This window comes from Macrosteles quadrilineatus, unplaced genomic scaffold (genome assembly GCF_028750875.1).
Source record: "Macrosteles quadrilineatus isolate MER2022 unplaced genomic scaffold, UCM_ALF_1.0 Scaffold_11__1_contigs__length_5352618, whole genome shotgun sequence".
Taxonomy (NCBI): domain Eukaryota; kingdom Metazoa; phylum Arthropoda; class Insecta; order Hemiptera; family Cicadellidae; genus Macrosteles; species Macrosteles quadrilineatus.
In genome coordinates this window covers 2,294,655-2,421,304 of record NW_026542604.1, presented here as the reverse complement: position 1 = coordinate 2,421,304, position 126,650 = coordinate 2,294,655, and the positions used below count along the sequence as shown (strand labels likewise).

The 126,650-nt window shown below is 34.8% G+C and overlaps 3 protein-coding genes across 5 annotated transcripts; 2 read left to right on the top strand and 1 right to left on the bottom strand.

Annotated features, from left to right (window-relative positions):
* The first annotated feature begins 18,376 nt into the window (after positions 1-18,376).
* On the top strand, positions 18,377-48,082 carry LOC129004726 (glucose-6-phosphate isomerase-like). 2 transcript variants are annotated; one of them, XM_054433308.1, is made up of 12 exons: positions 18,377-18,735; positions 25,109-25,199; positions 34,074-34,268; positions 36,253-36,333; positions 38,784-38,999; positions 39,374-39,613; positions 40,090-40,229; positions 40,680-40,863; positions 42,386-42,590; positions 43,812-43,878; positions 47,019-47,135; positions 47,568-48,082. In XM_054433308.1, exons 1-12 carry the CDS (start codon positions 18,392-18,394, stop codon positions 47,695-47,697), a joined length of 2,010 nt encoding a protein of 669 aa, XP_054289283.1. In that variant the 5' UTR covers positions 18,377-18,391; the 3' UTR covers positions 47,698-48,082. The 2 variants fall into 2 exon arrangements, with proteins under 2 accessions (XP_054289283.1, XP_054289284.1); XM_054433309.1 differs by having other exon boundaries at positions 47,019-47,795.
* A 13,115-nt stretch (positions 48,083-61,197) lies between these two features.
* On the top strand, positions 61,198-96,335 carry LOC129004745 (TGF-beta receptor type-1-like). 2 transcript variants are annotated; one of them, XM_054433353.1, is made up of 9 exons: positions 61,198-61,448; positions 69,745-69,865; positions 78,310-78,464; positions 80,382-80,621; positions 81,792-82,022; positions 82,491-82,658; positions 83,071-83,243; positions 89,395-89,634; positions 91,705-96,335. In XM_054433353.1, exons 1-9 carry the CDS (start codon positions 61,376-61,378, stop codon positions 91,828-91,830), a joined length of 1,527 nt encoding a protein of 508 aa, XP_054289328.1. In that variant the 5' UTR covers positions 61,198-61,375; the 3' UTR covers positions 91,831-96,335. The 2 variants fall into 2 exon arrangements, with proteins under 2 accessions (XP_054289328.1, XP_054289329.1); XM_054433354.1 differs by lacking the exon at positions 78,310-78,464 and adding an exon at positions 78,099-78,250.
* Positions 96,336-98,299: 1,964 nt separating this feature from the next.
* Positions 98,300-123,980, bottom strand: LOC129004812 (paraplegin-like). Its single transcript, XM_054433455.1, has 13 exons — positions 123,572-123,980; positions 121,532-121,822; positions 120,873-121,013; positions 119,084-119,320; positions 118,572-118,736; positions 113,674-113,825; positions 112,888-113,107; positions 112,048-112,210; positions 110,861-111,014; positions 109,696-109,852; positions 108,841-108,960; positions 107,889-108,071; positions 98,300-98,539 (listed from the first exon to the last, which is right to left on the bottom strand). The coding sequence occupies exons 1-13, from the start codon at positions 123,794-123,796 to the stop codon at positions 98,360-98,362; spliced, it is 2,388 nt and encodes a 795-aa protein (XP_054289430.1). The 5' UTR covers positions 123,797-123,980; the 3' UTR covers positions 98,300-98,359.
* Positions 123,981-126,650: the final 2,670 nt, after the last annotated feature.

Sequence of the window (126,650 nt, the reverse complement as noted above, 5' to 3'; positions counted from 1 at the left end):
CATACTAGCTCAGCTCCATTGGAAGTGATGCAGGTTTGATACATTGTTGCACTCACATAAAAATGTTAATGCTGACTTTATCACAGAGAATTGTAAGCCACTGCTGTTCACACATATATATTATAACAAATTTCATTTGCTATAGAGCTATATTTGAATTTTGAAAAGTTATTTAAATAAAATTATATTGAATTTGAAGCAATTTTGTTACAAAATTATAGGCTATTATATATTTACATGAAATTAGGTTATTTGAAAATTTTCTATATTATATTGTATTAAATTGATTACCTATTGGTCTGCGTGGACAATTAATTCCTATATATATGGTTTGAAAAGGGATTGACATTTAGATAAAATAAAAAACATATAGTGAAAATTAAATTATTCTTTTTTTTTTTATTTATTTATTTACTTTACAATCTGTTCTATTATATACGGAACAATAAGTAAATACTATGTAATACGAAAAATTGACTTTGGAACATTAAAAATAGCTGTTAAGCACTCTCAACAACAAATTTTTCAATAAAAACACTTTACAAAAATCTGTAGGGCAGGTCCAGAATTGATGGCCTCTTAAGCCTGTAAATTGTATCCATGTTGTTTAATAAGTTAAGAGCTAAATGATTTTGATGAGATTCCAATTTCGTAATATATCGTTCACTCATGGTCATGATTTCGTCCTTAACTGTAGGCATCTTAAGGTCTTGATGTAGTGTTCTATTGCTGACATACCATGGTGCATTTGTTATCTTCCTCAGCATTGTCGATTGGTATCTTTGGAGAATTTCTATATTAGTAGTACTCGCTGAGCCCCATAGTTGAACTCCATATGTCCAGATTGGTTTCAATATAGTTTTATATAGCAACAATTTATTTTCTAGACTAAGTTTTGATTTTCTTCCGATGAGCCAATTTAACTGATTAGATTTTAAATTTAGTTGTTGCCGTTTTCTCCAAATGTGTGTTTTCCAAGTTAACTTCCTATCTAAATGGATACCTAAGTATTTAACCTCAGTAATTATGTTCAGATTTTGCTGTAAATTTAGAGAAGCTTGAAATGGATCATGATGAACAGACAAAACCGCAGTATCATCCGCAAATGTAGCAATTTCTACCAACTCATTTTCTGGGAGATCTGCTGTGTAGAGAATATACAAAAACGGCCCGAGGACACTTCCTTGAGGAATCCCAGATTCAATTGGACGTAGGTTAGTGAGGACGTCTTGATATTTAATTTGGAAAGTCCTGTTTTGAAGGTAGGATTTTAAAATGCTATAAATTGAATGGGATAAAAACTTTTTTACTTTATATAACAAGCCAACATGCCACACCTTATCGAATGCCTGGCTAACATCCAAGAAGGCAGCTGAACAAAACTTTTTATCTTCCATACATTGACGTATCACGTCAACAACTCGGTGAACCTGTTCTATGGTACTGTGTTTCCGTCTGAAACCAAACTGATGTGCAGGAATCACATCTTCGCCAATAAGTTCTTGTATTCTTTTCAGAAGAAGTTTTTCAAATAACTTAGACATTATTGGTAAAAGACTTATGGGTCGGTAAGAACTTACCTGGTCAAGAGGCTTCCCAGGTTTCGGAATGACTATCAATTGTGCTCTTTTGAAATGATCTGGTACATATTCAAGTTTTAACATTGTATTAAATAAAATAGTCAAAAACATTATTCCTTTTCGTGGGAGCTCTTTAAGTATTTTACCAGTTATGAGGTCGTAACCTGGAGCCTTGTCAGAATGAAGATTGTTGGTGATGATTGATTTTAGTTCTGATGGTTTGAACTTCTGCAATGGGAAGTCAAGTTGTAGCGGAGCATCCAAATATTCAAGTATCTCTTCCTCGTTGTTTACTGCCGCATTTGGTTTGAACACATTCTCAAAGTATTGAGCAAAGGCTTCAGACTTCTCTGTGTTACATTTTGCCCAGCTCCCATCAGATTTTAAAATAGGCGAAATTCGAATCTTTGGGCGCTTCATTCGCTTCGTAGCTTTCCAGAGGGAATAATCCGTAGCTTCGGAAGGTGATAGAGATTGGGTGTAATTCTCAAACCAGCGATTTTTTACATCATATAACAGTCGCTTCAAATTTCGAGATGCCCTATTAAAATTTGCTTTATCGACTGGATTCCTGCTATTTTGCCAGATTCTTCTCAACCTTCTTTTTTCCGCAATCTTCTTTTTAACAAAAATAGGGTAACTTAATCCAGGTTTCAACAAATAAGGAGGACAGGGGTTGATGATCTCACAGAATTTTGAATACAAGTTATAAATAAGCCAATGGCGTCTTCTAAATTTTGATTGCTTTGTAATTGAATTTTTAAGTTTAAATTTTTGTTTACTTCTTGACGAAAAAGGTCCCAATTAGTGCCCTTGTTGTATAACCGTTCAGTTGCTTTTTGATGAAAGACTTGCGTGCTGATTTGCAATATTATCGGTGAATGGTCAGAGGATAGGTCGAGACTTGATTGGATATTAGTGTAGTTTTGATTAATACCTTTTGATATGAAGAAGTCCAATAAATCAGGAGTTTTCCTCATATCAGTCGGCCAATAAGTAGGTTCACCTGTTGAAATATGATTTAGATTGTTGTCATTAATTACCCTCAGCAACTGTCGACCTCTTGGTGTGGCCAAGCGTGAACCCCACTCTTGATGCTTGGCATTATAGTCTCCTCCAGCGATGAACCTAGTCCCTAGAGTAGTAAAAAATCTGTCAAAATGTTCATAAGCTATAACATGTCTTGGAGGGCAGTAAATTGCAGAAAGAGTAAGAGGTCCTTGCATGTCTTCGAGAACAATGCTTGAAGCTTGCAGGTACTGTTCCCTAAAACCTGGAATTTCATGATGTTTTATGCAGTTTTTAACCAATATGGCACTACCTCCGTGAGCTGTATTGTCAGGGTGGTTTGTAGAGTATAAGGTATAATTTGGAATTTTAAAATAGCTTCTATCCGTAAAATGAGTCTCAGAAATAAGTAAAACATCTATTTTATGATTATTAATAAACAATTGAACTTCTTGACTATGCTGAGCCAAGCCATTAGCGTTCCAAAGAGCAATTTTGAGAACTATATTCATTTTAAACGAGAAATGACTGTTGTTAACAGATTAAGAAGTGTATTAATCTGTTCTGCTTGCTTCGATAGCATACTTTCGAAGCGAGCAAACGAATCTTGGATAATGACTGACAAACCTGCTTCTTGTTCTGTGACTTTGACTTGCTTTCTTGAGTCACAGCCCTCATAACTGTTTCGTGTAGCTTGTGCGAACGAAACCCCTTCAGTTATTAAACTGCTCTTACCGGGGACACTAGAGTTTCGGTCACCTGTGTGTTCCTGAGTTTTTTCAGGAGTTTTTCGCCGAAGGGGAGGGAATTGCTTATTTTGAGCATCCTTGTATACGGGACAACCCTTGTAATTTGCCGGGTGTTTTCCGGAGCACAATACACAGGTCGGAGGCTCTGATATGGGCTTATAGTCCAGTCAATGAATGCTCCAAAAGTAGGTGTAGAGTGCGTGAGCAGGTAACTAAGCGATTCCTTCAGAAACTTGTTCAGGGGGCTTAGGGTGTTAACATACCAAAAGTCCTGACTCCTAGGTGGTGAGCCAGGGGGTGGAGGGGGAAAAAGGTACGCATTTTGGGTTTTTTGATTATATCTCGAAAACTATCAACTTATTGTATACTATAGTAAATTATAAAATTGAAGAAGATTAAATTTTCTACAAGAAAAGTATATAATGTGTTTATTTTGGTTCAACAGATTACGAGTTATAACTTATTTAATTGATATCTTATTAAAATACTCCTTCCATAAGAAATACATGTAAATTAGTATGCGAAATGGGACGAATCCTATCCGCCCAAAGGAAATATAACTGATATTCTGGAAATATTGACAAAATTTCCAGTAATTTGACACTTTAATCATGAAATTTTGTCAAAAATTAAAGCGAGGGTGAGCGTTTAAAAATGGGATGATTTAAGGTTTTTTTTTATATTTCCAATAAAAAAAACACCAAAACTCGAAATTTTGTTACCTCGCCCTCGCCTTAATTTTGGATCAATCTTAATGATTAAAGTGTCAAATTACTGGAAATTTTGTCAAGATTTCCAGAATATCATTTATATTTCATTTGGGCGGATAGGATTCGCCCCATTTCGCATACTCATTTACATGTATTTCTTATGGAAGAAGATTTTAATAAGATATCAGTTAAATAAGTTATAACTCGTAATCTGTTGAACCAAAATAAACACATTATATACTTTTCTTGTAGAAAATTTAATCTTCTTCAATTTTATAATTTACTATAGTATACAAAAAGTTGATAGTTTTCGAGATATAATCAAAAAACCCAAAATGCGTACCTTTTTCCCCCCCCTTTTTCCCCCCTCCACCCCCTGGCTCACCACCTAGGAGTCAGGACTTTTGGTATGTTAACACCCTAAGCCCCCTGAACAAGTTTCTGAAGGAATCGCTTAGTTACCTGCTCACGCACTCTACACCTCATTCCTTGACTGGACTATTAGGACAGACTTTAGTGTCATGATTTTGTGTGCATTTTACACAACGAAAGTCGTTGTGACAGTAGGATCTGGTGTAAATTATTCTATTAAAAAAATATTAGTAAAAATATTGAATTGTTACAATGGTTTTTGTTTCATGATTTTTAATTGTGTTTGTATTTAGCTTAAATGGCTATTTGCCATTGCACTGAACGCACACCGTCCGTAACTTAAATTAATTTGATACCTTCGTTAGGTGAATTATGGTATTGAAACAAACTAATTATGATATTTTTCTCATTACCACAATCTTTGATAAATCATAATAACAATCTATATAAATAAAATTAGAGTTTTGTCTGTACATTGCTCAGAATTATATATTTTTAGGTTATTTTTATGTTTTATACATTAAAGAAGCAGAAACAAGTCTTATCTCTATTTTCTGTCTGTCTGTCTGTCTGTCTGTCTTTCTGTAACACTCAAGATGACATTTTACGCAATCTTCTCCATGAAAACGAGAGTACCTATCATAAGATCCAAGTCATTTTAATGTATTCACTGGATTGGCGAGAGTGTCTTTAGCCATTACAACATGGCCTCACTACTTTGTAAATAAATTTACGGACATTCGAAAAGAGGGTTTTGTGCGATTTTTGCCAAGTTTTCGGTCAATTTTTACATAATCATCTATGAAATAACGAACAGCTATTCGGATCAAGATTATTTTTTCTAGCTGTCACTGATATGTTTACAAATGTTGTTTACAAATACCGCAATCATTTCCGATCACGTTTTGAAAGCAAATCCCAAACAAAGTGAGATTAAAAACGTTTTTCTTACATAACGGATTTAATTAATCACAAGTGCAATATTATAGTGTAACCGTAAATGAAATTAAATAACTTAGCATCATCCAGGTCAGGAACCAGAGATTATTTGTGTATGAAATCGTTCTTCAGTTTTGATAACCAGAAAGAAGACCTTGAATCAGTGTTGTATAGGACTGGGACACTTATAATGATCGTCGCCAATAGCTTACAAACAAGGTTTCCACTCACTGACGGCGCTTCAATGGCGATTGTTTAAAGTGTAAAATAAAAAAATCACAACTGCAGTTGGTGATTGTAAGTATAATAGAGGTATACGGATGATGCTAAACTCGCTTTTCCAATGTGTCACTTTCTGTTTCTACTCACCGTGTGATGCAATCGCTGGACCATACAGCCAATAGGCCCATAGCCCATCTCTTGGGTACGTACGCCTACCTATATTTATTCATAACAAACTTTTCGATGACGATCCTTGATACCTGTACTTTTCCATGGAATACATGGCCTACCTACTTAAGAAATAAAGTTACAAATCTCCAAAAACCCAACACATTTTGTAATTTTTGTCACATTCAACTCACTACTATAAGATCCCCGTGCGTAGAACGGGCACACAGCTAGTTATCTTATAATAACTTAAGATCAATTAAGTTAGTAGGCCTAGTCCTAGTCTATTTCAAAGTATTGCTAACATCCCATAAGGATACGACCCGTGATTTAGTAGTCTAGTATTAATATTAAAGAGGCCACCAACCTCTTTTATAAAAAAAAATTGACACAGTAAATTAAAATGCAATTTATTCTACAGAAAACAATCGATTAACGTATAACTATGTATTGACTAATGTTGAGAATCTATGGTGCTGCTATGCTTTGACAATGGGCGCGTTCTGGGAACATGTACCGGTGCACCGGTGCACCGGTACATGTTCCCAGAACGCGCCCAATTTCAACCAAAACCTAACCTCTAATTGCAATTAGTAAGTAAACAAAGTAATTACAATATGGCGTCGACTCAAAAAGAGCATCTTTTGCCGAAAGAGGAAGAAGAAAAAAACAGGCAACCGTCCACTCAGCAGCTCGATAGGTGCATGGTGAGTAGTTTTGGGTTTTGGTTGGATAAGTCAACTGTCAATCGTTTGAAAAATACGAAACGATTGAAAAGTGAGTGACTCAAACTCAACTCAACAGTCAACCCTTTCAAAAGTAGGGCCCACAGATAGAAAAAAAAATTGCAGCAATTTTTTGAAAATTTGCCATGACAAATCCTAATGTTTGCAACAAAATTGTCATGTTGTCAACTTGTGGGGTAGTTTTGTCTTGGCTATATCGATCACATAAAACTGTGCATGTATTTAGTTGATGGAATGAACCATAATTGTAGGAAATTTGATCACACATCTTGAACATTTGCGGAACCAAATCCATGACCTAGTCCAGCCTTGGTAACAAATTATGCAAATGCGATGAGATGTGATGACACTATTGTGTTTCCGAATTTTCTGTGTACATCATGTGTACATGTGTACAAAAACCCTGTACACATTCTTTTTAATACCTGAATTGACATTAGTTCACCTACTTCACCAAAACCATAGATGAAACACACTCCGTAGTTAGTCTATTCCAAAACTTGAACACAGCTCTCATCCTCAACGTACTCATCTATGACACAATTTTCAACCCGATTATCAAAAACTTTTACACCAATAAATGAATTTCTGGGGTTCTTTCTTGACTTAAAAAATAAATGGTAATTGAAAGTAGGCAAAAAAAAAGGCAAGTGCCAACCTTACAATATATATAAGCTAACCCGATAAGGAATAATTATGTTCCTTTGAAATTGATATGTCATACTTATTTCATAATTTAAAATTTTCTAAGAGCAATAAAGCATAGATTTTTGAACAAAACATTTAAAACGTATCATAAATTTATCATTTTATTGAAACTATAAAAAACTTGCCATGCAGTGGAGAATCAATTTAAAATCATAAATAATAATTTAAACATTTAATTTTGACAGTTTCAGTAGACCTTTGAATATTTTAACAGTAACAGCTGATGGTTCATTAAAAATAGTGTAAAATTATCCATATGGTCGTAAAGTAAACAAAATTGCTGAGTGAACTTTAAAGACCTCTGGGCCAGAGCCCCAAGGAAATTTACCTCGTTTCTCTTTTGAGAGCTCACCTACAGACCAATACCTTTCTTTAGACACCCCTACCAAGTTTCTACACAAAGCCGTTCTCTCAAATTAGCTGTGACAAAAACCCCGTTTTCCTCCATAAGAATAACATGGGATGGGAATTTAAAGGCCACTGGGGCAGAGCCCCGAGGGAATTTACCGCGTTTCTCTTTTGATGGCTCATCTACAGACCAATACCTTTCTTTAGACACCCCTACCGAGTTTCTACGCCCAGCCGTTCTCTCAAAATAGCTGTCACAAAGAAAACCAGTTTCAAATTAATATATAGATGGTTGCTTTGAAAATAGTTAATTATACGAGCAAATATTGAATCTTTTTGCATAATTAATTTTGATCATTATATTAATAGAATAACGTGGTTGTTGTGACTGAGATACACCTCAAATAACTGTTGGGACGTACAGTAATGATGATTTACGTTTAGTTTTGAAATCTCTTAACATCTAAATATAGACCCGCCTTTTGGGATTCAAGTTAGGGACCAAAAATTAAATACTCTTGTAGAGATGACAAGATAAACCTTTAAAGATTAACGTTTTGGTCCATTTAAATTATAACTAACAGCTAATTATAGTATTGATGACAATTCATTAATGCAATCAGATAAGTTCACCACGTACAAACAGGATAACATTATACGATAGGCCACAAGGAAGCAAGATTCGAGTTTGGTTTATAAAATGCAGTAGCCTAAATACTGAATGTTTTCTAATAAATTAGACAATTAAATATACTAAATTAATTCCTTTTATATTAATTGGGCATTTTTTCAAAATTAATACAACACGGCCCCTATGCCTAATTGACAACATGCCAGTTTGTTTGTTTTGATTTAACCTCAAAAGTCAAAATTTGACACAAATGAACACATGATAGCACTACAGCCAAATAGGTTCATCTTTAAAGATATTCCACCACACCTTAACTGCTTCTAGCTAAAAAAACTCCAACTGTACAAGGATTACCAACAGAGTGCAGCACTATATTTTTTTTTTAATTTATGACAACAGCTAATTTCCAACCAAAAGTTGAGTGAGCGTAGCGAACGAACTTCAACCAGGACGTGAATGAGCCATGCGAATACTTATTAAGTTAAACGGGGCAAAGCCCGCGGGTACAGCTAGTTAATAAATAATTGTCTTCGGAAATCGTTAAAGATGTTATCTTTATCCTATTCTTGTTATTTATTTTTAGGGCAGAAAGGAGAATTCAGCTGGAAAACAAGGAAGCCACATTGAAACTGTAAAACAAGAAGATGGCATGTTTTAGGCCTCTTAAGTGTGTTTTCTGTTCCTATATTATAAGAACCGCATATTTCATGTTTCTGTTTTGCATGAAAAATTGAATACAGTACCTCAAAGTTGAATCATTATATATGTATAATTTAATTAATGTTAGTAAACTGCCTAGTGAGATTTTGATTTTGGTTTTATAATTCAATAATTTCTGTAAAAACTAAAAATGGTGTTGACATACTAAATGTGTTTAATAATTGACCTGACTATTTATTCTCTTAAGTTTTTTATTCACCTATGAGTTGTTAATGGTCACACTAGAAAATGTCTTTCTCTTGGCTCATAAAAACCCGTTACTGACCGTGTTTTACTTAAATATTCTTATGTCACAAACTTATATAGAATAAATTATTTACAGCTATTTCGCAACCCAGATTGGAAAAGTTGCAACAAAAGAGCCATAACAAATTTGTTGCAAATTTGGATGACAACTTTGCCCCTATGAAACTAAAAAAGTTGCCGCAAAGCTGACACAACTTTTCATTTTCCCATGACAACTTTGTTGCATTGTTGCCATGACAACTTTGTTTCATCTTTATGATGATAACTTTGTTGCAAATTTAGATGACAACTTTGCATGTAACTTTGCCCTTATGAAACTAGGAAAGTTGCCGCAAAACTGACACAACTTTTCATGTTTTCCATGACAATTTTGTTGCAAACATTAGGATTTGTCATGGCAAATTTTCAAAAAATTGCTGCAATTTTTTTTTTTCTATCTGTGGGCCCTACTTTTGAAAGGGTTGACTGTTGAGTTGAGTTTGAGTCACTCACTTTTCAATCGTTTCGTATTTTTCAAACGATTGACAGTTGACTTATCCAACCAAAACCCAAAACTACACACCATGCACCTATCGAGCTGCTGAGTGGACGGTTGACTGCTTTTTCTTCTTCCTCTTTCGGCAAAAGATGCTCTTTGTGAGTCGACGCCATATTGTAATTACTTTGTTTACTTACTAATTGCAATTAGAGGTTAGGTTTTGGTTGAAATTGGACCAACCGCGTTCCGCGTTCTGGGAACATGTACCGGTGCACCGGTACATGTTCTCAGAACGCGCCCAATTTAAACCAAAACCTAACCTCTAATTGCAATTACTAGTAAGTAATACTAATGTTATTGTAATTACTTTGTTTACTTACTAATTGCAATTAGAGGTTAGGTTTTGGTTGAAATTGGACCAACCGCCAACCAACCGCGTTCCGCGTTCTGGGAACATGTACCGGTGCACCGGTACATGTTCTCAGAACGCGCCCAATTTAAACCAAAACCTAACCTTTAATTGCAATTAGTAAGTAAACAAAGTAATTACAATATGGCGTCGACTCAAAAAGAGCATCTTTTGCCGAAAGAGGAAGAAGAAAAAGCAGTCAACCGTCCACTCAGCAGCTCGATAGGTGCATGGTGTGTAGTTTTGGGTTTTGGTTGGATAAGTCAACTGCCAATCGTTTGAAAAATACGAAACGATTGAAAAGTGAGTGACTCAAACTCAACTCAACAGTCAACCCTTTCAAAAGTAGGGCCCACAGATAGAAAAAAAAAATTGCAGCAATTTTTTGAAAATTTGCCATGACAAATCCTAATGTTTGCAACAAAATTGTCATGGAAAACATGAAAAGTTGTGTCAGTTTTGCGGCAACTTTCCTAGTTTCATAAGGGCAAAGTTACATGCAAAGTTGTCATCTAAATTTGCAACAAAGTTATCATCATAAAGATGAAACAAAGTTGTCATGGCAACAATGCAACAAAGTTGTCATGGGAAAATGAAAAGTTGTGTCAGCTTTGCGGCAACTTTTTTAGTTTCATAGGGGCAAAGTTGTCATCCAAATTTGCAACAAATTTGTTATGGCTCTTTTGTTGCAACTTTTCCAATCTGGGTTGCGAAATAGCTGTAAATAATTTATTCTATATAAGTTTGTGACATAAGAATATTTAAGTAAAACACGGTCAGTAACGGGTTTTTATGAGCCAAGAGAAAGACATTTTCTAGTGTGACCATTAACAACTCATAGGTGAATAAAAAACTTAAGAGAATAAATAGTCAGGTCAATTATTAAACACATTTAGTATGTCAACACCATTTTTAGTTTTTACAGAAATTATTGAATTATAAAACCAAAATCAAAATCTCACTAGGCAGTTTACTAACATTAATTAAATTATACATATATAATGATTCAACTTTGAGGTACTGTATTCAATTTTTCATGCAAAACAGAAACATGAAATATGCGGTTCTTATAATATAGGAACAGAAAACACACTTAAGAGGCCTAAAACATGCCATCTTCTTGTTTTACAGTTTCAATGTGGCTTCCTTGTTTTCCAGCTGAATTCTCCTTTCTGCCCTAAAAATAAACTAGGTGTACAATGCAGTTGTCTGCTTGCAATATTGAGTGGAGCCAGCATATTCAATATCAATGATTTTTTTGCATTTTAAATAGAATGCCTATTTGCAGAGGTATCCAAAGTCAATCATAAGTCAGGATTAAGTGAATGAATCGTCTACTTGCAGGAACCGTATTCTATGTTTCATCTGGTTCTCATAAATTAAATGTCTACTTGCAGTATCCAATGCCAATGATATATTTGGTTCGCATAAATGGAATGCCTATTTACAGATTCTAAAGTCAATAGTACGTATGGTTCACGTAGACGGATTGTTTACTTGTAGTATCCAAACCCAATGGTACATGTAAATGAATAGTCTACTTGCAGTATCCTCAATAAATCAATGGTCCATTTATTTTGTTCACATAAATAAAATGCCTAATTGCAGTATCCGAAGTCAATGGTAGGCTTAGGCCTACTTCTGCTTCACTTATATGGGATGTCTATGTGCAGTATTCAAAGTCAATGATACGTCGGGTTCAAGTCAACGAATTGTGTTATATTTGGTTCACATTAGTGGAATTCCTATTTGTAGACTGCAAATAGGAATTGAACATGTTCCAATCAGATAGATATTCAAAGTCTACATTAATTGCACGTCTTGCTCACATAAAATGCTGTAAGTTATTTACAGATTCCAAACGCAATATGGTGCATCAGCCTAATTCCGGCAACCCTTATTATTGGTTTAAGTCCTGTGGTCCGAATATTACCATTTCAGATTTATACCTTCCCATATGGTTGGTTACATGACTGTGCCAAATTTCCTGCAGATCGCTTAAGCCTGTCATGTGGAGCCTGACCTGTATTAGTAAAACAAAGGCAGTGAGTGTAGTATAAGATCTTCGCTTCACTCCGCTCAATAATTTCGATACTGCAAATGAATCATGGTAGGCCTAAGCAATACCTGTATTATTAAAAGGCAATAACGATTATTATTATATTATTATTACCCATTGTATGTAGAATTTGCTTTTCTTTATTTTTTTTTCAATGTCTTCTTTCTTCATTATTAAAAAAAGAATCATTTATTTGTACAGAAGACTTATTTGCATTGAACATTCATAAAACTCACCAATTCAATTACCTCAATAACTGTTTACCAGTATTATTGTTGTGAGGGATTGGGGTTAGCCTCACTTAGTATAGGCCTATAACTTAGGTCTAGTTTTATTTTAGCAGTTAAAAGTAAGAAATTGTCGTCAACCACTTTCAAAATTTCCCTATTGTGCAATAAAATTTATCAATACAACTATTTTATTGTCTAAGTTACACCATTTAGTCTTAAACCTTACCTGTAAACCACGTGGTTGTGATTTTATTTCGTAAAACGATTTTGTATTTTTAGCTACAAGAACATTTTTTACAAAGTTTCTTGCAAATCAAGGGCGGTGTGATTTTTGTTGGTATAATTATGTTGTAGTGTTTTTTTAATGACCTCGTTTTATCTTCTCCTTCTCCAAGCAACATAAACTTAGGCCTAATTAGTTAACTATTCATTGTTGTTAAAAAGAACAGAACCATTTTACAATTAAATATAAACGGCATGGAGTTTAATCACTCAATATAGAACTGATTGTTAATCATTTCGTATTACATACAATATACTATAATATGCTCTTTAGTATAATTATCCAATTTTTTCTTTTGTACTGTATTTATCATGTGGTAGATTTGTTGACTAATGTTGAGGCTCTTGTTTACTTTTTAGTGTTTACTCGCAAATAATGACATGGCGACCAATTAACCCATAAGGCCCATGTTAAATTTCCAAAAGTTTGCATTCATGTAGGGAAAAGTCCTATGGTCCGATTTGTACCGTTTCAGATTTATACCTTCCCATGGTTGGTTACTATGACTGTGTTAAATTTCATGCGGATCGCTTCAGCCGTTCAGAAGGAGTATTTGTAATAAAAAAGCAGGAGTGTAGTATAAGAGCTTCGCTCGCTTCGCTCGCTCCGCTCAATAACAAGGAAGGATAAAGATAACATCTTTAACGATTTCCGAAGACAATTATTTATTAACTAGCTGTACCCGCGGGCTTTGCCCCGTTTAACTTAATAAGTATTCGCATGGCTCATTCACGTCCTGGTTGAAGTTCGTTCGCTACGCTCACTCACCTTTTGGTTGGAAATTAGCTGTTGTCATAAATTAAAAAAAAATTATAGTGCTGCACCCTGTTGGTAATCTTTGTACAGTTGGAGTTTTTTTAGCTAGAAGCAGTTAAGGTGTGGTGGAATATCTTTAAAGATGAACCTATTTGGCTGTAGTGCTATCATGTGTTCATATGTGTCAAATTTTGACTTTTGAGGTTAAATCAAAACAAACAAACTGGCATGTTGCCAATTAGGCATAGGGGCCGTGTTGTATTACTTTTGAAAAATGCCCAATTAATATAAAAGGAATTAATTTAGTATATTTAATTGTCTAATTTACTAGAAAACATTCAGTATTTAGGCTACTGCATTTTATAAACCAAACTCGAATCTTGCTTCCTTGTGGCCTATCGTATAATGTTATCCTGTTTGTACGTGGTGAACTTATCTGATTGCATTAATGAATTGTCATCAATACTATAATTAGCTGTTAGTTATAATTTAAATGGACCAAAACGTTAATCTTTAAAAGTTTATCTTGTCATCTCTGCATGGCAAGTTTTTTATAGTTTCAATAAAATGATAAATTTATGATACGTTTTAAATGTTTTGCTCAAAAATCTATGCTTTATTGCTCTTTGAAAATTTTAAATGATGAAATAAGTATGACATATCAATTTCAAAGGAACATAATTATTCCTTATCGGGTTAGCTTATATATATTGTAAGGTTGGCACTTGCCTTTTTTTTGCCTACTTTCAATCACCATTTATTTTTTAATTCAAGAAAGAACCCCAGAAATTCATTTATTGGTATAAAAGTTTTTGATAATCGGGTTGAAAATTGTGTCATAGATGAGTACGTTGAGGATGAGAGCTGTGTTCAAGTTTTGGAATAGACTAACTACGGAGTGTGTTTCATCTATGGTTTTGGTGAAGTAGGTGAACTAATGTCAATTCAGGTATTAAAAAGAATGTGTACAGGGTTTTTGTACACATGTACACATGATGTACACAGAACATTCGGAAACACAATAGTGTCATCACATCTCATCGCATTTGCATAATTTGTTACCAAGGCTGGACTAGGTTATGGATTTGGTTCCACAAATGTTCAAGATGTGTGATCAAATTTCCTACAATTATGGTTCATTCCATCAACGAAATACATGCACAGTTTTATGTGATCGATATAGCCAAGGCAAAACTACCCCACAAGTTAATGAATTATCAAGTAAGAACAGGATGATTAAATACATGGGTCGATGTGGTAAGAGAAGGAATTAAAATTGCTTAGATCGAAGTATGAATGTTACTGCTTTCTGGAGAATCAGATATTTTTATCAAATACAAGAAAACTGATTTAATATGCTGATAAAATTCTGTATTTTTATGACCATAGATGAAGATTTACTTATAAATCCGGATACAATCTGAATGATTTTCCTAAAGCAGATGGAATTTGTTGTTAGTAATAAATATTGACTCTTTCCGTAACATGATAGATTAATTATATGAACTCATTCTCCCATATATTGAAAGTGGCCTTGACATGAAACAAACTCATGAACAAACAATAAAAGACTCCTAAAAAACCTTTTGGGCAACCTAAAGCCGATAAAAAGGTAGGTAATATTGTGTTAAACAAACTCATCGATCACTTTTTTTAGGGAACACAATCGGCATACTTATTATTATGCTCATCCTCCCTTCATTTAACTAAGATTTTAATGACTTCGCTCTATCTATCGCAGTTAGCTGAATTTACATTAATCCTCAAGATTAACCGTCGATTTCGACGGGGTTCCACTAGTCACTTATAATTTGGAGACAATAATTAAATAACAACTTATTCATTAGTTGATTTGGAATTAGGAATCACGTGTCTATTTCACAGTAAATATTTTGTAAATTGCCAAATAATTTTATAAAAGTAGACTAGGGTAATATTTTTTAAAGTATATTTAACTATTGTCAATTCCAAGTGTGCTAGTTTGTTTGTTTTGATTTAACCTAAAAATTTCACACATATGAATTAACACATAATATCACTACAGCCAAATAGGTTCATCTTCAAAGATATTCCACCACACCTTAACTGCTTCTAGCTAAAAAAAATCCAACTGTAACTTTATCTTATTGAACATCATGGAACAGAACCAACTTGTTTAATTGAAACAGCTGTTAAGATTCATTAATTCCTTGTAAACTAGGTGAAACCCGTCGAAATCGACGGTTACTTTCAAGGCTTCCGTTAATTCATCTAACTGCGATAAATTGGGTGAAATATACATATTTTGAGCATTTAGCATTGTTTAAAGAGTAATAAGTGCAAAAACAATAATATTAACTGCGTTAGTTGCCAAATTTGGTTGATCATTCAATGATTAAAATATTTCCTATACTGTACGTCATCGGAGTTATTATTAGTATGTTATATGGTATCTCTTCCTTTGGAAGTACTTAATAGTATTAAAATCGTATTGGTGGATCTTTTGTAGTTAAACACTTACGTAATTTCATCAGTGTAATATGATTTTATTTGAAATGAAAATATTTTTTGGGAAGAAAAAGTTCTAACTTCAAAGGGAGGTATATCCGTTACAGATTAAGTTTGATTTTTCCTTCGTGACGTCGCGTCAGTTCATATCGTACTTATGTGTCAATGAATGAACCCTCTAGTATAGTTTTGAGAAATTGATTGTGGGTTGTTACTGTTAAAGCTGGAATTCCTTGACGTGGGGGATGACAGTTATTAGTTGTCTCAGCCGTATAAATAACATAAAGTTGTCAATATAATCTCTCTTCGGAATGTTAGGTGTAGTGGTAGTGGAATACTTGAAGTGAAGTTGACTTTTATTCTTGAACTGTTAGGGTCCTCCTAGTTCATATGGTCTTGGGGGCTTCATTGGCAACAAATAATGCAAATGACATTACAATGGGACATTTTCAAAAAGTAAAAATACTGTAAATTGGCTGTTACGTATATGTTTACATATTGTTAATCAACGTATCTTATAAACGAATATGTGATCTAGTTTAAAAGGAATATGACCTTTCTGTCGTGACAGTAGTTGCTTATATAGTATTTTCTCTTTGTACTATATTTTACAGCCAAAATGTCGTGTTATTTTCAATAATTTTACCAACCCAGTCAAAGTCTGTAATAAAGGCAGGTGCAAATAATTTGTCAATATGGGTACCATTTTAGGCAATGTTTCTATGTTTGGATTTTATTAGACACGATAAGATCAGATATTTCTACATAAATATTTTATATGTGTAGAATAATATGATAAAATGTAGGCAAAAGTGGTGAAAAAGGCAGACACCAACCCGTACAATAGATATAAGATAGTTCAATAACAAATAGTTTAAGAACTGCTGTGATAAAATCATTTTCCACTGATTCCGTAATGTAACGTTATATTGCAAAACATGACATGATAAAGAAGAAAATAAATTTTGAAATCAGAAAACAACATTGCAAATACTTATTTGGTAGAATTCAGTACCGGTAACTCCCAATAAATATGTGATGTTTGAAATACAATTTAAAATTGAACAGCTGTTTCATTAAAAAGTATTATTCACATGGCCAAAATGTAAACAGCTCTGTGGATGGATCTTTAAAGGCTTCTGGGGCAGAGTCCTAAGGGATTTTGCTTAGTTTTTCTTTTGATAACTCATCTACAGACCAAGACCTTTCTTTGGACACCTCTCCAAGTTTCTACGCCCAGCCGTTCTCTCACATTAGTGGGGACTAAGTTTCCAATTAAATATTTAGATTATTCCCCCATGTTAATCTTAAGGGAGAAACTCCAACTTTGATGGCCTGTGGGGCAAAGCCCGAGGATTTTTATTACAGGAATTGGTGAAACGGGGCGTCTACACAAAAAATACTTTATTTTGACACGTCGTTTGTGAAAATCCGTCCATTATTAACGGAGGAGTAGTGTTTCGTAGAAATCGCCTTCACGTATTATATATAAGGATATGAAAAATCATAAGATTAACATGGGGAACTACAGAGCCACTGGGGCGGAGCCCGAAAGGGTTTTTGAGATAAGAATATGCTTTAATGTGAATCGGGAATGTGAGCTATCATCATGCCAAATTTCAGCCCAATCCGTCCAGTAGTTTATGCGTGATTGAGCAACACACACACAAACACACTCACACACTTTCAGATTTATAATATTAGTAAGATTATTGTCTTATTGTCCATGATTTAAAATCTTATTAAATTTAAGACCATATTTCTTGGTTAATTTAACCAGATTATGCAATAAGTTTGGCACTATTCTGTGCTTCTCAATTGACAGAGAACAAAAAAGTGAACAATGTGGTTCTTTAAATCTGTCATACTGTACCTACAAACCCAAAATTATTGATTTTTTTAAAGTAAAACTATATGTATAAAGTATGTTATACATAATTCAAATGCACATAGATTTCATTAAAATAAGTAATTTGTACGATTTGAGATTTGCCTGTATAATTTGTATGGTGGTATAGCCTAATTGACTTTTTAGAATGATTCACAACATAACAACCACAAACATAAACTACAATAATAATAATCATCTGTCACAAATTCAAGTACAATTAGCATAACATTAAATTATATGTAATCATTAAATTATTTAACATATAAAACAAACAAGGAAGGCCCCCTGCAAATGCCACACAAGGTGGTGAAATGCGTAGAGTGACACAAACATCTTTCCTACAAGAAACTCGCTAAATTTTTCGGCCGAAGTGAATAACCAATATTGATAGATGCGTATCAATAGCAAATGTACAGCGATCAAATATCAAGTTTTATCACTAAATATCATTTTACGTGCTAGTGTCATAGCAGGTGATTTTGATCGATTGTGCATATGTTTGCAATTATCTTAATTATATTATATAATTAAGATAATTGCAATGTTCTGTTCTGCATCAGGCTTTTGGTTACCGATATTCATTTTCTCTAGTTCATTTACTTGTAAACGCCAGTACATCATCTTTAGTCACTTCTTGTTATATGTATTAAAATGTCATTAGCGTTGGTAATTTTCTATATTGCCGTTGTCTGCCTGGGTACAAATGCTGTTGGTAATGGTGAGAACGGTGATACTGGTACTGGTAGAGAAAGCGTACCCCTACCACAATCAAACCCCTCCAATTCCAACAATCAGCTTGAGCTTGAGGAGGAGGCTGTTGGTGCTGTCAATTCAAAGCAGCAAGAGCAAGAATTTGTTAGAGAAATGGAAGGTAGGCCTAAGTTGACCGATGAACCGTCCTGGAAGAAGTTGCAAGAAACTTATAACAGAAGTGGAGATAAACTCAACATTCAAAAATTGCTAAAAGACGATCCTAAAAGATTTGAAACCTTCAGGTGAGTAATGTTTCAGATGATGTAAACATTAGTGACCTTTACTTGACTTTGTAGGAATACTAAGGCCTAGGGCCTGGTCTACATACATAACCCAATTTTTGAAGACCATGTCCATATGTTTTATGTCCGACCTTGTCACATTATTTGTTATAAGTAATCTTAACCTCTTCAGGACTTTTTTCCCCCAACCATCTCAGAATCTGATTGGAATTTATTTAGGTTGGCCTAACTTAGTATGCTAACTTAAGATTCTATGTATTAATAGTCAAAGATTCGGTAATTATTTACTGTGGTAAAAATTTAGGACCCACAGCCTAAAAACACTTTCTGAAGTGTGAAGTTGTGTAAAAAGTGTATAAAATGAAGTTTTGGAGTTGGGGGGGAAAGCAATTCCAGTCTCAAATAACTTATTGACTGGAATTTATTCAAACCGACCCTAACAACACAGTTCCTCCAAAACCTCAATATACACCAATTTTACACAATTCCACACTTCAAGAATGTTGGATTCACTACATCGATGTGAAAAATGTACAAGGAATATGCACTTGACATATAATTTACTGCTGTCTCACCCAAAGCTAACCAAAACCGGCACGCACAGAGAGCACCATGTCTTTGGTTGGCCGATAGCCAACCAGTAGGCCTAACAGCAACTAGCCTACAATGAAAATTAAAATCACTTTGTCCAACAAATACACAGGCTATTGATAGGTATCCACATATATTTCACCAGGAATAACCCCGTTTTCTACATACATAATGTCCGAACATTCTGTATTCGATATTTCTTCGCGATTTTCTGACACAATCAGAATTAAAATTAATCACAAATTTGAGCTACGTCCTCCTTTGTCACTACCTACTTCACTTTGAACTAACAACATGGAGTCATGGAGACAGTTCTAAACAAACAACTAACAACGAAACCACCAGCCAATCAGATTACTACACGAAAGAAATCATCTGCCAATCAGAAATTGCACAATTACATCATCTATTGATTTGTTTCACCACAAACCACAAACAATAGAAATGCAGTTGCAGTGACAGGTCACCGTACCACAATTACCCCTAGAATTCCCTCAATTTAACCTGAATTCCCTCTGTATTTCTCGTAAAATCCCGTTTTCAATAGCAAAGTACTGCAGTTAAGATTTCAACATGTAGATCTTATGAACACTAACTTGTTGAGAAAAAAAATAATTGTTGATTATGAAATTAAATTGCTCTAAACTAACCAAACCAACCAAACTTGCTGTATGATTTCACGAGGAAAAAATAATGGTTCATTATGAAATGAAATTGTTCTAAACCAACCAAACTTGCTGTTTGATTTCACGAGGAAAAAATAATTATTGATTATGAAATTAAACTGTTCTAAACCAACCAAACCAACCAAACTTGATTTCCAGAGGAAAAAATAATAGTTCATTATGAAATGAAACTGTTCTAAGCTAACCAAACCAATCAAACTTGCTGTATGATTTCTTACTCCTTGAGGAGTATGTTTTCTCTATGTATTCGTAACATATGTCTGCAGAAATGTTGATGATTCGGTTCAATATATCGTTTCTAAAATATTTTTATTTTCAATGTAAACAAACATGGAAATAGGTTATGATCTGTTTATATGTTTTATTGATGTTTTGAATGTGAAAATTCACTTAAGATCGGTGTACGCTTTTAATGAACTTGAATAAATAAAACTAGGCCTATCAATATTCAAACAAAAGAAGACTGAAAACTTAACTTCACGTTTTTAGAGGTAACTTAAGGATCTATTCACACAGGTGATAGATGTTACACTACTTTTTATTGACCTGTTTAAATATTTTTAAAGCCATTTTTGTATGAAATATATAGGCTCAGCTCCAGGGTATGATTGTGTATCAGCTGAACTACTCAAAGACAACTGGGAGACACTTAGACAACCACTGCTACATATAACTAACAAGAGTATCCAAAGTAGCATTTTCTCCAAACGCCTACAAAATTGCCAAGGTTATTCCCCTCTTCAATTCTGGGGACGTCACCAATATCTCAAATTTTAGGCCAATTTCTTTGCTAAGTGTGTTCACTAAGATTTTAGAAAAAATTATCAAAGATCAAGTTTTTCATTACCTTAACCAGCACGATATTTTAACACACCACCAGTTTGGTTTTAGAAAATCAAAAAACATATCACAGATGTATTGTTCGAGGTTAATAAAGATATAAATTTGGCCATCAGTAGAGGCAGGCGTGTTATTCTGGTATTTTTTGACTTGGCCAAAGCTTTCGACTCAGTAGATAGATCGCTCCTTTAAAAAAAATTAGAACTGATAGGTGTTAAAGATGTAGCTCTGCAATGGTTCCGATCTTATTTTGATTATAGAAAGCAGTTTGTTAATATTAATGGAATCAATGGAAATCTTGGTAATGTAGATTTTGGGGTGGTCCAAGGTAGCACGTTAGGGCCTTTCCAATTCTTAATTTACATTAACAATCTTGTGAAATTAAATATTAAGGGTGAGTTTTACCTTTTTGCTGACGACACCTTATTATTATTCCAAGGCGAAACTTGGGACTCAGCTTTTGCCAATGCCGAAAGATGCGTGTCAAAAATTAAAAAATGGTTTGATCAGAATGTGTTAACGCTCAATGTAACTAAAACAAAATTTATTCCAATCTCCTTAAGAGCTCGAGGTGACACACTTCGCAACGAAATAAAAATTCATTCTTGTGGTCATGAAATCAGAAATAGTTGTACCTGCCCGGTAATAAATCGAGTTCAAAATTATAAATATCTTGGAGTTGTGTTTGATTCTAAATTGTCATGGGCAGATCACGTGTCATATTTAAACAAAAAGTTAAGAAAACTAATTTTTGCTTTTCGCCAACTGCACCATTTTCTTGAAATGGGTGAAATTAAAAATGCATATTTTGCTTATGTAAAGTCGCTGCTTGAGGGGGGGATAATTGCCTGGGGTGGTGCTTACAGCAACATTCTGCAACCTCTCGTTGTAACACAAAAGGCAATTATTGAAGCGGCACTTGGCAAGGTTAGGCAATACTCGTCGGATGCTCTGTTCACTGAAATGAATGTACTTGATTTAATGCAACTATTCATCAGAACAGTTTCGATGTTTACTTTCAAACACCACGAGTCACTCTTTGTTCGTCCACAACATGACCATAATACTCGACATGCACTGGGCCAAGGCATACGCTTACCCAGACTTACAAAGACATTTTCTACAACTAATTGCCACTACGTTGCACACATCATTTACTCTATCTTTCCACTAGACTTACGAGACTTCGACAGACACTCAATTACAACGTACAAAAAAAACATTGTTCACTGGCTCAATCTCATTGGTAGGGATGGAGCTAATAGATTATTAGTTTCCATATACAGATAATAGCTGACAGCTGGTACAGCGTGTGATTGTGTGTGCGCGCGTGAGTGTGTCTTAGTGAGTGTGTGTGTGTGGGGGGAGGGGGACGTTTTGGGTGGTTAATGGTAGGGGGAAGTCAACGAGTCAATCTGACATCATTATCTATGTTCCTATGCGATTAGCCAAAACTCCGCTAGCGCTTTGTAATCATGCCAGTAATTAGAAGTTTTTTGTTTTGTTTTTTAATAACTATCAAAGTTTCTTTTTCTTTCTTATTAGGCTGCAATATAAAACGACTCACTCCCACGGACGGGTTTTCCCATGTGGGTTTAATTTCGTATACTATAACTTAAGGTATTTAGTTTTACTTCTATTGTAATACATTATTTGTAAAAACAATTATTTTATACGGAATAAAAGAAATTTTGATTTGATTTGATTTGAGGATAAAATAAACAAACAACTTTATTTTTACTTTGTTATTGTTTTTATTTATGGTACAATACAATTTTGATGGTCTTCCTGTCTCTGCCGCCTCTGCTCGTCGGCGTCGGCGGCAAAGGATACCCATTTATACAGACTAATTTCCCATTCTTGCTGAGTAATTACCTATAAATTACCCTTTTACCCGTCAAATTACCCTTTTCTCCCCATAATTAACCACGTTTTATCTCCCCCACCAAAAACCCCGAATTCCCACCGGCCCCCTAGTGAGTTGGGATTATTGTTTATATATTTACAGTGGAACCTCGATAAGAAGACCCTCGATAACAAGTCACCCTTGATAACAAGTGTCATTTTTAAACCCCCCAGAATTTATTTTACCCCTAATCACATGTTATTGCAAACCTCAATAAGAAGACAACCTTGATAACAAGTCTTATTTTATAATCCCCATGAGAGTCTTGTTATCAAGGTTCTACTGTAATTAATAATAAACGGAGGTTTCGGCGCCAAAAAATTCTTTAATAAAGTTGTAGTTGATGTCGTAGAATAGTTTAAAAGTGATTTTAGGACGTTTAAGCTGGGGTCTGGGTCCTAAATACCTTTACTGTATCTACAATAGGATATGATGTAATTTTTAGTTGTCCACTTACTTACTTTCCGTGTCCGGAAATCAGACTTTGCTTTTCCAAAAAATTAGCTTCTGTACCAAAATGGCTTTGTCATTCGCTTGTAAAAGATCATCTAATGTGCAAGACTGGTCTAGGCGTGGACAGATCAGCAGATGGCCAGGATCTTGAACAGCACCACACGCACACAAGATGCTTTCTTCGTCTGGTAAGAGACCTCATTTCTGCATGTTTGTCGTACCTTTTGGTACCTCGACCCTGATTCGATTTAGGGTCTTCCACACCGTGTAATGCAGGCCTCCACCAGGAGTCAGTTCCTCCCTGGCTGGTATGAGAGGGTTAGTTTAGTCAACGTGGCCTCCCACCTTGCCACCCGATTGCTTGAGAGTGATCCATCCAAGACTTGTGTCCGTATAAAAAAAGCTCTTTCTGAACCGAAGCCGTCACTCTGCAGTTTGGTGGCCGTGTAATAGGTGACGAGGGTCTGTCTCTTGCTTAGTCCTTTCTGTGTCGGCAGCGACATCACGTCGGATTGATGGAGGGGCGATCCCTATGATAGGATAGAGTTTGTGTAAGTACTGGGGTTGGTTTCAATCACCCAGTTACAATCCGAGCCATGTCATTGACTGCAATGTCAACCTTTTTTGCATGTGACGATGCATTCCATACTGGTGCAGCGTACTCCGCAGCCGGCACACTGAGCGCTAAAGCTGAGGTTCTGAGGACATTAGGGTTAGCACCCCAGCATCTGCTGGTGAGCTTCCTGATGATATTATTCCTCGCTGAGACTTAACCCCTTGTCGCAATACAATGCGCCTTAAATGTCAGTGTGAGGTCCAGTATGACACCAAGATATTTGGGTGTAGGACAATGCTGAAGACGGTCTCCCCGCCACCTCTCATTCAACTCACGGCCTGCTTCTCTATTGTTTAGGTGAGAGGCACAAACTTGGGTCTTAGCAGGGTTCGGCTTAAGGTGATTTGCGTCAATTTACGTCAGTTCGGTAGCTAATTTTTGGAAAAGCGAAGTCTGATTTCCGGACACGGAAAGTAAGTAAGTAATTAGACAACTAAAAATTACATCAACAAGCTTTTGGACTTCCTTTACGATCAGCCTGGGGACTGAGCAGCACTTTGGCACTTAGGACATTGTATACTACTGCTCTCTTGTTCACCTACTAGAATATGGTTGCCCAGTTTGATCTCATCCAGTGTCCATGTTTTAGGCCCATGCCAGGGGGGGCTACCTTAAGAAAAAAGGGGAGTTTAGGGGTCCTCCCCCACAAAATTTGGTATGTTTAAAGCCGTTTGGTGACTTTTTTTCAAGTGTCCAAGAGGGGGATTTTTTTGAGCTCCTTCAGCTTCTCCCCCTTTGAAACCGCCACTGTATCATTAACACATTGGCCGACAAGTCAACTTTCTAGACCACTCAAAGGAAGTTTTTGAGATTGGTTGGAGTTTGCCTGGGTCTGCAGTATCGGGACGTGCCTGTGGCTCTGAACCACTCTTCAAACAGACCTAAATCTCCATGATCTCCTTGTTCATAAACTGCTAAACCCAAAAACAAAACTGCTGTTCCATCTGGAACAAGATCCCGAAACCAATTTGGAAGGAGACATTAAAAGGGGCCTCTGTTGTTGTATATGCAGTAAATGTATACTTTATGGACTAACCCCTCACTGATTTATTATACATTTATTTGTTTGTCAGTGACATTTGGAACGATTTTAATTATAGTATAGTTCCTTACAAACTATTGTTCCTGGTTATGTTTTAACAACCAAAATGTGCTAAACAATTTTTCCTCTGAGGATGTTCTAGCAAAATTGTACAAACTTTACGTTAGGGCATATATACATTTTATGTCAACTTCATAACTATTCATAGATTAACTGTTTCGTTATTTTTTACATTTCAGTTTGAAACTTAATACAGGGGACGGGGATATTTTGATTGATTATTCTAAGAACCGAATCAATGATGAAGTCTTCAATCAACTTTTGGAATTGGTGAGACATTTTTTATTCATTGTTTGTATGCTAATAGCTAGTAACCAATAGTCAAATAAATAAATTTATCATGTTGCATGCCCCCTTAATTTTCTCGGGGGAGAGCTTGTTTAGCAAGGTCTGATATACCTGGACTAAGGTTTTGATAACTTTATCACTATTTTAATGATCTCTTGTGGGATATTAGGCCTTCTACCACAACCTGAAAAATAACTTAAAATATGTATGCCTACCAAAATTACAAAATGAACATTTTTGGCCTGATTTAATTTAAATAATTAAACCAACTTTAAAGTCTTATATTAAAATAAATAAATATCAATACAATTTTACTTTGTTAATCATTGTAAGATATTGTTACTTACCTATGTATACTTTTGGCTTGATCTTCTTCTGATAAATATCCAAATAAAATGTAAGCAATGTTAGTATACGGCTAAGCAAACTGGATTTTCACTTGCAATGTTTTTTTATCCACAGTGTAAAGCATCATGGTTAAACTTTTAGTTTGTATTTTGATGAGTATCATTTCCCTACCTACTACATACTGTGTGCTAAGGAATTTGTTGTGGGGCCTATATTAACCCATTGGGGAAGGAATTAATGCGCTGCTTGCAGCACCCTCTGACGGCAATTAATTTTACCCAATTTGTAGACTTTTACTCTAATTGTTACAGAGAAAGAAACCCTTAGGTAATAAATTAATAATTGTTTCACCACTTTGTGCACACTGAAATTATCTACTAAAAAAGTGATAATTGGATAACGGTAATCAAAGTGTATGGCCTAAAATATAAAAAAATAAAATAATAAAAAATGAAAAAGTTAACACTTTTTTTTAAAGTAAACTTGATTATTGTAAGTTCAATTGATTCCCTACAAAGAAAAATGACAAGTTGTTATAATAACATTAAAAAATGTTTGTTTTACCTTACCGCAGCTGATTTTGGGAGATATCTGGTTTCCATGGCTACACAACCGTGTTCCCTATTCGCAAAATAAATCAGTTAATACGCAAAACAAGAAGCAAGATATTTATAAACATTATAAAAAGAAGAATAAACCAAAAGTGGGGAAAATATAATAATAAAATAACTAGTGGCGCTACGTAGCGGTGACACAAGCGGCACTCGTAAGTCCGCCTAACGCTCGTAAGTTGGCGCCAATGGGTTAAGTTGATGTCTTGTTATTATTTTTTTGCAATATTGTTTTTGATCTATGCTTGTATACTGCTGTTGTTATTTGCAATGCAATTGACATTATTTATTTTAGTTACTACCAGATGAATCCCGTCAAAATCGACGGTTAATCCTGAGGTTTTACATAAATTCAGCTAACTGCGATGGATAGAGTGAAGTTATTAAAATCTTAGTTAAATGAAGGGAGGATAAACATAATTATGAGTAAGACGATTGTGTCAACTGGCTGTGTAGCTGAGTGGTTATAGTGCTCGCCTAGTAATCAAAAGGTTGCCGGTTCGATCCTGAGAAAAGTCAGTAGCTTTATGATGGTTCAAAACTGGACCCAGTTGTTCCTGATCATTGGGCTTTAAATAAATGATCCTGACTAATAACCACTGATCTTAGTCCTAGTAACAAAGCTACACAGGTCATCACACACCATTCTACACTCATCCTTCACTCATATTTGGGTTAAAATACGCACCTAGGTGGCGTCCCCATCTCAATGATTGATAATTGATAATTGGTACCTTAAAAAACGTTGTTAATGAATTCGTTGAATTCAATATTTTCTGTCCTTTCATCGGCTTTAGGTTGCCCAAAAGGCTCTTCAGGAGTCTTACAATTGCTTCTTGTTCATGACTTTTGTTCATGTTAAAGCCCCTTTCACTATGGAGAAAGGAGTTCATATAATTGGTCTGTCATCTGACGGAAAGAGTCAATATTACAGTCTAACCTTGATATAACGATTTTTTTTAAATCCCCTAGAACTCTCCATAAGACACAATGTATATTTTACCTCTACATAACAAACAAACCATAACAACGACCTTGATTTAACGAATTTTTTGTGATTTCGGCTAAAATAATACACCTCAATATAACGAATTTATCATTGTCAGAACCTCTACATTGCGAATTTAACCTCTGCATAACGAATTGTCTACGTCTTTCCCTCGATATAACAAATCCCCCACCCAATTATTGTTTTGGGAAAATCTGTTTCTTTATCAAATGAAATGGAAAGGTCACGTCATCGCTTGCGCTAACATTCGTCTGCTCCGTTTTACATCTTTGTCTGCTGTCGCTGCGCACGCTATGTTGCAACTGAGAACTGATTTCATTCAATGAGGACTGATGACGACGTAATGTTTAGTAAGCTGTGATTGGGCGATATGGGATAACTATGGTGAATTTTACAATTTTTGGATAAAGAGAAAACTAAGAAAGAATATAAAAACAAAACCAAAGAGAAAGAATAGCAACATCGTTATCTTAACATTCCTTTTACGAGTGTTTTTATTATCCTTAAGTTGGCTATGATTATACACTTTTATAATGACTTATCTAATAATTTATTGTTTTCAATTCGATTTGTTTCAATTAGCAACACCAATGCTATAGTTAATGATTATTATTGCCATTTCTCCGTTGTGATAAATCAGTACTGTACTGTGAGTAGCCTACCGGCCTATCACGAGCAGTAGCTTAGAAAACTTTCTACCGTTTTGTTTTGTTCTTTACATGGTTTATGACTACGCAATACAGTGTTTGGCTAGGTTTTAGGAGGGTTAGAAAAAGTTGTGATTTTAAACTTACAGTTTTTAACTTGTACCAAGGTCAATGCCATTGTCATGATTGCGCAATAATCAAGATCCCTCCCCTTTATTTTGCCGGATAATTTAAGTTCAACTGTACAATGTAAACACTGTACTGTAAAGTATTGTAGCGTAGCCTATGCTACTTTAATTGTATTTTAATGAGGTCATATCCCGACCTATATTGACCGACGCTGGTTCTGAACCTCGACTTAGCGAAATTCCTGCAAACCTAACCTCTATATAACGAACCTCGTTTTAACAAAATCCTTGATATAACGAATATTCAGTTCGGTCCCTTCAGATTTGTTATACTGAGGTTGGACTGTACTAAAATAACTGGTTCCATTTTCTTTAGGAAAATCATTCAGATTGTATTTTGGTTGTATAAGTGAATCACCATCTTTGGTAATAAAAATACCAAACTTTAAACGGGAGGCATAGTAAATCTGTTTTTTTTTTATTTAAAAAAATATCTGATTCTCCAGAAAGCAGTAACATTCTTACTTCGATGGGGTCTAAACAATTTTGTTTCTTTCTTTTTGCCACATCAACCAATGTATTTAATCATCATGTACTTATTTGCTAATTGATTAACTTCTGGCGTATTTTTGTGAAATTGTGCCGTGAGGTTGCTGTCAAACGAATTTGGCCACAAATCTTGAACATTTGCGGAACAATATCCATAACCAAGTCTGGCTTTGTTGGCAACAAATTATGCAAATGAGATGAGATGAGATGGCACTGTTTTCCAGATGTTTAGTATGTAGTGAGGTTTAGATGTGTTGTTCAACCTAGCTAGATGTGTACATCAATTGATGGCTCATCTATAGACCAAGACCTTTCTTTAGATACCCCAAGTTTCTATAACCAGCCGTTCTCTCAAATTAGCTGTAACAAAAACTCAGTTTTTCCTCTATAAGAATTACATGGGAATGGAATTTTAAATGCCACTGGAGCAGAGTCCGAAGGGAATTTATTTAAATTCTCTTTTGATGGCTCATCTACAGACCAAAACCTTTCTTTAGACACCTCTTACGGGTTTCTACGCCCAGCCGTTCTCTCAAATTAGCTGTGACAAAGAAAAACAGTTTCAAATTAATATATTGATTTCACTCTGTTCTTGTGTCTCTAAACATATTTTTTTGCAATATTCTTTAAATGGTGTAGGCCCTATCCATTGATATGAATAGTAAATCAATTAGAAGAAAACCTCTTCAATAACAGTTTCATAAATATGACCTATGACAAAAATTCCTCAATTTTCAGATATGGTCATAAGTAATTTATTTTTATTATAAACAAGCTAATTATGTTTTTATATTTGCTAACAGGCAAACCAAGAAACACTTTCAGTTGAGGTCAGGCAATTAGAATGAAGAAACTAACTTATCTGTTAATTGCATAATCTGTCCTCAGAAAGGCTATTACTGATAAGTATTAATGATTCTTACTCCAAACATCTTAGTAACTAAAACTCATTGTTAAATTTTAACTTATAATATATGAGGTTTTTCTTTAAAAGATAATTTGAATTTTTTAACTACAGACAACAAATAGGCCTATTTCAATTTATCTAAATAAATAAAGTATCTTGCATAGATATTTTTCATAATGCCATACACTATTTTTTTACAATAATTTTATCAACTCTTTATATTTAATAACCATTGAACTATTTTTATATCATATTTTGTGGTCTTGGATGTATTTGAATGTGGGGGATTTTGTTAAACCCTTGTATCTATAAAATAAAAATAAAGGTTATTTAGTAAGTAATTTAATGTTTAAAAAGATTAATGTGAAGAAAATGTTCTACCATGCTGCAGTTGCCTACTTAAACATTTCATACAAATATAGTATTCCCTCTGCTGCAGCAAACCTGCATACTAAGCTAATTTTCGTCTGCTCGATTGGATAAAAAAAAAATATCTCTAAAATCGAGTTTAATAGGGATTTTACACAACACTTGCTTTGTTTTTTTTTTACATAAGTATAGATGAACATACTAATAGGACTAATATACTAAAAAATAATTTATAAATAAAAAACTTTTTTAAAACAAAACGTTTTTTAACACACTAAAAAGTAGAAAATAATTTATAAATATGTAGAGTCTAAATACTTGTAGGATTTAAAACTAAAAACGTGGGTGCATGCAATAGATAATTTACAATTACCTTCATCTATTGAACTAATGTATTATTATCAATTGCATGCACCCAACGTTTTTCGTTTTAAATCCTTCAAGTATTTATACTCTACATATTTATAAATTATTTTCTACTTTTTTGTGCTTTAAAAAACCTTTTGTTTTAAAAAAGTTTTTTATTTATAAATTATTTTCTACTTTTTAGTTTTTAATGTGTGTGGGTGTTAAATCTATTTCAAGCATCTATATCAGGTTAAGACAGAGGCATGTGGGAAATCTAAGGTTTTTTTTAGTTTCTTTTCATATAATTATGTATTAGATTGAATTTATGGCCTACCTACTAACTATAATAACCTACTAACTATAATTGTTTACTTTATAGAATACTAAATAAATAACAAATGACAATATTAACAAACACCTTTATATCAGCAATCAGATTGTTTATCTTTATTTTGAAATGTTTGTTTTTATAAAGAATCTCTTGGGGGCATAATCTGGGAATGGGCATACGGGAGGGACGATGGCTAAAGGTGTGGTGACGTCATATCTCTAGTGGCTAATGTCTTCTCTTGAGGCAACACGATTACCGTAACGAGACGATGTGATTCCAGCGGCGTTCGTGGCGTAGTTGGTAGCGCATCGGACTAGTGTTCAGGAGGTTTCGAGTTCGAAATCCGTCGAGGACATTAACTTTTTGTCAAAGATTTTGCTTTATTTGATTTTTATCTTATATCTGTTTTTTATATTATCAGCAAGTTTGGTTGGTTAGGTTAGGTTATGACAGTTTAATTTTATAATTAAAAAGTTAAATTTATAACTAAAAATTATAAAATTAACTTAATTTAAATTTTTCAACTTAGCGGTTCTAGCGGCGAACGCTGACATTATGTTAGTCATCGTCCCTCCCGTGTGTCCCACCGCATAATCTGTACCTCTTAACCTCTGCTCTTCGAACTGTCAAATTTAAGTATTTACAGCTGACTTAAATTAATTGTTATATTTACATTCTTTCAAATGTAAACATAGAAAATCTGGAAGCCCATGGGGCGTAGCCCAAGGGAAATATGAAAATTAAATGATATAATATTGCATTTTCATCCATTTGTGAGCTATGTTTCAAATTTCAAGTCTCTAGCTAATTGGGAACTTTGTTTGAAATTGATATCAAAATTTGTAGGAAAGCGACTAGCGAGCTAATAAAAACAAGGCCATGGGGCGTAGCCCAAGGGAAGTATGAAAATTAAATGATATAATATTACATTGTCATCCATTTGAGTGCTCTGTTTCAAGTTTCAAGTCTCTAGCTCATCGGGAACTTAGTATAAAATTGATTGCAAAATTTGTACCGGACAAGAAAGTGAGCTAATAAAAACGTTTTAAAATAGGAGAACACATATTTTCGTTTTTTTACTTTTAGCGAATTTTCCTATAGCGAAGTAGCTAGTACCGTAGGTGGCACGGTAAGACCTAGACCCGGGATTGATGTACCTTTTCATTTTGTTGTCCCTAGAGGCCAAAGATTTTTTTGATGTCATTAAACGCAATAACTTGAGTAATTTTTGTCCAATTTTGATGAAATTTGGCTTGAAGATGTAGGTCAAGATAAAAAAACTTTGATGAGTTTGCGAAACAACATGATTGAACCATGGACACGGGGTTTTATGGGGTCAAAATAATTAGCTTGTCTCATTTTTTACCCCAAAACCTAAAAATTACCCCATTTCTCTTCAAACCATTTTAAGAGCTTAAAAAAACAGATAATTTAATATGGGCCTATTGAAGTGTTTTTAACGGTTATTGATTACAGAGAAAATTCCAAACATTTAAAATTCCTTTGTTATTCTTATGGAGAAGTAAACTGTTGTAGTTTGCTTATTTATAAATGGATTTTGTAACCTATTGTCGGGTAGTAGGTTAGGATATTTAGGTTGAGGACCAGGATAGTCAATCTGGTTGCGTGGGTTTTATCTTTAAGTAAGATTTCCAGGGGTCAAGTCTAATTTTGAAGTTCGAGATCAAATTCTTTAGAGGGAGAAAACTAGTTATGTTAAGTAAACAAGGATAACTGTCAAGTTTTCTTTAAGCTTTACAAATCCTTTACTTTAGACTTTAAAGTTAAATTTTGCTCCAATGCCTTTTAATAAGAAAACAAAATAATAGAATAGTTGATTCAGAGTCTGTAGGTTCTCACAGGAGACACTTTAATATTCTTAGGTTCTTAAAACACTCATCCTTATCGACTATTCTGAGTGTGATCTCAAAGTTATTAATTGTAGGCCAAAAGTTTAAATTTAGGTTCAATTTAGTTTCTTAGGCTAAGGGCCTGAATAAATGGAGAGATAGGACAGAGTTGACAATCCAACAAAAAGGTGTTGGCATCAAGGAGCTAAGGAATGTTAAATGAGTTTATTTGATTGATTTGTAAAAAGCTTAATTCAAATCAAACCCGTGTAAGACTGAAATATTATTCAACTCGATTATATTTTAGAATAGCTTTCTGAATAGTTAAACACAACTGAAATATCAAATAGGACATGCTTTATAACGAATTTAATACCTACATATAACTACTAACTAGGCATAGACGACTCAGCAAGCATTAATAAGCATAGTATAAATCACAAAATAAGGATAGGCAATATATAACAACCAACAACATGGCTGGTGTTAGCAGAAGGGTTAATAGGAACCAGAAACCCTGTCAATATGCGTTTGGCTTCTACTTAGGTGATACTAATAGTAACGCTATTAATGGATGAAAGACTCGTCTACCTGAACTTAGGATGTTAGATTAGGCCTACACAATAACTAGCCACGGATGTATAGGAACAGGCTTAGAACTAACGGGGATACGTTAGCGTTAGTAAAGTAATAATGGATATAGAGGAACGGTCTAACAACTAATGCAGGATTATGTTAGCGTTAGTTAAGTAGTATTGGATAACTAATAGTAAGGTATTAGGACCTAGCTATCAAATAATTAATTATTAAAATATTTAAAACAGCGTCAAGATTACTAGTACAGTATTTGAATTTAGATACCTTTCAATAGGCCTAATTTGTAAAAATTCCAACAGTATATTTTTAGTATTTAGGGATTTTTAAATTTTAAAACCTTATTGCAAAACTACAATTTGAGACGAATCTTTTGACACCTTAAACGTTGAAATTGGTCCACAAATAAGGGAGGAGTTGTGTTAACAAAAAACTGCTTCACGTATTATATATATAGATAGATTCTGATCAAACTTGGCATATTTATTTTATTTTATACTAAGCTATTAACATTTTACTAAAATAAACAACACACTTTATTACCCTTCCTGTAGCAGCAAACCTAGGTTACTTGTTAAACCTGTTATTTAAATAAATTTGATTGAAAATCAGGTAAATGGAAATTCGCTTAGTCTGCCAGTTTGCTGCTGTCGGGTATTATTTAAGTTAAATATGGACATATCGTGTTGAAATACGTAAGATAGTAGACATAAAAGAACATAACCAACAAAAAATATATTAACAGAGAGATAAATAAATAGCCTAGGGCTTAAAGTATTAAATACAAATTTCCTTGTCATTCTTATGCAGAAAAAGTAAACTGTTGTGGTTTGCTTGTATATGGATATACAGTATGTTGCTCAAATTTGTCAAATTTATGTAGTCCATTTCATACAAGGCTGCAGGTTGGAAGCTGCATTTACAAAAAAACACACTTTCCAGTAGCAGTAAACCTAATGCTATTTAAATAGGGAATAAGTCTGTCCTTTTTACGGAAGCATTTGATTTAAAATCCAATCAATATCTAAATTCTTTATACTGAAGGTTTGCTGCAGCCGGGGTACTTTGATTTTTTTTTAGACTGATACATATTTTGACAAAGATTATTTTATATTAAAAATGTTTATGCATGGTCTAAAAGTTTAATATGTACCAAACATTACAGGCAAACGCTCGCAAGGTGAAAGAAGCACGAGATGCAATGTTCCGTGGGGACAAAATCAACTTCACAGAAAAGCGAGCAGTGCTTCACATAGCTCTGAGGAACCGGGACAAGAACAAGAGTATCCTGGTGGATGGCAAAGATGTGATGCCTGATGTGAATGCAGTGTTGCAGCATATGAAGCAATTCAGTCAAGAGGTTAGTGTTGTAGCCACTTTCTCGTCAGGACTTTAACAAATAGAATACCTCCGCCGCAGAAAACCTGCAGACTAAGCGAATTTCCATTTGCCTAATTGGATTTACAATAAGATGTCTCCTTAAAAATATCACATTTATTCCCTATTTAAATAGCATTAGTTTGACGCAGGGCCGTCGCGTGGTTTTTCGGCGCCCGGGGCGGGATGTTGCCAGGCGCCCCCCCCCCCCCCAAACACACAATGAGTGATGATGTAGCCATTTTGTTTTAATGCCCATAAATTAACACTAAAAGGGACTGAATCACCGTACAAAAATACGAGAGTCAGGAATCAGGGATTAATAAATTATTAGGGATAAATTTCTTAAATTTTGTATGAAAATCTGTTTTAATTGATTATAACCAAATCCCAATTAATGTAAGAAAATATTAAAATGTATAAAAAGTACTATGTTATTAATTAATACAGAGCAAATTGAAATTAATGCAATGGTATGCAAAACCTCAAACCAAACCTACACTGAATATAATTTTTATACAGAATAAAAGAAAACCACCTTATCACATTTAGATATGAGATCCTAAACATTAAATGTAAATAACTCTTAATCACTCATTAAACTAAGCTGACAGCTGAGCTGAGACTGCCGTAGGAGAAAGGAGTGATTGGGGTAGGGGTGGTTCCCAAAGTCAACCGTCGGCCGGTTGGGCGAAATAAAAATAGAATACGGCAGCTACAGAGCAAATCAGAGCAACACCGCGACATTGCAATATTGATTTATATTAAGATAATTAAGTTGGGACAGAGCCTTCAACTCCACAGTGGAGTTGATTATTAGGCTATTATTACTAAATTTAATTCAATACTATATTGACATTTAATTTGGGAAAACATTGCAAATTATAAAGTGATTGCCGATTGGTATCAAATAATATGTATTTGTTCAATAAAGGCATACAACGTAATATTCAACATTCAGTTACACACAAGAATAATAGAACTAGTATTCGTGGTTATACATAACTTTCCAAAATACATTATGTACCGTACATCTAACTTTTTAAAATTTGGTTGCATTACTTTTGCCGCGGCGCCCTTTTGGTTTTGTAACCTGCGTCAAATAGCAAGAACATTGAGCCCAAACACGAAATAATTGCGCAGTTTTCGTGTCGTGGTATGCTTAATATCATCACAATTATTTCGTGTTTGGGCTCTATATTCTTGTTATTTGATGTAGGTTACAAAAATGATCTTATTTAATACACATTATGGTGATATACAAACATTTTACCAACTATGCATTGAGCCCAGTGGGTGACTCATTGTCAAACCCCAGAGCAGCCGAGTGAGGGCTAATTTAGGGGCTGTGACACCACCCGACCATCCTAATCCTTCAGCCGTCACGAATCTTTGCGGAAGGTATAAGTGGCTGCTAAAATGGAGTCTAAAGGACAATAATAGGTATCAGTCCTAATTGTGACAATTTTCCGTTCCTATTGAGATTGTTTTAGCTGTCCTTGAGCAGGTCTTTGAAACATTTTACCTATGAAACAGCAATCCGAATGCTAAATACATTTTTTTTATAAACTTAAGTGAGTGTATTCCCCATGACAGATTGGTGGATCCTGGGGTAGAGATGTTTTACTATTTTTTATTTAAATTGGATACTTTCCATGGCATTACAAATTCACTTTTGTGAAGACAAGCTAGTTCTAGTGTTTAGCTAGAAATCTTGTAGCTTGGTTGATCTCAAGCTATTACAAATCCTGGTACCATTTCTAAGTTATGAATCGTGCTATATACAAAAATTAATATCAGATAGTAGTGTAATGTAAAGTAAAGTATTTGACATAACAAGCCCAGGGTTTATACCGATCCCAAGAACATAAAAAATTACAATGGCATTGAAATACACATTATTAAATGAAATAATGCAGTTATAATGTTAAATATTCTTACCTTATTTATTACCATTTCAATTTTAGGTGAGATCAGGAAAATGGAAAGGATACAGTGGAAGGTCCATTGAAGATGTGGTCAACATTGGAATTGGTGGTTCTGACTTGGTAATCATGACTTCAGTATATTACAGTTTTAATGACTAATTTAGTACTAAAGTAAACCATAACTGTGTTGTATTTTTTTAGAATGGCCCTCTGTAAACTTATTCTTTCAACTTAATTTTTTTTTTTCAAACCGTCTCAATCCCAATTAATTACAAATAAATTTAATACTCGAATAATGTTGCACAATATTTTCTTTGAAACTTTTATTCAATGATACATTGAATTACGTCAACATTGGAATTGGTGGTTCTGACTTGGTAATCATGACTTCAGTATATTACAGTTTTAATGACTAATTTAGTACTAAAGTAAACCATAACTGTGTTGTATTTTTTTAGAATGGCCCTCTGTAAACTTATTCTTTCAAATTAATTTTTTTTCCAAACCGTCTCAATCCCAATTAATTACAAATAAATTTAATACTCGAATAATGTTGCAATATTTTCTTTGAAACTTTTATTCAATGATACATTGAATTACACAACTTGTTGCTATTCTTAGTGGCGTTATACTTTTACCTGATTTCCTAATTCTGTATTATGTTTTGTTGTCTATTGTGTTTTATTATTATTTTATTTATTGTATAGAAAAATGTTAATTTCTTTTTTTGTGAAGACTCATATTCATTTTAAAAGGTATAAGTTGTGTCAACCATAGTTTCAAAGTGTTATGTTTTTGGATGTAGGCCTACATATTACCTTATCGTTGAATAAAGCACTTATTCATTTCATTCAGGGCTGTGCGAATAGTTCGAAAAACGAATCGAATCCGAATCTTTTTAGAGATTCGATTTGGATTCGAGAACGAATCTACTGTTTCTAACTGGATTCGGATTCGGAATCGATATTTGAATTTACTGGTAAGAGATCCGGGTTCGGATTCGATATTCGAATTTCTTGGAAATAGATCCGAGTTGGGATTCGATATTCAAATTTACTAGATTCTGATTGAATATAATTTTCAATATAATTTTTTAGACACTAAAAAACTACTTGTGCACTCCGATTTGCTGTTGACTGGTTCATGTTAGGAACCTGACCAACTTGGTGTTACGCTTTAGGCACATTAGTGTAGGTCGCATTTGAACCCTATCTTGGCTATCAGTAAACTTAACCTCACAGTGTTAGTTGTTACTTGTAATAGTAATGCAGACATAGGCTTGTGTGGAGGATTAACACCGAGGTGTATAATAGGCTGGGCCTATGTTTTAGACTACACAAATTGGTAGTCCATCACTTTTAGCGAGTAACTTAGGCCTAGGTGGTATGCCTAACTTATGCCCAATTTTTTAGTTTCAAAACTTCAAATAGGTAGGCCTAAATTTTATAACTTTTTTATTTGGCCCATTTCAAGAATTTTTTTAAGCAATTCCCTAAGTTATTTCAGCCCCAGAAAATGTGGTCTAAAAATGTGAAAATTGGTACTGCTGACTTTCCTCGGATTTGGATTCGACTCTGAACACGTTTAAATATTCGGATTCGATAACAGCTTTAAATTTCAGATTCGGATTCGATCCAGGTTCGATAATGGCTGTAAATTTGAGATTCGGATTCGACCCAGATTCGACTCGGGATTAATTAAAATATTCGGATTCGATCTGGATTCGATAAAATCTGTACAGTTATGATTCGGATTCGGATTCGAACCAAAATTTCTGGATTCGCACAGCCCTGATTTCATTTCATTTCTTAGTGGCGGTATCAGTTGAAAATTGTTAATATATAAAAGTTTTGGTTTGAGTTTATTTTACTTTACTCAGCCAACAATTGTTAGATCAATACATTATGAACATTTCAATTATTTAAACAGATAATTATAACAATTAGGATCTCAGGCTAAAGTTGAAGAAAAACAAAGAAATAGCACTTTTTAAGCACTTAACCCTATGACAGAGTAATGTTTACTCAACATTAACAATAACATAAAGTGAATCTCAAGCAGTGGGACTTAAAATTAAGGTGTTAACATGGATAGTCAGTTTACAAACAGACAATTGTGGAGGTCGAATATTTTGTCACTGCCAAAAAATTGCAGTGTTCTTATATTTATAAGCTAAAGAGCTAAAATAGTTTTTTTTTTTTTATTCCTAGAGAAAAAACTTCATGCTGGAGAACTGTATATATTTCACTCTTAAAACTTAAACGAAAGGTTAAAAAAAAGTAAAAGTTCATTTACAAATGTATTATTATTTTATTTAAATTCATTCCTGTTTATTGTACTGAAATAAGTATCCCGATATTTATTGTTATTTAGACGTGTTTAAATGTAATAATATTTCAGTATGAACTTGGGATTTCATATTGCCCAGATAGTGTATTATAGTATGTATATTTATATAATGTTTTTTGTTTTAGTTGAGTAGTTAATATTAAGAATGCTGCAGTATATGACCAAAAAGTGTAGTTCATTGTACTGACGTTTCTTTTAGACTAATTTTCTGTCACTGACAGGGGCCTCTGATGGTGACTGAGGCATTGAAGCACTATGCAGATGGACCAAGGGTTCACTTTGTCTCCAACATTGACGGAACCCATATTGTCGAGACGCTCAAGAAACTGAAGCCCGAGACTACTCTCTTCATTATCGCCAGCAAGACTTTCACCACCCAGGAGACCATCACTAATGCCAACACTGCCAAGAGCTGGTTCTTAAAGGCCGCTAACGACGTTAGTAATCTGTTAGAAATTAACTAACGCTTTAAAAAAAATTTTTGTGTTAAACTCATGTAACTAATAGAATGTTACATTTTTATTTTTATTTTTTCTATCGGTAGAAAACTATTCGAGAAACTTGAAATTATTTCTTTGTTATTTTTCAAAGTTATTATTTTTTTTTTGTTACTTAAATAAATATATAGGATGGAGAGGACACAGCTAACTCACCTGATGAAAGGTTGCAGACGAGTCAAAATTTTATTAGTTGAAAGGTAGGCCTAATAATAATTGAATCAATAAATACATATGGTCCGTTTCTTAAACTCAACTTATGAATCTCTCTTTGCTTTTCCATACACAATTATTGACATGACATTGTTTTACAGAAAAAAGCAGTAGCCAAACACTTTGTAGCTTTGTCCACCAACAAGGCTAAGGTGACTGAGTTTGGTATCGATGAGAATAACATGTTCGGGTTCTGGGACTGGGTGGGCGGCCGCTACTCTCTGTGGTCAGCCATCGGCCTCTCCATCTCTCTCAATATAGGCTTTGAAAACTTTGAGAAACTGTTGGATGGAGCACACCACATGGATCAGCATTTCCTCACTGCCCCCTTGAATAAGAATGTAAGTCAAAACATATGTATCAATCATGAAAAAAAAAAAAAAAAAAACACTCATAGAATTTATATTAGTGATTATTGTAATTGTGCTTTTCATAGCAGTGCATTAAAAGCATATTGTTTTGTATAAACAGCATTAGTTTCTAAGTTAAGTTATTTCAAGTTGCCTACGTAGGCCTTACTGAACAAGCAAGTTAAAAAAATAACAGCAAAATGCAAGGTTAAAATTTAATATTATAGATTTTAATTTTAATGTTTTGTCATCTTAATTTACAATCTGTGGTTATACAGTCATTAATTGGCTATGAAAGACAATTCAAAAGCTTGACTTAGTAAGTAAAAAAAACCTTTCAAACAATTGGTGCAGGAACATATTTTTACAATGTTATGATTTATGTTTACTGATTATATTTTTTAAATGTGTTGCATGTTCTTTATTACTCTAATGGTACAAGTAGCAACTGCTATTCATATTTTCAGGCCCCTGTAATACTTGCTCTCCTGGGAATTTGGTACCACAACTTCTATGGTGCTGAAACTCATGCACTGCTGCCCTATGATCAGTATCTACACAGGTTTGCTGCTTACTTCCAGCAGGGTGATATGGAGTCAAATGGAAAGTGAGTACCGATAATCAGTATCATAAAAGACAAATTAAAAAAAAAAAACGTAAAAAGGCAGTTTACAATTCCATTTTTGAGACAGCCGTGTTCTTCTTGTGTACAGAAAGGAAAACTTGGATATTTTAGGGATGATATTTGTTAACAGGTTCAGTACCGGCTGTCACACTCCTCTGTATGTAGAATCTTGAGTTTTTCGGTAGTGAGTGTGTTAACAAGTTCAGTAACAGCCGTCACACTGCTCTATATGTAGAGTCTCGAGTCGCTCGGTAGTAAGTGTGTAAAAAAAAAGATGTTTTAAGAAACACGGTTGAAAACATGCATTTTTTATAGTAATATAATACATTAGTAAATACTTGATGACTATAGTAAGTTGAATGGTACACATAATACTTATTTAATAATAATTTTTACAAGAAAGTAATTTGTATAATATTTGTCTTTTCCAAGATATGTAACAAGGAGTGGAGAGAAGGTGAAGTACTCGACAGGTCCCATTGTATGGGGAGAGCCAGGCACAAACGGACAGCATGCATTCTATCAGCTGATTCATCAAGGCACCCGACTCATCCCCTGTGACTTCATAGCTCCCGCCAACTCTCTCAACCCCACTGACGGAGGGATACATCACAAGGTGAATACCACTACTATAACATCGTAATCACATCCCTTCAAACACAATACTGTTGTCTCTATACTGTGCGATGTCCGCCACGACTGTTCTTTGTACATCATGTGACACTCGACACTCTAAATTGTCTTTGGACTTTCCTAAAATGTTTAATTAGCCATTTTAAGACTATTTGATTCACTTGCGTCTTATTCAATTTATTGCTTATTGGGCATTATGATATATGGTCATTAAAGACTTCTTAATTCATTTTTAGCCATATTTAACAATTTACCTCGATGGTCTTGAACAGGGCCGGATCTAGATAATTTTTCAGTGGGGGCAAACTAAAATTTGGGTTGGGTTGGCTATGATTATACACTTTTATAATGACTTATCTAATAATTTATTGTTTTCAATACGATTTGTTTCAACTAGCATTAGCAACACCAATGCTATAGTTAATGATTATTATTGACATTCCTCTGTTGTGATAAATCAGTACTGTACTGTAAGTAGCCTACACCGGCCTATCGCGAACAGTAGCTTACAAAACTTTCTACTGTTTTGTTTTGTTCTTTACATAATTTATGACTACGCAATACAGTGATTGGCTAGGTTTTAGGAGGATTAGAACAAGCTGTGATTTTAAACTTACAGTTTTTAACCTGTACCAAGGTCAATGCCATTGTCATGATTGCGCAATATTCAAGATCCCTCCCCTTTATTATGCCGGATAATTTAGGTTCTACTGTACAATGTAAACACTGTACTGTAAAGTATTGTAGCCCATGCTACTTTAATTGTACTGTATTTTAATGAGGTCAAGTCCCGACCTATATTGATCGACGCTGGTTCTGAACCTCGACTTAGCGAAATTCCTGCAAACCTAACCTCTATATAACGAAATCCTTGATATAACGAATATTCAGTTCGGTCCCTTCAGATTCGTTATGCTGAGGTTGGACTGTAGTTGCACTACGCAACGCAACAAAAGACGCAGTAGTTTTGATATAAACAGTACAAGTCACAACGTGAACTTTTGAAGCGTGAACCTGTGCGCTGATAGCGAGTGGTGTGGAAGGGGAGCGGTGCGTTCCCATGTAGAGTGGGAGGGGGGGGGGGCGGCACGGCAGTGAAGCAGGGCGGCATGGCGCCTTGACTGGGATGGCGATCAGCTGAAATTGTAAACAAACTTTGCTGTGCTGCTAACTATGCTATTAGGGCTCTCAGTGTTTTCTACTCCGTTTCAATTTATATTGATTTCTATTGTAAAATTATTGTTTGTTTATTACGTTATGCAGTTTTGAAATTACTTAATTGACGTTCCTTATGACGTTCGGCTCATTAAAAACTTTTACAAACTGTATTAAACAAATTTTCTGCAACCAGAAATTTGCCACCCCTCAACCCTGCCGCCCGGGGCAACCGCCCCCTCTGCCCCCCCCTTGTTCCGGCCCTGGTCTTGAACATTATGAGGCTTAGAGATTGTAAAATAGGCCCTAACTATTCTTATAGCGCAATTTCCTTATTCTTTCTTTTTCAGATCCTTCTTGCAAACTTTTTAGCCCAGACTGAAGCTTTAGCCCTGGGAAAGTCTTCAGCAGAGGCAAGGGCAGAACTTGAAAAGTCTGGTATGCCTGAGAGTGACATTGAAAAGATTCTTCCCCATAAGGTGTTTGAAGGAAATCGGCCGAGCAATTCAATTGTATTAAAGAAAGTCACACCATTCACTTTGGGCGCACTCATTGGTAAGTTTATGTTTTCTGCTCCCAAATATAGTGATTACGTTTTGTATATAATATGTAACTTCGGTTCTTTTTTTTATGTCTTGATGGAATAAGTTTTGCTCTACCACAAAATTATTTTATATTTCACTAGAGGACCCATGCTGCTCTGCAGCATTAAAATAAATATTATATCCAATAAATAATCAAATTTATGATTTTTGATTGAGTAATACAGTATCTTGACTGATTTTGAGTCAAAAAAATATAAAAAACATGAACAATACTGAAGCTATTGTTTTTTAATCATAGAAAAATCTTATGAAAAATCCTTTTTATGTTCGTTGCTCACCTTGCGTTTGCTTAAAACTCGTCTGATTTAAATAACTAATAGCTTAGATGAAATCCGGTATTTCACTGAAGGTTCTTAGACCAAAATATATTGTATTATATAATTAAAACTGGTGAAATACATCTTAAATTGACGTAAGAATTTGAAAATGAATAAAATTAAGTTTTTTGGTAGATTAATACAGTAGGTACCTAAATTAAGCCGATGCTTGATGTGAAATCTTTGAAGTTAAATCAAATTTAACTCCGATAAGAAATACATGGGGAGCAAATTTCGATTATGTATAAGCCGAGTGGGATTATAAATAAATGATGCTTGATGGCAAATCTATACGTCTGTATTTGAGATTAAGCTTTGTAATGTGTTATGAATCTTGCAATTATTATGAAGCAAGATTGTCTTATTTAATTACAGTAAAACCCTGATTAAGTGGCAAAGCCATTTTGGATAACTTATTTTTCAGTTTTCAATGGCAGTAGCCTAATTTAAAGGTTATGTCCATTCCAAGAGATCTACAACAATAGTTTATATTGTTTTAATTTCTGTCATCCAAAAATCTACATCTGTATACAAAAGGATCAATCTCTTCAAATAATCCACAGTTAAATAAAATAATTGACAAATTCTGAACATCTTTATTGTGGTCTGTTAAGAGCCATTGATGTGCCATGAATCTAAGGTATTTCTAAGTTGATTCATACACTTTTTTAAAAGGTCTTCTAAATGAGATAGCTAATTACCATTCATTAAATTTAACAATTCCAAAATGTACTTCTTGTATTACTCGACAAAAGCTTCAACAAAGGACACCATTTTTAAAGTTCAATAATAAAATTATTATCATGCTTTGATCTACATCAAGATGTTAACAATTGATTTCATGCTTATTTCAGTACTTTACGAACACAAAATCTTCACTCAGGGAGTGATCTGGGACATCAACTCATTTGACCAATGGGGGTAAGTGTAGTATATTCTTTTAAACTTATAAAAGCACATGGCGTTTTTACCTCTGTTGTGTGTATTAATTGGTGATTTAGTTTCATTTTAAAATACTTAAAAACCGCAACCTCTGTTGGTAAAATATTTAATTTTGTACAAAAAAATTTGTATGTAGTTTATTTTTGATTTTAAATACAGGGTGAGAAAAAAGTCGAGGGACGTATTTAAAAATAATCAAGATAGAGCTACAAAATTTGGTACAAAGTTACTGGGCATTACAATCATTTTAAAACATTATACAGGGTGAATAAAAAGTTAAGACCCCCCCTCTAATATTTTTCCAAGTAAATATACAGAGATATCCTTTTGGTGGTCGAGCAATCTTAGAAGGAAGTTTCATTTTATCATTTTGAAATTGTTGAGTGTCCCCCCAAAAGGGGGGATTTGGGGGGCAACTCAAATATTTCAAAATTATAAAATGAAACTTCCTGCTAAGATTGGCTGCCTTTTTTACTCAGTTGTTCTTTTGAGCTCAAATTTGCAGCATCGTAATCTACTTATAATGACCTTTAATTTGATGTAAAATATCGACCTATGCTTACGTACATAATGATTTTCTTCCGACTTCTAGTGGGCGCCTGGAGGAGGTAGTGAATAATAGCATTGTAAATTCAATGAATCTTTGAACAGGTGCCATTTTTGACTCGGTTGTCCATTTGAGTTCAAATTTGTGGCATTGTATTCTACTAGAATATAAATGGCATTTAATTTCTTGTACGTATTATTTAATTTGTATCTATGCTTACATTTAAGATTTTCTTCTGACTCTTAGCAGGCCATTCTCCTGAGGGGGGTAGCTTATCACTGAATAATGTGTTAAAATGATTTTAATGCCCAGTAAGTTAATATTAAGTTTTGTAGTTCAATTTTAATTTTTTTTTTAATTTTTTTATAATATGCAAGCTTTCGTTTTCTTAAAACATACACAAATACCCTCGCCACAGCAAACCTGCAGACTAAGCGAATTTCTTTGTACCTGGCTGGATTTCTATTAAAATATTCCCGGAAAATTGTCAGATTTATTTCCTATTTAAATAACATTAATTTTGTTGAGTACCTAGGTTTGCTGCTACAGGGAAGGTATTGAGGTGTGTTTTTTATGGAAATGTTGATAGCTTATATTGACATAAACAAAATCGCCAACATTGATCAAAATATATCCATAAACAAGCAAACTACAACAGTTTATTTATTCTCCATAAGAATAACATGTGAATTTTTAGTTTAAAGTTTTTTTTTAAATGATCTCCGCACCCATTAGGCATACAACAACGCTTCAATAGGTATAAAGTTATCATGCTAACGGACACATATATTAATATAAATTTGAACGGAGGGTGTTTTTGGTCTCTGGGGACCTCAGAACAAAAAAGTAAATCGGTCCCGGGTCTAGATCTTACCATGAGACCTACGGTAATAGCTTATTCCCTATATGGGGAAAAACCGCTGTAACAACACTACTTGCGAAGTTGCCACTTCAAAGGGTGCGGCCTAGAGTTAAAGGTGGCCGTGACCATGAGGGAGATTGGTTTTGTTGTGGATTGGTTTTTTAGTGGGGGATGTATAAGGTATTTTACTATTTTTATTTATTTTTAACGCCATTCTAAAATATAATTTATATTATTTATAACAAATAAAAATATATTTATTCTAGAGGTTACCTTATTGTTACCACTGTAATCCTCTGTCGTCTGGATGGAGAGCGGTTTTGACACTCGAGGTGTCATTGTCAAGCCTTAACACATTCGCTAAGGCCCATCAATGGCAGGTATAGTCCCGGTGCGGCACAGTGTCGAACAAACGCAATTACCGGGGAGATTGGCTTTCAAATATTTTGGTCTGACGAATAGCAAATAATGTATGGTGATGTGATGCGTAAGAGAGTCGGCGTGGTTCCCTTAAACATCCACAGATATCAATACTGCTTGGAACGTAGCCTGTCCCATTGTATTGCCGATTGGAGGGAGAAAGACGGGACAACAAGTTGATTTCTATGCTTGCCAGATGGTGATTTTAGGAGGAAATTTACTACCAACCTACACCACAATTATAGACTGGTATTAGAGACACAATACTAACGCGTACCAACCGACTTTGACGAGAGCCTGAGCCACATTGACTGGGCAAACAATACATTTCGCGCTGTGTCCCTGGTGACGCAGCCGCCTTTCACCACGGCACGCCATGAGTCACCAGGGACCCAGCCGCAGTGAATGTGTTAAGTAGTGTTGTCGCTCGTAGGAGGTCATCATAAAGTATTTAAAACATAAAATAATAATAATTGAGGTTATGTTATTATTTATGATAAGGAATTTGAATAATGTTCAGTCAGTCAGTAATTCGTTACTAGATTATTCCTGTGTGCAAAATTTGAACACTATTAGTGCAACGGTTCTTGAGTTTTTATGTTCCTAACACAGTGACACACTCACAAACGGACAACTAATCTCTGACTCCACTATACACGATACATAGATTCATTCACGTTCACTCATCTATAACTCGGTCAACATAGGGTGAACAGTGCTGTTCAGTTTGAGAAAATGTTCTCTTAATTGCTCATTTTCTTAGATAATGTATGTACTACATTTTTACCATCATAACATTAAACTTGTTAAAAAAAAACTATGACTTGCTTTTGTTGATGAATTAAAGCTTATATTGCAGACTGACGGTTTGGATTCTAGCTAGCGCTTTGGCCATCATCTAGGCTACATCTGACTTACAATTCCAGCCCTCAATGTCTGCAAGTAGCGCTAAGTCCAGATAGCAGAAGAAATATTTGGTGTAAACCTATTTTTCTGTAGTTCGCCATGATCGTAAACAATACCAGCATATTTGTTTTGTTGAAATTACAAAAAATGCTTTACAAGTTTGCCAGGAAAGGGACTGTCAGGTTATTGGGTGCTAAGTTTGTAGAACTTTACTATATTTTTATATTGTCTGCTTGAGAATCATATACTGTTCTGTCATTGATAATTTGGTGGCTACCGGTACCTATGTTTGAAAATGTTACCATCACTGTAAACAATCTCAAACAATACTTGTATGGCAAGTTTTTACCTGTGCTGCCTACAATTAATTGTTTTATCTTCCAGGGTGGAGCTGGGAAAACAGTTAGCCAAAGCCATCGAGCCCGAGCTACAAAACAAAGATACTGTCAATTCTCACGACCCTTCCACTAACGGCCTCATCAACTTCATCAAACAAAACTGGTAAAACAGAGCTGCTAATGGAAAATATCACTGCCCTCTCTAACTTAAAATGCGGAGAATAGGTTTTATTAAATTTGTCTTTGGTGTTTGATTAACGGTATTTGAACCAAAATTTGTAATTGTTTCAACGGTGTTTCACGGTGCTTTACTTCGGTGGGTTCCTGGAAATTGTATACATTCCTTCTGAGCTTTTCTTGAAATGTTCTATATTTAGTTTTATGGCATTGGATTCTCTTAAATTTTATATTTTTTTATACATTCAATACTAAGTATTCTCATCTAATCTTCATCTGTTTACTAGAAGTTGGTTCAAAACTTGAAATTTGTATTGGTAACGATGTAATATTATGCAACATTATCCAGGTAAAATATTAAAGTTATTTTATTTTTGGATTAACAATAATTAAATGCCTTATGATTTTTGTTTTATAGGGAATCTGGAAACAAAAGACGATTTCTTGAAAGATGGGAATGGCTTATTTACAGTCCATTGAAAACTTTCTTAAGAATTATGCATGACTGGAGTATGCAAATAATATGTTTACTACCGTTGGTAGCCTAATTAATAATGCTGTAAAATCATAGTACATTACAGCTTTGAAACGAGATTCTTATCACTGGTTGACTATTCGTAGGCCAACTGTTTTTTTAAATATAAAATACTGATACATTAGTCTTTGTAAATTTAAATTTTAGATATTTCTGAGCCTATTAATATGGTAGATAAACTGTCAAACTACGTTAAGTCATTTGGCCCAATAACATGGTCTTCTGTTATGTAGTAAACAGGTGCTTAGATGGTGTTGTACTTAAGGTGTTTTGTAGATTATTTTTGTATAAATATTTTATTTTCGTTAAATTTGCTAGTTGATGATTATTTGCCAGTGATGAAATAATGTACATGACATATTTATTTAGAAAATATATATATATATATGTTGATCACATACCTTGTGTTTTCATACCTTGTTCCTTTTATCAGTAAATACTAGGTGTTGGCCCAAATACGGGAATCAAGTGGTGGATTAAAAATGAATACAAGTCAGAACAGCTAAGTTTCTCTAAAATAATCTATTTTTTAATCAACAGAAAGTATATTATGTTACTGTCCATTATATTATTAAAGTGATACAGTAAAATTTTTGATAATTGTTTAAGGCCATTAACCAATTAAAAATAAAGGAAAATGGTAATACCCCCTGCAGCAGCAAACCTGCAGACTAAGAGAATTTAAACTTGTCTGATTAGATTTACTTAATATTCCAGACATATTTAACACTTTAAACTCTACAGTTAATAACTAATGCATGAAAAATTGCCCCCACATCAAGAATGATTCTGATTAATCTGAACAAAATGGCGAAGAAACAAAATAAGAACAAAACTAGCAAACATCGAAACATCATGTTCTAGCATGATCATGATAAAAAAAAATATTAGCAATTTTTAAACCAGACATCAATTTGAGTGAAAGGTTAGGTTATAATGAAATTCGCCATTATTTTTATGGCTAACCTCTTTGTGGCTTGATGTGGAAAGCAAAAAGGGAGCTAATGTTATTTCACCATAATGACAAGGACAAGAGGTCACACTTTTAACATTCACTTTGTAAACAGATTTTAATCCAAAAAATGAATTCTGCATTCTGGAGGAAATTTAGAGAACTACAATGAAGTTAAGTTTAAGGAGAACAAAAAAAAAACAATTTTGCTGTCCCGACAAGAGGTACCTTTTTTTACATTAACCAACGCAAAGATCAGCCTTAGTTTACCAGTTCCCCGAAAAGTTGTGTTTGCTGCCGCTTGAGTTATGTATTACACTCCTAGTCTGGTTGCAGGTTAAAAAACCTGGAAGTAAGGTCCACCCAATGTTTTTTAGTGTTTTCTGTTTCTTCAAGACCTACATAATTAAAATAGGCAGGGTGCCACTTTGTCACCCTTGAGCAAATTGAAATATTCAAGATGGCTTAAAAACTGTATATCTGCTGTATCTTTCCCTATAGAAGAGACAGGATAATCACTTTTGTGCCTAATTTGATGTTTTAATTGGAAAATTACCCAAAATAATCAATCAATATAAGTTTTTAATAATTTCCACATTCATTTGTTGTCAAGTTACCTTATCAACAATGTTTTCAAGTATTTACTTGACTAAAAACATTATAAATCCATGGTTTCTGAGGATAAGTGCAACATTCAAACAGAACACAGTCATCAAATCAGTTAACTTACAAGCAGTTCTCCTAATTAATTGATGCTTGTGTTGTACTGTGGACAGTGCATTATCCTTCTTCAGGAACTGTGAATGACTTTATCAACTGCATTTTAAATTATATTTTTCTTGACTTAAGAAAAAACACTGTTCTTTAGGCTAGTCAAAATACGGTCGAACATCAAACTTAAGGTAAAAGAAATAAAATATATGGGATTTTGTCAACAAAGGTTTCAAGAATATTATACTAAAAATCAAGAAAACTCCAAGTGGCGGAAAGCCGCCATTTTGGAAAAAACTTCTGCCATATTGGATTTATGTAAGCTTTTAGTAAAACATCAATAGTTTGACAACTAATTGTCTTAAAAATCTGTGGTTTGTCTTAATAGCCTCCTCATCAAGTTTACTTTAAGATAATAACAATTTTTATACCATTTAAATATTGATTTATTTAAAAGAGACAGCTTTAAATAGAAACAATACCAAATTTCAAAGATTTTTTTTAGTAAATAAACCTTTAAATGTTTGCAAATACAAACTCAGGTGATAAAAACATTCCAAAATTCAATTTTTCAGAATAGACAATTTATTAAAAATTAAATTATTTTTACTTTGAAAACTGTTTTTAGTTAAATACATTCATCCCCAATATGAATAAAATAAAATTACTCTGAAAAATGAAAAAAATACTCTGAATAAAAATACATAATTTTTCCTCCACTAAACAAAATTTGACAAATTTAAATTTAATCATGGAATTTTATTTAAAATTAAATTATTTTTATTTTGAAAACTGTCTTTAGTTAAATAGGCCTACATATATCCCCAATTACTCCAAAAATTCTTTATAGTCTTAAATAATTCGTCAAAGTATTGATTTATTTTAGCTATGGATTGCTTATTTAGAATTTGGGATTAAACGTCTTTAAAAAAGACAATTTTCAAAATAAAAATTATTTAATTTTAAATAAAAGTCGCAAGTCTCATTTAAAATGTGTCAGATTTTATTTAGTGAATATTGAAATTAAAGCCATACATTTACTGAGTAGTTTGAGACCAGAAACAACTTGGTGACGTATTAACGACCCGAGATATAACTCTTTTAATAACAACTTATTTCTAAAAAGGTCAATTTAATATTGTATTGTGATTCGTAGCTGGTCTATAACTCATCCGTTTTAATGGTCAATAGCTCAAATGAAAGCTCTTACATCAATGATTATTTCAAGGCTAGAACGAACTGCAAGCGTTAATAATAACTGGAGATGTAGGCAAAATTATTTTTTTAAACTGTTCAAAGTAGGAAACATTCATTAGAAATGTATGGGGGTAGAATTTCGTTTGAATATATCTTCAAAATGAAAAAGGATATTAAATTAACGGATTTCATAATTAAAATCAGCATGAAAATATAGTTTAAAATGATGTGTTACATTACAACACTATCATTACATTTAAAATATTTTATTTCTATGCAATATGGCGATTCAAGATGGCGGCCAAAAACGCAACATATCGAAATGAAGTACTAACCGCCGAATAAATATCAGCATTGGTACCTACCAAGTCAATTTTGTTCAAAAATGTTCATAAAATTTCATGTGGTATATCATTTTCAAAACTTGTATGTAATTTAATATAATTTAAATAAAAAGGCATTTTTCAATTCTACAATGACATCCTATTAACTTTTAAAGCAAAATATATATTTTATTACTATGTTAATCAATTATTGGTATTCTCTGGCCCCTAAAACATAAAATTAGACACAAATATGATTATCCTGTCTCTTCTATAGGGACAGATACAGCAAATATACAGTTTTTAAGCCATCTTGGCCGCCATTTTGAATATTTCAATTTGCTCAAGGGTGACAAAGTGGCACCCTGCAGATTTTAATTATGTAGGTCTTAAAGGAACAGAAAACACGAAAAAACATTGGGTGGAACTTACTTTCAGGTTTGGGCGAAAAATGACTTTTAGCAACTAGACTATCCCTTCAGTGTGCCTTCAGCTTCAGCTGCTGGGGTGGAATTTTGAGGTGGTAGTGCGCAGAACCTTTCACAGTCCCCTGCACCGACGTCACCGAAAGTGTGAGCGGTCTGGTACACCAACGTTTTGAATATTTGTAATTTTCGGTCTGGTACACAACGCAGACGTCACCATATGCGTTCTGGCAAATGTATTTCCCCCGAACGTCAAAATACAGTGTACATTACATTACTATCATTGATTACGGCTTAGAAAACTGTTTTTCGTTGTTTGACATTAATATACTGTACTACTAATTTTAGGAACATTAAATAATATACGGTCTTACAGACTGACGTCACCATAATAGGGATTTTGCATGTTAACTAACTAAATACAACCATTTCCCCCAATTTTCAAATCCGTTTTTTTTTTATCAAAGAAACAAGCTAATAGATTTTTGATTTCTAAGATTTAGTTTTAAGATTAACTCTTAATAATTACAAAAATTTTATGGATATTGAGTTTTATATTTAGGTTAAAAATTACTAAATTATTTTCTGAGTTAAGTTTTGGAAAAAAGATGCAATGCAATACATTTGTTCCCTACACTACTGTGAAATAACCTGTTTTCGTTACTCGACGTTCTGTACGCACGGGCACCTCTTTTGCCCATGCGCAGAAAGCTCTTGCTCTTCGTTACCTCGAGTACTTTTAGAGGTAACTGTTACTTCTGATGTGTATTAGCATGGTATTAGCTTCTCCCAGCTTTCCGCTGTAACTGTTATTCATTCATTGAATTGATATATGGTTACAGTAGTTAACAGCTTTACCAATTTGAAGTACGTATTGGGATGATTTAAATAATAAATTCAACTTGGACATTGTAACCTACGAAAAAGGAAAAATTAAAATAGCAAAATTGATTTCTGAATAATGTAGATGCTAGAGAGTATTTTTACACAAAGTGTTTGTTTGCTTGAAGATTATTTTAATCATTAATTTATTACTGATAATTAATTCGAAGGCCTACTATTATAAATGGATAAGTTATTTGACTTATTTAGGCAATAACTTAGACCTAAACTCATATGAAAAGCCCAACTAACTCAAGGATGGGCCCACCCCACACCTCACTCAAACAAACCTAGACCTACCAAAACTGTAATCTAACAAATTCACACACAGCTCAATCTAACCTAGGGCCTTTATTCACAATATTTTTTTAGGAACCTGACAAATAGGTTAGGCTCCTCAATGAGTTCTCCTAATGAATATAGTGGCCTATCCACTAGGGCTCCATGAACAAACTTTTTAAATTTCGGTAGTTCCAATTTACGCACTCGAACTGGCAGAGTATTGAACACCTTTATTGCAGAGCGGGAAACATTTTAGGATGCGACAGCGTGGCATATCCAGGTCTTGTGCTCTTCTTGTGTTGTAGCTGTGCTGGCTGATGTTCCCTTTTAAAATATTCTCCTTCACAGGGCCGGATCTAGACAATTTTTGAGTGGGGGCAAACTAAAATTTGCCGCCCCTCCCCCCCCTTCACCAACAACAAAAAATCCCTCACAAATTAAACCAAAATGGAATAGGTAAAGTGGAATAGGTAGATATAACGAATTCCTTGATATAACGAATATTTTTTAATTCCCTAGAACTCTTCATAAGACACAATGTATATTTTACCTCTACATAACGAACAAACTATAACAACGACCTTGATTTAACAAATTTTTCGTGATTTCGGCTAAAATAAGACACCTCAATATAACAAATTTTTCATTGTCAGAACCTCTACATTGCGAATTTAACCTCTGCATAACGAATTGTCTACGTCTTTCCTTCGATATAACAAATCCCCCACCCAATTATTGTTTTGGGAAAATCTGTTTCTTTATCAAATGAAATGGAAAGGTCACGTCATCGCTTGCGCTAACATTCGTCTGCTCCGTTTTACATCTTTGTCTGCTGTCTCTGCGCGCGCTATGTTGCAACTGAGAACTGATTTCATTCACTGAGGACTGATGACGACGTAATGTTTAGTAAGCTGTGATTGGGCGATATGGGATAACTATGGTGAATTGTACAATTTTTTTGATAAAGAAAAACCTAAGAAAGAATATAAAAACAAAACCAAAGAGAAAGAATAACAACATCGCTATTTTAACATTCCTTTTACGAGTATTTTTACTATCCTTAAGTTGGCTATGATTATACACTTTTATAATGACTTATCTAATAATTTATTGTTTTCAATACGATTTGTTTCAACTAGCATTAGCAACACCTATATGCTATATGCTATATGTTAATGATTATTATTGACATTCCTCTGTTGTGATAAATCAGTACTGTACTGTAAGTAGCCTACCGGCCTATCGCGAGCAGTAGCTTACAAAACTTTCTACTGTTTTGTTTTGTTCTTTACATAATTTATGACTACGCAATACAGTGTTTGGCTAGGTTTTAGGAGGGTTAGAACAAGCTGTGATTTTAAACTTATAGTTTTTAACCTGTACCAAGGTCAATGCCATTGTCATGATTGCGCAATATTCAAGATCCCTCCCCTTTATTATGCCGGATAATTTAGGTTCTACTGTACAATGTAAACACTGTACTGTAAAGTATTGTAGCCCATGCTACTTTAATTGTACTGTATTTTAATGAGGTCAAGTCCCGACCTATATTGATCGACGCTGGTTCTGAACCTCGACTTAGCGAAATTCCTGCAAACCTAAACGAGACCTTGCCGTCAGACCGTCACCGCCTTTTTTTCGTCTGTCTAGAAACGGGACAGCGGAATTGAAATCCGAACTAAACATCTGACCGCGGGTTTCTGCTTCTGTCATCACCGAGCTTGTTTTAAATTACGCGGGAACAAAGTACAGTAGCCGTTTAATGTTAAATATAAGTCTAAATATGTTAATTGAAAATTATTTCTAGAATAATTATTAAAAATTACAAATAGCTATATAAGTCCAAATAAAGATGAATTACATAAAAATCCTAACTATTATTACTTGTTGTTTACACTGTTTAAATAACAAAAGTATAGAAAGAAAAAGTTTAATTCCATGTCATTCTAAATTATAGCTTACAGGTAGGCCTATTTTCAGCTGTGAACATTTTAAAACTAGTAACATACCTCGTGTTAAAATTCCTGGTCTTCGTCTTCAAAAGCGACAATTTAACACATATTATATTACACACTAACACACACAAATAATATTTACATTTATTTACAACATTTTCTTCATCTTGGAAACTGTAACAACAAAATGAACATAAAGATTAGGCTATTTTAAATGAGAAATATCTTATTGTGAATTTTCTATAGGCCTACTTGTTTATTTTGTTTGTTTGTCAGTGTCACAAGTTACTCAACATGGGTCTACGTTTATGTTTGTAGGTTCTCTGTGAAAATATCTGGGATGTCAGTGTGTGTGTTCAAGTTCAAAAACTTTTATTTCAGTAAAAGATTTCACTAGCATACCACTGGGCCGAGTGAATACAAGTACAGCAAGTATTTACTTGCGAGTAAATACTTGCAAGTATTCATCGTTCAGGTAATCTCTTGTGAATAAAAGCGACTCTTTACTTGCAAGTAAATCCTATACTCTAATACGAGCAATGTTTGCTTGTATGTATGTATGCTTGCACCAAGATCTCGAAAACGGCTCCGACGATTGTCTTCAAATGTTGTAAATAGTTTATTTTTGGTCTAAAAACGAGTTTATTGCAGTTAGAACTGCCAACAAAATTCTAATTACGTAGAAAAATGAAACTGAAAGACTTATGGGTTGCTAAGTAACCATGTTAGTTGAATTGAATAACAAGGAAAAAGTAAACAAAAGACTTGTTAGTAGTCTATCCACAGTATACTAGCAATAATTGCTTATAAATAATCATACTAATATTATAAATGAGAAAGTTTGGATGTATGGATGTATGGATGTATGTTTGTGACAAGTGAACGCGAAAAATACTGGTCGGATTGGGCTGAAATTTGGCATGATGGTAGCTCACATTCCCGATTAACATATAGGCATATTCTTATTTCAAAAATCCTTTTGGGCTCCGCCCCAGTGGCTCTGGAGTTTCCCATGTTAACCTTATGAGAAATGGAATTATTGAATCTTGACAGCTGTTTCAATTAAACAAGTTGGTTCTGGTCTATGATGTTCAATAGCATTAAAGTTACAAGGATTACCAACAGGGTGCAGCACTCTATTATTTCTTTTACATTTATGACAACAGCTAATTTGCAAACAAAAGGTGAGTGAGCGTAGCGAACGAACTTCAACCTGGAGGCGAGTTAGCGTAGCGAACGAGCTAATCTGAAGGCAAGTGAGCGCAGCGAACGAGCTCCAACCTAAAGGTGAGTGAGCGTAGCAAACGAGCTCCAACCTAAAGGTGAGTGAGCGTAGCGAACAAACTTCAACCAGGACGTGATTGAGCCATGCGAACGAGATAATCTTGAAAATTAAGAAGTTAAACGGGGCAAAGCCCGTGGGTTACAGCTAGTTATTACATAATTACATAATTATTAAATAATTATTACAAAATACAGTACAAAAGGAAAAACATCAGTTGTTACTATTGAGCAAAGATGATACTGAAGATTACTGGATACATTGTAGGAGGACTTTTTTTATCAATAATAGTAAAGGCTAGCAGTGTGGAGTGTGGGAACTGTTTATGACGATTAGATTAAGGTATCTGCAATCCTCAAATGCTATGGGAAGGGAGGGAAACAGGTCTGCGACGTAGGAAGTGGTGAAGGGAGTAGTAAAGGTGAGCAGTCTGGAGTGTGGGAACTGTTAATGGGGATTAGATTAGGGTATCTACAATCCTAAAATGCTATGAGAAGGGAGGAAAACAGGTCCATAACGTAGGAAATGGTGAAGGAAGTAGTAAGGCTAGCAGTGCAGAGTGGGGAACTGTCTGTGGCATTTATAGATCTGCAAATCTAAAATGAGGGCAAACAGGTCCACAACGTAGGGAGTGGTGAAGGAAGTAGTAAAGGTAAGCAGTGTGGAGTTTGGGAGTGGATTAATGTATCTGCAATATTAAACTGTTTTCAGAGTAAACTAATGATTTTCCCCGAGCAAAGCTTGGTCCCCAGGTACTACTTCCTAAATGAGATGGTATACTGATCTATCGGATATGAGGGTATACTTGCAAGTGTACTCCATTTTAAAGTAAACATTATACAGTACAAGTATATATATATATTATAGGCTATATATGATAAATATATATATATTATTGAAGGTCTAAGGCCTTCATTTAAACATGTAAAATGTGAAGGTTTTGCATTATTGAGACTTGTGGATGGATTTTCATTAACAAATAGCTTGAACATAACGAAGGAATACCACAAAGGTTCCATCTTCAACCCAAGCATTATTTTGTGGAAATCACTAGAGTCATACATAATTTAAATAAGTGTATTACACCATACTGAATGTGTTACATGCATTTATCAACAAGTTAACTTAAACAAGCATGGGTTACTGATAACTAGTTGAAAAACAAGTATTTACTCTTTAGGCAAGTATTTGCTGATGGTTATTCACACCAAATTTATAGGTTTCTGAGGGTATATACTTTCTTGGAAAGGCTTTTTAGAAGTACAAGTAAATAGTCATGCTTATTCAATTCTGTTTAAGTAAATACTCAAATTATGAAAATTCAAGACAAGTAAAAAAATTTGAAGTACAAGAACTTTAACTTAGAAAATAAGAATGTGTCAGCTGTTACTATTTCATTTAATTTATAATTGATGGTTGATTATTACCTAATGATTAAAAATTATTAAATATATTTCTTTTACAAAGTTTTATTGGTTTTATTTACAATCTGTTTTAAATTAAATGATAAGTAAATATGATGACATTTATATAAATTAAATAAAAATTGGGGGAAAAATGTATTATTAATAATAAGACTACAGTTAATACAATAATGTATTACTGTTTAAAGTTATGGATTAAATAAACTAGTCTTAGTATTGATCTTAGCCTACCTGGTTAAGCAACTCATGGAGTTGAAGGTTCAACCCCTGTACTGAGCAACAATGCTGTTAAAGCAATGTGCTGAGATTCTTCTCGTGTAGGCCGGGAAGTTGCTTTCAACCCTTTTTTCTTTTTGTTTTTGGTTGAAAAAAAACTCCTTTGAGGCTCGATTTTTATCTTTTTGGTCTTGGTTCTTACTTTTAAGGCAATATTCCTCTGTTTTATCCATTTCAACTTTGCATCTAGGTTTTTCAGGCATTGATCAGCTACTTTTAAACTCTCCGGGTTGTCAATTTTATTTAAAATTGACTCAACACGTTGCCTTAATAGAAGTTTGTCAGTAGATCTCACTCTTGTGGGCATAGGCCCACCTATTGACAAAAGTCTTATCGCAAAACTGGCACACATTCATTGTTGACAGTTGACACCACGCGACCACGCGACAGACAGCATCGAATTTGACGTTTAAGTTCGGCACTGCTCGGTAAGATTCGGAAGCGTTCGGCACAGCGCAGTAGTGGGGGAAGCGTCGTTCCGATTTCAAATTCCGCTGTCCCGTTTCTAGACAGACGAAAAAAGAGCGGTGACGGTCTGACGGCAAGGCCTCCTCAAACCTAACCTCTATATAACGAATGACGGCAGTGAGGCAGGGCGGCATGGCGCCTTGACAGGGATGGCGATCAGCTGAAATTCTAAACAAACTTTGCTGTGCTGCTAACTATGCTATTAGGGCTCTCAGTGTTTTCTACTCCTTTGCAATTTATATTGATTTCTATTGTAAAATTATTGTTTGTTTATTACGTTATGCAGTTTTGAAATTACTTAATTGACGTTCCTTGTGACGTTCGGCTCATTAAAAACTTTTACAAACTGTATTAAACAAATTTTCTGCAACCAGAAATTTGCCGCCCCTCAACCCTGCCGCCCGGGGCAACCGCCCCCTCTGCCCCCCCCCCTTGTTCCGGCCCTGCTCCTTCACGTTCTTTTAGGAGGATGAGTATGTCATAAACGTATTGACTGTAGATGGTAAGTATCTGCTGATCTTTGAAAATAGGCCGGCAATGATCAGTATAATCCGAGTTCAGCATGTTATAATTCTGAGTGCATTTTTTGAAGCAGCAGTACATCGTATGGGCTGAAGGAGCGTGTCCCGACAATACCAGTCCATACGTTATGTGGCTGTGGAAGAGGGCATGATACACAGTCTTTAGGTAAGGCTGCGTTATGATTGACCTAAGTTTTCTTAATAGGTACAAGACTCTGGAGAGCTTAACGCAGACTTTTCAATATGGTAACTCCAGCTGCACTTAGGAGCAAATCCAAAAACCAAGCAGCTTTACAGGTTCATCTTCCTCCTTTCTAGTTTTGAGTGTGCATATCAGCGATTGCGTCTTGTCCTCATTTATCTTCAATTTGTTAGAGATAAACCATTCCTTGGCCCTTATCAGCAGTTGTTCGGACTCCGCTTTGAGTTCTGGCAGATCTCGCCCTCGAGATAGTAGGGTGGTATCATCTGCAAACAGTAGAGTGTGACCGTTTAGCGATAAGTCATTGATCATCACTGTGAAAAGTAATGGGCCAAGGACCGATCCTTGTAGCACTCCGTGTAGCAGTACACCAACTCTAGAGGAGGCCCCACTAAGTAATACGATTGGCTTCCGGGTTTCAAGGTAGCCCACCAGTGTTTTCAGTACCATCCCACTGATTTCATACTTGCTTATATTAGCTTAGAAACCAGAATGTCATGCGATACCACATCAAATGCCTTGCTGATGTCACATAGGTCGAGTTGTACGGACTCAATGTTTTCGAATGCATCAGTTATTATCTCAGCAAGGTTTAAAGGGCTGTGGTAGTGGATCGTCCGCTTCTAAAACCATGCTGGACATTGTTAAGTAGGTCGTGGGTTTTAAGCCACTTGAAAGTGGTTTCTTCATTATGGTCTCAAATACTTTAGAGAACGTCGGTAAGATGGAGATAGGTAGGAAATTCGCCAAGAATTTTGGGTCCCCCTTCTTATACATTATGGTATGGTCCTAGCAGTTTTAAGGCTATCAGGAAATATACCCTTTGAGAGGCATGAGACCCGTAGACCTCGTTAGCCGAAAACTATCGCCACTTCGAACTTCGCGTTGACCGAGAAACTTTTGGGAGCTTATAAATTACACAGGCATTTAACAAAAATGGGATTTATTACTTCATTAACTCACTAAAATTATACAATGATGGTTTAACAACAACTTTTTACAAAATAATTTAGAGTAAAGAAATAAAATTTAGGTTCAAGGGAGCGCGGAGTCGCGTCTGTTTTAATTGAGATTTCAACGCGGACTGCCTTGTTTTTTCGTTGTCGGCAGTGCTGATGCGCCTCGCGGGCTAATCAGCGTTCAGCGTAGTCACTGAGCGGCACCCTGCGCAAAGCTCGACCTCTTTGCCCGCCAAATACACTCCCTAACGGAGGCTAGCTCCGTCAGCAGAAAGCCCGATTCAACACCGGCAATGAACATATTCCAGCTTCATAACTTTTATTATTAGAATATTGTTATAATTTAAACGAGGTTGGAGATAGTTTGGTAATGCTGGGATATTCATATGGGGACTCAAATTACCTTCAAATAATTACTCGAATGAATATTTCCTGAGTTTTGACCACTGGTTTGGACGATGATCATATTGATTAATTATTGATACTATTGATAAAAAAGGTGTGATAGTCGATGTTAACACCAAACCAGGCCATTTATGCAAATTTGGCAGTTACCTTGCCAATTCCTTATTTAATTATCATTTCTCCTAAGTAGTCGGTCAGAATTTAATTATTAGGAGTATGAACGGCCAGGCCGTCACAGGCAGGCATTCACTAACTTGGTGAGAGGTACCACAATGGTGTCAATCACTGCCTTTAATACAGAGCTAGACATCCCATGATATCCTGGATTTTCGAGTCTTTAAATATTTTAACTATGGTCATTACTTCAGTAGGACTCTCTTCTCTCCAGTTTGCAAATTTGCAAGCTGGCGAACGGTCAATCCATAGCCTCTGTAGGGTCAGTTGGAAAGACAGGTAGATCGGCAATTACACTCTCTGCCATCTGAACAAAATAGTTGTTCAGTTCATCAGGCGATGCCTGTATCTTAGGCCCTGGGCTTGGCTTACGGTGTTCATTTACTATTTCCCAGGCTGCTTTGCACGTGTTATGGGACTTTCTGATTTGTTCAACATTTATATTTTATCTATGACAATACTTAGTTTTTTGGCTTCTTTTACACTAGCACTGTAATCTCTTTTTGCCCTACAGTATAGGGAGAAAAATTTTCTTTCCTAGCCACATCTATGGCAGCTTTGTAGTGATCATGAAGCAGAGCGTCGTAAAGGGATCGCATTTTAGCAAGTTCCGGAGTTTACCATTCCTTAATAATAGACCTTCCTTTTTTTAGGGATATTAAAATGTACTGTTAAATTTACAGATATAGATTTTCAACTCATATATTGTTTTGGTTTTTAATTCTGTATGTTTTATTTTAAATATTTTAATAAATTTATGTTCATAAATTTAAATTAATAAAGTGCGAATTAATGAGCTGATGTCACCTGTCTGCCATGTTATATTATGGGACGTCTGTCACTAAACAACACCACTTGCGACGTTGCCAATTCTACCAGGGCGCCGCCTGTAGTTAAAGGCGGCCGTGGATCTCACACTTTGATTGTGGAGTAGAATGAAAATTGATTTAGATCAGAAAAGAAAGATTGAGTCGAGTCGTCGTCATCGACGTCGAGTGGTGAGTAGTGAAGTGAGTGAGATGTGATAGGATAGGATAGGTGTGATCGTCCGTGGATGTGATGTGATTGTGATGTGATGATGGCGAAGACGAAAAACGAGATAGTGAGACAGAGCCGTACCTCATTTACTAAACATTCATAAAGTATTTTACACAAACGGCGTGTATATTTTAACTTAAACACCCAAAGAATGTAGTGTGAAATTTTTTTACGATATGTTTTAATAGCTACTTAGTAGCCGGTTTACTAACATAATGTCTTCCCTTCTATTTATTGTGTTCAGGTTGTGTTTAGGTCTAGCATTTTATTCTCAATCAGCAGTGGAAGGTAGGCCTTAGTTTACATAATGCTAACTTGGAATCATTTTAGATTTTTTTGCAAGAGTATGACACCTTGTAGAGCCTACTAACAGCAGTTCTACCACCAACATGCCACTAACCTTTAGTAGCCTAAATAAATGTAACTTAACACTCAAGGAGGCCTAGCCTAGGCCTACTTGGTGCACCCACACCTAAGTTGTTAGTAATGAGAATAGCTCATTTTCTTACACAACGTTGAAGTTGGAATGAGGGTAAACTGCTGACCCGCAGGCCTATTAATTACACCCATCTGCAATGGTAAGCTTCTTTAGGACGAATCCAACTTAAGTTACCCACACCTCCATTAATGAATCTTGATTGAGAAAGGTCTAACCCAAAATTGCTTTACTAATAGGGTACCTAAGTTTCTTTAAAAAAGGGTTAAGGTTCCAGCCTAGGCCTAGCCTATATGCCCAGAAGTTAGGCTATTATTTCTACCTACACATTTAATCAATTAATTTTTAGGCCTACTCCACTTCTTAGCCTAGGTAAATATTCACTTTCGCCAACTCGCCTAAAACTTTCTATAAGACGTGTTTAAACTGTTCCTAACTTAGACATCATCACTACAACTTTCCTAAATGACTGTTTAGTCGCAGAGGCTTAAGTTTATGTAGACACCACGCCTACTGTTCATTACTAGACACCACGGCTGAACGTGACAGGGCAGTTTCTTATACTATAGGCTGAGACACCTCACCAAGATTACTAGACACCATGGGTAGACTTCCGTACCTGTTGTCAAAAACAACCGAATGAAAATATCGATCGATATAGATACCAATTGTTTCATTTGATTTATTGTTTGGTTAGTTAGGTTCCAAACGATAGCCTATAGGCTGTTGAATGAAATAGGCTGATCAATATTGTATAATTTTTTATTAGGTTGTTTTTGACAACAGATACGGAAGTGTACCCGACACCACTACCATTACTAGACACCATTACCTAGATTAACCTAACCGTTGGCCTAATCTGCGGGTGGTGTCTAGTAATCTTGGTTAGGTGTCTAGTAGGCTATAGTAAACTGTCCTGTCACGATGTTTAAGCGAGTTTTTCAGGGTTGGTACATGGTAATATAGGTGTGGTGTCTACAGTAAGTCTCGGCGACCAAAAAGTCATTTGAGAAAGTGGACCATCTTCAAATGATCGTTTGATCTACCGTACCATTTTTATTGCCGATCGTTTGATCCAAAATCGTTTGGTCCACCAGTTAAAAAGCCGTTCGTTCGATCCAAAATCGTTTGATCCGCCAGTTAAAAAGCCGTTCGTTTGATCCAAAATCGTTTGATCCACCAGTTATAAAGCTGACCGCTTGGTCCAAAAGTACAGTCATAACCAGAAGTACAATTTTACATTGTGGTGTAAACTTATGAAATAGGTAGACTGTATGTTTCACTTTGGATCATTCGATTGGGTCGTTTGATCCAAAACTATACAATCATGTGAGTTTGTTTGACCCAACAGTATGAACTATTGTGTCTCTCAGATTGAAGGCGTTAAATTATTCGCCATCGTCAACCGTGTGCCCTCCTATTTGTTTTTTTATGTGGTGTTTTTAAATATTAATATGTTTGAATTTATATATACCGGTACATACCCTATATATATAATGTGCTTGTGTTCTGTTTACTTTTTATCTTCAGTCAATGGTAAAACAATGTGTTTTAATTCCCTAGATTTGTGGATAAACCTTGACTCATCAGTTTGCTTTTAATTTGAAACAGATGGTTTAAATAATTAATTTAATTTACCTATATACAAATTCAATGTTTGTTTGTAAGGTACGTATTTGTGACAATCATCTGCAATCCTAAAATGCTATGGGAAGAAAAGAAAACAAGTCCGCGACGTAGGAAGTGGTGAAGGAAGTACTAAAGGCGAGCTATCCAGAGTGTGGGATCTGTTTATGACGATTAGATTTAGGTATTTGCAATCATAAAATGCTATGGGAAGGGAAGGAAACGAGTCTGTGACGTAGGAAGTGATAAATGAAGTAGTAAAGGCGAGCAGACCGGAGTGTGGGAACTGTTAATGACAATTAGATTAAGGTATCTGCAATCTTAAAATGCAAAGGGAAGGAAGGGAAACAGGTCCGCGCCATAGAAAGTGGTGAAGCAAGTAGTAAAGGCGAGTAGACCGGAGTGTGGGAACTGTTTATGACGATTAGATTAAGGTATCTGCAATCCTAAAATAATATGGGAAGGGAGGGAAACAGGTCCGCGACATAGGAAGTGGTGGAGGAAGTAGTAAAGGTGAGCAGTCTTGAGTGTCGGAACTGTTTATGACGATTAGATTGAGGTATCTGCAATTCTAAAATGCTATAGGAAGGGAACAAAACAGGTCCGAGGCGTAGGAAGTGGTACTGTAAAGGAAGTAGTAAAGGTGAGCAGTCTTGAGTGTGGGAACTGTTTATGACAATTAGATTAAGGTATCTCTGCAATCTTAAAATGTTATGGGAAGGGAGGGAAAAAGGTCCGTGCGACGTAGGAAGAGGTGAAGGAAGTAGTTTTTGAGTTAGGTATCCTAGTTGATTTTAGCATGTTTTGTTCTAGTTTGCTTAGAATTTTATATTTAATTATTTTACTATTAATTTCTTTTGAATATTCATTGGTTGGATCTTTGGTTAGGACTTTAAATTTGTTATCTTTCAAAAAAGTGTCCACTTTTGTTTCATAATCATTTATGTTTATTATTACAACAGCATTACTTTTATCCGCTTTTGTGATCATTGAATTACCTATCTTTTTTTAATTTATTAGAAATAGATTTGATAAGATGCAAGTTTTTATTGGTCTCTTTTTTAGTGTATTTGGGTTCGTTATATTCTTTTTAGTTTTGTTTAACTCGTGTGTGAAACTAAATCTGATTGGATCTCTAATTCTCGTATCTGTTTTTCTTATAGCTACCTCTATATCAATTCGATCATTTTCTATGTTGCTGTTCTAATGATCCAAAGAAAGGTTACATTTTAAAGACTTGCCTAATAGATTAGTTTCTTCTTGTGTAAATTGAATGTTAGTGAGGTTTTAAAACAAGATTTAAAGAATATCTACAAGCATTGAAATAAAAAAATGTAACATCAATTTAGTCAAACTTTGCCAACCATATAATGAACTCAGACCACAGTTATAAAAAATCATAACACATTTTTATAACTTTAACCTGTAATCCCAAATGGCCTGGCCTGAAATTACTTCTAAATTCTATGTTTTGTACTAAAAACAAAGGGATTGGGTTATGTAAATCAATGTGGGAATCATCAATCCAACATATAAACATATGTCGCATATTAAAACAAACGGGAAACCCCTAGCCTACTTACTTAATATTCGTCAATTTGATGAAGAAATTAGGTTTAGCCTGGAAAAATTGAATTTAAGTATTGAATTTATCGATTCAAAACCCAAGATACTGCGAGAAATCTTACGAGACTAGAGTATCAAAATTGGTGTAAACTTCCATACAAAGGGAATGGGGTGGTTCTTTTCAAAGACTAATAAGATCAATACAAATTTGGCTAGAGGTTGGCCTCACAGAAGCTGAGTTCAAACAATACTTGAAAATGGTCGGGAACGTTATTCCTCTTAGAAGTCTTCATAGGAGATCCAGGGACGGGAACCAGTGCAGGCATTGTCCTGTATCTGAGAAATTTATTCTTGAAACTCTTGCCCACGGCCTTTGAAAGTGCCCATTTAGTAGTTTTCTACGGAATACCCGCCACCATACCAGAAAAATCATAGCTGATCAATTCAGAAAGAAAAGTTACGAGGTCTATGAAGAGGTCACAGCTATAGAAGAAGAGGGCTCTGTGAGGCGGAGTGACATCATTGTTATAGACAAGGGGAAAGATTTCGGTCTCATTATAGACCCAACAGTTCGTCTTGAGACAAATGAAAATCAGCCACAGGAAGGCCATGAAGAAAAAGTAAATATTTATAAGAAAACTATCCCGTATTATTTGTAAAAATATAAAATTTGAAGTATATGAACTACATATCGGAGCAAGAGGAATAATTCCTCAACAAGTTGAGAAATTTTGGAAGAAATTCAATTTGGAAAATCAAGTGCTATATTTAATATCTTTAACAGCTTTAAAATTTTCTATTAATATTATAAGAAACCACCTATATAACAATTATCATAATTAGGTTTAAACAAACTTGCAAAATTTAATGTCATATTATTCTTTGTTCTACAGAAGACTACAATGTGTAGTAAGATTTCAGTTTTTAAAATAAATTTGAATTTATATTTTATTGATTGGAAAATGAAATTATTATTAAACTCAATAGGTGAACGAATGTAAAATATATGTTTCAGTTTTTAGATGATTTGGATTTACTTTCTGTAAATGTTATTATATTTGTTAGAACTTAATTACAGTAGGCCTATAAGTTATTTTAAGTTTTAATATTGACATTAAAAGTAAACAACGCAATTTGTGTAGCTAACATAACATTGCAATCAAAAATTGAAGTATTATTTTCATTGAAGCCATTAAATATAGCCTAATTATACATCAGTCATTTTAGCCTCTGGATTGCTTATATATTAATTGATATTATAAGGCCTTACCTTAGCAATCCTGTTTTTTGATCCGAAATTAATTTCGGGCCCGAAGGTCCATCATCAGTCGGGATCTAGTAGACCAAATTTTCTAAAATAGAATCCACCCGTTGGGTTTCGTAGAAAGTTTCACAACATTTAAGACAATACAAGTCATAGTCAATGCGAAAGAAGTAAAACAATTAGGGTTAAAAACCATGGTTTTTATAATGTCAGATAACCTCACTTTGGTTAGAGAACCTGTTGCTGGCAACTGTCAAAATCAACAGGATTGTACTTGTTGTAGGTTATGTTGACTACGGATTGAAAAGATTCTGGTCTTAATTGGATCGAAGTGGACAGGTGTATGATTGATTATTTATTTTCAGCAATGTGTCAAAAATTATGTTTGCTGAAAAATTGCGTTGGTCATTGAGGATTTCAGATGGGTTGGACTTGGTGTTGCTGTATATGTGAAATTGTTCAATTATATCCAACATATTACTTTTTGATCCTTTATGTAAAATTTCGAGGTCTTGGTCTATTGTAGAATATGAATGGTTATTGTCTGCAGCCTTCCATAGCATGGTCAACAGACTAATCAACGTCCCATTGAAAAAAGAAGACTACCACGCTGAGCTCAATATAATTAAACAAATAGCATCTAACAACGGCTATAACCCCAACATCATAAGCAAACTCATATGGCGGCATCTTAGAGTTGTTTAAACACTTGTTAAAAACTAATTTTAAATATCTCTATTTGCCTCGTCAAGGTTCACCTACATTATTTCTGCTCTCGGTTTTAATTGATAACTTCTAATGAATGCTAAACGGTCTGCTTCAATTCGAGTTAACATGTTGCAACAAAGTTTTTCCAGCATTGACAATTGAAGAAAACTGTTGCCTTATTGATAAACTGTGATTTTATTTTATTTTTTATATAAAATATATATATAATTTTATTATTTATTTCATGTCATTTTATTTCTTTGATTTGAGACATCCCCCTAGCCTAATCAAACGAATTTTCTAATCAAACGAAACCTGAAAAGTGGGGTGATATATCAACAATTTCATTTGCTCCATTTTTTACTTACAAACTCTGGGTTACCAAATGGACAGCCATAATCTGCTTTGAATAGGTTAAAGCAGCAACACTATTGAAAGTTGGTATTTCAACGTGATGTCTGTCAGTCACAGTATATATGCCCCGCATCAGATCGTTCTCATGTTGTTCAGTGGAGTTTTTCTTAATACCTGTCCCAAAGTTTTGAAAGTATGGATTAATTTGTCGAAATAGGTTGGATAACTAACTCTTGTAGCTTTAAGATTTGGATACCGGTAACAATTTCCATTGTCTCTTTTTGAACAGCGTATATTATTTTCCTCTCCTGAATCATAAAAATAAACTTGACCGTAAATAATCAATCGTTGAATACATAAACACTAATTCCTTCACTTATGCTTGTTCTAATATTGCCGCCAAAACTTTCAATAGCAAATGACTTTTTGAAACTTCCTATTTTTGACTTGAAATGTCTGGATTGTGTTGGTGAATTCAGTCAAAAAATGTTGTATAAGTTTGTCCGAGGAACTGGCAACATAACCTAGAAGTAAACAATCCATTTGCGTAACATAAGGTCCCCCAAGATTTTTTAAAATCTTACTAGGCCTATTTGAACTTATCATAGTCAAGGAAGTATTATTGTTTGTACTAAATGTTTTGAGATCTGTCAGTGTCAGAAGTAAACATTTCTCGCATGCATTCATTTGATCTGACATTAGGCAAGTTTACTTTACCATCGTGACAACACTATGAATGTGCTTCGTATATTTTTTCATGTCCAAAGTAAGTTGCATAGCAGAACTGGCAAATATTATTCATCCCACCAAGTGAATGTGTATCTGGATGGGTATCTGTTAGACCAGACCTCTCTTTTTCTACTCTCCTCATAACCATAAGATATCTTATTATTAATTGTTTCCTCCTCCCGTTTTTAATATTTCTTCTTTGAACTTGAGGTATTTTCTGTTCTTCCAACAAAACTGATTAACTGTTTAACTTGGTCTTAGCCTACTCAATATTACAAACATTAATATTTACTCTGAGTTTCTTTTATATAAACAGCTGTTTTTTGTTTTTAAATTTGTTCTACGTATTTCTTATGGAGAAAACCCGACCTTTGAGAGGGTCTCACGCCCTTAAGAGTAGGAATTTAAAAAATTTAAAACCTTTTTGCAAAACTACATATTAAAACGAATCTTTTGACACCTTTAACGTTTAAATGGGTCCATAAATAAGGAAGGAGTTGCGTTAACAAAAAACATATTATATATATAGATGTTTTTCATAAACACACTATTACATAAGCAGATGGTTTATTGTTTTACAGTATCTAATATTGTTTTTATTGCTGTCAGTCGAAATAAGATTTTTACGCTGCTACTAGTGATTCTTCCCATTTTATCTCTTTATCTTAGCTATCTTTAATCCATCTATTAGCGTGACGTATAGGCTACGTGCAAGTGCGGTTGCTCATGGTTTTTAAAATTTATTTATTAAACGGAGCGAGCGAAGCTCTTATACGTTGACTCTTATGCATTTCGTAATACGCAAACTCCTCCTAGACGGCTGAAGCAATTGTTTTCAAATTTTGCATGGTGATAAAAACACTCCGGCCTTGAGCGCTTAGACAGCTGCAGGGAAGCATTTAAATCCCTTAAGCTCCTAACAGTGACAGCACTCTACATCCATGGAGTTGTCCTGTACACAAAAAAACTTAACCTTCCCAGAAATGAGAATTTTCACTCCTACCACACCAGAAAAGCAGCCGACTACAACCTTCCGATCCACCACACTACACAATACAGCAGAAAACCCTCTTATATTGGCCGAAAAATCATCAACTCTCTTCCAAACAACCTCAAGAACGCAACAGGAAACCAATTCAAACAGCAACTCTGGGACTGGCTTGTGGACCGACCGGTGTACTCCCTTAAGGAATTTTTGACCAATTATGAACTTTCAACACAAAAGAAAATATAAACTGTTAAAACAATCTAAATGTTAAACATTCTGAATCTTTCTGACGCCATTGTATTTCTTAAAGAAATCACAAATAAAGAAAATTGTCTATTGTCTATTGTCTAAACCATATCGGTGAGTGCCAACATCTATATGGCGTCAAACAAATCTCTTAGGAATCCGCCCCACGGGCCCTCAAAGTTTCAATGTAATCCTTATGGTAGCAGCGGCCAAGTCCCGAACTAGAAATGTGACATGTCTAATACCATCACCCGCCATTGATGTCATCTTAATGTAGGCTAACCGACGCACTCGAGCCGTTCGTGGATTAGTAATAGAGAAAGATGGCCCCTATCAAAATTTTACCGTTACAATTTGATTGAGTAAAAAAAAAACATTTGTAATCTGTTTGTATGGTAGGTACCTGTTGTTATCTCACTTTAGTAATACAGCCACCAAAAAGTTGTTTGATATTCCTTCAACCTTAATTTAAAGAATATCTTGTAGTTTGACTTGTGTTGTGTTAAAAAAACCAAAATCCCTTGTGTTTCTACCAAAATCAAAATCTAATTTAGGCCTAACCTGAAAAAAATTGAAAATGCGGAGACAGTGTAGAATAAACCTTGTTTACTGCTCATAGCTGTTTTTCAGCCCTTTTTCTCTTAACTGACACTAATGTTGGTTTTAGCACTCTTGTGTCATTGTGATATTTGTGGGGCTGAGACTAATCACACATGTGAGACGGACGGTTACTGCTTCACTTCGACCTCACTCGCCAAGGAAACTGGAGTCATTCAGCATGCCTTCAGGTACGTCTATATTTGTGTGTGAATAAACGGCCTAACTGATTTTAAAGCGATCCAAAATATCCATATAAAGCTACAGTAGAGCGTCAAAAACCCGAACGTCAAAAATCCGAACTGCTCCTGAGGGTTTTAAAATATTGAATTAGAACAGTGACAACAGCTGTTTTAAAATTTCACAAGCCAAATAGTCGGCGCCCGCCGGGGAAATGAGTAGACTTGCCGAGCCAGTCAGTGTTTTGTTCATTTCCAGTGTATAAACTCTAAGTTACCTTTTAAAGAAACGAATTAGAGTAATGTAGGTACCAAAAATACCTATGTACAAAAACAATTGTTTTTATTTCATTTACTGTATCCTAGAACTGTAGGCCTAATTATTTGTCATTTCCAGGTTATGTTTGAAAATCAATCTTCAATCTTAACTACATACGGTCCCAATTAGTCAGGATTTTTGACGCTCTACTGTATTTAACTTATATCCACTAAGACGTTTTGTTGATCAATGAAATAGTTATATGCAGGTTGTCCAGGCTAAATGCATCAGTGAAAAAATATCTCCATCAGAGGTACAGTGCAACTTGGTTAAGGTCATTTAAGAGACCCAATTTTTGACGCTATATCAGAGTGACACTATAAAAGGGTCATAGCGCTTATTATTAAATAACGTGGGAGAAATAATAATCTCTTTTTTTTTTATAAAAACATTCTTTAATGGCATTATTGGTGTAAATACAACTGAATTTATAAATTACAGTAAAGTGTTGGGCTGTTTAGATTTAACGTACAAAAGTTATACACTGCCAAAATGAAGTAGCTAATGTTATGGTTTTTTTATCAAGAAATACTTTACAGTACAGTAGGCCTAGCCTACATAAAATAAAATGAATAATGAAGCATAATATGAAATGGTTAGTTAAAATACAAGCTTACAAATGATTTTTACAAGTAGATTTTCTCCGTCATTTTGTGGAGGTGCTGGGTAGTTTAAAATATTAAACACGTAAATTAAAACTAAGGGTTTGCCGATTTAAATGGATAACTTATATTATGTAAAACGTATGTAGAGATATACTTTGACACAACTACTCACTTTCAATGCCGGGTATAGAAGACCAAATCCCCGTTCCATTTCTAGAATCTTCATAGTGTTTTTTTGTATCTTGAAGGCAGGCTTAAATCTATGTTCATCTTGCTTAGCTATTTACACTATTTACATATATACATGACATCTCCCTCCTTAAAGATTCATCTTCTGGGGCGGTTTCCGAATCCTGGAAGACCGCCGGAGAACAGGTGTCGAGGCTGTAGTACTTGGAACATGGTACTCGGCCGAGGTGCTTCTAACTGTGTCACATATAATTGTAGGCACAGCTTCTTGGAAACTCAATACTTTTTCTTGAGGCTTTTCTTGGGCAAGTGGTACTAATGGACTGGCATCTTTTTGTAGGCTGGAATCGTTACTGACTCTGGGTGTATTGTAAATTGGCTCGACTGTTTCTGGTACATCACTTCCAACAGACCTGATTTGGTCAGCATGTCTTCTCCACAAATTGTTGTTGACTGAGACAGTGTAATTAAGTTCACCATCACGGCTTACTACTCGCCCTACCAACCATTTTTTGTTTGGGTTAGCGTAGTTCCTTACAGCAACCTTTTGGCCTTCTTCAAAACTTTTGCTCTTAACTTGGAACTTATCGCCTCTTGTATGTTTCTCAACAATGTCTTGAATATTAGGTAGTAGAATTTCTAAGTTTGATCGTAACTCTCTCTTCAGGAACAGCATGGCTGGAGTTTGACCAGTTGTTGAATTAGGCGCTCTTCGGTAGGCTAGTAGGAAGGTGTTGAGCTTCTCTTGCATTGAACCGTGACCAGGATTTTTCATAGCTCGCAGTGCTTGTTTGAAAGTTTGGACATAGCGTTCAACTTGTCCGTTTGATGCTGCGTGGAAGGGTGCTCCCGTTATATGTTTAATTCCTCTGGCCTTAAGAAACTGTTGGAATTCTATGCCTGTAAAGGTTGCGGCATTATCACTTACTAGCACTTTTGGGTAACCGAAAGAGGCAAAAAGAGAGTTGAGCTTTGTAATCGTAGCTTGAGCTGTAGTTGAGTTCATTATGAAGATTTCAGGCCATTTTGAATGGGCGTCTATGACAAGCAGGAAACTGTGGCCGTAAAAGGGCCCCGCAAAGTCAATATGGATTCTTTCCCATGGATAGGAGGGATATTCCCAAAAATCTGTATCGCCCTTTTTGGGTTCTTTCTGTATTGAAATGCACTCAGGGCAGTTCCTCGCCATGGTTTCAATATTACTGTCAATCCTAGGCCAATACACATAGGACCTAGCTAAAGCCTTCATTTTTACGATACCCAAATGGCCTAAGTGTAGATCTTGTAGGACATCTTGGCGTAGTTTGGTTGGAATGTAAACCCTATGACCGAACAGGATACAACCTGACTGGAGTGACATAGTCCCTTCTTTGCCTTGTAAGGGCACGCCTGTTCTTAAGTTTTGTAGAATCGGCCGCAACTCCTCATCCTCTGCAGTGGCCTTTGAAATTACTTCTGGAGCAAACGTTGTACTAATCTGCTTCAGTTGGAACAGGGAAATATCGTCCATTTGGAACACTTCCTGTGATTTTGTAGGAAAACGTGACAAGCAGTCTGCATTTCCATGCATCTCAGACTTCCTGTACTTTATGTCAAATTGAAATGATTGTAAAAAGAGTGCGTAATGTAGTAGCCTAGTAGCCTGTAAGACGGGGAGTTTGTTTCGTGAACCAAAAATGTGTATTAAAGGCTGATGGTCCGTAACCAAAGTAAATTTCCGGCCGTAGAGGTAGTAGTAGAATTTCCGTACACCCCAATAGATTGCCAAAGCCTCCTTGTCTATCTGAGAGTAATTGCATTCGCTTCCTGTAAGCGTACGAGAACTAAAGGCAATAGGTCGTTCAGAGTTATCTGACATTTGATGGGACAACACTGCACCAAGGCCTACGGGGCTTGCATCCACAGAAAGAACTAAAGGTAAGTTGGGGTCATAATGAACCAAGATGCGATCAGATACAATTTCTTCCTTGATTGCTTGGAAGCTATTTACACAGTCTTTAGTCCATTTAAAAGGGACGTTTTGTCTCGTTAGGTTGTATAATGGATTGGCTAGCGTAGATAAGTTTGGGAAAAACCTTCCGTAAAAAGATACCATGCCCAAGAAAGACTTAACCTCCTTAACTGTAGTGGGGGGTTGGAAGTTAAGCACGGCTTGAACCTTTTCTTCAGTTTTTGAAATACCAGAAGCATTGATTTTGTGGCCTAAGTATGTCACCTCCTCTTGAAAAAACTTGCACTTAAGTATATTAAGATGTAACCCGCAAGATTTTAGCTTTTCTAGTACTTGACGTAAAACATTCAAATGTTCTTCATCAGTCTTAGCAGTGAGAATTATGTCATCATGGACTACTGTACAATTTTGGATGCCGGCAAGCACACTCTCAATGTATTTTTGCCAAGTGGCTGGTGCCGCACTTACACCATACATAAGCCTAAGACAGCGGTACAATCCCTTGTGCGTATTGATAGTTAGAATTTCAGAAGTTTTTTCGGACACAGGCATGTGTAGAAAGGCTGAAAGAATATCTAGTGTAGTGAAATGTAGGCCCCCACTGAGTTTAGAGAAAACATCTTCATACCTAGGTAAAGGATGTTGGGGTAGGGTACTTCAATTTGTTTATTTACGGTACCAGAATAATCTGCGCAAATGCGGATAGTTTCGTTAGGCATAACAACAGGGACAATCGGTGTAGCCCATTCTGAAGTGTCGACAGGTTTTATGATCCCTTCACGCTCCAAACGAGCAAGTTCTAACTCTACTCGGTTCTGTAAAGTTAAAGGTACTACACGAGCTTTGGAAAAGCACGGCACAGCATTTGGTTTCAATTTCAGATCGCACACAAAATTGTTTATGGTGCCTACATTCTTGTCAAAGACTTCTTTATATTTAGTGAGTAGCTTAGTTAGGTTAGGTTCGATCCATGCATTTGGATTCCTTGTAGAGACTTCAAGAGATTTTATAGGCCTACTAGGTTTGATGCTGCTCCAGTCTAAATGGAATTGAAATAACCAATCTCGGCCAAAGATGGATGAAAAGTTTTCAGAGACGATGTATAGCTTAAGCAACTTCTTTTGATTATTGACTTCTACTTCTACTGTGGCCTCACCTAGGGGCACTATAATATTATTATTGTAACTCTTAAATTGTACGTTGGTAGGCTGTATGCTGCGAGACGTCACAGACTGAAAATTGTCTAAACTAACTACTGAGGCTGCACTCCCGGTATCTAACTCAAAAGACAAAGGAACTCCATCGATAAGTACATCGAGCAAGATTGGAGGCCTAACATCTGAGTGACAGTTTACTTGGTATAAAGGCAAAGTTTCTTCCACACAAAGGTGGTGGAGCTCTTGAGGCTTTTGTTTATTTTGAATAGGCTTACTTTGGCTTGACCTACTTGTAGTTAGGTTAGGTGCATGTTTGCGCCTAAGACAAACCTCCTGTACATGACCAGGTTTCTTACATGAAACACAATACAAGTTTTTTGAAAAACATTCTGGAGCCTTGTGGCCCACTTTTGCACACCTCATGCATTTAACGTTAGACTGACCTGTATTAGGCCCATAAGACCTCGGTTGATTGTTGTTCTGCTTCGGCCCACTTCTATTTGAATTATAGCTAGGCTTACCTCCTCTCTTGTTGAAGTCCAGTTGTAACTTATTAACTTGCTTTGAAAAAACAGGCTTATGTAGAATTTCACTAGCCCCTAGCATAGCACGCTCCATAGCTAAGGCTATTTCAACAGTTTTGGTAAAATCTGGATCATCCTCCTCAAATAACCTGTCTAACATTCCCCTGGACTGCAATCCACTAACAAACACATCTCTAAGCATAGTATTAAGCATAGTGCTAGAGTACTGACATGGTACCACCAACTTTCTAAGTTCAGCTACATACTGACTGATGGTTTCCCCCTCTACTTGTTTCCTGTTGAGGAAAGTATGCCTACTTGGGATGATTAAAGGTTTCGGGTTCAAGTGAGCCCTCAAGAGTTCAGTTAGCTCATTGAACGATTTTTCTTTGTATGTAATAGGGTAAAGCAAGTTCTTTAACAGAGAGTACAACTTAGGGCTAAGCACTGTAATTAGTGTATTGACCTTCTTGGAATCTGGTACATTTTGTAGATTTAGAAAACAAGTTAGCCTATCTAAGTAATCGTCAAAAGGCTCAGCCTCTTCATTGAATTTATCAAAATGTATTCCATGTATGGCCTTGTCGTTTGTACGACCTGGGTCCTGTATTTTAGAAAGTATAGATGTCAGATTTTTCTGAATTTCAGTGCTTTGTTTTAGCAATTCTTCAATATTAGCTGCCATTTTTTACCTGACTGTAGACATTTAGGCTTCTCATCAGCTATTTGTAAAGGCAAAACCCTTGAAAAACGAAAATCGAGCATGTATGCCCCATGTGCTGGGTGTAAAAATGTAGGTTAGACTTCTCTTGAGTCTTAAAATAATAATTCAAACTAAAAAATACTCCCAATAAAATTTGTAAACTAAAAAATCACTCCGACTGCGCCACTTTAAAATATTAAACACGTAAATTAAAACTAAGGGTTTGCCGATTTAAATGGATAACTTATAGGTATTATGTAAAACGTATGTAGAGATATACTTTGACACAACTACTCACTTTCAATGCCGGGTATAGAAGACCAAATCCCCGTTCCATTTCTAGAATCTTCATAGTGTTTTTTTGTATCTTGAAGGCAGGCTTAAATCTATGTTCATCTTGCTTAGCTATTTACACTATTTACATATATACATGACAGGTAGCTTCAAGTGTAGTAGTAGAAGCATCCCTGAAGCGGAAAAAACGACGAAGTGTGTCAGCTGCTTAGGAAGCCTCTTGCGTAGTCGGACAGTCGCCATCTTCTTCCTCGCCTTCATCTTTGTCTTCTTCTGCGTTTTCTTATGTTTGTAAATTTTGTACCTCATTGACAATTTCTGCGTCACTAAGTATTTGGAATGTTTCAACGTTGTCGTCGACTGATGCATAACCATCAAGATCATGCCCAAAATCAAGTTGGTTAGTCTGGAATTGCTTGATCCATTCTGAGATTGGCAACTCATCTTCTTCTTCGTCCTCAGGATCAGCAGCTTGAAACCCCTGCTTCCCTGAAGCATTTTGAGATTGTCCTTGGCGTCGCATCCCTCCAAGCGTTGTCTGCAAAATTTATATTCACTGGTTGTGCAGTGTCCATGCAGATTATATATTTTTTTTAAAGCTGCTTTTGACACTTAAAGTTTCGGATTACGCCTTGGTCCATCGGCTGTAAAATGCTTGACAGCTCCCTGTCCCACTTCCTTAATTCTTCTTCGAATATGGCAGAGGTCATCCATGCTTTCTTGTTTGCTGTGTAAGTTACAGGCAGCTTTTTTACATTTTTGAAACATCTAGGTCGTGCACTTATCCCGATAACTAAAAGTTTCCTTTTTTCTGAACCTGTCTTATTCGCACAAACATAAGCGGTCACTCTTTGTTTTGACAATTTTCCACCGACACATTTTTCATTTTTAAACTGGAGGGTTTTGTCTGGCATCAATTTGTAGAGAAGTCCTGTCTCATCTCCGTTGAAAATGTCCTCATCTCTGTAGTTTTGCCGCACTACTGGTCATATTTCAGATAACCAGTCACTAGTGACTCTTGGATCGACAGATTTAGCCTCGTCACAAATTTTAGCAAATTAAATTGAGTGCTTAGCTTTGAACCGGTCAACCTGTCCGTTTGAGCAAACAAAATCTACTCCAAACATCTGTCCAAACTCCGATGATTTTTCTTTCTAAAGTGGACCACTCACGGGGATGTTTGAACTGCGGCATTGTTTGAACCATTTTAGAAGAGCTGCATCAATATCACTACGATCACATCCTCTGATTCTTTTCACATTCTCCCCATCTTCTTGAAATGCCATCAAAATTCTGTCCTTATCCTTCAAAATTAATCCAAAAGTAGAATTGTCCAACTATAACTCCTGACATACGTCTGCTATCTTACGTCCGTCTACACACGCTCTTATACCACACGCTTTTTCTTTTATCGGCAAAACCTTTGGTTTAACACCTGCCATGATTGCCGGACACCTAATTTAAGTTTAAGAATGTCGGCACTGTTTAAAACTGAAAACAAAAACTGTCCATACGCACAAACAAAGATTTTTATTTGTTGACGCAAAACCAGACATAGTGACACTGACCTAGAGACAACGGTACTGTAACCACCTGCTAAGCTGTCTACGTGTGAGATGGATTCGGGGCAATGGCTGTGTTGGGTGTGGGGGACAGGTTGATGCAGCGGGCAATGACCTTGTGGTGTGGTGAGGGGGGATGATGCCGCAGAACGGGACAGTGGCAGTGTTGGAAGGGGCGGGTAGATGCGATGACGAATGCACATTGAAGTGCTCAAGGCCTTATCCAAAAATAGACTGGTGCGTGACTAATGAATACGTCTGTGATGCACTACATTGCAAATATCGCCCATTTAAGCCATTTACACAAGGTTACTTTGTTGCTAAGAGCGGAATTTTGTTGACGTAATATACGAGGTTTAAATTATTTTGACGATAAATCCGAGATTTTACCAATGCTTACACTTTAAGTTTGGCGGGACTTAGGCTTGAATGACGTTATATCCGTGTTGGCGTTTTGGCCAAGGCCGTAATAATAACCAAGTTGCACTGTAGTTTCATTTTTGTGAAAGGATATACATACCTATTACATTGTCTAAATTTCAGCATTGTTAGGCCCTCATACAATAAACAGACAATCTCGAATAGTCAAAATATTAAATATTCCATTCACCAAGAAATGACAAACAGTTGTTTGGTTAGAGTAAGTAATAAGCTAATATTCATTCTTAATTAAAAAGTTTTTTATCTTTTACTGTGATTAATTTATTATTGGTGGTTAGATTTAATAGGTCACAAAATGATTCTTATGTATTGCTTCCTGTGATTGCAGATCAATAGTTTAAGTTAATGCACAGATTTCTTTAAAAGCAAATTTACATTATAAGCATGTGATACGAAATCAATAGTTGGAAGTGATAAAGTTTTGTGTTTCTTTTTTGTTTTTCTGTTGTCTGATGCTGTTTGTAAGTGGGATAGAATATGAATGTTAGATATGCCCTAAGGCGAGGTTGCCTGGACAAGAAACAATTTTTCCCGCCGGAGTATCACAAACTCTGCAACTATCGCGGGAAAACGTCGGACAGGGTGATGTTAGATTGCTGTCTGCACGACTATTGCAACTCTGGGGTGCGTCCTTCGCTAAGCCCCCGGCCAGGTAACGGGTGTGAGTAGTCTAACCTAACCTAATTTGAGTGTGTGTGTGTGCTCTCCTAGGTGCCTGGAACGATCGCTAATCTACCCTCCCGAGAACCCTTTCTTCTGTCATTACAGTAACGAAAATAACGACTCGTTTGTCATTCAGTGTTGCAAAGACACTGACATGTGTAACAAAGAATTGAAGCCGGCACTTCATGTTCGGAGACACCAAGGTAGGTGGTGTAGTCGTAGCTGACTAAATGTCACTAAAATGTGGTTAAGGTTATTAAATATCGCAATCAAGCTTTCATATTGTTGCGCTTGCAATGCAACTTCTCAGTCTGTCTAATTAATGTTTACTCTTTTGTAACCTTAGAGAGGTTCAATGGTTTATTACTTCAGGCTAGTAAAATCAATATAATCTACGTTTAAAGCAGATCACATTGAATACGTATCTTTATATCTACTAATTACTGCAAACACTAACTTGGCCTCTAATAACTGTTTTACTATCCAAGCTGTAAAGTGTTCTTAGCTAAACAAAGAGGAACATTCAGCTTGTTTTCCTTTTGAGCTCTATTTACTCTTCCTTGTTTTGGTTAGTTAAAATAACTTTTGATAAATTAGTCATTAGGGTCATTTTCTCATATTTTTTATTAGACATATTTCATGTTCAATACACATAGGCCTACGTTTTTTAGCTTAGTACGTCAGTTTTATTGTCTCAATTTGTAGTGATACAAATTTTCTTTTAAAAGACCGTAATTTTGGAATACTCTCAATATCTATTTCAAAACTTAAAACATTTTATAAATTCAAATTCATGGTTTAGTTGTGTTATATTTAAGTTAAATGAAAAGCTGAAGTAATTTTTTTTTACAAATTAAAACATATCCCAACTAGGAAAATAAATAGCTCAGTGGATCATTCGCCTATCTGTTTACAGAATTACATTAGAACCAACTGTAGTCCTGTACGTTTATAATAGCCTATATAGATTTTGATTTTCTAATACACTTGCCAATATTTTAGAAACTAGAAACCTTTCCCTATTCTGCTTCTTGTAGATACTAACAATTTTTGGTTTGAGATTAACAAACATCAGAAAATACCTCACGGTAAGTGCTTAATTTGAGGTTGTAAAACAAATCAAATAAGTTGTATAGATTTTTGAAAAAAGATATTGTGGCCATTTGGTATTTAAAGGTCATAAATGTGACCCGTTAACTATTAAATTATGTGTAACAATTTTTAAATGCTTATCAGAAAGACGATGTGCTTACAATGAAATACTTTAACCAATGTTTCAAAATCTATTCGGCGCATAACAAATATATAGCCTATTCCTGTATAGTGTATGAGATGACTCAAGTGGAATATTTGAATAGTACAAAGACAGAGTGTTGAAATAAAAGTAAACTGTATTGTATTAAATCAGAATAGAAAGTAAACATCATTGAATAATAAACATAACAGGTTGATATGGTGACAATTCACGTCATATGTTCATAACAGTGTATATGATGTATATATTGATGGATCTTCTATTTCCATTTTTTTATTTTGTAGATGTTAATATGTCTTACAAGTTACAAAAAACTTGAACTTAACTGAATTTCATAGTGATTACTTTAACAGGCACATTTCTGCAATATATTTTATTTCATATAGCCTACTCATACTGTTTCTAATAAATAACACTTATGTGTAAATGCCAATCCATAAAATTTAATTTAGACCTATTAAATTTACTATTGTTTTAAGAATAACAAACTCTTTATTACCGGTACTAATGAAATGTTTGTTTTTTTTTTTACCCTAATAAAAGGGATTAAGATACAAAGAAGTATACAATGGTTTTTTATGGTAGTCAAAAACAGCAACATTACACAAACAACATTTGGTGATTTATTGTTGCTAACTTCATATTAATCATTAGTTAGGGTTTTCACGCTTTGCACACATTATTTTTTCTGTAAAAGAATTAAGCCTATGATATGATTACCGGTATTGCAAGTTAAGTAGCCTAGAACAATTTATGGTTCCAAAAGTTTTTTTTAATAGCCTATTTTTTTAAATTTTGTCCAGTATAAAAGTTTTACTCACGTGTCAACTGTTATTCCGTGTTGTTTACAATGAGTGTTGCTCAGAGCGAGACTGGAGCATGTCCGGAGGGTCGTACGGGACATGGGAGCTGGCCGTGATGATTGCCGGCCCCATTTGTATGCTGTGTCTGATTGTGATGCTGGGATTGAGCCTGTGGTCTCAACATCGGCAGCAGCGTGACAGCTACCCATACCCGCCTGACGCTGACGGCCCGGACCAGCCGATACTGGGCGCCGTGTCTCTGCGGGACATGATAGAGATGACCACCAGCGGCTCTGGCTCAGGTAGGCTGGGTTTTGGGTGTAAAGATAGGGTGTGGTTTAAACAAAATTATTTATTCAAAACAGCATTTAGGACTTTTTCATTACTTGCTACTTGGTTTTGATAAGGAAATCAAATTGTTGAGGATTCATCTTGGGTATTTGAATGGGTAAGTATTTGAATTTAAATTAAAAATGATGAAACTTGAAACTAACTGATTGAAATACAATAAAATTGAAATAACTTTTAATCTCGTCTCCAAAACACTGTTGTGTCTGTGTTAAATAAAAGAATAGTTTTCATGTAGTTGTCTTATATTCACAATTAGAATTAACACTAAAAAAATCATAACAACAAATGTAAATAATAATCATATCTGAACTGAGACAGCTGACTACTAAGAAAGGTATATAGGAATCCTACAGTAGCTTACTGGGAAAGACTTCACTCTGGCACAAACAGAAAACTACACTATACCCACAAATTTGTTACCGTCACTGACCACATCTTCAACCAAGGTAGGTTTGGAATACAAGCTTATAGTCTTCAGGTTTGATGGTGGCCAGGAATTTATTGACAGCGTTGTCAATGTATAGGCTTCTAACAGTTAACTATACATATTAGTTTATGTTTAGTATCTGCACTTGTAATCGCTCCATTCATACTTGGCTTAAAATACCTACATTCGTATGGTCGCCATTTCAGAATAAAGTATTAAAAAACAAGATATAGACTAAAATGTGTACACCAGAGTCCTGTTTACTCCAACACTGCCAATACGAAAGTCCGGCTAATCCAAACCGATAATCTATCAATCAGTTATTGGTAGCCTATAATCCTTTTGTTTGGGACAAAACACAAAGCAATGTACCAGTTAACCGAGATAATCGGAATGGTTGGTGAATTTTGATGACCTCAAAACGGGTGTAAATTTTACATAAATATTCATCGCTTGAATTGGTTAATACAATTTTAATGCACTTCCGGCTAGTCAACAATTTGGTCATCCAAACAGGGTTCGGTCTCAATTAGTTCAAATTTAGCGAGACTGTGTATAAGTATGTTTGCCTGCTTACTTGGTTGGATAATGAAATGGTTTGGGGTTTGTCTGATGTGGTGAACCATACAAATAACCCCGAATATCCCTGAATGGAGTATGTTTGAATTGAATAGCATATGATTAATACTCTTAGGTCTACCATTGCTGGTGCAACGCAGCATTGCTCGTCAGATTCAACTGGTTGAGACCATTGGGAAGGGCAGGTTCGGGGAGGTTTGGAGAGGAAGATGGCGAGGAGAGAATGTTGCAGTGAAAATATTCTCTTCACGCGAGGAACGATCTTGGTTCCGTGAGGCTGAGATCTACCAGACAGTCATGCTGAGACATGACAACATACTCGGTTTTATTGCTGCTGACAATAAAGGTAAAATATACTATACTAGCTTAGTTTTGTGTCTGTGTCATTTCACGCCATTGTCATTTTTAATGTTTTTTGTAAGAGAACTGCTCGGCATGTACCTGAATGTTAAACTATTGTCAGGAAAACCTTTATTCCCTAAATACAAATTTTTGTGGTTACAATTAATTCCACACAAGAGTTTTAGAGTTCTTATTTCATCGTATCAGAATCTTTTTTTGTATAAAATAACTTTACTTTTTGAAATACTAGTCAAATGTAGCCCAAATATAGCCAATTAAAAGTGAACAAATAACTAAAATGTGTATACATTTTTGTTTCATGTTAGAATGTTGTGTTAATAACCTAATTTATTATGCACAATTTTTAGTAAAAGGTTGACTTGTTGGATCATTACAAATTTAAAAAGGATGTTTATTGTAAGTTAATCATTTGCAAAAATTCATTGTTTAAATGGCGAAAATTTCATTTTAGATAATGGGACATGGACTCAGCTGTGGCTGATAACGGATTACCATGAGAACGGTTCTTTGTTTGACTACCTGAACAGAAGCACCGTGGATGTGCCAGGCATGATACGTATGGCTCTGTCCATAGCCACTGGCCTGGCTCATCTACACATGGATATTGTGGGGACACAGGGTGAGAAGAAATAAACTCTCTTCTTATGTGGTTTTTTAAATTATAATTTTTCTGCTTCATGTTTTAACATAAACAGTTATTTATGCTGGTTTAATTGTAAACGTTGATGTGAAAATAAATCATTGAATTGAATATGTTTGGTCAGTCATAAATTGATTTTTGACTGTTTTATTGTTTTATTTTATTGCTTGAATCTGTTCTTTAAAGTGACAAGAAGTTCATTTCCCTGTTTGTTCAGTATAAAATTTAGGACAGTCTTTACAGTCAGTTTGGTAGATTCCTAATTTTCAAATTTGTTATCAATTATTGTTGTCGGACATTTTATATGTTGGATCAAAGTGGAAGATCGCTTAATCTGCAGGTTTGCTACAACCAGGTGATATTTTTAAAATTAAAACGTATGGTTTTGCAGGAAAACCAGCCATAGCACATCGAGATTTGAAGTCGAAGAATATTCTTGTCAAACTGAATGGCACTTGTGCCATTGGAGATCTTGGGTTGGCCGTTCGTCATGATGTGACGACCGATACTGTCGACATTCCTTTGAACAACAGAGTCGGAACCAAACGTTACATGGCTCCTGAGGTAAATAGCAAATAGTTCCCCGTTTATATCTGGTTGTTGCTGTTTCTCTCTTCTGTTGATTGGTATAGTATTTTAATAGTTTTTTTTTTGTATAATGGTTGCATAATAATTACTATTTATAGATTGATAATCTGTGTAATGGCTGACAACTGTGTGGTATAGTTTGTATTTTCCAATTAACAAGTTTAAGTCATTGTTTAGAAGTACAATATCTAGTAATTTGAATAATTAGTAGGGGGAGCTGTAAGAGAATGGCAATAAGAGAATGGGATAGTAAGACAACAAGATTATAAAAAAATTAAGAGTAATAAAAAAATATTTTAGTTTAGTATAATATAATACTATAATAGTAGTATATTATAGTAGTATAACAGTAGTATAATAGTTTAGTAGTTTGAAAGCTATTAAATATAGATGTTTAGTCATCACCATATAAGGTAAAAAAGCTTACGTCTGATTTAGTAGTTTAAGTTTGGCAAGCCTCTCAAATCCCTACATATTTTTTACCGGTAAAGAGTTGTTTTAAAAATTAATTCACATGTTTTCCATCTGATTCAGCTATTATAAAGAATATATTAAAGAAGTCATCAGCCATGTTAATTCGTTTAAAAATAATTATTAACAGTTCTCTTATTACCCCACCATTAGTGTTTATAATGGTAGGGTAAACAGAATAGGCAGATGAACTCATGTCATATGTTTTTATTTTATTTTAAATATTTGTTCTACTCAGCTGATTTTTTTCTCACTAAAAGTGGTAATAGCTATTTACATTACAAGTGTAGTAAGAGCGTTTTTACATCACGCAGGTGAATGTTGTGTAACGAGCGGAAGCGAGTTGCATAATTTACCTAAGTGATGTAAACACGCTCTTGCGTAACGTGTAACGTACAAGATTTTACCTGACCCGACAATATACATGGGTTTACGTACAATATTTATCACTATCCATTTCACTCATATTCTATCTGTAACGTTCTTTTACTAACAAAATTACAAAAGCTAGGTTAGGAAAATACTTTAAAGCATAACAATAACATTCAAGCGCACAGCTGATTTCTAGCGTTGCACGTCGTTGGCTCCATAGAGTTATATTTTTTAAGTTAAGCATTCAATGTTATTTAAATGGGTTTCTTTACATCACCGAGTGAGTTTTTGATACTTTACATCACTCGAGAAGTAAAGAAGTTGTATACATCACGCTTGGGATAGGGAAGTTTAATATGGCGGGTTAGGTAAAAGTAAATTACATGTTGAAAGATATTTATGTAGTAGGGCCTACAAGTGAAAATTTTTGTTTTGAGTTTTCTTCCTTCACGCTCTATAACAAAAGTTAACACAAAAGAAAATATAAAAAAATTAATAATATTTAGGGGTGTGCAATGCAGCATTTTTTTTTTTCGATTCGATGCATTGATGCGATTTAAAGAATTTTGATTCCAATCGATGCAGCACAGCATGATTTTCTTTCAAAATTATTTACAACATGTGTTTCTGTAATGGATTGTTCACTTTAAAAAAAGGTTTGAGTAAAAAAAATTACTTAATAAAATTATGAACAAAAGGACCTAACCTCCTGATGGTTGGCCTATGGAAATCTAGACTTCACTAACAATTAGAATAAGCCTATACCAAAGCAATCGTTATTATTATTGACCTGTATTAAATAAAATTGAGTTTATTTTATGATGTACGGTAACTTAATTTCCACTTTTATATTGTTGGCTTTCAATACTTCCGGTTCAATCTTAGGATCAGGACAAACGAAAAAAGTTGATAATCAGAGTTTATTAAATAGATGCGAAATACAAATAAAAAAAAAAATTAAAATTAATAAAAGTTTGTGTTTAACTAAAAAAAATCAAAGATATTAGTAAGTACCGGTAAGCCTACCAAAAAGATAAAATTTATTAATTAGAACTTAAATTGTTTAAAATGACATTTTCTCACTAGTTATATCTTCAACATTTGTTAAACTATGAAAATAAGTCACTAAGTCTAGCTGAAAAGAAAACAGATTCATAAATGAGGATATTTTTTTTTAATTCAAAATATTAAAACAAACCACATTTAAAAAACTTTCATTTCTTAACTTTTTTCCTTGAACAGGTCAACATTTTTTCACTCATTATCAACAAAAATTATCACTTATAATTTCGCGATAGAAGCCGAAGTGTGAGCTTTGAAGAGCAGACAAGAGACACACGTCACTACCACAAAAACTCAACTCTACTGTGAATGTTGAATGAACTGTGAGTGTTTAGTGTGAAGCCCCGCCCACCGTATGTAGCGGTTGCTGGATGACTTTCTTAACCTCCCTCTTAAATAAACCAATATGAATGTATCATTAGAATAACAATTGATTGTTGACACTATTTAATTGTACTATGTACTTAGATGAATTAAGAATATTGTCTATTGTCTATTGTAGAGTTAATCCTCATTTACATACTAGAGGACTTTTTTTTAAGTTTAGGTAAAAAATCTTAGTTGCTGTCACTACAATTGTCAATTTCAGTTGTTGATCAGATACATTATCATCACCATCCTGTTGTTAAATTTTGGAAACTTCAACTTCGGAATCACATGATGTCGCCTGGTTCACTGACCAGGTAGTACCGCGCTTAAGTTATTTTGTATTACTATGCGCGACCGGAAGATCAATTCTGAAATTGTTCATTGTTTTTGATAGGTTGCGATCTGAATGTGTACAAGCAGATTTTCGGTATTACGTTTTTTATCGTTAAATAAATATATAGGATGGAGAGGACACAGCTAACTCACCTGATGAAAGGTTGCAGACGAGTCAAAGAACACATAAAATCACACACATTAACTACCATCTAGGCCTACTTCTGAAGAAGCCTCTGAAAGAGGCGAAATATCAAGTATTAATATGTATGTGATTTTATGTGTTCTTTGACTCGTCTGCAACCTTTCATCAGGTGAGTTAGCTGTGTCCTCTTCATCCTATATATTTATTTAATCCAAGCTAAATGTTTTTTATCGTTAATTATATTTCAAATTAGTCTAGCACAAAATGACGTTTTTCTTTATTTTTGGCAATCTTTACAGCCAGAAGATCTGCACATACAATAATATTATTGAAATATCAATTCCTTAGTGTCTTGAAGATGACATTTTCAACTATTTGTAACGGGCCAAATGTGTAGGGGGGTAAATTAATGGTTAAACCACAAAACTTAAACCGCTAGATGTAAGCTGTTGGAGAAGCCTAGTCGCGACACTAAACTGACATCATACCTAACCTCAAATTCCAAGACCGCAATCAACGTTGGTGTCAGTTTGGTTGTTTGTTTGTTTGATGATGTTTGGACAAGCTACAGGAGAAAAAAGGTGGCTGAGAGCCACCTTCTAAGTGGTTACACGACTATAGAGCTTTTTGAAGCTGTCATGCGCCTGCCAGTTTTTTTCTGTTTCTGTTACTCGTCGACCAATCAGCGAGTGATTTAACCTTTTCTCGATTTGTGACATAGGTGAAGTGTTCACTGTGATTTGTCCCGGCTGAAATTCGAAGTGAACGCTTTTTGAAGTTCGTTTTCGTCGTTTCGAAAATACGTTTCGCAAGCTCTGAAAGTTTGGAAGTTGAAATCTAAAGTTTGGGGTGCATCGTGTGCGCGTAAAATCGTTTTAGGATATTATTGCTTTGTTTGGTAAGTTTAAGTTGTATAATAAACTTAAACAACTTAGGTTTTCGAATACTTCTCCGTCAATTTTGTTTCAGCAAAACTTTGCCGAAACTACAACATTTTAACCAACCAATTAGTAAAGCATTGTAGTTGGTGACTTACTGTTTTGATTACGCCTTGAAATTTATTTGAGGACTTTCTTTTAAGAAGGTAAATATTTTAAAGTTCCCTTAACGTCCCGAAGTTTGCCCCAGCAGACAGGTTTCTGCTTGATTAATATTGCAGAAGTTTGCTTAATTTGCCCACGTGAGTAGGTTGAAGTTTTAGTTTTTGTTTTTAGCTCAGGGAGCAGTTTTATTTTTCGTTTCTGTTTTTCTCGTTTATCTTCTCACAGGCAACTTAAGCCAGCTTGTGTTTTTTTTTTTTTTTTGTAATTCAGACTGTGGGAATTAGGCTCAGCTAGGCCTATCTTAAGCTAACCTTTGTCTGTTTCGGGTTAACTCTTGTACCTTAACTCCGTAGGTAAGCGTGGTAACTACTTAGTTTACTAGTTGTCTAGTTAAGAAGCTAGTAGATTGTTAAGTAGTTATTTCCCACAGAGTCAAGTCAATATCATCGATTCCCCACAAACTCCCCTGACTAGAGTGGTGATTATAACCGTGGTGTCTGGTAACCCGCTACGTTCGTCGCGAGCTCCGATAACCGAGGCTATCAAATTTGAGGCTATCCTAATCACTATTGACTCCTGTGAAAATCCCTGCAACCCGACTCGTGCGATTCCTGGGACTTCATTTATCGTACAGGTGGCGTAATTCCCCATGTTCGTCTTCAGGAAAATTACGTCACATATTACATATTAGAAATTAAAAAATTTCTGTAAAAATATGAGTTTTTAATTTTTTGTTCAAACTCTAGGCCACATGCGCAGCCGGAAGACAACGACCGATATATTTAATTTTTTTTACCCTGTTTCAGTCTTAATATTTAGCAACTTTTAAAATATAATACAACTCAAAAAAAATATTGATTTTTTCAGCCCACTATTATACTATTATTGTATTGGTGGTATCGATAATCAACACATCCTTATCTAAAACTCATTTTAGAGGCCTAAATTAGTTTAATATATGCATCGGGACGTAATCGATGCATCGTGACGTAATTGATGTATCGGGATATTGATGCATGCTGAATCGAACTGCAATTTGAGGCATCGAATCAAATGGAATTAAAATTTGTATGCATTTTCGAAGCATTGCACACCACTAATAATATTTCTATAAACTATCAAGAGATGCAGTGTTGGTGGAGTGGATATGCAACAAAGAAACATTAAAACACTATTATAATGTGAGCAAAAATTACACCTGAGTTGAACTTCAAGCAACAAAGTGTCCGTTTTTGTTTCAATATAAACTATAGAAAAAAAAGTAAGTTAAGCTGCTATATTTTTTTGTTAGTCTACTTTGTTTCTTCTTAATATGAAATAAACTGATATTTGGATGCTCTGGCTTACTTCCCATTCAAGAAATCCTCATTTTTTGTGTGATTTTGCGTGTAAGTTTGACATTTTTAAGCTACACGCACACAATGGCGGCACGACACAAATGGGCGGCCGGTACGGCAATTTAAAAAAGTAAATAACATTGAATGTAATATGAGGGCGCCCACTACAGTGGGACGGCTGGCAACGGACGTAGGGCAGCTTCCGCTGTTTGTTAAAAAGTCTGAGAGACAGAACTCCGAGGTGCCGTACCGACCGGACGCTGCGCAACGACCGGGTGGGTGGCATGGGACTTCCGCCGTCCTCCACTAGTCTCACAGTTTCAGTCGAAGTTAGACTTACAGTTTTAGCTCGCAAACTGTCCTAAACTGCTGATGTGCGGTTGTCCTGTCCGTCCGTGCCGTGCCGCTCTAGTGGGCGCGTAGCTTTATATCCCTTTTTTACTAACTTGTTTAAAAAATTGTATTTTTTTAATATTTTCCCCTTTTAACCTTGTCTAAATTTTTTTGGGGTTTCTCTTGATACCCCACAAACTTCAGAATACTTTCAAATAAGAAAATTACAGCTTATTATCCATTTTGGAGTAATAGAAGTAATAGAAGTCAGGGGGTAAAAAGAGATTTTTTTTCGCACAAATTTCAAAAATCATAGAGCACCTCAATTAATTATCAGATTCACCTTTTGGACCACTAATTGCCTGATTTTTTTTATTCTTTTACTCCTATTAAATTTAGAGATACACATTAGTGGTTCTCATACTACCCATTTTGTCTCTTACTACCCGGCTTCCCCTATTGTATTCCTTTTGATTGGTATTATGGGCTATAAAAGCAGAATTGACAAAAGTTTAAGTTTCGGTATAACTGGTAAATTTTTGGTAAAATGTTAAAACCCTAACAGGTTCTACCAGATCATGAAGAATGAAATATCTGACAAATAAGATGTCTTTCAAGTTGTGTTATTTCAATTTTAAACTTAACGTCATAATTTGTTTCAGGTTCTAGAAGATTCATTGAACATGAGCCACTTTGATTCGTTCAAAAGGGCGGACGTGTACGCTCTAGGCCTCATCTTGTGGGAGGTAGCAAGGAGGTGTAATGTGGGAGGAATCTACGATGAGTACCAGTTGCCATTTTTTGACGCTGTTCCATCCGATCCCACGATTGACGAGATGCGTAGAGTCGTCTGTGTGGATCGTCAGCGGCCGTCCATCCCAAACCGCTGGCAAGCATGTCCGGTGAGTAACAAGTAGCCTAATGTAACTGAAAGAGGTTATCTTGGAACGAGGTTAGGTTTGGTCAGGTACTTGCTCCTGCATCCAACAATGTAAAGGGACCTATACAATGTTCAATTAAAACTTCCATTAATTTATGTACAATTTGCACATGTATTGTGAAAATGTTAATGATAAAATTACAAAACTACATAGTAAATAAAGTAAACCTTCGATAGTTCGATACTTGGTGTAGTTCAACACGGGCTGAGGCACTAGCTTCTCAGGGCGCTGGTCAGGAACTGATGAAAACCTCTTCTGCGAAGAAGTGGGGGATTGTGGGAGAGCCCCTAACCTCGATTTAGTTGAATTATAAAACTATTTTTTAAATTATAAAATAAACTTTATATTTTTTTATTATAAAATGAAACGGTCATAACCTCGCCCAACAAACCACATTTGCTGATGATATTATAAAGATAGGCTACAAGATAAAAATCGAATGAAGGTTTACTAATAAAAAAATAGTTCTATTCATAAAATAAAATTATAAATGCTTCAAATTCTAACAAAAAATGTACAGTTAAGAAGTAATCGCAGTCTAAGCAAAATCTTTGACAAAAAGTTAATGTCACCGGTGGGATTCGATCTGGATACCTCATGGATATCAGTCGAGTACGCTAACCCACAAACACCGATGGCTTCACTTTGCATCGTTACGGTAGTGGTGTTCCCTCAAGAGAAGAGAGTGACATCATGCCCCCTACTCCTTATATAGGTTCTCATATAGCAATAGGTTCTCATCGGTTCCTGACCAGCCCTCTGAGATGCTTCTGGCTGAGGCTACCCGTTTAAAGCGATCGATATTTTGTTTTGACACGTACGCCGGTCAATGACCGGGACCAGTTCTTTTCAGTTTTATTGTTTATGCAAGACTCCCCCTTTCTTCCTCTCCACCACCCACTGTGGGTCACGTTGTGAAATCAGTTCGCTTGAGTTGCAGCCGGTGATTGGGCACTCAATTATTTTGTGAACCTTTTTAGTTTAAATTCTTTGAAAAGACGTAGTTTTTAGTTTAATTGCACTGTTAAAAAACAGAAAAGGTGTTTTGTTTCGATGGACATGAAATTAGACGCACTAAAACAAATTGATATGGGAGAAAGTGTGAACAAAGTAACGAGTGAATTAAATGTTGGTCGGCGGATATTTGTAATTTATTGTTGACTTGAGACTTTTAATTGATGAACAGTGAAATTGTCAAGCTTTTTAGTATTTAATACATTTGGGTGATTTCTATATAAAACTTGTGTTTTTACTTTCCTGTATATTAAACTCCATTTACTGCCTATAGTTCGAAATTTCGATAGTTCGACCCCCCTCCACAAAGTGTGGAACTATTGAGGTTCTAATGTAGTTCAAACCAAAAAGTGAGCTAGGCCCTAATAACAACGCGTTAAAAAGAAATAAACAGAATACAATCATAATATAGTGGCCACTGGAGATTGAAAAAAATGCTAAAACTGTGAAATCCTCAAGTTATGTAAAAAAGAAAATGTAACGAATACTTGGGTCAAATTGTATATTTCAAGAGAAAAATTTAAGGAAAAGTCAAATTAATTAACTGATCAACTCTTGTCAGGAATTGTCAGAATTTGTTTTTGGCAATCAATAGTATGTAAGCAATGTTGTAATTTAGATTCTCTCAGTTTCTGTTTGGGCCTGATGATGACCTGTTTGACTAGCCACAATCAGTCGCCATCGTAGCATCATTTACCATCTCGAAAATGTTTACAGTTCAAGTTTGGATATATTGAAATGGGTTTGGAAGATGTATTTTATTTTATTACATTCGTAATAACAATATCAACACGTTAAGTGCTAATCAAGTAGTTATTTACTTTATTTTAACAGTGACCATCAATAATTCATCATTTATGCTTACAAGAATGCGAAGGTGTTAGATTACATTCAAACGTACTTCTGTTACATTCATACAATAATATTGCCTGTTATTTTGGCTGAATAGTGATTTATTAGTATAAACATATTGTACTTAACTCTGGCTGAATAGTGTGTGGTGACTGGTGATTGCAGGCGTTGGTGGTGATGTCCAAAGTGATGAAGGAGTGTTGGTACCACAACGCGGCCGCACGACTCACGGCACTCAGGATAAAGAAAACTCTGGCGAACCTCGGTGCCTCTGAGGACCTCAAGATGTAAATACCGCAGCTGTACAGTCAACAGACTAGTTTTGTTTAGAGCCACTTCTTAGTTACAGACGATATTTACTTTGGTGCAACGAAACAAGCAATAGACACGGTTAGATTTTCTTAATTTATACATGTGATTATTTTTAAACTTTTATAATATAGTAGTTTCTAGTATTAACAGTAAGTTATGATACATCACATTATTGACTGTTGAGATCGATTTTGAAATATTCTGACGTGTTTCCTAGTATTCTAAGGGTTAACTTGCAGAAGTCTAAACTGGTAATTCTGGTTATTTGTTTTCTTTGTTTTTCTTAAAATTGTGGTAAGTTTTATCTGATGTATTTTCTCTATGTAATGTTGATTTAAATGTCGTCGATATTAATGAAAAAATTAGACGGTAAACTATGTTTGGAAAGAGAGTGTTTTGAAATCTGTTCAATTCTTATGGATATGTTAAACTATTCAGATATTAATAATTTTCAATGTATTTATTTGTTACATTTCAATACGTTCAGATAGCTTTAATTTTATGTTACTAGCTATTAATATTTGTTTTAAAATTGATATAAATTGTCTTTTTAAGAGTTTGATTCGTAAACTTAAAAAGTTTCTGTACATGGGAAAACTTTTCTTTTGAGCTTTTCTGTCTAAAGAGTTTATGTTGAATATTTTCATGGTTTACAAGAAAATTTTATTTTGACAGTAGAAAAACTTAGAAATGTTTGTGTTGAGTGTTTATGTAAAATGACAAAGTGTGATTAATTGTAAGCCTTAAGTTTGGGCTTTGTTATGAAAGAAGTGAAAATCCCCTCTAAATTTGTTGTGGAATATTAACTTATATGAAACGTTATGCAGCTTAGGTATGTTTATGTTAAACTAGCTGTTGCGGCCTCTTGTTACTGTGGCTTTAATCTAAAAAAGTTTAAGTTTTGTGGAAAAAGTTAGTGTAGGTGCATAAAATTATGATGATCATAATACATAAACTAAGATGAAATTTGATTTTTCACTCGCATTGATGTGGCGCATTTGGGTTGACTTTTACAAAACAAATATTGACTTAATGCAATTTTTTGACAAACGTTTACAAATCCATTTACAGCTTGGTAAAAGTATAAATACATTTTCTATCTTTAGGATATTTTCCTGATATTATTTGTCTGATAATACTTGTGTTGTTGCTTGGAAAAAAGGTTAAATTCCAAAGCTGAAATGTCTAATACGAGTAAAGATAACAGAACAGATTGTGGCATTTAGTGTTAAAAACTGTTTCACACTCAGCTACTAAAAACCATACTATACTGTTATATTTAAAATTCAATTCATTCCAGTAAGGTGCGAAATGTGTTAAAACAAAAAGTAACGGTAAGTTTTGTGATAATTTATCAATCAAAGTCTGGTTCAGTGAGGTTGACTGATTCTGGTATCAACGATAGAGAAAATCAATTTAGTTTTAGGTTTTGATTAAAAATAAAGTAAATATTGGGGATATTTAATTTTTACAGTCTATCGTTTACATCATTGCACTCTGTTGATGGCTCAATTAACTAAGTTCATTTTCATTCTAAAACAGGCAACCACTTTAACATGGTAAGGGAATGTATAGTTCTATTCATTGTCATAGATTTAAAAAAAATGGGGTTTGAGATGCTAAATCAAAATAAAGATTAGAGATTGTTGGATTTATCCACCACTAGCCAAGAACTTTGCTGGTAATAATATAACAGTTAAAGAAAAGTAAAATTGTTATCATACTTTAAGTTGGAATCGTTCTATATTGACTAGAATGTGGTATGCCTATATACATAGAGGGATTACATAGTTTAGTTTAGAAAAACTTTAAAAGAGGGGATTATTGATAAAGTGAGACGAGATTAAATTTCTACTTTTGGAGTGAAGTAAGCAAAGATTGTGCCTTAGACGTTAACTGTTTGCCAATGGAAATGTATTCACAAAATTCATACTATAGCCTTTTCATAATGATTGCTGTGAATGTTTTGTAAAAATCCAGATTCGTGATAAGCTTGTTTTCTTTCTGTTGTTAGCACCTTATGAAGGCTTTACCAGATCATATTAAGTCAGTAAGAAGGAGTAATAAGGTAGAAAACTTGGTGGACTCTAAAAATACTCATTAATGTTAGCCCTAAGAAAATTTGTTCAGGAACAATTTTGTTTTATCGCCAGTACCTTGTTATACAGAAGACCCTGTAAGTTTTATATTCGTAATTTAATTTTATTTTACAATTTAACCGTTATTTAATCACCTTGTCTTAAGATTAACAATAACAAAAAGAACTTTTGAGTTGAACTTAGGTTTATTTAAGTAAGATTTTTCCTCTCTGGTGTTGTATTTTGTACTTAAGGTGATTATTTTAGTAATAATATTACTATATTTTTAAATCTTATATTTTACTATTATAAACTCTTAGATATATATCTATTTTATGTAGGAGGTCTAGAAAAAGGTTAAGAGATCCTCAGCGCAGCAGAAAATGAGCTTTCGATGTATGCAGCTGGCTGTTGTATGAGTAGTTATGTACAAATAAATGATTTGTCTTTTATGCATATATATGTAGTGTAGTCAGATATTTTGGTTTAATCAGTTGAATTCGGCCTGTACCAATATACTTTTGCTCAATGATTGAGTACCAAGGTTAAAGATGTACATACTAGTTTGCTTGTAATACAAGTTTGGAATCTTTTGTAAATAAGATGCACATATTCCCATCCTTTTTTATGTAGCCATCAAACATTTGCATAAAGTTTGTGACATTTTCCAGTTATTTCTTAGGGAATCTACTAACAGTAAGGTAATACACAAATAGAATATCTTTCAGATCTTATTTTTACAAAACTTTTACAAGTTGTTGAGTCAGTGGCGATGGGCTGTGAAACCAATGCAGCAATGTCATTGGTCCGTGTCCCGGTGTAGCCTACTGTACCAGCTTGATTCGTCACTGCTTTTCTTGCTTGAAATGCAGGCAGATGCCCATTTGGGCTGAAAAATTTCAAGGCTAAAAAAGTTGCAAAATAAAAATTATGATAGAAAGCAGAAAACTTCCTTTACAATGGTAATTATTCCCTCTGTAGAAATACAACTAAGCCATCCTTCACATGAATGCTTATCATAAACTACTTTACATTGTAACTAAATCCACATATTGGTGTCAGAATTTAGGAATATTGAATCTCAAGTTTTCCTTATTTGAGGCAGGAAAATGTCATAAGCTTTGCAATGTTGTGCTGTAACAATTCCAGTAGTGACCTGTTACCTCAGATTTGACCTCATGGTGTCCACTTTGGCCCTTTTTGACCTCTTTTTATACAAGACAGTACTGCCAAGTTTCAGGAAAAACATAGTTTGGTATTTAGTTTTATTTGGTTTGTGTTAATATTCATGTATCTATATTAATTTAATAAACAATTCTTACTCGTTAATCTGATTTGTTCCTATTATTGTTTGGTGTTGTTTTGTTGATTTGTGTTTATTAAAAATTTAATAGTTGTGCTTGTTGATAATCGCTTTAAAATTGGAGTAAACATGTTTAAATTTTGATTGTAATTTTACTCTAAGCCATGAGGTAATAATTTGACGCTTGCAAAACAAAGGGGTGCAAGTATATTAATATGCTATGTACTTTCGCCCATTCGTCTTGCAAGAGACGAATCATTCTTAACTGGCATTCAAAAACTAAACCAAGCAGTTTTTATTGAGAGCATAATTTTTTTTATTGCTAAATTATTGAATTTGAAATTGCTTGATGAAAATTTTCAAGTAGGCCTAGTATTAATATTCTCTCTTCTATAACGATAAAAATTGAATAAAAGTTAAGTGGTCATTATTACATATTAACGTTGGAAAAACTTAACAAAACTTAAAAAAAAAACAAAAATTTTTTGGTATCAGACTTATTTGTCTGGGGAACAGTTACCCTGGCACTAGAAAAACCAAAACTTTACACTATACACAATATAATATTATACTGTCAATTTTTAACCAGGAACTCATACTTTCATGGGTTGGAAATGCTGCCAGTGACACTGACATAATCTAATCTGTATGTCGGCTATGTGGTAATTTTGTTGTTATTCTAGTACCAGGGTGGACTCTATTCCATTCAGATAAGCATGTTATCTAACCAATAATCCTTAAAACCTAGTCCATTGTGTCTTGTCTGCAATTAGACATAATTGCAGAAAAGCATGACCTCATTTATTTTATTTGAAAAGTAACATAATGATTTCCTTAATATTGCCAGTAATATGTATTTTACATTTATTTATCAAGACCTAATCCCTCCATCAAAAACAGTTTTTTTTTTCAACAAGCACAAAATGTTAGTTTAGTTGCTGATGAAACTAAAACATATTTCTCGCTGGTAGATTGCCATCTGATTCATTTGTATAGTTGTAAAACAATTAATATTTTTATGGAAGTTGTTAATTAAGATATTAATTTTGTGTTGTTATGTAATCTAGTTGTAATTATTTTATAAATATATTTCCATATAAGAATTATTAGTTTTTTTGTGTATAGTTCTTAACCTTCCTTGATGAGAGTATATTTACATTTGAATTATTTATTTCTGTCTGAGTCTCGATTTCCCAAACAACCATCCACAGAAAGGTCAAATAAATAATAATACAGAAGCAAAACATAAAATTCAGTTCCCATATTATAGGAAAATCATAATACGACTAGTTTGCTATATTATTGAAACAAACAGATACAGAAAAATATCTATATCTTCAAGAAGAAATCCTTATATTACTGTAGATAAATAATTCGGAGCTCACTAACTGAACTTTTTCATGACGTCATTGTTCTATCTTTCATGAAATTGGTAATGGTGATCATCAAATTATTATGGAAGATTTTTTTAATATTTGATTATGTTATGAACTACAAAAATAAAAATGTTGTGTTGTACATTAGTCCTGATTATCCTAGCAGCAAGAACGGTTAACACTAAACTATTGTTAACACGTTAAAAATCGTATGACTAATAAATATTGTTCCTCTGTTGTCAAACCTTTCCACACTTCCATTAAAATCACTAACTTCTGTTTTAAAGTCATTATCACAAAAAAAAAAAAAAAAAAAAACAAATAGTAAAAATAAAAATATTACTTTTTTGTTTTGTTTCACATACAAGGACATTAGGCTCTAGCCTGGAGTCACTTTACTCATAAGACCTAAGACACAAGACATCAAGGCCTAGATGATTGCAGATTTTTTACTTAGGTCAAATTCATTAGTGATTTGCACTATTTGAACCCACGGCCAAGAGCGGTCCCAAAACCTTTTTTTACAAATAATTAAACTATTGTCTATTCAATTGGAACTTAAAAATAATTTAAACTATTATCTATTAAATTGGAACTTCAATAATTTTTATTGCAAATCGTTAACCAAATTCATTGCAATCTTTAGGCTAAACTTGTGGCGAATGGTAGGAATGAATACAAACTCCTAACATAAAACTCTGGATCATTTTAGTCTGACTATTTTTTTGTACATTGTGAAAAGTAGGGAAGATCGGCAGACGTCGGACGCATTCAGGCATATGGCGTTCAGCCACATTCTTCTTCTCATTTAATTCTTCCACATTTAATGTTGGCATTGAAAACTTGAAAGAATCGACTATTTGATAAAGAAGAGTATCAAGATGATAATACAAGAATAAAGATGTATCAATAGTCAAAGTCAAAGCTTGAAAGGTAGTTGAATAATTTATCTGAGTTAAATGTAGGAATTTGTAATTACAGTAATGTAACTCAATTATTACCGTAGCCAATTTCAATATTCAAATAGGATTCATATTTTCTTATTAGGACCTGATATCAAATTTAAAAATATAACAAACCAACAACTGAGAACCAATTCTGGAGGCCAAATCTTCATGATCAGTGGCAATGAGTGACGGCGACGGGCAACTTTAGTTGGGTAGTGTATTTTCATTTTGTGTAGGTTAAATGCTGCTTACTGGGCAGATATAATGCAGTCGTGTTTGATGCAAGTTCTCAAACACTTCTTCAATAAAATAAGTTGTGGTTCAAATTTTTGGTCTCATTTTGGAATACATTTTCTGTTTGCCAAGCACATCGGCACCAGTTGAAAGGGTATTTTCGCAAATCAATAGTGCTTGGGGAATAGGGAAAACCTTGATGCGAGAGTCAACTAAACGTGTTGTATTTTTGCCACATGTTAATGAAATTCCACGAGTCCCAATAAACCAAAAGCTTCACATTGTGGGATTGCACGTATATTTTTAAAACATTTATTGAACCTTGAATAACACTGGGAAGCTTGTACACATTAAGCTCAGTCATTTTAATTTTGTATGTCTTAAAATAGCTTTAAATCGCTCATTCAAGCACATCATTTTATACTTCCCCCCCCCCCCACTTTGTGATAGCCAATGCTCTACAGTAGTATACAAGTACGTATTCTATGGCTCCTTCAATGAAAACGGAAGTAAAATAGCAATTAGTTTATTAACAAGAAATTACACTAATTTACAAAGCCACTAGTCTAGCTACTGTGCAGCTGTCTGAGGTGGCTCCTGAGGTGCAGGGTTGCTGCCTGCAGCATGTTGTATGGAGGCCTCGTAGTCAGCGGGGTCCATCAGGTTCTTGACCCCATGCGGCGGTGCACCTATCAGCTCTTCTACCTCTGGGTAGTTCAAAGTCTCCTTCTTCAACAGCGTCTCTGCCAGCTACAACACGTCATTTAAGGGCTTACCGGTAGTTGTGCGAGACATATAGTGGTATTTTACGCCTATTGCTTGTGATTTGTCTATAATGTTAGGTAGGTAGGTATTGACTTAGCCTATTGCTTTGCTTTGGCCAAATAAATCATTGAATCATTGAATAGGTATACATTTCTGATGCATAAAGAGCTAACAAGCTCCATTTCAAGGATTAATAGGCTAGTGATCAGGGGCGGTTTCAGGAATAATTTTTTGGGTAGGCCTGACAAGGATCAAGAAGGAGTTTGATCGGGGGACGAGAGGTTTGAGGGGGCTTCCGGAAAAAAGGTGGGAATTTTAAAATTTAAATGCAAAATAATGAGTTTGAATGCTTTTTCTTTGTTTAGATATAGTAAAATTGATTATTTTTTTATAATTTTAAAATGTCTAGCCTACCAAAATTTTGGGTAGGCCCGGGCCTACCCTCTGGAGCCGCCCATGCTAGTGATGTGTAAAATCATAACATTTTAAGATTTTGGTTTCAAGATTTTACAAGGCTGCGGCGGCGTTGGTGTGTGTAAACAAAACGTACATCGGCATTTCGGGTGAGGTTCATAATGTCCAAATTTCACAAACTCCAAAACTATAACTTTCAAATAAGCACAGTTTCACAATGTCCAAATTTCACAAACTCCAACGATAATATATTAAATAAACAGTGCGTTTCATAACCTCCAAATTTCATAAACTCCAGAACTATAATTTTCAAATAATCACCGATTCACAATGTCCAAATTTCACAAACTCCAACTTTTAAATATCAAATAAACAGAGCGGTTCATAACCTCCAAGTTTCATAAGCTCCAACGGTACAGTCTCTGCCATAAGTCAATCGAATTGGCGGGATACCGAGGCGGACGGGCCGAATGAACCTCTCTGTTTTACACAAACATACATTCACTGAACCTGCTCTGCTACACTTATTTGTTAACATAAAAATTTCAAATTGATATATTATTTTTCTGGAAAAAGCAGTGCTCATTACTATGTAGCTAGTTTTTACCTTAACATAATTTTTATAATTTATTTAGGCAAATTAAAACAGATGATTGTTTTTTAACACCATAAAAAACATGAAAAATGTAGTAAGCGAGGAACTTTTTTATTTTTTGGTCAGGAAAAAAATTCCTGCGGCAAAGTTTTAGATCAAAGTATGAATTTTATTTTTTATTTGAAGCTTTTTTTGATACGGAGCCTGCTTGTATCATTTTTAAGCGATTAAAAATAGGCATAAAATCGCTTGGCGCGGCATTGGCGCTAGGAGTTTGGCCGGCTCAGCATCAGTTTACGGGATATAGAAACTGAGTTTCTAGCATTTAATTATCATTATATTACATCAAATATGCGACCTGGCCCAGTTATTATTTCTACTTTTATTCTCCTTTCGTTAAGTTAAACTAAATTAGTGTAAATGCATCCCTTTGACTAAACTTTACCCTAGATTTGGTTCTGGTCAAAATAATGTAAACAAAAATAGAAACTACTCTTATTCTAAGTTTATGTGGTGGAATTCCTGCTAAAAGTGCGATTGACTTTACATTCTATCGAAATAGGCCTATTTAAAACGTTCAGCGGGTTCATAGTTGAGACCATGGTTGAGACCACATATTAACCTAACCTATTTATTTGCTTCTTCATCCTCTTTAGCCATTTAGTTGTTAGATAGTATTACATGTTATATTCAATGGATATATTATGATTTTATTTTAAAACATTTAACGAGTTTATATTCATCTATATTTGAAAAAGCTAATCAACGGCTCACGTCTAACATTTTTGCCACTGCAGTGCATGGTTAGGGTTTGATTACCCATCTGTCGAAACCAATCACGAAATTACGTTTCTCCAGCATTGACATGCATATAAAGAAAAGGAAACCACCTCAAAATATTATTGTTATACATGTTTTGTACGATACATACCAGCTTTTAACAAGATTTTTGTGACAACTTTCAACGATAGCCAACGGTACAAATCTTAATATATGTTTCCCTTATTTGTATAGTACAAATTACAGTTGACTAAGTATAATCATGCCTACATCTTAAATGCTTCCAAACACGTTTTTGTTTATAGTTTTTTTTTTTTCATTTGCCCAAGATTTCTGTACGTTAATCATACTATTTCCCTCCCTTCCCATAGCACATTAGGATTGCAGATACATAAATCTAACTGCCACAAACGGTTCCCTCATTCTGCTCTGCCACACTTAACTACTTCCTTCACTACTTTCTACGTCGTGGACCTGTTTCCCTATCTTCCCATAGCATTTTAGGATTGCAGATACATTAATCTAATTGTCACAACAGTTCCCACACTCCGCACTGCTAGCCTGGTTGGGCGAGTCATCAGTCCCAACCCTAGTCCATCGGGGGAACGCGTCTCGTTGTACCATTTCATTCATTTCATTATTTGTCATGAGAGCCGAAGCCCCCTGACTACATACCCGGTACCTGTCGTGAGACTTACCCGGGCCCCATGATGTAGGCCGAAGCTTACGCATCAACCTTTTGCACATCATGGGCGGATGACTTAAGGTCATCAGGCTCACCGGCTGCCGAAGCAGACCCTTCGGAAAGAAGGTTGCCCCTCAATCCTAACCAGGGTTTCCGGCTACTTGTTTAAGCGTCACTCCACCTGGGTTCCACTAGGTCGGGACCTAGAGGACCATGGTAGAGCGCCCCGACGCATTTAGTGCAAGTAACACTCGGGACCTATCTAATCCCTGACAGGCAAACCCGCCATCAATAGCCAGAAGGAAGGGGACCGTCAGCACGCTGACGGGGGGAACCCCAACCTCCCATTTACACCACTACCCGATCGAGGCCTTACCCAGTTGCTGGGAAACCAGAGATAACCAGAGCGATAGATCCCCAGATACCCCTGGCGGGCTCGGACCCAGCACCCGATCTACTTCGTTTGCCCGTCAGACCCAACATCACTGCCAGGCCATCAGGGTTTCCCAAAAGGAGGCAGGTATAGAAGTGGGACCCACCCGGATGAACCTATCCACCAGAGGTGGCGACACCCTTGACTCAATTGAGGTTCCGGGAAGAACCCCCCACACTCAAGATAACCATACCGTCCGTGTTCAGAGACAGGGATTGGTTTGCATAAGTGCCTACAAACCGTTGCCCTCACACTGCGGAAAGTTACGTTGCCCTTGAGTGTCCCCGTGAGCTACGGGTACTTGCCCGTTTTCACCTCCAGGAAAGGTTACTTCCAAAGTCGAGGATTTGCCACACTAAATGCTGGTCGCACACAACAAGCAGGCCGAAGCCCAAAGAACCACAGACACAGGTAGGTTAGAGAATATGATGCACTTCCATCTCTCCTAGAGCTAAACACCCCTCCATCCTGGATAAAGGAATGTCACTGGGACCCAATGCCCAGTCGTCCATGTCTGTGGCCTACTTGAAAATGCCGATACCAACACCGAGCATTTACCTCCCCTTTGGGGGCTAGGTATTTCACCTCCCAGGACGAGGCTACTTCCAAAGTCGAGGATATGCCTCACAAAATGTCAGTCGAACTCAACAGGTAGGACGAGCCCGAAGAACTCAGTCACAACCACAAGCTACAGGCAGGTGAAAGATCTATGAACTTAATCAACACTAGCAGAGCTGAACACCCCACCACCCTGAATGGAGGGAATGTCACTGGGTACTCTCACTTTGGGTACAACCCAAAGAGGCTGGCTTGTCCAGTCGTCCATAGCTTGTGGCCTACCTGAAGTGCCGGTTCCAACACCGGGCAATTACCTCCCTTCTGGGAGAGCTAGGGTCCGCGTGGTCGCCCAGGCCACGTACCCACGCAAGCGTGGGCCCCCTGCGGGTCGTCTCGTTGTACCGCCGTCTACTTGTACCTCGATACCTAGGGACAACTAGTCGTAGGTACAACCAACGCAACTAGACATGTATGCCCTCTCGTTGTACTGCCGTCTACTTGTACCTCGATTCCTAGGGACAACTAGACGTAGGCACAACCAACGCAACTAGACGTAGGTACAACTAGACATGTATGCCACCGACTAGTAGTGTCACCTAGCTTGTACTGATGCTACTAGTTGTCCCTAAGACTAGTGGTCCCTACGTCTAGTTGTACCCACGTCTAGTTGTACCTGCGACTAGTTGTACCTACGCGTATTTGGCGTCCTTATACTGTAGTATAGTTGTACCTATCCTTCAATTCGTTACCCTGTTTATTTGATTACTGTGCGAGTATTTTTTTAATTATACCCTTAATATAAAATTAGAAACTGCAGTGGTTCGAACGTTTTTATTTTAACGTTGCTATCTCAGACACTATTAGATTTAGAGAAAACATTTAGGAAGCATGAACTATTTTCTTTTAACAAACAAAAATCCGCTGTTTAAAATATCCCCAATATTTTCCCTTATTAAAATTAACTTTAGTATTTTCTATTTGACAACTTGTATTTTATTGTGATATCAGCATGTAATTGCAAGTCAAAACTTTTTTAAAGTTGAATTTTTTTATAAAGCTACTTCCTTGTTTATGAGTAACAGTGTGTTACATTTGGAAAATATTGGATTTTTGTGAACATTTCACATGATGTAGTTCATATAAGAATATATTGTGAAATTCGTATTCTCTTTAATATGAACATATACGGGCTTTCTATGATTGAAAATCAATACTTCTAGTATTGTTTATGTTTTTTTTCTATGTTTTAAACTCAAAATAATCAGTAAATTATAGGCTTTAATTTGAGCCATTGAACGTTTGAAGCCTTAAGTCAAGATAATGGATTACTCAATCATTATCATAGATTTGAACATTTCTTGAATATTATAATTATTTTAACGCTGCAAGAGTGGTATGGTTCATCTAATTTAGTTTTTATTTTAATCAGTACTAACAGAGTACCCGTCCTTATCGACATTAAATGATCGATGGACTGAATTGATTACTAAAGTCACAAACAAGGGAAAAATACTCTTTGAAATTAGTTGCTTATATAAGTTGTCTAAAAGTTTAACTGTGGTATTAGATTATATCTTACACCCCAAGCATCTTTAAAAACACTACACAAAGCCCACCAATCCCTTCAAATTAAATAATCAAAGTAAACTTTACCTACTCTATCTCTGTTTTTCAAAGTTAGCAAGGAGCAAGGCTCTGTCACCGAGCTCAAGGTCAAGAGAGAGATATTGTTTGTGGTACAATGGCGTTATCGCTGTCACCCTGCACCCTGTACCATGCGCGCCGCTCTTCCTCTACAAGGCCGAACTGCTGTGTCCAGAGCGAGTCTAATTTTGCTATTATTAAAATCTATCGTCGTTCACCTTTGGATTTTAATCACACCCAATGGATTTTAATTGCTTGCAACAGAAACAAATTTTGGAATTATTTGTTTGGCTAGAATATGCACGAGTCTTTTTTCTGCGAGTAATAAAACTTTTTTCCATTGCAAACATGCCACGAACAAATGATACATACACAACTAAAAGAGTAAAAAATTCATGATAGTGTTCTCAAAATATGTCTTACTGTGTTATAATTTGAGTAAGACAAGTAGATGCATCCATTCATCCATACATCCAAACTTTCTCACTATAATAATTAGAGTTGGATTTCTAAACTAAAAAATAATGAAAAGTAATTTTACTACTACTTTTTTGAGTTTATGCAATGGTATTCCTGTTGATGGTATAATTGGATTGACATATTTTATCAGAATAAGCATATTTTAGATTTTATCCCTTATACTTGCCACTAAATGTTCAGCGGGGTCGTTGATGATAGGGTATATTTTTTACCGCCACACTGGACTAATAATTTGATTCTCCATCAAGGTTTCAAGTGTTTAGATACTGTAGCATTAAATATTTAATTGGTACATTATTATGTTATTGTAACAATTTTTTTTTACTGAGTTGATATTATTTTAACGCTCAAAGAATTCATCAATATACTTATACATCCTTTGCCACTGTTTATAGTTTCATTTTCTACTTGTCGATGGGACCAGCCTTCTTCAATCGCTTTATTATTATTAATGACGGAATCTTGATAAGTTGTATCACATCACCGTCCATACCTGCATGCAGGTTTAGGAGTGGTATGATCGGTAGGCTGTTTGTATAAACTCAATTCTCAGAACCACAGTTATCAAAGATATTTATCAGAGTTAGTTTTATTGCCGTGGGAAACATAATTATCAAGCCTCAGCCAGTAGTTTCGCGAGGATATCATCGGTGTATTGATGATTGTAAAAATTGCAAGATTCCAAGAATCAATGTGTTTCCTGTTCTATTTGAGATACCCGGTGTCATGTATTGTTTTGGGTCTATAAGCAGTTATCGATAAACAAAATAGTATACTTACGATAAACAAGCTTAATTATAATAGAAGTAAAAAAAGATCAAATATTTTCTATCGAAACATGTGTATAATGGTGGTGGTATATAAGCCGGGTGGTTTGTACCATTGACTATACACCTCTAAGTAGAGGTGTATAGTCAATGTTTGTGTCAATGGTTTTGTACTGTACCGGCTCACTCCTTGCTTTGCTGTATACGATCCACGAACGGGTGGTTAGTCTATGTGTGCAAATGCAAGGTTAAAAGAGGCCGTCAACCCTTAAAAAAATAATAAAAAGTAACATACTTTTAAAACAAATTTCAGGAAGGATTGTTCACCTCCTATATGTTCAAGAGGGTGTTGTACCTACGCCACTGTGGTAAAGTATGAAATGTATTTAAGAATGTTGTTTGTAAAATTTTGCTAAACAACAATTTATACATGTATTATCGGTATTATACAACATTAGAAAGGTGACAGTGGATTGGGCCGTTTAGTATTTTTATTACAATAGGGGTAACCGTCATGAAGTGAAATGTTAATGTAGTACAGAGTTTAGTAAAAAATCTATGCGTGTTAACAGTAACAGTTTTGGTGAAAACGACTCTTTGACATATAAAAAACTAACAGTAAACTGTATATATACTATCTATCCTACTAATATCATAAATCTGAAAGTTTGTGAGTTTGTGTGTGTGTAAACTACTGGACGGATTGGGCTGAAATTTGGCATGATGATAGCTCACATACCCGATTAACATTAAAGCATATTCTTATCTCAAAAATCCTTTCGGGCTCCGCCCCAGTGGCTCTGTAGTTCCCTAAAGAATCTTAACAGCTGTTTCAATTAAACAAGTTGGTTCTGTCGTTACAATAGCATAAATGTTACAAGGATTACCAACAGGGTGCAGCACTATTATTATTATTTTTTTTTTTATTTATGACAACAGCTCATTTTCAACCAAAAGGTGAGTGAGCGTAGCGAACGAACTTCAACCTGGAGGCGAGTTAACGTAGCGAACGAGCTAACCTGAAGGCAAGTGAGCGCAGCGAACGAGCTCCAACTTAAAGGCGAGTGAGCGTAGCGAACGAACTTCAACCAGGACGTGAATGAGCCATGCGAATACTTATGAAATTAAACGGGGCAAAGCTCGCGGGTACAGCTAGTATATACATATTTAACAATTTTAACGAATGGTGTTTTTGGCCTCTGGGGACATCAAAATCAAAAAGTAAATCGGTCCCGGGCCTAGGTCTTACCATGCCACCTACGGTAATAGCTACTGTACTTCCTTATAGGGAAATTTGCTAAATAGAAACTAAAAACTATAAAAGGTACCTATCTAATAACTTGTTGAATTATTTACATTGAACACTATTTTTAAATAGAATATGCAATAATCGTTACAACAACAACAACAACTTCATACCTTAATATTTTATACAACAGTGAAAGACTCCACTGTTTGTGATTACGCTTTTTTTTTGTAAATAAAAGGTATACAATGCTTAGCTCTCCAGTGAAAAGGCAAATCCAAATATAAATTATCACCTTGTCAAAACTTTAACATTATTGAACTAGCCACATTAAGTTGCAAAGAGAAAACGAGACTGCTGTCGAGTAAAAAAGTGTAAATACTCGAGTATGAACTTTTATTGAAACGTGACCAGTATACCTACAATATGATGAATAAGTTAAATCCTATTTATAAAAATGTATTTCTGCGTTTATGTATGTTAGTTTCTACCTTTTTATGTAGTTTAAACTCATCCTTTTAGTGGGTAGAATAAATAAAGTACAAGGTTTACGGCACTTTTCTAACAAAGGGCTATTTTTACACATAACAAAAAAACTACTGATTTAATCATCATGAAATTTTAACAGCTAATAGAAAATATACTTATAAAACATATTTATATGTTTTAAAATTTTTCATCGGTAAAAAACATCTCTTACGATATTTGTAATGGCTTTTTAATTGAGATACGGAACAGTTAAGAAACTCAGCTGAAAGCTTGAATTAAAGCTATTAAAAATATAAAAATGTAAATTTGATTTGTAAATTTGATTGACACATATTTGAGTCACACAGCTGAGTGTTCTTCAATCATTAAAATGCACGTATAATCAGTAGTTGAGCGCTGGCGAACGGTGCCTGCTATCTGACTGTGGCAACCACTGTAGAGACTTCTGGCTCAGACTGTACCGTTGGAGGTTATGAAATTTGGACATTATGAACCGCACTGTTTATTTGGTATCTTAACGTTGGAGTTTGTGAATTTTGGACATTGTGAAACAGTGATTATTTGAATGTAATAGATTTGGAGCTTATGAAATTTGGAGGTTATGAACCACTCTGTTTATTTAATATTTAAACGTTGGAGTTTGTGAAACTTGGACATTGTGAAGCAGTGATTATTTGAATGTTATAGATTTGGAGCTTATGAAATTTGGAGGTTATGAACCGCTCTGTTCATTTAATATTTTAAGCGTTGGAGTTTGTGAAATTTGGAGTTTATGAAACGCTCCCGGCATTTCTATTGCCATGGTGATGACAGTACGATAACAAACGTGTAAATAAATGTAAACATTGCTTATACAGTAATCTCCAATATAAATTAGTGCAACAGCGGAAGTTTTTGTCTTTACACATCACTACTAGCCTATTAATCCTTGAAATGGAGCTTGTTAGCTCTTTATGCATTTTACACTTAGTGTTTTACTAGTCTTTACTTGTGTTGCTTAATCTATGCTATTACTTAACTTTAAATCAGTTGATTTAATATTTGATCATAGAAGCAAATTCTAACTAATTATATTGCTATGATCAAATTTTTAACGTCAAGCCAACAAATTATTTATGTTCTTAGTACAATTAATTGTTATAACACACTTATTGTATGATCTTAAAATAACCCCCTACAAACACCAACAGCTTCTAAAAAGATTCCTCAATATTTACTTTGAATTAGGAAAAAATCCACATACCAACTCCAGTTTGTCCTTATTCTCCTTGAGAACTGTTTCTGTATGTTTGTAAGCTTTGGCAACAATTTTCCTCGCCTCGTCATCAAACATGGCAGCCATCCTTTTGCTGTATGGTTTAATGCTTCCCTTATCATCATCAAATGACACAAGTCCTGTCGTGTTGCTCATGCCGTACTGTCTCACCTAAAAAGAACAGTTTCATTAGTTGGTTTAAAAACATGTTCAGGCATAAATTGATCACAAATGAGTTTGAAGGTTTATAGAAAAAAATTATATCAATAGTGACTTAATCCATCTTTTGATTCATGTTAGCTCATTAAGTAGAATTTAAAAGCTTCATTGGAAGATTGCCTACTTTAAAGATAATATGAGCTTGAGTGTGATTATAGTTGTTTTATGAAAATCTTGTACGAATAATCATTTATCTTCTTAACACTCTTCGATAGAGTTTCTACCGGGAAAGCCTAATTATGTTTGCAGCACACTTTTTTCAATTTTCGGGATATGCGAGAGTAGTTATCGTACTGAAATACAAAGATTGCTGGTTCAATCCTGAGCAGAATCCAAATATCATTTTTCATGATTGACAATCCAACAAGACAGAGGTTACCGTTAGATAGTAACAAGACCAGAGATTGAACTATTACAAAAAATGTGAGAAAATCCAATTCTTGCCATTGACACAAAACACTTAGTACCAGTAGCTTTTTGGTCACATTAAAAATGCAAAACAAAGTTAGTTTTGGCTTTATGTAATGGACTTAAAAACTATACTCACAAATATATAGCTTCAAAACTAATTTAAGCTTATAGATTAGGCTACAGAAATTTGCTTAGCTCAGCTTATGTAACATCAACATCTTATTTATCTCTTTGTTTAAAACATTCTTAAAAAAGCTTTATTAAACTTGTTCCAAATAATAATCAATCATAAATGTAGAGATTAACTCACCATGGCGTATGCCATCTGGCTAACTTTTTGAAGATCATTCTGAGCTCCAGTTGTGATCTTGTTGAAGGTTAGCGACTCTGCTACCCTGCCTCCTAAGGCCATACACATTCGTTCGAAAATCTACAAAAGTTGAAAACATAAATTAGTGACTGACACAGCAACCCTAATGAATTAAATAAAAATTGGGTTTTCTATCGTCAGAAAAATGTATTTTTTTCTTTTATTATATTGTATTCTTATTTTATTATATATTCTTATTTTATTATATTCTTGTATTATTTTCTTTCATTTTATTCATATTTTAAGACCTGTTCACAATATTCCAGTCATTTTTTAGTTAGTGAATTTTTACATGAATGTAATGTCAAGGTCAAGGTCTATCTTTAAATAATGCGCTCAATACGAGTTTCTCTGATTATTTAATCCATCTTGTCTTCAAACAACACTGTTGACATCACAAGTCATCGTTGTTTTCACAACACATGGTCACATCAAATAGATCATTAACAACAACAAATTCTAATTGTTTCGTAAAATTATTTTTGGTTTTTATTTTTACAAAGACCGAAATTATTTTTTAATGACTATGATACAGTGGCATCAACAACCAACTATCATGAAAAAGTGACACTTGGGTATGTATTTGAAGCTGAATGTGAACATACAGGTATGTTGTTTTGTATTAGGACTAATTTTGATAACACCAGAGGTTCTACTGTACGAAATGACTGACTGACTGGGTCAGAATGGTATATCAACCAACCAATCATATCTGGTTTAAGGTATTGGTTTTTGGTATAGTTTTGGGGTAATAAGACTCGCTTACAATTCCATAGCTCAAAATCATACCCTTACCTCTTCCTTAGAGAAGAGTTTCTGGTCCTTGGGCGTGTACTGGGCAAACCCTAGAGCCATGTTGGTGCGAGGCACGATGGTGACTTTCAACAATGCATCAGTAGTGGGCAACATCCAGCCAACCACAGCATGACCCGACTCATGGTAGGCAACAACTCTGCAGCAATAACATTATATACTTAACATTATTTATTTATTGACAATGTTAAACTCAAACTAATTTCAACCCAAAATGTACACTAAATATAAAAGACAACTAGTTAGTTGTAGATTCGTGGTGTTTCGGTAAAGATCATTTCAAATAAGTGCCATCCTCAGGATGACTTAACTTCCACACAGTTGACGGACTTACTGCTCACTTGTTACATAAACTGTGCAGAAGTAAAGTTGCTGTGAAAATGGCACTCTGCATCAAAGCCGGAATGTCGTTGAATAGAAGTTTAGCCGGCCTTATCTTCAGAGATGAGATTCCTAAGTAAAAAAGCTAAGACAAATCAGAAACAACCATGTTGGAAATAGTTTTAATGTGACCAGAAAAATCAGAAATATAAAACTCATTGTCTTGAATATCACTTGCAGTCAAGTGGCTGTACTAGGAGACCGAGCTTTGCTTGGATTGAATAACAATTTTATTTTATAAGTTAGTTTAGTTTATTAGCTAAAATAAAAACATTTTAACACAGCTCTTAAATACCTACATTTTAATCTACATAATGTTTTACATTTCAACTTCTATTCGAACAATCGGGTTGTTGAATGACGGCATTGGAGTAGTAAATTAGAATGATTGTTTAAAAATTCTCATCATACTTCATTGCGGGTTTCAGTAGCATTTGTTGGCGGTAAAACCACTTTCAAGCTGTTTTGGTTCTTAACCCTAGAATAGGCCACGTAAAGCATAGGCTGCCTTGGATGAAATAGATTAAAACAATGCTTATAGATGTAATACAACTATTTCATTAATTTAACTTATCAAAAACTGTTGTATTATTTCTATAAACATTGTTTTAATTTATTGCTTTATTAGAAACCATGAAACGTAATCGCTCCGCTCAACTGGCTTTCACTGCTATGAAAGCGATCCTAGTATATAATAATATATGATGATAAGATAAAAGTAAATAGTATTTTATACTTTACTTAAACAAAATATGGAATAACAAACTTTTTCTCAGCTGGTGTCATTGCATGGCTGCGTTTCTCTGTGCCCCCCACCACTCTCTCTACTGCGTACTCAAGGTCTGCTCCAGTTACAGACTTCTGTTTGGACCTGGCTGCATGGAGCGCTGCTTCATTGCACACGTTAGCAATGTCTGCACCTATAACGAAAATACTTCTGTAAAATACTTTAAATTGCGTAGCCTTTGAGTTAGTGACAATTTTACATTAGAGCTTTGTAATATATGTTTAAGGGGAGTGAGATTGTCTAGTGGTTACAGCGTGCGACTTCGGTTCCAGAGGTCCCGGGTTCAAATCCTGCCAAATCACCAATGGACTTTATCCATGTGATAATGCCGCAACCCCTAGGTCTAGCCTGAAGTAATGTGAAAAACAATTCCGGGCTTGTGCCTAGCGTCCTAGGAAAAATATATATATATATGTGTTTTAGAAATCATGTTATGATCTTAAAAGAATGTTTATTTTTTTATCAATTCCATTTTGACTAACCACTTTCACTTTATGAAGACAGTAAATAGGTATGTGTTACAATTTTGAGTTGAATAATGAATTCATCGAACACAAAGAATTGAGTGAGATGTCTGTGTAGCTTGGTTACTGACTAAGCCAGTACCATTTTTCAAAAGCCCAATGATCAATGATAGCTGAGTTCAGTTTAGAACCACCAAAAAGCTACTGAATTCTCTAAATCTGAGATACAAGTAATATAGTGCGAAGACATCCCATCCATATGGATCAGCTTTCGCCAATGTTTTACTAAAAAAGAATATAGTTGTGTGAGCCAGTCACAGAATGCTCTAGGGTCTAAAATTCTATTTTCTACCTTATTTGTTGTTACTGAGATAGTTGATAGGTCATAACAGTTGCTATAGCTCATAATATGTCGTTCTATCAGTTTTACTTGGTAAAAACCATAGTGTATTTGACAGAAATCAGTAATTAAGATCAGCGCAATCTGTAGATGGTTCACATCAACTAAGACAAATTTGATTAAAAACCTGGCGACAACTTTAACATGGGGATGGAATGTCTAATAGTCAAAGATAGTATCTTGAGGACTAAAGGGATAATCAAATCACTATGTCCAAGATCAATATTGTATTCTTTTATCAGCTGTTATGGTTCCCCTTAAAATATACTTTTAATTGTTATTTGTCAGTATTTATAGTTTACCACTGAAGCCAGGAGTAAGATACGCCATCCTGTGTGAATACTTGCTGGGCTTGTGTTCCAAAGTTATTCCTTTCAGATGAGTTTCAAATATTTGTCTGCGTTCTTCCAGTGTCGGTAGATCAATCAGAATGTGACGATCAAACCTGCCAGGACGCAGTAAGGCCTGCAATAATATTATATAATTTATCACTACATATAATTATTGTTTCGGCGACAATAGGGTTTCAAATTTTTGTATTTACCACCACTTTGATTTACACGTGGGGGGGGGGGTCTAAAAAGCCACTCTTTTGCCTAGTCCCAACACTCTACCATCCATGACAGTCAAGTATTTGTGCTACAGCACACAGCAATGCATTGTCCAGGTGGTTAATTTTTATTTATTCATTCACATTCATCAAAGTACACTCAACAAATTCAACAAAGTTATACCACTAATTCATGTTTGTTTAGCTTTTATATTTTAACAACTCAAGTTTTTTAGAGCAGTAGTGCTTTTCATTTATTCAATCCACTACAAACAATTGCATCAATTTTAATTAGCTTAATATAGTATTAGTATAGTGTAGTAGCTTAATTATATTATATTGAATTATGTTTCTAATCCCCATAACAAAAATAATGGCCTAGAAAAAATAATTAGAAACTGTAGCTAACTCTGTGATCGAGTTATACAACTACGTTCTCTTTCAATTTTAAATGTACTCCAGCTGGTCCCTATAGATGGGATGTCTAGTCTAGTGTTCAAAAGTCAATCTCATTAGTTACTTTAGTTATGTGTTCATTTCTGCTTTTTTAATGGATTGCGCCAATGGTAACCAAAAGTCTCTATCGTATTACCTTATCCAGCACATCTGCTCTGTTAGTGCTGGCCAGTACGATAACACCCTCCTTGGACGCCATTCCATCCATCTCCACCAACAGCTGGTTGAGGGTCTGCTCCCCTTCCCCTGTACCCCCATCCCACTGTCCTCCACCACTACGTCTGCGGCCAATAGCATCTATCTCGTCTATGTAGATGATACATGGCGACCGCTTCCTTCCCTCTTTGAACAAATCCCTGCAACAAAGTGATACAGATGTTATGTTAATACTTAAAAGGAAGGGGTTGATCGGAATTTTTTTTATCTCTCAGTTTATTTTAGGGGTTTAAAACATTTACCAATTGTATATGTCTAACATTCACAGTAAAAAGCAACCCTCTTGTAGAAAATTTACAAATTAAATGAATTCCTGTATATTTAGAGTTTTTTTTTTTTTTTACCAGAGTCAGATAAAAGTCAATTATTTACACTTAGAAATACAGTCAGTAAGAAATTGAGCAATACTTTTTAATACTTTAAACTGAAATGGTGACCATAGGTAAGTAGGTATTTAAAGCCAAGTATGATTGGAGATGAGTGTAGGATGAGTGGCGCTAACTAAATAAGCACTTAAGTTTATTACTGCTACAAGGAATACAAAATTATTATTACCATAGATTACTTGCTTATGGTTATATCTGGAGATATACAAAGGTCTTTATTTCATAAAAGGATTACAAATAACAAAAAAAGTGTGGTCTTTGTGGCAGAAAGACCTAGGTATTCCTTACTGGAGAATATTTCAACAGGAATAATCTATCACCTGACTCTGGCTGCTCCCAATCCACCAATCATTTCTATGAACTCCGAGCCGTTCATGGAGAGAAAGGGAACATTGGACTCAGTAGCCACAGCCTTTGCAAGCAACATCTTTCCACAGCCGGGGGGACCTAGCAGCAACGCTCCCCTTGGTACCTGGAATGCCAAATCTACTATATTATTAAAGTGATACAATCAAATTTTATGTAAACGATTAAGGCCATTTACCAAATAAAAATATAAGCATGTGTCACATCAAAATTAAGCTTAGAGTGTGTAGATTTGCCGAAAAGTATTGATATGGACGAATTTCCTAAGGGCTCTGCCCCACAGGCTGATTTCCAAAGGGCTACGCCTGGCATGCTTCTAAAGTTTACATTATTTAATTTAATTTAGTTAATGAAACAGCTGGTCAGTAATATGAAATGGTGTTTATTTACTCGAAAAAGATGTTTGTGATGCTTTATGTAGATTTAGGAGGGTTATGTTTGGTTTTAAAGAAAGGTTGTATACGTTTTGTAAAGTTGTGCTCAAAGTTTCATTTTGTAATTTATATATCGTGAGCTACATGTAAAGAGGCTTGGCTATAGTTGAAGAATTATGGTAAAACATGTCATTCGTGAAGCATCAATATGAAGCAATTGCTGCTATTAATACACTAAGGTATGTTGTAATTTTCTTTTGGATCTATTAACATAAAAAGTAGGAGTTTGAAAGTAAGTAGGTTTACACTTTTGAATCATTTTATATTTTCAAACTAAATCATAGAGTTCCCGTATTTTAAAACACACATCAGAATTACTTTAATAGCTCTCTAGGTCACATTTTCTTCCCGTTGCAAAGCACGGGTATAGCAGCTTGTGTTCTATAATTTAGTTACTTGGTTCAAACATAAAACTCCGATGCAATTGATACTACAGTAGAACCTTGATAACAAGACTCTCATGGGGATTGTAAAATAAGACTTGTTATCAAGGTTGACTTCTTATTGAGGTATGTAATAACATGTGATTAAGGGTAAAATAATTTTGAGGGGATTTGAAAATGACAATTGTTATCAAGGGCGGCTTGTTATCGAGGGTCTTCTTATCACGGTTCCACTGTAATTACACACACAGATATGACTCAAGGTACCTTGACATGCAATCTGCAACAGACACTTTGCCTCCAGATGTTCCACTCACACGTGTCTCCTACTAGCAGTCCAATACAGTAGTGGTCTACTACTGTCTTCTGGGTTTTTAGTCAAATTTTTTCATAATATACAGGGTGTTTCAAAATTGTCTGGACATATTATGTGGACTTGTTCTTTGGGCCAAGATAAACATAAAACGCCTTATAAGTATGTGTCTAAAATGCCTAGATTTCTGTCTGTTAGTGTGTTTGTAATTTTTTTAAATTATTTTATATCTTGTGCATTTTTCAAGATAGAAATTTACAAATTTTTATAAATGTGTAGTTTAAAGGGTAAAAAGAGCCTCACAAATGAAATTCTAATATCTCAAGCCGTTTCAATATGGCGGCGATTTAAAACCTTTAATACCAAATTTCATGAAAACCGTAAAAATTAAGACAGTTTTTTTAGGATCAAAAAGATAGAGAACTTAAATCCAAATCAAATGAGACCTTGCTTGTTAAAATAGACTTACAAACAACTGGGTTATGAGTTTTTTTCTACATTCGGTTACGCAATTTAATAGGACTACCATACTGCTCTTACTCAAGTTAGGTTCATCTATATATCTAATTCCGTAAGCGCAAAATTTTACAATGAAATTGTGAGCGACCGGGAGGCCGTAGAAAGCTGGGAGGGGTCTCATTTTAAAGGTCTGGGCATGGAATTTTGGGGAAAATTATTCATTTTTCTTAATCCTGAACCAAAAGGTTGTTACGGAATAAAATAATTCACATTTAAATAGCATGGGAATCTAATTTTATGTCTTTTTATTTAGTGTTAACACAGCTGTGATTATATAAATTGAAAAAGTTATAACCACACATGAATGTGCATTATTTTGTTATTGTAAAATTGTTAGTGAAGTAGTAAATGTCACAAAGTAAAAATTAAATTAAATCTTTTGAACAAACAATTTGATACTTTTAAACTTAATACTTTACAATGGATTGTTCTTTTGCACAGTAACAATGTATAATGTCGGAAGACCACCACGCAGAAGTAGAAGTAATTACTAAAGTAGGCAATGGGAACATTTTTTTATGCCAAAAATAAAACTAATATCTACAGATCCTAATATGCTATTTAAATTTAGAAGGATTCAATTTCCATTGCAATTAGCTTTTGCTATAACTATAAATAAATTAATAATAAATAAATTCATAATAAGCACAAGGCCGAACCTTCACATAAGTTGGCATTTATTTGAAAACCCCAGTTTACCCATTGTCAACTTTATGTTGTGTTCAGCCGGGTAAAGCGGCCAGATGATGTTAAAATAGTACTAAAACCAAATAAAGACCAAGGAATCGACCAAAATGGATACTTTACATAGGTACAACAAAGTTGTTTTCAGAGAGATTTTGTTATAGAATTAGCATTTTACAATTTGGAGGATGACATTATCTCTATGTGTTTTTTAAGTGAATAATTTGTCTAGATTCAAAGAAATCTATATAGAGATTTAATTGATAGTGATTATTATTGAAAAATGTTTCTTTAGTTGTATTATGATTGATTAGAAAGTTTATGTTATAAACACGCAAAACATCTTTGAAATTGTTATTTTAAGCAGACATCAAAATGCATTATGCATGTATGTAACAACTATTATACATATTATAATATACCAAAATGTTAAACGATAATTCAAGGTAGGGTAACCCATGAGGCTAATAATTTGTACAAAATAATTACTAGAATAGGGGCTTTTGCTCCTACAAGCCACTAGTTATTTACTAATTTTATTTACTAGTTATTTAAGAATTTGGGGAAAAACTGGTTGCTTGGTTGAGCCGATTTAGGTTTAAATTCTCTATCTTTTTGATTATAAAAACAATTTTCTTAATATTTACGGTTTTCATGAAATAAAGATTCTAAATCACCGCCATATTGAAACGGCTTGAGATTCTTTGTTTGAAGTTCATTGTTGGTGATGGTGAGTTAATGTTGTTCAAAGGCTTAATGCGGACATTTTCCATCACAATTGTAAAAAAAACTTGTAAAAAAGGCTTGAGATATTGGAACGGAATTTTTTAAGATCTTTTTACCTTCTATACTACACATTTATTCAATTTTGAAATTTCCATCTTGATAGATGCCCAAGATATAAAATATTTTTTTTTTCAAAAACAGACCAACAGACCTATACGGTGTTTTATGTCTGTCTTAGACCAAGGTCCACAAAATATGTCCAGACAATTTGGAAACACCCTGTATACGAGGGTCTGTTTAAAAATTATCCGACCTTACCTAGCAATCCAACAACTGCATTGAGCTGAACACACGATTTGTTTGCATTGACGATTTTTTTATAGTTCTCACTCTTAGAAACTGGACCCAGCTGTCCTTTAATTTGAAGCTGTTGGGCTGACCAGCTGATCTTAGTAACAAAGTTGTCATTTAATTTATTCAACACTTATTCATCACTCATCTTCACCTTAAAATATGCACCCTGGTGTGTCAGCGTGGTATAAAGATAATTTATAATCTAATTTTGATTAGTATTCCCCCTCTCACCTGGTACACTTAGCACCCAGTTTTTAGAGCTACTAAGAACTGAGCTAGTAACATTTTTGTTAATCTGAATTTGATTAGTATTCCCCCTCTCACCTGGTACACTTAGCACCCAGTTTTTAGAGCTACTAAGAACTGAGCTAGTAACATTTTTGTTTATCTAAATTTTATCGGACAAGGATTTATTGATGTATTTGTTAATAGGTTTTATTGGTGTTCTGAAACCTTATAAGTTTGTTGGCTAAAAAAAATCAGCTGTATTCAAGAAATGTATAAGCTAACAATTATTTCATTTAAACCTGGAAAACCTGTCAGAAAGTAATTAGAACCACGTGCAAGAAAATTATTTCAACATAACCAAATGAAGTTGTTGTTTTCTGTCTATGATAGTTTTCACTATGTATTTTGTAGAAATAAGAAGTTTATCAAGAGCATTGAGGTTAAGTAAATAAATATTAAACAATCGAGTACAGACTTGTAATTATTCAATTAAAATAATTCATTATAAATTTCATGTTTTTATTTTTATATAAAATACTAGCCGCTATACCCTTGTCTTGCAACGGGATCAAAATGCGGATGAGACAATTTTGGTTCCAAGCAGCTTGAGAACGCTAAATAGAACAATTATTATGTTCCCTAGATCTGCTGTATGTAGGTAGACTTTTATTAATTTACTATTAGTATTAACTGGCTACATAAACATAACTGTAAAAAATCCATCCTATCACAGCTTTTAGTTTCTGCTTGGTACATATTAGCTGGATTGTCATAAATAAAAAAAAATAATAGTGCTATAACCTGTTGGTAAACCTATTAACTTTTTAATGCTATTGAACATTACAGAATCAAATTGTTTAGTTGAAACAGCTGTTAAGATTCTTTAATTCCATTTAAATATAAGTACTCATAAGGTTAACATGGATAAACTCCAGAGCCACTGGGGCGGAGCCAATTGGACGGATCACGAAATTGATGGTGTATAAACCTATTCCATGAAATTCTACACGTATGTACCACGTTTCGTGGCAATCGGTCCAAAGGTGTCCGAGCTTATAACTTTCAAATATATATATAAACTTCCTCTTTTATAAATATAGATTTCTCAAATTAAGTTATTTTATTTTGATTATACTGCTTGATTGATGTATACATCATTTTTATGGACTATCAATTATTAATGTCTTTATTTGAATGGACACAAAGCTTACCTTTGCTCCTAGATTCCTGTAAAACTCAGGTCTTTTTAGGTAATCTACGAACTCCATCACCTCAATCTTCGCTTCACTTAAGCCTGCCACATCAGCAAAACGAACACCTTTCCCTTGACCAGCGATAGGATCCACTAGCGTGAATTTGGCTCTTCCCAACTGCGACTGAAACAAAAGTGATTTGTTTTAATATAAGTGGTTTAAATACCTGTACTTTTTGTTATCCAAATGGTTGCGGTAGCAACTAGTTTCGGCTCAACATGGAGCCATCATCAGGCTTTTCAAGGACATTGTCGCTTCTTGAGAAGGTCGTCACAGTCGAAACATTAAAAACAAGCATGACTAGATACAATGACACGACCGGCAGAAGTTTATATCTAGACTAGCGCTTATTGTACCGTTCTCTATGAACGTTAAACTAAGAAAATTGTCTCTTGTCTACCAGTATCAAAAATAATTTTTTTTTGTAAATAAAAACATAATTTAGAATCAAAAGCCCAAAATATACTTACAAAATAATCTAAGGACATAGGGCCGCCTTTCATCGCGCGAGATCTGTTGAGGACTGATAACAAGATAGCCGCCAGGATGAGTGATACCAGCAGTTTGCCAGCCGTGTCGGTTCCTCTCTCGTAGATCACAGGCACTCTCCCCTCTTGGCCCACTCCCAGTCGCTCTTCTGCCTCTCGCAGCTTCTCTTCAAACTTCTTCATGTCAACAATGTTCATGTGAAATGTCCTGTGGTCAATCTGCAAGAATAACTTCTTGTCAGTATCTGTGATGTTGGCTACTATTCTAATAAAAAATGTACAAATTAAACAATAAGGACTGTTCATAAGTAGGCTACTTATTAACATTAATATTCATGATTTTAATGCTAATTGTAAAACTAAACTATCACATACCTCGTCTTGCAGTTTAAATATAGTGTTTTATAACCCACTACATATGTTTTGCCGAATATGGAATTTTCAAGTGGTATGCCTACAAAAACTTTCAAATGGAGTTCTTGAAAATATTTTTCAGGGAGTAACTTAATGTTAGTCCAGCTCCAGAATCAACTTTGAATCTTTGAGTTTTCCCTTCTAACAAGATGTTAATGAAATACTTTTGAGTAATGGATTGACTTTCCAATGTATTTATGTCAAGAAATCCGACTTTTTTAATTGATAAAATTAATCAAGAAGGTTGGTTGTGTAACACGGATACATTTAACTAGGTTTGATTTCTAGGTATTTTTTTTTAAAGAAGAGTCTTTATTCACACCTTTTGTACATGACCTTTACGGTTACAGGACAAACATTTGAGGTCATTATAATTTGTACGAAACGTTGAAGCTATGTATTTGGTCTTGCCACATTGGAGGCACAAGTCTTCTATTCCTAAACCTTTTAATTTGCATGTATTTGAAGGTTTTGAATCTTGAATCTTTAAATTTGTTGAGTCTTCTATTTGAATTTTTTTTTATTTGGAAATGTAATTGACTTCATTTGAACAATCATTCTGGTTTTTGATGGAAATACTTCTTGAATTTACATTAGATGCCTCCAGATCTAAGGATTTTTCGATCATTTTATTGAAATTCAGTTCGGGCCTAAATCACCTTTCTTTTCTGAACAAAACAAGTATAAACATGACTAGGTTATCAACAGTACTTTAGGCACTGCGAACTGTTAAAAAAAACCTGTGCAAAATTGCCAGAGCACCGAGCATTTTAGAATAAATCAGGTCAGGTCAGTCCTAGGGTTAAACACTGATAAAAACATAAAGAGCATAACTCAATTCAATGGTTACATCAGCTAAAAATTTAGAAGGGATAGATCAAACCAAATTATAATCGCCTTTTATGTCAAAATTTAAACCGATAGATGATATATCGCAGTTTCTCAGCCGAGCTGTACACCAAATTGTAAAGAAATACACAATCCTAGCAGCAGCGGATGGAACTAACAATAAAATTGTCTTCAGCTGATCCAAAAGGATGACGAATCTACTGAGGGAGTATGGTTAATCCATACTCATACCTAGTTTGGACCACTTCACCTCCCACAAAAAAAAAATCCAATAATTCCAGTGATTCTTTTTTATAAAATCCCACTAAAATAGGCATTTGCAAATAAAATAGTAAAAATGCATACAATTTATGTGAATGAATGGAAATTTTTATGTATTGACACATTTTTATGAACAAAATTATATGAATCCTAAGGTAAGTTATATTTTTTCAAAATAATGAAGTTTTCTTACTGCGTTTACTTACATATTAGCACAAACGATTCACTGATCATTAGGCCTACTTACTTTTCTTCCTTTAATGACGGCTCCATCACACAATATAATCGTAACCATGTCAATGTCAGGCCGTACTATGATTTGTTCTACTTCTCCTTTACCCAACATGTGATGAACAAACTCGTTCCAGGATACATATCTGATTATTTGCTACAAGAACAGATAAAGAAATAACCACTTTAAATAAGATAATCCAGGACAAACATGTGGCATTATCAAGAACGTCGACCGTACTTTAACACAAATTTTGTTTTTTCAATTGTGTCATTTGATGACCCTGAATATTGAAACAAGCTTAGTCATTGAGTTGTAATAAGTGATCCTGGAAAAGAAACAGCTGGTCTTAGTAACAGATATTCACAAAACATCTCTTTCCATTCTAGGACTATTTTGTGTGTGTGTTGACATTCAGTCCATCTAAGTGTGTGTGGTCATAACAAATATATTAAATTTATTAAATAGCTAAGGAAATGTAATTTTTATTCGTTGATTATCACTTGGGCTGACAAGTGAAAATGAATGAGTGAAATTAAAAAACATTAACTCAACTAAAAATCGGGATAGCCTCATGGAAATGTAACTCGCAAGTAATATACTTTACTTTCTCAATCACATCTTGCAAATTGTAATATTTTACTTAGGCTATTTAATCATTAGTAACTCTTTACCTCGGGTTGATTACTTGATGGGAATACAAGTGATAAAAGTGCTAAGAACATGTAGCCGCTAAGCATCCATAGTAATGCCTTTGCAAATAATGAAGATAACTTTTTATTGTCATCGTCATCAGGTTTTTTTCCATCACTATTCGGTGGTTTATTCTGTGATCTACTTGCTGATGTGTGCAGTCCGCGGGGACAGTTAAAGCAAGGCTTATCAAACTGTTTCATCAATCCAGATCGCTGGAGTACTCCAACAGCTGCTAGATACTCCTTTTTAAAGTTCTTCTCAGCTGCTGACTGAAATATTAAGTCAATCAATAATTGTAAAATCTTTATACATATTAATGAACAAGTTTGTACATTTGAATAGAGTGTCATGAAGGCATCTAAGACAGTATCTAGGAAACATGATACAGAACAGTACAGTATTAAATAACACAAACTAGGATTTAGGCCTATTTTGTAATTTTGAACAGAAGACTATTCTAAATGAGCAAGAGCTGATTTTCTTTTTGTTGTTGACATGTGGCAGCAAGTAAAATAAATCTTCTAAGAAGTAAACTGGTCTACTTATTATTTATTTTTTCAGTTTCCGCTTTAAACTACCAATTCTTGTTTCCTCTTTTGTCCTTTAATACCTGCATATGTTAGCTTTTTGGTGTAAAGTTTAAATTTTTGATGAAAAGAAAAAAAGCCACGTTCAAGGCGACTTCTGGTTTGATGGTAGTGATTGGTACCAAGAGTGGGTAAAGAGCTCTCATTTTTAGTCAATTTCCATAAGGGGCAGTAGCCTAACTATTACCGTAGGTGGCACGGTTAGACCTAGACCCCGGACCGATTTACACAACCAAGGACCAAGGGGGGGGTGGAAGGGGGGGGGGTTATGTTCATTTAGATATCCCCGTTAAAAATATATACTGTATACAGATGTACACTAGTCCGTGAACAAGATAACTTGAGTGATTTTGGTTCGATTTTGATGAAATTTCACTTGAAGGTATGGGGTGGAATAAACTTGAATGAGTTTGCGAAGCAGTAAAACCAGCTAATAGGAACGTGAGTTTTGGAGTTTTTAAATTAAACATTTGTTTTTACTTTTCCCCTTAAAACATGGAAATGCCCAATTTTTATTATGGCCATTGTGTAGAGCTTTAAATACGCCTGCCGCTGCTATTCTACAGACTGAGGGAATTTTAATCAATCTGACATATTCATAAGCAAGACATAGCCAACTTATTCCCCAAAAACTACATAAGCCCTATTAGGCCTAGATTTAATGAGTACCTAGGATTGCTGCTAAATGAATGATCCAAGTAAACGAGTCACCCGGATCAGACTGACTTAAGACCCAATGGCGTAACTTAGTTCTGATTGATTCACTTTAGGCCTATCTTTGTTCTTTAAGACTGACCGAAGAGACTGAGATGACTGGTGAATGGCTGACTGATCTGGTGACTAGGACCGCTGGGACTGAGGAGTGAAGAACGGACTGACCCGATAGTTGAGTAGGCTATTCGTGTTTTACGTTTAAACCTCAGTCCACAACATAACGGGCATCCTATGTAGCAGCCATATTCATAGTCTCCGCGATTTTAAATTAGGCAAGTTGAAATACAACAGCCAAATTATATAATATCGCTAAAATTTATAAACGGTGGGTAGGCCTAATCGATAATCGATTTAACCGGTAGAGTCGTATACCAAGGTTTAAAGAAAGGTTTTTATTTAGTTAGTAGACATAATAATAAACTGTGTATTTTTGGTAATTTGAAATGTATTTTTTATAATTTTCATAACTAAGTTAATTTATTAAACAGCTCAATATCGGAATCTGTCAGAATAATCTAAACTAACCTGGTAGGTCATCAAAACAAACAAAATGAAACAACTGGCTTTGGTGTACCTGGTCAGTTGAACGGTCACTTCAAAAGGGTCGTGACAGTGATTGAGACCGACCGATCTAGATAAGTAAGGTGATCCGAACTTCCCATTTCTAAACCGTACCATACTTTAAACATTAAATGATATACCTACAATAACATTTACCTTGTATCTAGGTGAGTTTTTGAAATAATGTTGCAACAATGAAGGAAATATATTATTCTTGAAACAGCTTTGGCAAAACGAAATGGTCTTGAAACTTGCAAGAAGAGAATCATACTTTTTGATGTTATTGTTCTGGTAGGCAGAAATGCCACTTTTAATTCCCCCCAAGAAATTGCATCTTGCATAACCAAGACAAGCCAACTTGTAGCTGTTGGCTTGCATCATAGTTGATAGATTACAGCTTGACTAGAACAACAGTTGTATGAGTTTATTCAAAATTTTCAGTTCACTAAGATTACAATATTTTTACGTAGCCCTAACGTCTCCATGTACATTTCACAAACAAACATTCAAAAATACAATACTGTAAAAGACATGATGGTTTTGGTTTGGTTGTTTTGGTATGACTATTTTTGACAGCTAACTACTGAACAAATGGAAATCGAAATCAGACAGCGAGACAGCACAGCTGATAGAGAATTGAATGTTTTCTTTCCTGAGATGTAGAGTCATGCCAATTATAATGTAGTGTAGCTTATGTTTAAAAACCTTTTTAAATTACCGATTAAAATATTAAGTAAATACGATTTCGATGAAATTTGGTATGTAGGTTCAATCCATGGTATCTCCAGGTGTTTTTTCATTTTTTTGAAATTTTGATTTTTAATGGGAATTTTTCCATAAATAACTTACCCATAAAAAACCGGAAAAATCGAATTTTCTCAAAAATGGCCCGAACTATTTTGATAAAAATTTTGTATGTTGTAGCCCTTTAAATTCTGAACAAAATGGTACGAATCCTATTTCTGTAAAATTACGGTTCAAAAGTTATTGTAAATTATGTTATTTTCCCATAAAATCCCCATAAAATAACGGAAAAAATGGATTATCGAAAAAACTGTTTTGATTTAACATAGTATGTTATGGTTCTTACCATTTTTAAAGTTTTTTCATTTTTTAGAAATTTTGATTTTTAATGGGGATTTTCCCATAAAACCCCATGAAATAACGGAAAAATCGGATTTTCCCAAAAATGGCCCAAACGATTTTGATAAAAATGTAGTATGTTATACATAGTTCTTTATATTCTGAACAAAATGGTACAAATCCCATTTCTGTAAAAATTACGGTTCAAAAGCTATTGAAAATTATGTTATTTTCCCATAAAATCCCCATAAAATAACAGAAAAAATTTATTTTCTAAAAAATGGCCCGAACGATTTTGGTAAAAATGTAGTATGTTATAGCATAGAAACTAGTCTATGGTTATAGTCCTTTAAATTCTGAACAAAATTGTACAAATCCCATTTCCGTATATTTACTCTCATCACCGTCGTGAAGTTAGCGGCTCTTTTCATCGGCGCTTTTTCGGTTTGTAATAGATAAGGGGTTGGTACTCCTGCGGACGCCACAAACGTGTTTTGCAGGGACGTCGGAAACACAATTCAATGACAATACGGTGCGAAATGATGTTTTTATATTTATATAATGTCAATTATACATTGATAAAACGTGTATACAAGTTAAAACTAATTAATTGACGTATTTTAAAAGGCATATTTGAGACCGTACTGTACAGTATACGTAGCTATGGCTTAACATAACGCGATCAATTAAAACTCCGAACATAAAAAGTGCATAATCTTTTTTCCCAAGCCCATCACATCAACTTTGAGCTATTCGAATGGTAATATACAATGTGTAGAATACTCAGTATAAATATGATTGAGGCAGTCCAGTGAATTACGAAGCTATAAGGCAAAATGTATATGGTTGATAGTAACTCGTATCAGGAAAAAGTGCACAATCTTTTTCCTAAGCCCATCACATCAACTTTGAGGTATTCTAATGGTAATGTACAATGTGTAGAATACTCAGTATAAATATGATTGCGGCAGTCCAGTGAATTACGAAGTTATATGGCAAAATGTATATGGTTGATAGGAACTCGCATCAGGAAAAGTGCACAATCTTTTTCCTGAGCCCATCACATCAACTTTGAGGAATTCTAATGGTAATATACAATGTGTAGAATACTCAGTATAAATATGATTGAGGCAGTCCAGTGAATTACGAAGCTATAAGGCAAAATCTATATGGTTGATAGGAATTTGCGTCAGGAAAAGTGCACAATCTTTTTCCTAAGCCCATCACATCAACTTTGAGGTATTATAATGGTAATATACAATGTGTAGAACACTCAGTATAAATATGATTGAGGCAGTCCAGTAAATTACGAAGTTATATGGCAAAATGTATATGGTTGATAGGAACTCGCATCAGGAAAAGTGCACAATCTTTTTCCTAAGCCCATCACATCAACTTTGATGTATTCTAATGCTAATATACAATGTATAGAATAATCAGTATGAGTATGATTGCGGCAGTCCAGTGAATTACGAAGCTATAAGGCAAAATCTATATGGTTGATAGGAACTCGCATCAGGAAAAGTGCACAATCTTTTTCCTAAGCCCATCACATCAACTTTGAGGTATTCTAATGCTAATATACAATGTATAGAATAATCAGTATGAGTATGATTGCGGCAGTCCAGTGAATTACGAAGTTATATGGCAAAATCTATATGGTTGATAGGAATTTGCGTCAGGAAAAGTGCACAATCTTTTTCCTAAGCCCATCACATCAACTTTGAGGTATTCTAATGCTATATACAATGTATAGAATAATCAGTATGAGTATGATTGCGGCAGTCCAATAAATTACGAAGTTATATGGCAAAATGTATATGGTTGATAGGAATTTGCGTCAGGAAAAGTTTCGGTTTGTAATAGATGTGGGTTGGAACGCCTGCGGACGCCACAAACGTGTTTTGCAGGGGGTCGGAAAAACAAATCAATGACAATACGATGCGAAATGATGTTTTTATATTTATATAATGTCAATAATACATTGATAAAACGTGTATACAAGTTAAAACTAATTATTTGACGTATTTTAAAAGGCATATTTGAGACCGTACTGTACATTATACGTAGCTAAGGCTTAACATAACGCGAACAATTAAAACTCCGAAAATAAAAAGTGCATAATCTTTTTCCCAAGCCCATCACATCAACT

Excerpts from the sequence above, each read along its gene's own strand:
- LOC129004745 (XM_054433353.1), top strand. The coding sequence starts at position 61,376 with ATGTCTTCCCTTCTATTTATTGTGTTCAGGTTGTGTTTAGGTCTAGCA. Across the intron at positions 69,866-78,309 it reads GTCATTCAGCATGCCTTCAG|GTGCCTGGAACGATCGCTAA; the intron begins GTACGTCTATAT and ends GTGCTCTCCTAG. Across the intron at positions 82,023-82,490 it reads TATTGCTGCTGACAATAAAG|ATAATGGGACATGGACTCAG; the intron begins GTAAAATATACT and ends ATTTCATTTTAG.
- LOC129004812 (XM_054433455.1), bottom strand. The coding sequence starts at position 123,796 with ATGATGCAAGCCAACAGCTACAAGTTGGCTTGTCTTGGTTATGCAAGA. Across the intron at positions 112,211-112,887 it reads GAGCAGATGTGCTGGATAAG|GCCTTACTGCGTCCTGGCAG; the intron begins GTAATACGATAG and ends ATATTATTGCAG. Across the intron at positions 108,961-109,695 it reads AACTCTTCTCTAAGGAAGAG|ATTTTCGAACGAATGTGTAT; the intron begins GTAAGGGTATGA and ends CAACTTTTGTAG.
- LOC129004726 (XM_054433308.1), top strand. The coding sequence starts at position 18,392 with ATGTCATTAGCGTTGGTAATTTTCTATATTGCCGTTGTCTGCCTGGGT. Across the intron at positions 34,269-36,252 it reads TGAAGCAATTCAGTCAAGAG|GTGAGATCAGGAAAATGGAA; the intron begins GTTAGTGTTGTA and ends TTTCAATTTTAG. Across the intron at positions 36,334-38,783 it reads GAATTGGTGGTTCTGACTTG|GGGCCTCTGATGGTGACTGA; the intron begins GTAATCATGACT and ends TGTCACTGACAG.